This window comes from Tachysurus fulvidraco, chromosome 5 (genome assembly GCF_022655615.1).
Source record: "Tachysurus fulvidraco isolate hzauxx_2018 chromosome 5, HZAU_PFXX_2.0, whole genome shotgun sequence".
Taxonomy (NCBI): Eukaryota; Metazoa; Chordata; class Actinopteri; order Siluriformes; family Bagridae; genus Tachysurus; species Tachysurus fulvidraco.
This window is the reverse complement of record NC_062522.1, coordinates 26,197,431-26,319,326: the sequence shown is the minus strand read 5'-3', so window position 1 is coordinate 26,319,326 and position 121,896 is coordinate 26,197,431. Positions and strand designations below refer to the sequence as shown.

The 121,896-nt window shown below is 37.8% G+C and overlaps 5 protein-coding genes across 12 annotated transcripts in view; 3 read left to right on the top strand and 2 right to left on the bottom strand.

Annotated features, from left to right (window-relative positions):
• Positions 1–1,728: 1,728 nt before the first annotated feature.
• Positions 1,729–63,230, bottom strand: caskb (calcium/calmodulin-dependent serine protein kinase b). Of its 6 annotated transcripts, none has more exons than XM_027133414.2 (27): positions 62,374–63,230; positions 44,595–44,707; positions 38,901–39,006; positions 38,714–38,791; positions 38,540–38,612; positions 33,123–33,225; positions 32,780–32,955; positions 31,472–31,594; positions 30,702–30,785; positions 29,928–30,027; positions 27,702–27,719; positions 27,079–27,200; positions 23,911–24,069; positions 21,601–21,789; positions 16,021–16,099; positions 15,782–15,867; positions 15,544–15,612; positions 15,261–15,329; positions 14,273–14,308; positions 13,921–13,959; positions 13,312–13,508; positions 8,369–8,484; positions 5,157–5,222; positions 5,006–5,086; positions 4,285–4,487; positions 4,106–4,189; positions 1,729–3,564 (listed from the first exon to the last, which is right to left on the bottom strand). In XM_027133414.2, the coding sequence occupies exons 1-27, from the start codon at positions 62,430–62,432 to the stop codon at positions 3,388–3,390; spliced, it is 2,805 nt and encodes a 934-aa protein (XP_026989215.1). In that variant the 5' UTR covers positions 62,433–63,230; the 3' UTR covers positions 1,729–3,387. The 6 variants fall into 6 exon arrangements, with proteins under 6 accessions (XP_026989215.1, XP_026989214.1, XP_026989221.1 ...); XM_027133413.2 differs by having other exon boundaries at positions 5,157–5,237; positions 62,374–63,219; XM_027133420.2 differs by lacking the exon at positions 27,702–27,719 and having other exon boundaries at positions 62,374–63,223.
• On the top strand, positions 33,890–37,696 carry LOC113634453 (probable G-protein coupled receptor 34). The gene is made up of 2 exons (XM_027133421.2): positions 33,890–34,046; positions 35,470–37,696. The coding sequence occupies exon 2, from the start codon at positions 35,558–35,560 to the stop codon at positions 36,671–36,673; it is 1,116 nt and encodes a 371-aa protein (XP_026989222.1). The 5' UTR covers positions 33,890–34,046; positions 35,470–35,557; the 3' UTR covers positions 36,674–37,696.
• Positions 63,231–73,093: 9,863 nt separating the features above from the next.
• fbxl3b (F-box and leucine-rich repeat protein 3b) lies at positions 73,094–89,597 on the bottom strand. Of its 2 annotated transcripts, XM_027133583.2 has the most exons (6): positions 89,333–89,597; positions 87,923–88,008; positions 81,490–81,883; positions 81,239–81,361; positions 80,661–80,832; positions 73,094–78,190 (listed from the first exon to the last, which is right to left on the bottom strand). In XM_027133583.2, the coding sequence occupies exons 3-6, from the start codon at positions 81,880–81,882 to the stop codon at positions 77,547–77,549; spliced, it is 1,332 nt and encodes a 443-aa protein (XP_026989384.1). In that variant the 5' UTR covers position 81,883; positions 87,923–88,008; positions 89,333–89,597; the 3' UTR covers positions 73,094–77,546. The 2 variants fall into 2 exon arrangements, with proteins under 2 accessions (XP_026989384.1, XP_026989383.1); XM_027133582.2 differs by lacking the exon at positions 87,923–88,008 and having other exon boundaries at positions 89,333–89,595.
• A 12,850-nt stretch (positions 89,598–102,447) lies between these two features.
• On the top strand, positions 102,448–111,419 carry fam210b (family with sequence similarity 210 member B). Its single transcript, XM_027133638.2, has 3 exons — positions 102,448–103,050; positions 106,645–106,817; positions 110,493–111,419. Exons 1-3 carry the CDS (start codon positions 102,625–102,627, stop codon positions 110,689–110,691), a joined length of 798 nt encoding a protein of 265 aa, XP_026989439.1. The 5' UTR covers positions 102,448–102,624; the 3' UTR covers positions 110,692–111,419.
• Positions 111,420–114,757: 3,338 nt separating this feature from the next.
• Positions 114,758–121,896, top strand: part of LOC113634467 (angio-associated, migratory cell protein) — a 17,376-nt gene continuing 10,237 nt past the window's right edge. Inside the window, exons 1-4 of one of the 2 annotated variants that reach the window (XM_047813162.1) lie at positions 114,758–115,274; positions 117,988–118,122; positions 119,186–119,242; positions 119,395–119,534. In XM_047813162.1, the coding sequence (XP_047669118.1) occupies positions 115,181–115,274; positions 117,988–118,122; positions 119,186–119,242; positions 119,395–119,534 (426 nt within the window). In that variant the 5' untranslated portion in view covers positions 114,758–115,180. Of the gene's footprint in view, positions 115,275–117,987; positions 118,123–119,185; positions 119,306–119,394; positions 119,535–121,896 lie in introns of both variants that reach the window. The other variant, XM_027133443.2, reaches the window with a different exon arrangement.

The following is a 121,896-nucleotide window of genomic DNA, read 5'->3' as shown; positions in this document are numbered from 1 at the left end:
ACCAATCCGGCACGACATAATTTCCCTCCTTTAAATCCTCGCCTTCGAGCGCTCCTACGCATCGCCGCTGCTGCGATCCAACACCTTCCTCCATCCCCGACTCCTCCAGCCAGAACCTGTCGCCAGCTACAATTAAATTCTAAACGTAAAGAATTCGCACCTCGCGCAATTTTGTTTCAGATTCTGAGCTGTAACGGGGAGGTCTATTCATTCCCCAGCGCTGCCTCCCCGCCCCGTCCATGCATGTGCACAGACAGGTGCGTGGGAAAAATTCTCCCAGAACAGAACCATCCCGCTAACACTAACTGTATGCTCGCTAACCTTCATTTACGAAGTGGTCCTGACGGAAGTCGGGTCACGGGGAGCCTGTGCGTCATCGGGCATCAAGGCAGGATACTATGGAATAAAAACACTGTCAATAATAATAATCGTACGTAATTCAAAGCATTTGTGTGTAAATTTTAATTTAGCATAATTTTACAAAAAGTTTACAAATCTGTAAACTGTCGTGGCCGTAGATTTTGGGATCCAACTCCGCAAAAAAGGGGAAGGGGAAGGGGAAGGGATGAGATGAGATGAGATGAGAAATAGTTGATTTGTTTACATGAAAAGGAAACGATGAGAGAATAAAACACACCTGTCCAGATACTCTACGTCCCTAAAAAAAAGTGTGGACTAAACAAAAGTCTTGTAATTCCCATAATGTTCACCCAATCTGGGTATACATACCCTAAAATTAATGCAGGCACTTTCAATGTATATGCATTATCCAATTTAAACAAAATATACTGCAGCAAATAAAATAACAATCTTGATATAGCTGTTCATTTTGTAAATACAGTCCGTTCTAAAGTATTGCACGTGTTGCTGCAAACTGAAAACATTTGGGGTCAGAATGTCTTGATGCCGCTGTATATGCCCTTTTAGACTGATCGTGTACAAATTTGATGCCAAGAGGTGGGCAAAATACTCAGACTTACATTTTTATTCTGTTAATATTGGAAGAATGCAGTCATGCATACTCAAGTGAAATTATTAGCTACAAATTGTTGTACTGCCTAGGTAATTATATTAACTACTGGATTTGATGCTAGCCTACTCTGGTATTAGCATAGCCATTAAATATAGCATTTTTTTTTTTTTTTTTTTAGATTTCTTGATTCATGATTTCTTGGATGGCAAATGAGAAACATCAATTTATACGTCTGTACTTACAGAACAGATGGAAACATTTTACTGAGGTATGGTCAGTTCATTTTTTTTATAGGTTTATGCATCTTTTTTTAAACTGTGCCCATTTAAATGTACTGTTAAGCAGAAAATAATTGACTTGATAAGAGAATACAAAACTTGTTGTATGTTGTAAAAACAACAACAACCACAACAACAATAATAATAATAATAATAATGAAAAATAAATGACTTTGAAAATGTAAATAAAATGTAAGGAATCAAATATATATTTATTTTCTTTAAAATGAAATCATCTAAAGGAACAAGTACTCAATATAAATAAGTAAAAATTAGTATAATTACCCAAGAATTTCCCAGCCGTTATTTACTATAACTCATCATTGCAATGTTCTTACCTGCAAAAATTATCTAGAATTTGTTAAACATATCAGTATTACATTAATTTGTCCATTTAAATGATTCATCTTTCGACAGCATTCTTCATATAGGTGCAAGCATATTTTTAAATTCTTAATTTGATCCCAAAAAATATAGAATATTGCAAAAAAAATTTTTATTTCCATACTCAAAGCATACAATACGCATCAAAGCCAAAATGTATGTTAAAGGAGGTCATCTTGCATTGTGGCACAAGTTAATGTTTAAAAAGTTCTTCACATTTTATTTATTTCACTGACGAAATATGTCGCCATCTGCTGGCATACACTGAAATTCTGTCAATCCAGTTCACTTTGAGAACAGATCTTTGAATACTGATAGCTGGCTATCTGATACTGACCCTATACTGACAAATATCTGCTTGTAAGTAAAAAAAAAAAATCAAACAAACAAACAAACTAAAAAAAAAAACATTTGTACCAGTACTGTAAGAAGAGACAGAGAATAACACATTTTGCATGAATCAAAGGCAGTTTACTTTTCCCCAACACATGAAAGGAAATTATTTACAAAAGCCATACTGAGGAGTAACTTATTTTCAGAGAAATTTACACAAGGGAAATATGAAATGAAGAGTCTTTTACACTGAGTTAATTTATGTCTATGCACACAACAATTCTTCAGTTCAGAAGAATGTATGTACTACAGAAACAGGTAGACACAATAAAATCTCCTTGGTCTCCATCTTCCTGGGATAAACATAAAACAATAATACTCTTAAGACAACACATACTGTATCTGAAATGGCAGATCCAGGAGATTCGCTTTTCCTCCCACACACAACAAATAAAATTCAAAGACAAAATTTACAGACACATCACTTAACAGGCCATGAAAAAGGTTGTCCATTCAGAGGGTTAACCAGCGTTCCAGAGTTACAGGGATGTGCATAGGTGTCTGTTTCCCCCCAACATCCACAATATTCTTTTTTTTTCCAGTAGAAGAAAGTAGTATGATTCTGGTAACACCAAACACACTGCACTCTTGAGCCATTCTGAATTATTCAGTTGGAAAGAAACAAACAGAAAATTCAGAGAAGAGAGAGAAAGAGAGAGAGAATGCATGAAAGGGAGAGACAGCACCCATCCCCTTTATTGTCCATTGTGCAAATTAAGAGTGCTGAACAAACAAAGGATTAACAAGAAAGGGTGAGACCAGCACAGGCTAAAGCCACCAAACTTCCAACATGTTCTGTCAAGTCCCTTTGAAAATAAATTATAAAATTTTGGCGCACTCAAGCCAACTGTGCTTATTAACTGCTCATAGACATGCCGCTATGAACATGTCCAGGAAATGTGACATTGAACTAAACTGGGTGGGGTGAGACAAGGAACAAGGTTCACTTCTGCCCAATCAGGCTGTGCCCAAATATTAAATCTGTGTATGGACACTCTTCCTCTTCAAACCCTCATGTCACCCAACACCCTCCAGCTAATCAATGACCTCCTTACTGTGCTCATTGCTCTGAGATGCTGCCTCTTTCATTCAATAAAACAAAGTACAAAATCTCCAACCCCTAGCTATAAGTACAGGACCATATTTATTCTTTTTATATTAATATTTATATATTTATATGTTTATATGTTTAGATATGTACAGCACAATGCTTTTGCAGTCCCACAGGAGGGTTGTGATGATATCAACACATGGACTAGTGGTTTGTGAGTCTGTTAGAGATGAATGTGGTTTTTTTTTTTTTTTTTTTTTTGAGGATTAGCCTGGGCCACAGTAATGAAAACTGTGGCCTAGAGGGTGCTAGTAGACCCAGGACACAGGCACCCACTGAGCGGTGGTAGACACTACATCAGTGGCTTCCTCCAGTAGCCGTATGGTTTCGTCGATCTCATTGTTGATGATGGTCATGTCGAAGTAGTGAGCATAAGACTTTTGCAGGGCCTCAGATTCTTTTTGCAGCCTTTGCAGAGACTCATCCTGAAATAGGAAAGGAAATAGAAAAAAGAATCTGAGTGAGCCAGTAGCATACTTATTAACACTAAAGGCTTTCTTGTTTTAAATTTTAATCTTGTGTAACCTTGAGTGTAACAGGAACTCCAGTATACTTTAGTAAACAGCTAAAACAGCGATAACCTGTGTCAGTGTCCAGTCATCGTTGCTTATCCAAACATAGTTCTAAACACTCACAAACACACAGCCTACAGACAGTACATGTCACGTACTTACAGGCAGTTTTCTGCACCACCTTGGTAGCTGAGTGCAGTGACGGGAAATGCCAAAAAAAAGTGTCAAAACACAACATGCAAAATAATTGACACAAGCAGCATGCAGTAAACCACAAGACAGTACAGAATGTCTTGAGGCTAGAAAGACTAGACTATATTATCTAAAAAATAATCAATCCCGACAGAAACAATGACTAAAAAAAGGAAATAAAAAAAAAATCTGGGGTTTTGGAGAATTGAGCAATGGGTTGTAAGTGCTAAATGAGAGAAGAAAATATTTTTCAGGTGCTTACCTCATTCATACCAGGGGTGACAGTAGGTGCAGCGATGAAAATGACATAAGGAGCAAATTCAGCTGTCCTCAAAACTTTCAGTGCCTGTCCAAAGCCACAGAATTATCAGTAACACATTAGAGCAACCAGAGCAACACAAAATCAATCATTTAGAAAAGGATCTGAGTTTGGTCTGGTACCTGTGGCTCTACATCCAGGATGGAGATCATGCCCTGCTCGTGGATCTTTCGGATGGTCTCCAGACGTGTACCATACATAGCGTCCTCATGGCTTCCGTACTCCAGGTACTCATTGTTTGAAATGTCCTGCATCATTTGGTCATGTGACACAAAGTAGTAATTCTTGCCATTTTCTTCATCCTTTTTAGGAGGTCTGGTTGTGTCTGGGCAAGATTGAGAAAAGATCAATTAGCACATACCAAATTGTTTAAGCCCTGATTCATTGTTCACACCGGTGTCTGTTAACGTAATGTGAATGTGTGCCCTGAGGAACACTGTCCAAAAAAGAATGTAGAAAATCCATAAACACCAATAAATCTCATGTTTCATTATAGCAGAGACTGGGTAGACGAATGAAATTATGAATGCACTGTAAAGTGTTGCTGTTTACACTGTACCATTTGATGCAATATGATACTTAACCATAATTAAAATAAAATAAAAAAAAGGATTGTAGACTTTATTTAGGGACTATTTAGCTATTTACATCTTTCATTGTGTCTCAGCTCAACAATAAATCTTTAGCCAGTTGCTCTTTGACTTAATTAAATTGCTTTTGTTATGTAATCTGTTTTTTAAGCATGAAAGCTGTTTTTTAAGCATGACAAATGTAGCAGCACAGTTATAAATAATGTCAACCAGTTAATGTCTTGAAAGGTATTCTATAAAGTGTGTGACTTACGTGGGATGGGGTAAGCAAATCTGTTTGGGTGCTTTGCAATTAGTGTATTCTTGATGTGTCGCCTGCCGACGCCGTGGGCTCCTGAGGAAAGAAACATGTTATTAAAGGATAATGGATATGAACACACAAAAAATGCCACACAGCCACATACCTAAAAGGACCAGTGTTTTTCTCTTGAAAGCAGGCACCTTCACAACTTCTTCATATGTGACGAGGTCTAGTTGGTCAAACACTGCAGGAGAACAGAAAGGTTAGATGATGTCTGACACAATGAAGCTGTGAGAGAATGCATTAATGCCAGTGAGGTGAAAAACCTCTTCTATGTGGACTCAAAGCATTTGGCACACAAACAGGAGCAACAAAAAATTATGCTGCAGATATGTAATAAAATTTGGATTCATTTATAAAATGTTATTTTCAATATTCAGTTATGCTGATCATTTGTAAAGTCATTACATGCATTAGAAAAAGGAAAAACATAGTATGTGATGTGTTAGACTGTGAATAAGCATTGTTGCAGAGAATAAAGGAAATTATTTTGTGTATTACATTTTTAGTATTTGGACATTATTACTTCTAAATAATATCCATACCAAAGATTTGATGGTCTATAGAGGATGGTCTAAATCCCAACCTGTTTGAGTGAAGTGTAAGAATTTACTTCTGCTGTTAAAAAGCTGTATGCTACATGCATGCTTATACACGAGCGATATACAAGCTAATGCAAAGTGTGCATTTTCTGTATACTAAATGAGGAGAATGCGTGCACTCCTTTAGGAAAATGTAGTTACGGCATTCAGGATCCTTTTGTTTGTTAACAAAGAAAACTGGTTAAAATAGCATTAAAGCACCTTCCACAAAGGGATAAAAATGGTGGGGGCTAATAAACAGACTGTGCTGCCTTTCCTGTGGCATGCACAATTCACTGACCATTCTTAACAGGGCTGGACAAATCACAAGCCGGGCACCAAAAAAAAATTTCAGGAAATTTCCTTTTTTTTGTAAATTGTTGCAGGGGTATTGGTTTTACAATAAGAAAAATATTATTATATTTAATTCTCTGCACAATAATGTAATTCATCTAGGCAACCAAAATATTGCACTGGGCAGTGCACTGCAGCTTATTTTGGGCTAGCTAATAAAGTTATGATGTGTCCACCCCCATTTCCCTTTATTTAACAATAAGGATAAAATTACATATAAAAAAATAAAAACAACAATGGAGGCATTAGTCTTTTGTACTTACATGCAAGAAGGCCATTAAGGAGAGAAAGCATGAAAAATGGACAGGGTAAAAGGAATGGGGCATCAAAATTAGTTAAACAGACAATATAACTGAGCTGCCACAGCAACACTGCCTGCTGCTGTAGTTGCAGGCACGAAGACAGCAGACACAGTAGCACATGGCTGGAGTGGACAACACAAAGCCATGCACATTCAGTCAAATCAAACTATTCACAAGAAAACAAGGCCAGTTCTTTTACATCTAGATCTATTAAACAACTTAAAACATAACTCCGCTGGTGGCTGACCACCCAATTTTTAGGGGAGCAAAAGAACAAAGTCTTAGTAAATACAATCTCTGGTTGTACGTAAAATGCTCACAATAATATATCACATCTGTGACAGTGAAATCTTCATTAGTCACTTGCCTATGCTATCTTTCACTTTGCTAGAGGTTGATCTTGGTTTCAGGCTTTTTTTTGTATTTCATTGTGAATTCCAATATGGACTTCTGATCCGGAGTAGTTTGTAGCTTATGGTATGGCTTCAATATTTTTATTCTTCATGTCTTTTTTTTTTTTTTTTAATTGTGGAAAGTGATACCTTCACTCCTGCTCTGTGGTGGGTTTCTGATCACTTGAAAAATGACATGTTATACATCTATTTGTAAATAACAGAAAATTATATCCTGATCTACTGACTAATATTCATCTTTTGATCTCAAATTCAAATGTCTTAAATCTATAGCAACATTAAAAGAACTGGAAGCTTCCATAAGGAACAATTCAGACACACACTACTTATATACATATATACGTACGTATGTATATATACACATACACACATACCCACACACAGGTAAGTTATGACATTAAAACCAATGACAACTGACAACTGTCAAGGGATGGAATGGAAAATATTAGTCAGCAAATAAATGGTCACTTTTTGAAGTTGATATGTTGGAGGCAGGAACATTTTTACAAGTGCAAAACTGTGGTGGCTGGGTCAGAGAATCTTTGTGGCAAGCTTTGTAGGTTATTCTTGGTATGCAGTGGTTATACAGCTGGCTACATGGGTAAGAGATAGAACTGGGATGCACCGTGAGAAGAAGACAAGCTGGCCATAGTAATGCTCTGGGCAATGTTCTGTGTGAAACATTAGATCCTGCATTCATGTGGATCCTACGTTGATATGTACCACCTACTGTACATGGTTGCAGCCCAAATACACCCCTTCACAGAAACAGTATTCCCTGTTAGCATTGGTCTCTTTCAGCAGGATAATGTGCCCTGCCCCAATGCAAAAATTGTTCAGGAATGGTATGAAATATAGGACAAAATGTTGGCCTCAAAATTCCTTAAATTGCTGGACAATCAAGTGTAAACCATGACAACTTACAGGACAAGAAGCTGCTGCTAACTTTTTTGCCAGAACTTCTTATGAAGTCTTTGCCTTGATTCTAGCAGCACAAGAAGGACCTACACAATATTAGGCACATGATTTACTTTATTGTTATGGCTAATCAGTGCAGAGACTAAAGTCCTGGTGACTGAAAGCCTCAAGCAATTCACATAAGGCAGTGTCCATGTCTGCCTGAGGTGGAATATAAAACAAATGATAGTAAATTCATGATGAGGGTAGAAAGGGTGACATTTGATAGTAGATATGAGCTCGAGGTTTGGTGTAAGAGGAACAATGCTTGTACTTTCGCACCTCCTGCTCTTTACCCTCAGATAATCTCCACCAATGCAGAGAAGTTTGCAATCCCAAATGCTCCTCTGGAAATAAACCCTGTCCCTGAGGTTGTTGAGCTTGTTCTACAGAGAACAAATGTTAGCTAGCAGGATTCTAGACTTGGCCTTAAAATGTTCCTGGATTGAATTGCTTCCTTCAAGACTGGCACTTCAGGTTGTAAATGGTTTTGCACGGTAGCAGAAAAAACACATGAATACCATTTCATTTGTTGCAATTTTGGTTTAGAATTTGTTCAAATTGGATAGAAACCTACCTTATATGAAACCATGATTTGAATAGATATTTCTACTGATTGAATCACTATGTACCGAGCAGCTGCATGAATCTACCAACAGAACCACTGATGATGAAGCCATGAGCCCAGCTATGTTCATATTGACTTACCAGCATTATGCTTTGCTAGGTATTTGTCTTTGTACTGTTTCTTCTTCTTGCCAAACCAGGTACAACTGGCCTGCTGCTCCTGCTTGGTTTTCTCCATTGCTAAGCAGGCTACACGCCTAAGAGACACAATACACCTGAGGTTAACTAACTTCTTGTACAAATGGACATTATACATACTGTATTTTTCAGATGTGCTGACTAAAGTGCGGGGACGTCAGTAACATAAACAACACGTACAGTCCTGCCTTATTTAATATGCTTATTAAAAATCCAGCATTTTAAGACTTTAAAAAAAATTTACTCTGCTCATGGAGTATAAGAAGCCCTAAATAAAAATGTCATCATATTTGCCCAAGATGCAATTTTTTTTCCTGAACTTTACTGGCTAATAAAAAAAGTATCTGGACTCTCCAAATAAAGTCCACCCACTGGACATCAAGATACAAAAAAACATGCTGGCATAATTGTCACGGTTGTCTTGTCTGTGCTTCAGTATTGTTGAATACTAATGTCCACTTTAGGATAACAAATGCATTAGTCTTAGCTGTACAAGCTGTACTTAGCTGTAGTCTTATCAGCTGAACTTGATCTACATAAAGTACTATATGCTCTATATGGTCTTCAAGCCATCTTTTCTCAAGAAATATGAATATACGCTTATACAATTTTAAGTATATTCAATTTCAAATATTATTCAGTACAAAATTGCTTCATCAATCAAATTAACACATTCAAAAAATGTTTTTGTATTGGTTTTTGCACAGTGTTTCCTAAATGCTCGTCCCTTGTTAATGTATGCAGTGCAGTGATGGCAAGTTTTTCAACTTCACTTACTGCTTTTCAACTTCACTTACACATAAACAGGATCCTGCTTTTATGAATTTGAGGAATATTACAAACACTCTCCAATTTCCCTACAACCAAAGGATTAGGGTGGCAATTATACAAATCACTCATGTAACCAAAAAGTATGTTTCACATGCTTAACTTCAGGAGTCTCATTTATCAAAACATTAATTAGGGAGGAAATAATCTCATTCTGCAGCCATAAGGGGAAAAAATAGAAATCCAATGTACAGAAAAAAAAGAGAGAAGTCTATTTAGTCTCTTATATGCCTACAGATGAAATCCTCAAAGTAGTTAGTATGATCACCTTACTTTTCATCACATTATTAATAATATTTTCACTGTAACCAATTATATTACACTAACTAACAAATTACCCAAATACAGTACCACACTGTTAGACATTGAACAGACATTACAGATTTGTTCACAACTCTTGACCAGTTACAAGAGAAATATGACACCTCACCAGCTTTTTTCCCCAATAACTTCAAATGAAAGATTTCATGAAAGAAAAATTCCTTTTTTTAATATAATTTCACTGAGATCCAAGAAAATCACAATCATGTAAAAGTAACATCTGTCCCAGCATCAGCACTCAACCTGGAGAACACATATGCTCTATGTCTTGTAATACTCCATCTCAGTTAAAACATTATAAGATTTTACATAGGGTTACATTTCACCAAACAAATGATATAGTATCGGTTTGAGCAATACCAACTTGTATAAATCCATGATTACTGATCATGTCTACATAACCAGCCCTTCTAGCTGGAGGTCTTGAACAAGCTGTCTGAGATCCTCAGCATCAGCATCCAAAACTGCTCTTCCATTACAATACTGAGTGATCTATCATCACTTAATACTCCAAAAATATGAACTATTTATAACAAAATTGAGGATAAGTCATAAGTTATAGATGTTTATAAACCCCATACATCTAAATTGCTTTGGTAATGCTAATTAGATAAACTTCTTCAACAGTAAAGTTCCTGCAAAATGTAGACTTATGTAGGCTTATAATTGGTAAAATGGTATACTTGTCACTCTTTTTTTTATGAGTTATTTGCCTAAGGAATAAATATAATCAGGCGTCATCGGGCATCATGACCTGGACGGAGTGCCAAATCGCAGAGCACACACACTCTCATTCACTCACACACTACGGACAATTTTCCAGAGATGTCAATCAACCTACATGTACCATGCATGTCTTTGGGCCGGGGGAGGAAACCGGAGTACACGGAGGAAACCCCCGAGGCACGGGGAGAACATGCAAACTCCACACACACAGACCCCTTTAAATTTTTCACTCTGTTTCATTGCAGCCATTTGCTAAAAATCAAAAAAGTTGATTTTATTTCTCATTAATGTACACTCAGCACCCCCATCTTGACATGTAGAAATTTTTGCAAATTTATTAAAAAAGAACTGAAAAAAACTGAAATATCACATGGTCATAAGTATTCAGACCCTTTGCTGTGTCACTCATATTTAACTCACATGCTGTCCATTTCTTCTGATCCTCCTTGAGATGGTTATACTCCTTCATTGGAGTCAAGCTGTGTTTAATTAAACTTTCAATTCAATTCAAGTTTATTTGTATAGCGCTTTTTACAATAGACATTGTCTCAAAGCAGCTTTACAGAACATAAACATAGAGCAGAAGGTAAACATAATTAATGATAAAGGAAAAACGAATAATAAAAGAAATAAGAATTAACAGAATAAAAATTCTAGATTATTATTAGATATATATAGTTCACAATCTGTATGTATTTATCCCCCTATGAGCAAGTCTGAGGTGACTCAGGCAGCAGTGTCAAGGAAAAACTCCCTTAAATTGGTAAAGGAAGAAACCTTGAGAGGAACCGGACTCAAGGGGAACCCATCCTCATATGGGTGACACTGGGGTGTGATTGTAATATACAGTCAGTTAAATGTTGTATTGGTGTAAGGATCATGGACTTCGCATCTCCTTAGTATCACAGAGTCTAACTGGAGATGTCTCAGGATTCTTAGAGTCGGCCTCGGCTCAGTGGACGTCCAAAGGCTTCGTCCCACAGAGGACGTTGGGAGCTGGTACTGTGTTTCGATGCCTCGGGATAGGTACAAAGAGAGAAGCAGTGGAAAGGGATTAACATATCTGCTGTTCATAAAAATGTGCAGGTCTGATGTACTGGTGCATGATACTATAGGATGTTTTATGTGTACGCCTGACTAAAGAGATGAGTTTTTAATCTACGTTTAAACTGGGAAAGTGTGTCTGAGCCCTGAACACTATCAGGAAGACTATTCCAAAGTTTGGGAGCTAGATAAGAAAACGCTCTACCACCTTTAGTAGACTTGATTAGGAAAGGCACACATCTGTCTATATAAGACCTTACAGCTCACAGTGTATGTCAGAGCAAAATGAGAATCATTAGGTCGAAGGAACTGCCCATGGAGCTCAGAGACAGAATTGTGGCAAGGCATGGATCTGGCCAAGGTTACAAAAGAATTTCTGCAGCACTCAAGGTTCCTAAGAGCACAGTGGCCTCCATAATCCTTAAATGGAAGAAGTTTGGGACGACCAGAACTCTTCCTAGACCTGGCCGTCTAGCCAAACTGAGCAATCGTGGGAGAGAGGTAAAGAAGATCACTGTGGCTGAGCTCCAGAGATACAGTAGGGAGAAGGGAGAAAGTTCCAGAAAGTGAACTATCATTGCAGCCCTCCACCAGTCGGGGCTCTATGGCAGAGTGGCCCGACGGAAGCCTCTCCTCAGTGCAAGAGATATGAAAGCCCACATACAGTAGAGTTTGTCAAAAAACACATGAAGGACTCCCAGACTATGAGAAATAAGATCCTCTGGTCTGATTGGCGTTAATTCTAAGCAGTATGTGTGGAGAAAACCAGGCACAGCTCATCACCTGCCCAATACAATCCCAACAGTGAAACATGGTGGTGGCAGCATCATGCAATGAGGGTGTTTTTCAGCTGCAGGGACAGGACGACTGGTTGCAATTGAAGGAAAGATGAATGCGGCCAAGTACAGAGATATCCTTGAAGAAAACCTCTTTCAGAGTGCTCAGGCCAAAGGTTCACCTTCCAACAAGACAATGACCCTAAGCACACAGCTAAAATAACAAAGGAGTGGCTTCGGAACAACTCTGTGACCATTCTTGACTGGCCCAGCCAGAGCCCTGACCTAAACCCAATTGAGCATCTCTGGAGAGACCTGAAAATGGCTGTCCACCAACGTTCACCATCGAACCTGAGAGAACTGTAAAAGATCTGCAAGGAAGAATAGCAGAGGATCCCCAAATCCAGGTGTGGAAAACTTGTTGCATCTGTCTCAAGAAGACTCATGGCTGTACTAGCTCAAAAGGGTGCTCCTACTCAGTACTGAGCAAAGGGTCTGAATACCATGTGATATTTCAGTTTTTCTTTTTTAATAAATTTGCAAAAAATTCTACATGTCTGTTTTTTTCTGTCAAGATGGGGTGCTGAGTGTACATTAATGAGAAATAAAATGAACTTTTTTGAAAAATGGCAAATGGCTACAATGAAATAAAGAGAGTGAAAAATTTAAAGGGGTCTGAATGAAACTTTTCATTATTTTTGTCACAACTGTTTGGAAATATGGCCACTCTGTTTTGTTCCCAATTTCTCTCTGCCTGGTGGCTAAGGCCCTAGAACTGAGAGCAATTAAAGTTGTAGTGGCAAACAACTCAACTGATTTTACATTACATTATGTCTGTGGTGCCTGCGTCACATTTTAGTTATTATGCTGGCAGTCAAATGGTGATATATTGACAATAAATGGAATGGAAGCTCCTTGTAATCAGTTTAGCCACAGTTACACTTGTGTATACACATACTGACACTGAAGAAAATTTTGATAAATCACATTCTCTGCTTAGAAACTGTGTGCATGTCTGTTGATAAATGAGACCCCTGCTAGATTACACTGATTATGACAACAACAATGGTGAAAAGTTGTAGAGAAAAGCTAAAGTAACTTGTATGTACTATTGTGACTTCCATGACACTCCACATAAGCAATAAAAATGCTTTAAAAAATCTGTTTGAATAAGAGTTATAAGAATCTCACCACTCCTGCAGCTCAGGAGAAGGAATGAGTCCAGCTGTACCATTCTTCATGTTCTCCAGTTTGCCCTGCCACCAGTTGTGGTCATCCTTACTTATAATCTGGATTATGTCACCAACCCGGAAGCGAATACCTGCTTCTTTACATGGGATGAGGTCATCTTTGGCTGGGTCATACTCAAACTGTGCACGTACAAATATCTGTAGACAAAATTTATTAAAAAAATAAATAAGAAGAAACAAAGGGTAACAAAGGATAGGAGAGGACAGCAATAAGCAGAAGAGAAAAAAAAAAGAAATACAGGACATGACCAAAGAGAAAAAGCAGAGATAAAAATACAGAAGTAACTTGACTGAAGGAGGTTTGCAACAAATAGGGACACTTAGAACTAAAACAAAGGTCATGTCACCATGTTGTTTCACACACACACACACACACACACACACACACACACACACACACACACACACATAAAAGAAGTGGACCTACAATAAGGGAGCCTTATGAAACAGAAAAGTTTAAGGCCAATGGGATGAGATGGAGCTTAGTGTATTAAGGTTTCCCCTAAGTGGGAAAGACTACAGTAATCAGATCTCCTCTGAAGATACATACCTTCATGGACAATTTATCCTTGACTGCAGGTCTGGAGATCTAAAGGATCATGCATGCGCGCACATACACACACAGGCACACACACACACACACACACGTCACACAGTATTGACCGGACTAAAGGAAGGTATGTACAGTAGGTAAAAGAAAAGACCACCACATCATGATTAGGCCTGGAGTTGGACTTATTAGTTAACCTCACTATCTGAAGGTGAACTTATAAAAACACTCACATTCATGAGGCTGGGTGAACACAGATTTCATAAACACACACACTCAGAGATTCAGGTGAATTGTAGTTTAAAGAGCAACCAATTAAGTAAACCAAAGGCTATGTTTAAAAGATGCTCACCTGTCGACCTTTGGGTTGGATAGTTGCTGGCAAGTCCTGAAAATAACATTTCGATCCATTAGTATTTCTGTTAGGAATGTCTGCTATATTAACTCCAACCATAAATAAGTTACAAATCAAAGAATATACAGTTGGATTGGAAAGTATTAAACATTCTTTGCACATTTTACTGTGTTATGGATTTCATGACATTACATCTTGCATATAACCTGAAATAACAATATTCTCAGATGAAATAAGACACCGTAATGAGTTAACTAAACAATATTAGAATTTTAAAGTTTAATTAAAAATTCATATTGAAATGTCTATGAATCTAGATTATAGGAAGCATATTTCACTATAGGTGCCTTCAGAAGTTACCAAACACCACCTATAACCTGTAGGTATAAAATATTCACCAATATGCACCAATAAAATGTTAAAATAAATGCTAATTGTTGCTTAATTATTTGCATAACATGGGAATCTATTAATTTATCACAAATAATTTGTTAACAATTTTTTTTATTTATAAATGAGTCCATTGGGTTTTTTTTTCTAAGGCAACTTTTCTTTGCATTTTATTTACATTTCTTAAGAACTTTAGATCTGGGAAAGGGGATAATACAAAAGTAACTGGGTTAGAAAGACAAAATGCCATATCTGATTGAAAGCAGGTACTGTTTAATACCATCCTACAACTACAGTAGATCTGAAAGTCCACAAGCGGCCCAGCCCACACTCAGATTTTAACTCCATAGAGCATTTGTGGAAAGATCTGAAGACTGAAATTCTCCGATCCTCCCTATGTAATCTGACTATGCTTGATAGGATCTGCCATGAACAGCGAGAGAAACTAACGAAATCTGTGTGTGCAGTGCCTCTAGGGACCTACCCATTATGGAGCTTAAAAAAAGCCATATTAATCAATTAATTAAACATACAACACAAAAAACATGCAAAACACCACAACAATTGAACAAAGAACTCTGAATGAATAACTTGCCAAAATAGAGCTGGTGACACTAGCATGACCATTGGCAGGAGAATGTCTGGTCAGGTCAGGTGAGTCCTTCTATAATAGGATACTGTATTTATCAATATGGCAAATAAAACAATAAGACACCTATTAAACTGTCTAGAAGAGAAGCAAGAGAGGAGAATAAGGTACTCCATATTATTATTAGAGTTACTTAGTAACATAGCATGAGTAAATAGCTTATAAAGGATGATATAAAAGATATTTTTGTATGAATATTTCTTATCATTATTATTATAAAGACACTTACATCACAAGAAAGGGATTGGCTGCGATAACTCGGAACAATTTTGAATGTGATACTTCCACGCATCTCCCTCTGTGTACAATGAAAAAATGTTTTGAAGGATCACAGGCTTTTCACTTTTTCTTAAACACCAACACTCAGTATATCAGAGCAACAGTTGAGTCTTCATACCAGTTCCAACAAAGATAAACAGTCTACCCATCGCCATGTGTTCACTTACAGTAGCATGTTTTTCACATACCAACATTTTCTGAAGCTGCTCCACCGTCTGATTGGCTACACTGATGCCATTAATCTCACGAATTTCATCACCCACATGCAGCGTTCCTGCAGTTGACACATGCGATAAACATAAATCTAGCATTCATATGGTGTGAGCACACTGAAAAATCCATCATCATAAAGCAGTAGCTATAAACAAACAACTAGCCCACAAATAGTAACCTCCATTATGTGGAACAGTAATGACATGAGCATTACCTTGCCTGTGGATCATTCCTCCATGCATAATACGAGCTACGATGCAGTGGTTCAGATCGTTCATTTTTAGAGTGATGCCCTGTAAAAAAGAACAAGAGTCTAATAACACAAAACCCTTTCATTTTACATTATGAAGTAAGTCATTTTAGTTCATGTCTGTTTAAAAAATCACTTATGATACAAATACTAGGTTGGTTGTGTATTAGCAAACTTAAACACTGTAATCATTAACAAACCATTGTGATATATCATAGAATACACATTGCACATTTTAACCATTTAAATTTAGATTTAAAATGTTCCAAGAAACAAGTTTCTGTTCTCACCATCATTATAGCTTATAGTTGTGATAAACATTGTTCGCCAGCGAACACACACACACACACACACACACACACACACACACACACACACACACACACTAAACTGTAGCTAGTCTCTTACTTGCTAACTGCATTTCACTGATTTTGTATTTGCTCTCTGCATACTGACAAGTTAAATCTAATATAAACTTTGAATTAAACTTAATTTAAAGGCTGATTACATCACACTTAATACTTTTGTCACATGCCCTGTGACAAAGCTTGTTATTGAAATATTAATAAGCAACAACAGCAAACATAACCACAGAAAATATTTCTCTCTTGTCCGAAAATTAACAGAATGGATCCTTCACAATGACCCACTATATACACAGACCCACTATATATTATACTACTACTACTACTACTACTACTACTACTACTACTACTACTACAACTGCTACTACAACTAACACTACTACTAATAATAATAATAACAACAGATCATTGATAATGTGACATTTCTACTAGGATACGTTTAACATTTATAAAAAGGATTCTTGGTTATTACACTTTGTAATAATCATGGTGCTTTGCAAAGTAGATCAACACAAGTTTTGAGTACAGAGAAGACTGTACTTTCTGGTTTCCCTGTAAAATATCAAGCTGTATACTTTTAAGCAGAAAGAGAGAGAGAGAGAGAGAGAGAGAGAGAGAGAGAGAGAGAGAGAGAGAGAGAGAGAGAGAGAGAGAGAGAGAACTAGTACAGAGAGGCTTCAGTGACTCAGACACACTGTGAAAATGTGGTGAGAAAAAAATCCATCTTGGAAATGCACATGTCGAACCTTAAGGCTGATGGACTACAACAGCAGAAGCATTGAACCACATCAAATTGTAGTTCTGTCAGCCTAGAACAAAAGGCTGAGGCTGATGTGGGCACAGGCTCACCAAAACTGGTCAGCTCAAGACTGAAATATATAGCCTGGTCAGATTGATCTCAGTTTCTGCTGAGGCACAAATGAGATGGTAAGATCAGAATTTTGTGCCAACATGAATCCAAGGGCCCAACTGGGCTCAAGTGTTTAGGGGTCTGGGTTGCTCAGAAGGTCAGGGTCCAATACCCAGCACCATCAAGCTGACACTGCAATTGAGCAAGGTCCCAAACCTGCACTGCTCCAGGGCCTCTGTATCATAGCCCAACTTACCCAGCTTTTACTGTATGTGTAGCAATAATAAAGGTTTCTACTTGTTGTGTCCATTGTACAGACTATTAAAGGTGGTGTGGAGAATGTTTCATTGGCTTATGGACCCATTAATACCAGACAAACATCACTTAATTGCCACAGCCTATTTGAGTGTTGTTGCAAACCATTTGCATGCGTTCATAGCCACAGTTTACCCATTTTCTAATGGATACAGCCAGGATGATAATGCACCATGTCACAAAGCAATAGCTGCTCAAACTGGCTTCAGGTACATGAAAATGTAATGCTCTTCAAGATCTGAATACAATAGATCTTCTGTGAGATGTAGAAAAATGGGAGATTTGCAGCATGAAATGCACCTGAAAATCTGCACTGCAATCATGTCAACATGAACCAGAATATGAAAGGCATATGGCTAGAACAACTTGCTTTCCAGTCCATAGCTCTTTGTTGTTTTATGTAGCACCTTGGTTCTGGAGAAATGTTGTTGATGTTGATGTACTATGTCAGCTATATATGGTTGAAATGACAAACGCTTCTTGACTTGACTTAAATATTTTCAAAGTCTTGTGAAACCCACAATCATAAGGCTGTTTTGAGAGAAGAGAGAGGTCTTTCCCAGTATAAGTATAGTATCCCTAATAAATTGCTTGGTGGTTGTAAGTGATTACACACTATCTTGTCGCTCAAATGTTCCACAACATTAAATCAAAGTACAAAACTCTAAAATGTGTGAAAGATTGTACCTAAATTAAATATTGAGTGTTCAAATCGCAATAACATTCTACGCCATGCTTTTAAACAAGACACTTTAAGGATGTATTCAACCAGCACATCAAAATCAAACCCCTACTTCCCGCTACCCCAAAGAGTCATTTAGGGCATATAGTATTTGCTATTTTTTTCATCCTTATTTCATTGTGAACATTGTGGTGATTTCTACAGTATCATACAGTTGCATGCAAAAGTTTAGGAACCCCTGACAATTTCCATGATTTTCATTAAAAATATTTGGGTGTTTGGATCAGCAATTTCATTTTGATTATCAAATAACTGAAGGACACAGTAAAATTTCAGTAGTGAAATGAGGTTTATTGGATTAACAGAAAATGCGCAATATGCATAAAAACAAAATTAGACAGGTGCATAAATTTGGGCACCCCAACAGAAAAATCACATCAATATTTAGTAGAGCCTTCTTTAGCAGAAATAACAGCCTCTAGATGCTTCCTATAGCCTGTAATGAGTCTCTGGATTCTGGATGAATGTATTTTGGACCATTCCTCCTTACAAAACATCTCCAGTTCAGTTAGGTTTGATGGTTGCCGAGCATGGACAGCCCGCTTCAAATCACCCCACAGATCAATGATATTCAGGTCTGGGGACTGGGATGGCCATTCCAGAACAATGTACTTGTTCCTCTGCATAAATGCCCAAGTAGATTTTGAGCAGTGTTTTGATTTGTTGTCTTGTTGAAATATCCAGCCCCGGCGTAACTTCATCTTTGTGACTGATTCCTCAACATTATTCTCAAGAATGTTCTGATATTGAGTGGAATCCATGTGACCCTCTCAACTTTAACCAGATTCCCAGTACCGGCACTGGCCACACAGCCCCACAGCATGATGGAACCTCCACCAAATTTTACTGTGGTTTGCAAGTGTTTTTCTTGGAATGCTGTGTTCTTTTGCCACCATAACGCCCCTTGTTATGACCAAATAACTCAATCTTTGTTTCATCACTCCACAGCACCTTATTCCAAAATGAAGCTTGTCCAAATGTGTGTTTGCATACCTCAAGCGACTCAGTTTGTGGCGTGTGTGCAGAAACGGCTTCTTTCGCATCACTCTCCTGTACAGCTTCACCTTGTGCAAAGTGTGCTGAATTGTTGAACAATGCACAGTGACACCATCTGCAGCAAGTTGATGTTGTAGGTCTTTGGAAGTGGTCTGTGGGCTGTTTTTGACCGTTCTCACCATCTTTCGCCTTTGCCTCTCCAATATTTTACGTGGCCTGCCACTTCTGGCCTTAACAAGAACTGTTCCTGTGGTCTTCCATTTCCTCACTATGTTCCTCACAGTGGACACTGATAGCTTATATCTCGATAACTTATATATGCGATAACTTTTTATAGCCTTCCCCTAAACCATAATGTTGAACAATCTTTGTTTTCACAGGGTTTTTCCTACACTGAAAATTTTTTGGCGGCCGCCAAAACGATTTTTTGTCCCGCCAAAGTGGACCAAAACCTTATTTGAACTGTAATTGGGTTTTGTGAGTGAAGCAGGCTACTGACGGAGTGACGGAGAGAACAAGCACAGAACCACCCCCCGCCCCCGCGCGGGAACTCTCCGTCTTCAGTTCTGTCTTTGCTCTCTCAATCGCATCAAAATCCTGATCCTAAAGGTCGGAAGACCGAATCCATGTTTCACGCGGTGCATTCTGAGAATATTTTTGCTGAATTGGGTGTGAATTGCCTTAAAAAGTTGCCTTATCTTCTCTTACAACTTGTGACAAGCATTCCACACATGCAGCTGACATAACTTTAAATAAATGCAAAAAAAAAAAATCTATCCAGTTATGAAGTGTTTTGTGTGCGTGTGTGTTGACAAATCTTTCGCAATGTCCTAACAGCCAGGATTCCCACACAACACGTCCGCTAAAATCCGATTCCCGACCTAATGACTCCTTTGAGCCGATTCATTATAATGAATGGTTAAAGCAATTGGTCTGCCCGTCAGTGTCTGAATCGGTGCATAACAAATCGTTACTTCTTAGAACATACACATCTGAAATGAGAAAGTACGTGTGCTTACACCATTTAGCAAGAGTAGTTAGTAAAATTTAGCCTTAATAATCCACAGTATGTATAGGCCTATGACAAATGTGTAATAAATTACCTATAAAATAATTTAGTTTAAAGCTAGACTGGAGTGAGATGAAACTAGATCAAAGCACAAAGCAAGCTGTTGAGGGCTAGCTGCTAATTTTATTCAATTTTATATGGTAAAAAATTACACTATTACACCTTTTAACGCTACGTTTTTAATGCTACTTTTTAATTGATATGATTATATTAAAATGAAAAAGTACCAACATTTAGACGTATACTGCAAGGTGGCTGTGGATGGGCCCCATCGGGATGAAATCGACTACAGAGATCTTGTAAAACGGTTCTTCAGCGTTAATAAAAAGAGACGAGTTAAAATTTTCATCTGCAGGCTGTGATATTTGTAAATAGATAAATTATGATACCTTTGACATTTCAAATATGCTTTGGTATTGATGATGTTTACATGTAAAATAAGTTGTAATTGCTTTCTTTTACTATCTAGCCTGACATTGATCGTTTTTCATGAATAAATAGGATAAGAAAAAAAATCACAAACTGTTTCTTTGTATTTGTTTTAAATTTAACATTTATTGTTAATATTGGGCTTGTGGATCATGTGGGTACTAGGGTACTCTTTGTTTTGACCTAGGAAAAACCCTGTTTCAGGTCATGTGAGAGTTGTTTTGAGGCCTCCATATTGCCACACTTCAGAGGAGAGTCAAAGAGAACAACAACTTGCAATTGGCCACCTTAAATAACTTTTCTCATGATTGGATGCACCTGTCTATGAAGTTCAAGGCTTAATGAGCTCACCAAAACCAATTGTGTGTTCCAATTAATCAGTGCTAAATAGTTACAGGTATTCAAATCAACAAAATGGCAAGGGTACCCAAATTTATGCACCTGTCTAACTTGTTTGATGCATATTGTGCATTTTCTGTTAATCCAATAAACCTCATTTCACTGCTGAAATATCACTGTGTCCTTCAGTTATTTGATAGATCAAAATTAAATTGTTGATCCAAACACCCAAATATTTATAAATGAAAATCATGTAAATTGGCAGGGGTTCCTAAACAATATTTGTACAATATTTGATTATTTGAAAGATTCAGCAGTAAAAGACTTCCCTTTACTTTAATTTACTGCTGAAACTTTCAAATTGTCAATTATTGTATTGTACAATGCAGAAAAATGTAAATGAATCTTTCCAGAAAATATCAAATGAATGTTTAAATACCATAGGTTCATCTGTGTTCTTCTGGAATTGCACCAGCCGAACCCGGGTGACATTCTCAAGGTCCATGTCTCCATTGACACTCTCAGGTGAATCACCATTCAGGTAGGGTGAGGTGGGAGGGGGGGTGACCCTTAGAGCCTCATCACTGTACACTTCATGAGCCACAACATCATGTGTTTGCAGCAATGCCTGTCAACAACAGTAACATCCCCATCAGCACAATCCTTATCATCATAATCATAATCATCAAATAGAATACTAGTGCACATTGTTGTGGTTATTTTTCCAGGAACAGCAAGAGTTTAAATCTGCCTTGCATTCAGATTTAACATGTTATATATATATATATATATATATATATATATATATATATATATATATATATATATATATATATAAAATTATATACACTGTGTGTGTCAAACTAGGGATGTTTTTAGTTCTAACTCTTAAAAGTTTTAATTGCAATAATTTGTGCTACAATGGTTACTGTTCTCTAATTTTGATCATTGTGTTTTCCAGTTTAATTTTGATCCTTTTCTTTATAAAGATAATTCTAATTCTATTTTTTTCGATTTATTCTATTTTACATAAAGAACAACTGAAAAGAATTTCACTAGATGTTGTAATCTGTATGTTTGTGCTACAGTAGTTGCTGGCTATGATAGAGTGGTGTCTGAACCCACAGTGTACTGCAGTTTGCTAAATGCAGGGTTGTGTATCTGTCAGAATTCCCAGGCTGACTTGTGTGCACTGTTAACAGCACCTATAATGGGCATGTAAGCATTATCAAGTCGTGGCCTAATGGTTAGAGAGTCTGACTCGTAATCCTAAGGTGATGGTGCCCTTAAGCAAGGCACCGAACCCCCCAACTGCTCCCCGGGCGCCGCAGCATAAATGGCTGCCCACTGCTCCGGGTGTGTGTTCACGGTGTGTGTGTTCACTCCTATGTGTGTGCACTTTGGATGGGTCAAATGCAGAGAACAAATTCTGAGTATGGGTCACCATACTTAGCCGTATGTCACGTCACTTTCACTTTCATTATATAACTGAACCATGGAGAAACAAAAGAAGGTGGTCTGCTCTGATTAATTATGCTTTCTTTTATGTCATGTGAATGACCGGGTGTATGTGCTTTGCTAACCTGGAGACGAAATGGAACCAGAATGCGTTGTGGGAAGAAGGCAAACAGGCAGCGTGATGCCCTGGGCAGTGTTCTGCTGGGAAACCTTATGTCCTGGCATTCATGTGTATGTTACTTCAACATGCGCCACCTACCTAAACACTAATCTCTTATAGAGTCCATGCCTCAAAGGGTCAGAACTGTTTTGGTTGTACAAGGGGTAGCCATCCAATATTTGGCAGGTGGTTTTAATGTTATTGCTGATTGGTGTACAAACATGTAATGATTCTAAAAACTCAATCTAATCCTGTCACTCAGAGAGTATTTCACTTCAGGCAGACAGGATATTCTTCTTTAGATAATATATCAACATTCAATTCAATTCAAATTGTCTTGAAGCAACTTTATGGAAGTATAGAAACAGAATAAAACCATTTTTAAAGATTAAAATTAAGTTACTATTTATATCTCATGTCTGTCCCTAATGGTGGCAAGGAAAATCTATGATATGAGGAACAAACCTTGAGAGGAACCAGGATCAGAAGGGAACCTCATCCTCATTTAGGTTCATTTCATTTCTTTTCTTTTCCAGCATTTTGTAGACACCCTTATCCACAGTGACTTAAATTTATTCTTGTTTTATACAACTTACAAATAAGAATTAAGGGCCTTGCTTGGAAACAACAGTGGCAGCTTGGTAGACCTGGAATTTGAACTCACAACCTTCCAATCAGTAGTCCAACACCGTAACCACTAAGCTACCACATCGCCCAGGCTGGCAGAATTTGGGTGACACTGGATATTAAATAAGGTAAATGTAAATAATCCTTTCTACAACAGTTTATAATTGTGCAACCAAGAACTAACGAGTCAGCACAAATTCTGACACAGACACCACACTAATTTCTTCATGCCAAAGTCTTCAAATGATCGCTGATGAAGACTCGACCATTAAGCTGAGTGACACAACAGTGGTTCAAAGAACCTCTTTTAGTTTCACCTGATACTGTATCTGTACACATTTCCATGAAAGTTATCCCTCCCTGACTTCAATCTTGTCTCATCCCACTTTCTCCCTAAATGCTCTACACTGCCATGGCAACACTACTGCCCTAATAAGATGGCTTAGCAGACTTCTCAATGTATGTAGTTTGCTTATCTAGTTGCCTTTCTTCTATGTAACTTACCATAAAGTGAGGCTGTGTAAGAATCCGCCGCAACTCTTTTGCTTCCATGTTCTCTGGGTAACAGGAGATTGTCTCCAACACCTCTTTGGCTCTCTGAACAGCATCACTAGGTGGATTTCTGATCTGTGGTGAAGACCTTGTGTTGATCTTGTCATAAAGCTGAAACAGAAAAATTTTGTAATTTTACACTAAAAAACACTGTTCATCTATGATTTGTAGTTTCAAATAAAATTTTGGGAAATTCAATAGCTTTCCAGATTTTTCTTTTTTAAAAAGAAAATATTTCAAAGATCTTTTTTATATAGCATTCTGCAAAAACCCTAACTGTTAATATAACTTTGGTCTTGGATGTTTGTGTTGTGCATCACTGACTTCTGTGAAAAATTCTAAAATTGCAAAAAACACTAAATAATACACTCAATCCAGCAAATAGCACAAAGCCTGGATGAAATTTACGGCCACCTATCAAAAGATTGAAATAAATGTAATTAATAATATAAAGCCATTAGCCATTAGAAATGCATCGGTTTTGACTCTTATTATGGTTTTATCTTTGTAAAACACTAGTTCTTAAAGTGGTATTGTTAAATATCTAGCCTTGAAGTCTATGTTTTTTTTATTTTGTGACATCAGTGGAAAATAACCTTTTTTTTTAACTACCAGAATTTGGAATGTTTTGGAAATTGGAAAAGGTGTCATAGATCACCCTCAACATAATGTACATGTTGAATGGCTCTTTTACAGGATTCATTCCCATGAGGAAACATATGATGGAAACTGTGTATGTTGCAAAGCACCACAACAGCAGCAGAACAATGTTTCTCGACTTTTACCATGGGCTTCCATGCTCTTTATAAAGCTGTTGGTTAAAAAATCCAATCATGTCTTTGAAGAAACAATCTAATGAATTCTTTACGCTGGCTGGTGCTTAGTTCCCCGATTCATTCTTACTTCTTAGTTTCAGCTATTTTAAATATAGTTCAGGATCTTGATCTCCTTCCTCAGCCATTGGTTTTCAATTTCTCTTCTGCTTCCTGATTTCTTCTGACTGACTTTAACACCCCGTCCATGGCTGATAACCATTCCATTTATTTTCTGCCATTCCTGCAAGTGTCACCTAAAATACTGAATCTACTTCTTTCACTGATTCTGTTTTCTTTCACATGTGCAATTTGTAACTTTAACCCCTTTCTTGCACACATTAGGCTTCCAACACATTCCCAAATAAGCTTGTTTGCTTGTAATATAATATTGTATATCATATTTAATATACATTTGTAATATATTGTAATCTAGCCACAGGAGTTGCAAGCCAGTAATTTCTGTGCTGGTCCCAAGCCTGGATAAATAAAGAGGGTTGCATCGAGAAAGGAATCCGGTGTAAAACATGCCAAATTTAAATATGCAAGTCGTCAGTGGGAATCCCATACCGGATCGGTTAAGGCCTGGGTTAACAACGACTGCCAACGGCACTGTTGACCTACAGGGTGCCGGCGGAAATTGGACTACTGTTGGTCGAGGAAGGAGAAGGGTTCGTAGAAAGAGAGAAGAGGTAAGGCAGGTGTACAAGTCTGAGAATAAGGACTCTTAATTTTGGTACAATGACAGGGAAAGGTAGATAGTTGTTGGACATGATAGAGAGAAGGAAGGAAGGAGAACAAAGTATGTAGTATTGGAGGGGGAAACAAAGTGTTCTGTTATGGTGTTTATAGTGAGAGAAATGGGGTAGTATTGATCCTGAAGGATGAGTTTGTGAGGAATGATTTAGAAGTGAAAAGATTCAGACATGGTAGTTAGTTTAAAGTTAGAAATTGAAGGGGTGATGTCATCAGAAGTTGAATGTCATCAGTGGTTATGCTCCACAAGTAGGCTGTGAGTTGGAAGAGAAGGAGAGATTCTGGAGTGAGTTGGATGAGGTGATGGAGAGTGTTCCCAGATGGGAGAGAGTAGAGTTTGGAGCAGATTTCAATGGGCATGTTGGTGAGAGGAACAGAGGGGATGAGGAGGTGATGGGAAGGTTTGGTGTTACTTTCCAGTGCGACGGGGAGTGTGGAAAAGAGGTGAAGAAGCGTGTGCAAGCAGGTTGGAGTGGGTGGAGAAAAGTGTCAGAAGTTTTATGTGACAGAAGAGTGTCAGCAAGAATCAAAGGAAAGGTGTACAAGAAAGTAGTGAGACCAGATATGCTGTATGGGTTAGAGACTGTAGCAGTGAAGAAAAGACATTGAGGCAGAGATTAAGGTAGCAGAGATGAGGATGTTGAGGTTCTCTTTAGGAGTGACGAGAATGGACAGGATTAAGGGGAACAGCTCAGGTTGGCTGTTTTGGGGACAAGGTCAGAGAGGATAGACTGAGATGGTTTGGACATGTGCAAAGGAGGGAGATGGTTATGTTGGTACAAGATTGTTGGGGATAAAGCTGCCAGGTAAAAGGTAAAAAGGAATGCGAAAGAGGAGATAAATGGATGTGTTGAAAGAGGACTAATTTAAGTTAATTGGTGCGAGATTAGAGGATGCCAAGGATGGAGTTAGGTGAAAACAGATTATTTGCTTTGGTGACCCCTAATGGGAAAAGTGGAAAATAGAAGAAGAATATTTAATATTAATGTTTTGTCAACAGAAATATTCACAATAATGGACAATGCTCTGTAGTCCCAATATATAGACAAATAATTAGTGTAGATACTGTATGCAATTGGAAACTTCTGTGTGGAGGTGTGCCTGGGGTGAGAAGTTTACTGAGGAGGGATTGTGGTATAGCTATTTTCTTTATGACTCATATGACCACTTCCTCCCTCCATCTTTTCATTCCAACCACAAACTTATTAGCTGGATTTAAAAAGGAAATACCTGACAGAAGCAAAGACAATGTTCAAGCCAATGCAATGGTTATGACTCAGATAGTGATCAGAAAGTTAAGACAACAGACAAAGAGATACCAAAGTCTTAATTGCTTTCGATTATACAAATGAATAAATGTAGGTCATACTGCATTTAATTTTCCAAAGTCCAAAAAGAAGAAAAAAAACATACAGGGACTGATTAGAATAGAAACATCTGAATGGGTTTCATAGACACTACTAGCAGAAGATTCAGAGAGTGCACAGTCATAAGAATGCAACTGAGATCTAATGTGTATAAGATGTGTAATGTGTTTATGTAAGGTCCTTACATCTAACAGTGTGTGTAAGTGCTGGTCCTGAAAAACACTATGTAGGAAATCCAGATCTTTCTCACTGCAGTCAGTCAAGGCATGGATCTCTTCTAGACTATCCAGAACCTGAGAAACTGCTCCTATAAAACCATACACGCACACACAGACACATGCATAGACATACACATTAAGAAAAAACACAAAAATGTACAATGACAACTTAAACTTCAGAGTGGCAGCATCAAGCTTAATCACACAAAATATCACACACATAATAGGGCAAATAAAACAGGCAAAAGAAGGTCACAAACAAAGGCATTCGGTGTTTTTTTTTCCCCCACATGCAGGTTCATGTTATGTACAATGGAGTCTTAAGACATGGAACAATATATTAGAATGAAAATGAAATAGGTTTAAAACAAATGAAACACTCAGGTTTTAAGGAAAGTACATTCATCAATAATGACATTACAGAGTTACTGTTAATCACGCATTAAGTTAAATGCTGAGTCTCAGCCTAGAGATTGCTCGGATGAGATAATAGCAGGGATAAGCACTGAGGTCAAAAACTGTATTATAGTGAAAGAGCAAAACACATGAGACTGGGTCAGTGATGACATCAGAATCCATGGGATACCTACTTTCTGCAGCAAGCAATCCTACAGGGAGGGCAGCATTAGAACAAATGAGTTTGGAAGAGAGGAGAGAAAATAACACACCAGAAACACACACCCGTTAAAAAAATAGAAATGAGAGAATGATTAAAGAGTGAACACCCAAAAAAGAGACGGATTAAAAAATCTGTAATTGCAAAAACCTCTGATATGGTATATAGACATATATAGTATCGCTTAAAAGTTTATGAACTCTTTAGATATGTCTATTTCATATATTTCATAAATATGACCAAAACATCATCAGATTTTCACACAAGTCCCAAAATCGGACACAACAAACCCAATCAAACAGATCTGACAAATATATCATACTTTGGCATTTTTTTATTCAGAAAAATGTTCCAATATTATAAATATGTGAGAGGCAAAAGTATGTGAACCTCTAGATTTAGTACTTAATTTCAAGGTCAAATTAGAGTCCATCTGATTTCAGTCAATGAGATGACAACCAGGTCTCAATGAGTGTTCTATTTTATGTAAGGAACAGAGATCAGAACAAAGTCAGATGTTCATGACGTGTTTGTAGAAGGGGATCATTGCAAAAACAATGGATATTTCTGATACTTTCCTAGAAGTGCTACACCAACAAAGAGTGGTCACTCCAAAAGCAAGACATGTAATAGTCTGTTGGGACAGAAAGGAACCCATAGTAACTTCTAAGCAACTAAAGGCTTCTTTTACTTTGGCTTTGTTAATGTTTGTGAGTTTGCCATCAGGTGACCACTGAACAACCTTGGTGTGCAAGGCAGTGTTGCAAGGAGAAAGCCACTACTCTTTAAAAACAACATTGCTGCCCATAAAGATTGATAAAGATCATGTGGACAAGCCTGAGGACTATTGAAAATACCATTTTGATGAGAATGAGACCAAAACAAAACCTTTTGTTTTAAAATGAGAAGCATTCTTTTTGGAGAAAGGAATATACTGAATTCCAGCATAAAAACATTATACCGTCTGTGAAACATGGTGGTGGTAGTATCATACTTTGGGTCTATACTGCTGCATCTGGTGCAGGACCGCTTGCCGTTATTGATGGAACAATGAATTCTGAATTAAGCCAGTGAACGTTAGATAAAAATGGCAAGACATCCGTCCATGAACTGAATCTCAAGAAAAAATGGATCATAAACCAAGATGATCACAAGCCCCCGAGTCTGTCTACCAAAGAATGATTAAAGAGGAACAAAGATAATGTTTTAGAATGGACAAGTCAATGTCCTGACTTTGATCCAAAAGAAAAACTGTGGAAGGACCTGAAGCAAGCAGTTCATTTGAGGACACCCACTAAAATCTAAGTGTTGAAGCTCCTCTTTACTGAGGAATGGAATAAAATTATTCTAAGCTGTTGAGAACAACTGATTAAAAGTTACCCAAAACTTACAGTTATTGCTGCACAACGGCTCACAACAGATACTGAAGGCAAAGGTTTACATACTTTTGTCACAGATATGTAATGCTGGATAATTTTTCTCAATAAATAATTGTAGTAGTATAATATTTTTGTCTCATTTGTTTGATTGCGTTCACTTTGTTTACTTCTGATGATGATTTGGGTCATATTTATGCAGAAATATAGGAATTTCTACTAAAGGGTTCACAAACTTTCAAGAAACACTGTATAATACTGGAAAACAGCCGATGACAGGATGAGAACCAGATGAAGCTGCGTAACTGCTTAAATGTTACATAAACATAAGAGATTTATATGGTCTGACAAGAACCTGGACCTCTTGGCTATAGGGCCCTTTTCAGTAGATGTCATTTGATGAGAATTTAACCAATCATTTCTTTTTATTGAAGTAACTACATTTAAAGTTGGCTTTTGAGACAGGGAAGTGGAAGTGATTTCACAATATGTGGCAGGCTTGTTCCTCACCATGTGGCTTTTGCCACTGATTACTATACAAAAACGTGGCAAGATTGAAAAGGCATGGTTTCTGTTTCCTAAAACTTGAAAAGTGAAGACTTTTTGCCACAGATAACAGATATTCAACAGAAAATATGAATTTTTTTTCCATATCAGGTTATACTAAATATTATGTGTGACTGACAAAACCTTTTAACTATTAACTGATTACAAAACATTGTCATCTTAAAGGATGACTAAAGAACAATTATGCCAATTATGCATGATGAAAACAAAAAATCAAACATGATTTTAGGGGAACAGAGGTGTGATAAGTGGTCTACCTGAGGAGGTAGGGTCCTCTGTAAAATCATGAAGTTCTTCTGGTGGGTCACCATAGAAAGAGTTGAATTTATGGCTGGATACAGCAGCCAGCACTGCACCCTAACAAAAAAAAAGAAAGAAACAAAAAAGGTCATCACCTGACAGTTTTACACTCTTTTGATTTAAAGAGAACACATCTTCAATTCAAATTAACTGCAGCTTTTAACCCAGTCGTAATTAAGCATGAAATCCTTGGGCCTGACATTTCCTCTACAAGAAACAGGCAAACAATGCCACATCAAAACACATCTTTTCACCTTTACACAGGCATGAAAATCAAGCTTGCTCAACAAGCTCCTTCACACCAACGGTTTGAACTCACTGTAGGTTCATTTCAATTGTTGTATGAAACCACAAAAAAGAGCTGTTGGTTCTCTGAAACAGAACTTTATACTCACTGACCTGGATACTGGAAATGTTTTCCTATTCTTTCAAGTCTACAGTTATTAACTGTTTCATTAGTAACACTGGTTGATTGTTAAAGGTTGCAAATCAATAAATTAGTCATTAGTGAAAAATGTATTACTATCATTTTTTTTATCATTCAATTATTCATATTCAATTATCATTCATATTATTTATCATGTTTACACATCTATTTATCCACATCTTCCTTGTTTTTGTAATCTATTACTTGCTGGATGGTCATGCATATAAAGAGTGATACATGATCTGTTATATAAACAGTAAATCGATATCCTAAGTAAAATAATAATAATCACAGAATGCCGAACCTTCAGCTTTCTCCTGGCATTGAACTTCCTCAGCTGTTCCACAGTCTCAGGCAGGTGGATCTTGTAGGCATAGCGATCCCTCTCCTTTATAACAGTAAGAAATACAAAAATGTGTTCAAAACCTATCAGACAAATCAAGCATTTTAAAAACATCTATAGTACACGGTGGCCATGCTTAATATGCATTTTATGTCTACCATAGACAATTCCCTTCTAGACTAGCAAACGCCAACCTCACTCGGTATGACTGCCCTCCTTGGCTGTTACTTTGATTACTTTTACTAACCTGTCTTATTTTCTCCTTGATTATTTAATTCATAAAAGTGTTTTTCTGCTGTGATTGTGTAAGTAATGTGTCTGGGAAGATTCTCAGTCATTCAGGTTCGGTTATCTGTAAGTTGAGTCATAATCAAAAAAATAAATCAAATTTACTACTTTCAAGTTCAAAACATTTCAGTCTAATAATAAAGAAGTCCAGTTCACTCACACACCTCCAAATTGTGTACGAGGTTATCTGCAACAGTGTTCCTCTGGTTAGATTCTTGGTTTGAATCCAAACTTGTTTGACTAATCTTTTAAACCTTGATACTGTATATATTTTTTTTACACTTAGTTTAAAAAAAAAAAGAAAAAGAAAAAAAAAAAAAACAACCTGCACCTGCATACAACTTTCTTGGTTTGCAAATGATGTATACTTTTTCTTTACTTTCAATGTTCACGTTATATTGTCTCATTTCATACCTACAATATATAGGTATACTGTACTTTACTTTTAGCCAAGGGTGGTTGAGGGCTTCATAGACGGTAATCCTCTCAGCAGGATCCAGCATCAGCATGCGCCGCACCAAGTCTTTTGCACTCTCCGAGATATGGCTCCACTGCCGAGGGTTCATCTGATGTAAACACACAGACACACTTCAGTTGGACAAGTGTTTATTATTCCTATTTGTTCAGCTTATTATAACATTTCAGATTCTATAAACACTTATACTAATAATTAATATACTAATAATTCTATACAGCCCTATAAGCCACAACAAACCAATACAAGTTAGACATGGTCTTTGATACAAGATACCTGATATTCATAATACACCTTTCCTGCTAACTACATTTATAATGTTTTAAAAGTGAATTTGAATAAGAATCTGTGCTTTAATACACAGTATAGGATAAATATGCCTACATGATTTGGGTGATAACCATTTGCATTTAAAGCATATGCCTATAATTAGTAAATGTGTATTTTTATAGAAACCTGTATTTTTATAGAAATACCCTTAAGAAAAGGTGATAACCGTAAAAGAGCTGTAGTGGTATGAGATGATGTGTCATGACCCAGCCTTAGTCTTAGAGATGATATGATGTTTTCAGAAGACCGAGGACATAATTCATGTCTGAATTGGCATGTATGCATAGAAAAGTAAAGCAAAAACACATGGGGTTGGAGCTGGTTATTGTGCGATTGTCCTTGACTTATGAACAACAAATACCTGGTACTGACCGAAAATCTAACAGGCATTTATTTTAGTAGTTTAGTGACCATTCATTAACCCCAGTATCTTGTTATTCAATCTGGCAATGCAGGGATGTATGGTGCCTTTAAAACACATCTCTTCCTAACGACGTAGACATCAAAGCACTGCCATCTAAGACCTAAGCTCATGAGACAGTATATAATCAATAGAAGAGAAATAATTGAATTACAAAGGGCAGCTTTCCTCAGCATTAGGTATGTAAAGTATACAGAAATATAGAATTGCCGACTTCCCAATAAAGCAAACCCTCAAAATACCATTTATTTACCCTAATTACTAATCCATTTAAACATAAATATAACTTCTTTATTTTTCTGTTCATATTCTTTTCATTTTTTATGTTTGTTTTTCTTTTTATCTTTAATATTGCCTACTTTTTGTAGTATACCTTTTTTAATTGTTATTATAAATGAACAAAAGTTTTACCACATGTCCAGAAGGTTTTATTTTTGAGAAAATCTAAAAAAAAAAAAATCTAGAAGGTCTAATTTGCTCTAGTTCAGACAGCATGCTTGTTGAATTCTGAAAATACATGACTACCTTGTATTTGCCTTTAATAATGCCCTCAAACAGGCGTTCCTTAGTGCCATAGAATGGAAGGCAGCCACTGAGCAGGATGAAGAGAATGACACCGCAGCCCCACACATCAACAGGCTTCCCATATGGCTCCCTCTTAACCACTTCAGGGGCCATGAAGTGAGGGGTCCCTACCCGCCCTACACACAGGGAAAAAGACAGAAATGGAAAGAAAGAAGAAGAAAAAAATTTCTATTTAATAATAAGAATAACTGGGAAAATAACTGGGAGGTGTTTCAAACCTAAATGAAGATTTGTTTTTCTATCTGCTATCTACAAACCGATATGCACCCATACACATACATACCTCCAGCCACCAAGCCAGACTCGCCCAGCTGAATGGCTACCCCAAAACCACCCAGTTTGACAGGTGCAGAGTTCTCTTTAGATGCCAGGAGCACACAGTGAGGCTTTAAGAATAAAGCAGCAGTTTAGAATGGCATCAATTAGGATGAAAAGTGAGCAGTGACATAAAATTGTTAAGAAGGAGCAAAAAAAAAAATGAACAGAAAATGCAATCTAATGTCTACTAAAATAGTTGCCCTTAAATGCATCACCAACATAAAGAAAATAAGATGAAACAGGAATATAGCAGCAAGTGTAATTAAGCTGTGCCATTCTCATTTTCCTCGCCCATAGAATGTTGTTCCAGAAGTACACTGGATTTGGCAAACTCTGCAGATGTTTTTCATGGCCTTAAACGGTATTATTTCTTTAAAACGGTTGATTTGTCCCACCTAATGCTTTTTGCTACCGTTAGGGTGGATTTGTTAAAGGGCTAATCAGCCCTTTAGCTCAGGGGCCAGCTTTCATGTATACCAATGTCACTGGTGTACTAAAACTGTACAACCTGTTAAAATTCACTCTGTAAATAAAATAATATTTTGTTGTAATTATTTAAAACATTATTTCAATATAACCTTCATTTAAAAAGTTAAACCTATTAACAAATCCATATATTCTTATTGGGTCAAATGATGTCATTTCTGTTTTGTGGTTGTTCTTTCATCTGCAGGCGTTAACAAAGAAGAGGAAGAAAGGTTAACAAAAAGCACAAGAGAGACTGATACATGTTACATACTGCAATGATCACAGCAGCAAGAGGAGGTGAAAGAAATGAATTAGTACAAAGTAAAACTGAGGTTTAGACTGAAGACTTTTGTTCAACTTTTTAAGTGAACAAAGAGAACAATACTTCATGAAGAGAAAGTGATGTGCACCATAAATGTTGGTGGGTAATTTTTTTTTCATGTATTATAGTTTTACTCTGAAAACAATAAGGTGAAAGAGTGTATGGCCTATTCATAGTACATAAGATTTACTATGATTCTGTTTGAAGACATTTGACAAATTAAAAATGTACAGACAATGTACTTGCAGAATTGCTGTGCTGGCAAAATGGTTCTTATTGTAAGGGGTTAAAACAAGTAGCTATGGTTGATTTAACCCGAGTGCAATGTGAATTTTATTTAGTTATTTTATTGGACACTGACTTGAATGTTTTGTGTTGACTCTGATGGTAAAGATCAAAATAAGAGAGCATGTCTTTTCTATCAGTTGCCTCTGGTTTAACAAGTTCAGTTTAATTAGGGGCAATTTAGTTTTCATTCAGGACTGACTGATATACTGATATGACTGACTGACTGATAATTGCGTATTGTAATAGTTGGAATAGTTATTTGTTTACTCATGTTCCCTAATATTTCATTAGTTTCAACAATTACTGAAAATATCCAAGTATTAAAATTCTTCTTTACAGAAAAGGCTTCACAGACTTCACTTCACAGACTTCTTTCTCTGCTAGATCTACAGTAGTACTTAAGATATTACACCACTGAGATGGTCAAACCATATACAGTACAACTTTGTTGATCTAAGATTAAAACCAGAGATTCACATACAAGACTAAGGGATTCAAATAAATTTTTTGACTGCTTCCAAATTTCAGGTAACCGTATATTTAATTTTAAATAAACTGCTGAGACTGCAAAGTGCAAGTATACAGTGTAAACAGATTCCCATCTGTTTTAAACAGCACAAAGAGTTTATAAATGGGGTAAAATATAGACTATAAAAACGCACTTTATTAGGAAGACCTGTACACCTACACATTCATTTAATTATCTAATTAGCCAACTGTCTGCCAGCAGTGCAATGCATGAAATTTTGGGTAATGTACATTAACCATCAGATTAAGGAAACATTGTCATTAAATGATTTTAACAGTGGCAGGATTGTTGACAGAGTATCTCTAGAACTGCTGGTCTCATTAGATTTTCATGGACAAAGGTCACTAGAGTTTACTCAGAATGGTACAGCAAAAGGATAACGTGGAAATAATCCGTGGAAAGAAACATGTTGTTGATAAAAAAAACCCCAACAGAGAATGGCCAGAACTGACAGAAAGAGGCTAACATGATGAATCAATGGTCTCAACCTGAGAATGAATGAATGTAACTGACGGAGATAAAGGAAGCATTTAAACAAAAGTATGAATGTGTTTATGGCCACCAATAGTTAAATGGTGTACTGTATTGGATGAAAACACAGTATAACATAGATATGTGAAAGTCTTCTAGTTTTTCTATATTAAGACAAACGTGGTCTTTGCTTGCCATTTAAACTGAAAACCTATTTTATCCCCTTTTCTACAGGGCACAAGTTAAAACTGCCTCAATATACACACACCACTGTATCAAGACGACAACTACATTGACAATAACCATTGTTAACCAAAAAGACATGCTGTCAAACAGCTCTTTCATCCATCTCACAGCCTCAGAACTCAATCATTCATGCTCATTGGAAGAAGATGCCCAGCATGTGCCATTTGCTGTGCTCTATTCTCTCATCTTCCTATTTGGCTTGGCAGGGAACCTGCTGGCTCTCTGGGTCTTTATTTTCCTTCACTCACGCCGCAACTCTGTCCGCATCTTCCTCATCAATGTGGCTGTGGCTGACCTAGTGCTTGTAGCCTGCCTTCCATTCCGCATCCTCTACCACATGCTGGGCAACTATTGGCCTTTAGGGTCTAGGATGTGCAAAATTGTTGGCAACCTCTTCTATATGAACATGTATGTAAGCATCACCCTGCTGGGTTTGATCAGCCTGGACCGCTATGTCAAGATACAAGGTTTGCCAAGAACATGGGCATCCTGCTGCCACCACTGGCTAAAGGGGAACAGATGGAGTGTGGTAGCATGCAGTGTATTGTGGATTGCCTCATTTCTAGCTGTGGTGCCTATGATTGCACTGGCTGAGGGCAACGAGGAGCAGGGGAAATGTTTCCAGTACAAGTCTCGAAGACAGGCACGTGGTAAGGCGTACTTTAACTTATTGATGGTGGCTGTTTTCTGGTTGGTGTTTTTGCTTCTGATGGTGTCATATGGGCGGATTGCCCGGCGCCTATTGCAAGCATCCCATGACAAGCCAGACCTCCCTAATGCAGGCCACTACTCCCGTGCTGCTAAAAAGTCATTTGTGGTACTTTTCTTGTTCACCATCTGCTTTGTGCCTTACCATGCCTTCAGAGGAGTATATGTGCATTCTCAACTTACTGAGACCTCTTGTGAGACGCGCCGTATTATAGACCGTGCCAATGAGTTTATGTTGCTCCTTTCAGCACTCAACAGCTGCCTGGACCCAGTCATGTACTTTGTGTTATCAGCTTCAGTGCGCAAGGCCACACTAAGTGCTATTTCCCGGGTGTTCTGTATGTTCAACCAATTGACCGTCAACAGCTCAACCACAGAGTTTCAACGGGCATCTATTTCCCAGGTCTCCACTGCCACACTAGCTAAAAACCACGGAACTGCATACCCTTCAATAATGACCACCCATCCTGAAGACAATCCATAAGTTTGCCTTTATATAAACATAGGCACATTATATGGAAGTATGCAGAGGTCTGACCATCACACCCACGATTGCTTGGTGGATATATCATTCCTACAGTACGTCTTCACTCTTCAGGGAGGAATTTCACTAGATTATTCACAGCTGTAACTGTTAGGCAAGAAGACCTGTGCAGCTTGTGTTATAATTCATCCCTAGGGTGTTGCATGAGATTAAGGAAAGGGCTCTGTTAGGCCACTTGATTTCTACCACACCAACTTTGGGAAACAATGTCTTTATAGACCTCACTTGTGCACAGTGGGCATTGTGCTGGAACAGATTGGTGACAACAGTTTGTGACACACACATGGGTATGATGATCAGCTGTATACATGCATCTGTCTGTACTCTAGAATAAAGAAGCCTTTACATGTAAGACTATAACAGGTGGATTATGGTAAGAAATTAGTGCTCAGTTAATCTTGAATCAGAGCTTTCTTTCTGTTAAAGTTTGATATGGTTTAAAATGTACAAAAATTTATTACTGAGGGCACACAATCAATTTTGATAATTATGAGCCATTGATTCACAACAACTAAAACTGTATTGTATTAAATAAATAAATAAATAAATAGATAAATAGATAAATAAATAAATAAATAAATAAATGAATAAATGAATGAATGAAAACAGCTAGACAGAAACCTGTGATTTATTATATTAAAGAATGTGTGTGCTCTTTAAAGCATTCTTTTTTTCAGATAACAAAAAAACTGCACTACAAATTTGTTAAAGCATTCTTTGTATATAGATGCTCATGCACAACACATTCTACCACACGCAGAGGACTTGAAGAAAATAGGCAAAAAACGGATGTGGTTATGGTCACTGTTGAAAGAACATACAACCAGCAAAACTGGTTTGTCAGCAGTTGTTGAAGGAACTAAATAATTGCTGAAAGCATATGTGGTTAAAAGCCCCCCTAAAGTATAACAATGTTATGCTGTGACTCATTTCAAATCAGGCAGAGAGCTGCAATTTTTTCTTCTCACCTTATTGTTAATAGCTCTATGGTTGTAAAAACATAGGATTGTATATAAATAAAATACAAAGTACTTTTTTATATAAATATTGCCCCTCCAGAATCACCAATTACAAAGACGTTGATCCCAATCACAATGCTTTCACAACATATGACATTGTCATCTGTTATAAAGCAACTAGTTGTGTTAGAAATTATTATGTATAAACCCTAGGCTGATGAGGGAACAACTATTTATGACATAAGTGATACCCAGAAGCAACTTGCTTCCATACCATTTAACCACTAAACCATCACATCCCACATACAAACACACATTCTAGTGTGGCATCATATATGCAGGCAATGCATTTAAGGCCTCCAACTCGCCAAGAATGTAGCCTAAAGTTGAAAAAAACAATATAGATGATAGGAAAGTGTATATACACAAATTCAGACAGATTTCACACTTTAACTCAACTTAGAGCTTTATTGGTTAGATGTTACACATGCCAGCAAAAACAGATAGGTATGCAGTTTCCTATATCAGAGGTGCCACATTCTGCATCATTAAATATCTGTTACTCTAAATGAAATAAAAAGAGTTAACTTCTGGCAAATTGTTACACCTCATGTTAAGCCACATCACTCAAACCACCTATTACTTATTTTTACTGTACCAGTTTGACCCATTGCATTTTATACTGTAGTTGGGGCAGTTTTGGTCTGGTAAATTCATCTCAAACTGAAACTGAAGCTAGCTTTAATAATAATAATACAAATAAAGGTCACTGCAACAACAAACAGTTAGGCAAAGGATGCTGTAATGACTGTGTATCAAACAGATTAATATAGGAGAACTGCCTTACCTTGACATCTCGATGGATAACATTGTTGTCATGGCAGTAGCGCAGTGCTTCTAATATCTGACGCATGTAGTGGCTAAGAGTCGTGAGAAAGATAGAAAGAGACAGAATGTTAAACTGTACATTGATTTGCCATAGAGAATAATCAAGAGAACAAAAAGGAATATGGCTATATACCTGGCCACAGCTTCACTATAAACAAAACCTGCATCTGCTCTCTTAACAATCTCAAAACAAAGATCTGCACCATCCATACTACAAGCAGAGGAGAAAGGTGGTGTTGTTAGGGGAAGAAGAAGGAAAAAATAGTTTTTTTACACACATCAGGTCAATTGCCAAGAGCAAGAAAGACAGACTGACTTACAATTCAAAAACCATGTAGAGCATTCCATCTGAGCTGTAGGTTTCCAGGAGTTCTACAATATGAGGATGCTTTAGCATGTGACAGATACTAGCTTCTCTCTTCAGGTCTACACAGGGGGAAAAAAAAAGCAATAAGGCAAACATCACATCCTCATATACGTTAATCAATTTTATGTTAATGAAACCTATACAGTAGATCACAGATTTCACAATGTCTGTGTCTTTATAAACAGTAGCTGTTTATTTAACATTAAACAATAAATGAACCTTTGCATGTGTAAGTGTGTTGTGATAAGTAGGATCCCTCAGTGCACACACAGCAGCAGTCTGCATGACATACCTCATCAGCTCCATTGTGCTAAAGCCAGACAGGCTGACGTCACTCTGTTCGTTCCTAACGGAACACTAGAGGGGGCAAAGATGTGTTTTGCCCCTTTCTCAGACTGTTACATCGCACAACATATCATAGTGTGAGAGAGAAAACAGAACTGATAGCAGGCATCATAAGAGGTCTTTTCTATGATCTCTGTTTCGAATTTGATTGCCCTTCTTAGCAGCAACATTCCACTTCTTAATGCCAGAAAATCCAAAGCATGTGCCATTTTCAATACACCAGTTTTTAAACACACACTCAGGGCCCCAGCAGTCTCATACTCACCAGAAGCCTTAACCACAAAGGTACCCAACACACAGACGTACATATACTCACGTACATATACTCACATACATATACTCATCATGTTATTCTAGAGTTACCCAAAAATGTAGCCTAGAGTTGAAAAAATATACAGATGGTATTAGGGCTGTAGCTATCGAATATTTTAGTAATTCAGTATTCTACCGAAAATTTAATCGATAGATCAAGTAATCGGATAAAATGTATTTTTGCTTAATTAAAGAGCAATATTAAATATACAAGAGAAAATATGACGGGTCTCTTAAAATTAAAATTAAAACAACTAATTGGTTTCCTTTTTTTTTAGAAAAATAAACATTTTTTTTTTAAAGAGAAGAATTAAGTACATTTAAGTGCCAAACATTCTGGGCTTTAAATGAACCCTTTTCTGAGATGAAAAATCAAAACAAAAAATTACTTTCAAATTACTTTTTTAAAGTATCAAAACTAAAGGCATACATTAAAACAAACAAACGAACAAACAAACAAATGGATAATACAAAAATACTTCCAGAACTAAAAGACTACAGCTCAGGCATAACATAAGCCTTTACTGTCTTCTTGAAATGCTTTGTGGTATCTAAGAGGCAAAAAACATGGACAGGAGCTTGGAACTAGAGTCCATGCATGGTTTTACATCGAGTGCTTTAAGCATATATATTAATCAGAATATAAAAGTCTCTCTCTCACTCTCTCTCACTCTCTCAATGTGTGTGCTTTAAAAGTCTTTAAAGGAGCATGTGATTGTAAGCATATAAACGTGCTGCAGCAATCTACAACGTGCTGTTGTAGTATGCCAGCTCGATCTTGCAGTGGACACACCCCACGGCGTTTTCTTTACCTTTCAGTTTGAAATCCCAAACCTTGAAAATTTTCTGTCGTTTTCTCCTGTTTGTTTCTTCTCTTTGCTCATTGCCATTGTTATCGCGCCCTTCCATTTTCAGCCCGCACTTGTCCGCGCCCTCAAATCAAAAGACCGCTAACTCCTCGCATCTCCTACCACTTTGCGCGTTGTCACTCTCAGACTCAGACACACACACACACACACACACACACACACACACACAAAATAATTGCACAAGAACGTGACGCGAGCTTTAAGATGAATTAAAAGAGGCTTCAAGACAGAGGAATTTGCCTAGATTAATTTTTGTAATCGATTTAATCGAGTTACTCAAGGAATCGTTTCAGCCCTAGATGATATTAAAGTTTATATACATAAGTTCAAACAGACTTCACACTTTACCTCAACTTCGAGCTTCATTGGTTTGATGTGACGCATGCCAGCAAAGACCGATAAGTTAAGTGAAGGCCGGAATGCAGTTTCCTATATCAGAGGTGTCATATTCATTGAGTCCATCTTGCATTAAACACAGCATTGCAAGATGTAAGTCATTGTGTGCTGTAAAGTATCATATACAGAACACGGGCAGTAATTATAATACGGGTCTGGTGTAAATATTAGACAGATAACAATCGGTACTTCGGGCTGTTTCATGATTTCATTACTCTGAGCTGTGTTGGGCTCACATGCCTTTATTTTGAGACCTGTGAAATACAATATTTACCACTCTATTCAAATGTAAAACAGTGTACAAAAAGCACCCACAGTTTTTAATTCATCAATATAACACAAAAACAATGATTTATAATAATGGTCAGATAATGTTTTTGTGTGACGGAATCCAAAATCAAGAAAAATTTATAATTTTGAGAGGTATCCATAGACGCCAACTCATATTATTAGTTACCTTGTATTCAGGTAAGTAAGCTGAGTCTTGAACCCCAGCTACACTGTGGAATTTGGTAGGTATGGTTTAGCACGAGTCTGCATTGGGAGCTTAGAAGAATAAGCAATTTAATGTGCCATACCTGCTTCTTATATATGAACAGTACATTTACAGTACATTACTCTACAGTAGTAGTAATTTAATCATAAACCAATTGGGAATGGTGACGACATAAAAAAAAGTTACACAAACAAAGCATAGTAATTAAGAGTTTAAAGCAAAAGTGGTTATATGTGTTGAACTGGTTTAATTCTAGGCTGTATATTGGATGAGAAGGACATGGTAATGAACTACTCTCCCTACAACCCTACTGGCAAACTTTGCACCCTGAATTTGGACATTTAGCCCATTTTCTTGGGCTTTGAGAAACAACATTTCTAATACACATTTGTACTTCGATTCCTCTGGGTTCAGCCAGCTGATGGAGACCCTCAAGCAGGCAGGCAGGTGCTCTCTTGAAACCTGATTGAAGGGCTGAGCTTGACAATGAAGGTAACTACAATTAGCCAAATGAATAAAAATACAAGGTGCATTTGGGACACATTATGTACTCTTCTTTTATTTAAGAAGATTGTGCAGTTTGTAATAAAAATGTTGCTGTTCATGAGTTCCTCTGACAAGGCACATGACAAGGTATCTTTAGAAAGCTGACACTTGAGAGTTTTCTTTTCAAGACTCCAAATTTCTCAAGCTGTTATTAGTAGCTATAATTAGCAAAAAGCTTCATATGACTTGGCTTTGTTTCAATATGTTTCAATGACGATAGAATGATAGAAACATTTCTATCAATTAGTTATTTACTGTATGGAGATGCAGAATACAGATATTTATATGGGATATTTTCGTGTGGAAGGTGGGAGTTTACATTTTACTGATTTTCATCTATCCTGATATGTAGACAGAGGAAGAGTGTTGTACAACAATTAATTTTTATTAGAAAAAAATGCAGATTCTGTCTAAAAAATTGTAAGTAAACTGGATATCCATGAATATTTCTCCAATTTTTGGACTAAAAGCTCTAATGGATGGTGTTTAAGCCCTGTAATCACAAATAAATGGAAAACCAGGCGTTATAATATGACGTGTCTCGTTAATACAACATGAATACAATATGAACGTGTCTCATCATTCGGAGTAAGTACCCGTTTGCATGTGTGCTGTGTATGCCTAAAGACAGTGGTCAAATATTGGAGCTAGAGTCCTAAATCTTTCTAATGATATAAAACTGTCATGGTAATAGTGTGCAGTGAATGTAAACAATAATCAAAAACAGTTAAAAGGTTAATATAAGAAATATTCTCATACACCTCATACACACTGAACCGTACTCAAATGCCTTGGTGACTGCAGTGAGTGAGTAAACGTGTGTGTGTGTGTGTGTGTGTGTGTGTGTGTGTGTGTGTGTGTGTGTGTGTGTGTGTGTGTGTGTGTGTGTGTGAGAGAGAGAGAGAGAAAGAGGAGATGGGAACGAACTGACTGACCAAGGGGAGGGTCTGACTGACCTGGAATGAGAGATGGAACAATATGAAGATCTTTTATGTTATTATGAGAAGTATACAATATTTTTGTTTTATTATAAAACTGTGGCAGAACAAATGTAAACTATCTTGGTAATTAAGACTTTCCACAGTCTAAGTAATGAATAGGAAAACTGGATTTGAATTTATTTGATGATGTGTTTGCAATACAAATGTGTGTTGGAAACAAAAATAAAGACAAAAGCATAACCTAAAGCAAAGATCCACCTCATGGTCAGGACAACCATTACCTTGATGAGGATAAAGTACTGTAGTAACCAAAGAGTAATGCATGAACAAATTAATTCTGGCCATGTTGTTTTTTTTTGTTTGTTTTTTGGACAGATTTAGTTACGAAAACATTTAAAAAAACAAATGGAAAACCTTTTAATAAATATCTGTAGATGTGTAACAGGCCCTCAGTTTTCAAGTTGATCCATCACTAGGAACTGAGTAAAAACAAGCTGAAGTATTTGCTTACATACAGTACATTTACGATTACAATCTGACTGGCGATCGCTGGCATTGTCTTTTTTCCTCTTAGTCAGCAAAACCTATGAACATTTTCTCTGCTTAGAGACACAGGCAATCTAAATTAGATGTCTTGCTATGCAACATTATATGCAGCGTCGCTATGCCGACTATTTAAAACGAATAGTCGTCTCAACACAGTCTGCACCGGACATGCTCACACAATCAATTTAACACTTACTCAGAACGAAACCGTTTTAATTCATGAATAAGAGCTATTGTCTCAGGCTTGTCACAAATTCCTTCAGAATAGCACAGCCTGAGCTTCATCCCTCTTTCCGTCTCTGTGTTGGCCTGTGCCCAACAAGCGCACACACACACAGATGGCAGTGAGCCGCAGCCAAAACCCAGTATAGTGCCAACCTAGCAGGATAACACCCAGAATACCATGGTGCACACACATGCATGAGTTGCATTTAATTTTTATCAATACTGTGAATGTTATGTGCTTATTATCTATGGGGCAAATATGAATCACAAGTCCAGTGCAAGGGTCAGTACACTGACAGACAGACATCATCAAAAAGGGAGAATCCATCATCATAAACAGGATACACAAGCAAAGGCAAACAGGACAACAAAGAAGCTATGAAGCTTGAATGAATGAAGAAAATCAGGAAATAAGGCACAGGACTCACAAATACATAGCACAAGGCTTGCAAATATACCACAACACAAGTGGGTATATACAGAGAACCGAATTAGGAATGAATCTGATATGGGATGACATACATAAGACATAACAAAGAGCAGAGACAGGACCAGGAAATGATAATACAGAATTACACTATGCATAGCACATATAAATTGAATAGAAAGCCATGTGCGATTCAACGTCCTGTGTACAGGAATGAAGTTAAATAATAATATAAATACATACTGGCCTAAAATTTGGGAAAAATGCCCTACACATACCACAAAATAGTTGATCAATTTATTCATTTAGGTGACACTGACTGTTTTTATAAGAGCTATACAATGCAAAATGCTTAAAGTTATGCAATAATCAGTTGTATGTAGATATTTTACATTACACTTTGCATAATAGAACTTTTTTTGCTTAAGTGTACAAAAATGATTGTTATCTATTAAACGAATATGCAAAACCACATTAAGATTGCATAATCTAACCTTCTTTTATTGTATCTCATATTGTCATTGTATTTCCTATATAAACTCACCTTCTGTGCTGAGTCCAGGGCTGGAAGTGAAACTGGCCACATCCACAATCTTCACAGCAAACTGCTGTCCTGTGTCCCGGTTAATACATCTGCGCACCACACTAAATGGCCCCCTGGGAAACAGAGACACAGTTTTATTGTCATTCCAAACAATATACATGTGTACCGTGCCAGGTGAAACACAACACACAGAGGTAGCTAAATGTACTGTAAATAAAATGTAAACACATTCAAAGCTCTGCACACAAAACTAAATAAACTGTAAATAGTAGTGTGACATATGTAAAGATAAATGCAATGCACAGCTACCTGAAAGGACTGTAATCAGATGAAAATCAGCAAAGAATTAATGAACGAATCAAGTAATTTAGAAATGTTTTCCCGTCTTAAAACAGGAAGCTGACTCCCAAACTCTTACAACCAGATAACTGCTATGAATTCAGTGCTTTCTCTGTATGACAGCGAGAAAACAAATAGAAACAGGGCCCTGACAAACGGATGTCACTCTGTAGCATGGACGTGCACTCATGCTCTATGTGCATACAGTGGATATAAAAAGGCTCCACATGGCTGCAAAAATTGAAGGTTTTTGTTGTATAAAAAAATTCAACCAAGATAAATCATGTCAGACTATTTACTACCGGTTGCATAAGTGAACAAAACCTTTAAAACTGGGATTTCAGATTTAGCCAATAATATTCTCTCTCATGTTAATACTAAATAGTATATACCTGCCATAAGATAAAGAGAATGATTAACCCCATATAAATACCTGTTCCTATAAGATTTAGAATCCACCTGGAAAAGCCATAGGCTTACAACACAGGTGCAGGTTCTCACTGCTGAAAAGTATCAACAACAGCATTAAAAGAATTGCAGCAATCTTTGACAAGTACTGGTTGATCATTATATGTGACAGCAATCTCCCAAATTCTTCAAATGTCTGACCTACTGAGGCTTAAGCCAATCTCCAAATCCCCACGGAATAATTTGTTCTGGTCAAAGTATAACTTTTTGGCCAAAACACCAAAATATATGATTAGTGCCAAAAAAACATAAGAAAGCACATCACAAAACCCACCCCAACAATGAGGCATGGAGGAGGCAGCATCATTTCTTCAGGTAGAACTACAGAAGGGCTTTAATCAGGGTGGGTGGAACAAAAAGCTCCAAATGCCAGTTAAATTTGGTGTAACATTTATGGCTTCTGTTGAAACACTTGATGAGAAGAATTTCACCTTTCAACATAACAAGCACACCTCTAAATCAACAAAGGAAAGGGTTTACCAAAACAACAACAAGGTTTTAGAATGAGCCAGATCTAAATGATGAACCCAATCAAAGATTTGTGATAACTCTGAAAAGAGGGCTGTGATGATGTGCCTAGCCAATTTGAGTTTGAATATTTTTTACAAGGAAGAATAGCAAAATATTGCCATAATGTGCCAAATTGGTTTACTCGTACCTACAAAGACTGAATGATGTGCTAAAATCTAAAGGTGCTTCAACTAAGTATTAGTTTAGGGTTTAGTTTAAATCTATTCTTATAGGTTGCAACATGGTTCTGACATGATTTGTCTTGGTTTCATTTATACAAAAAACTGCCATTTTAGCAGGATGTGTAAACTTTTTAGATCCACTGTATGTGTGTATGCATGTGTGTGAAGCCTGCCAAAAAGTGACAACTCCATGCCTTAACCAAAAGATGCCATGGCATGCAATACTGACACCATGTTCTCCTCAGACTATGCTGTCACACAGCCCACCTAATTACAGAACAAGCACGAGACCTAAAAAAGTCCAAAAGGAAATGTACAGTGACTCCTGAATGTGTTATTGTGTTACATCATACATCAGAATTAGATTTTTTTTTCTGCTCCTTTTCAAACAACTCCCTAAAGAAAGAAAAAATAATTATTTAAATTCACTTCGAAGTACGAAGAAAAATCTCTCCTAAGTATTTATGGGAAGCTCCTTGGTCTACATGACAGCTGAAAGTGAATGATATAGATTGTTCAAGCATGTTCACAAAGGGGAATTTGAAATAAACAAAAGTATACCTTGTTTAACATATAAAATATTTGCTCTCAAGAAGGTCAAATTAAATATTAGTCTTAACTTAGAATGCTAAATACTTAATAAAGCAGTTTATAATTAAGCATTTGAGGATTAGCTGTGGACATAGAAGAAGCAGACTGAACCAGCAGATAACACATGAAGATTCTCATCCGTGTTTAACCCTGGCAAGATTACTTACATGTTGTTTGTTTGTCTTTAGAGAAAATGCTGTAAACCAGAGACACAGAGGAAACACAACATAACACACATCCACACACACTGGCATCTGAGTTTGCAAAATCTCCTGGTGGATGACCAGGGGGAACATGTGTGTGACTTATGTCTTCTTCCACTGCTGTCAAGAAATTCCCAGCTCGCCACACACAGCTGGAGTGCCAGACAGTGAAGAAAGAGGTGCTGCAATGGAAATGGAAGCTGACCACCCATTCATATTCGTGCAGCAGCTCAAGGACTTCTTTCAGCAGTGGATGTTGCCTGACAAACAGGACACTAAAGGAATTCTTGATCTGGTGGTAGCAGAGCAGCAGCTTATCACACAGATCCAGGCAGAAACAGAGAAGTGTGTACAGTGCCATTAACCAGTATCCCTAGATTGGAGAATTCTACTGGAAAATCACCTGGCCGTATCTGTGGTAGCAGATGGCTCTCCTTTTTCCTCACACTTTTTCTCTCTCCCCCTCTGATTCCATCTCCCAGTGACCAACATGTCAAACTAGTCCCTCAACCCAGTTTCCCTGCATTTTCTACCCTCCCTTCTCCCCAGCTGTTGTGCCACAAGCATCATCTGAGCAGGAATACGGTATAATAAATGTCAGTGAGTATACATGGCAGAACACATTAGACCTTGGCGCTACCTTTCACCAATCTGTGGGATTTCCCCCTGACAACAACATCCTAAGGCACCTCACTGATCAAGAAAGACTTAATAATGGTTAGCAAATTTATCCTAATGTTGCACAATTCTACCCACAATTTTTAGTTGTTAAGGATAACAACTGAACATCTGAAATGCCGTGATTATTATAAACCGAGGGAATTTACTGCTGTGTTTTTGGCCGCTGTTTACATCTCCCCGCGAGCTAACTCCACGGCAGCACTCACCAAACTCCACGACGTCATCAGCGCGTTAGAAACGGCTCATCCTGATGCTGTTTTTATTGTTGCCGGTGACTTCAGCCAGTGTAGTTTACGGACTGTATTCCCCAAATACCACCAGCATGTGGAATTCCCACCCGTGATAAGAACACTCTGGACCATGTTTACAGCAACATACGTGGTGCATACAGGGCTGCACCACGCCCCCACTTCGGACACTCAGATCACATCTCTTTGTTCCTGTACTCTGCTTACAGACAAAGGCTGAAACAAGCACACCCTGTCACCAAACAGGTTAAACTCTGGACCCCAGAGACTGAGAGCACCCTGAAGGACTGTTTTGCTTTGACAGACTGGGATGTGTTTAAAGCTGCAGCCACTCTGGAGGACTTCCGTCAGCGTACAGGACTATGCTGAGTATGTGACTGGGTACATCAGCACTTGTGCCGATAACATCGTGCCCACCATACAAATCAGGAAGTTTCCAAACCAGAAGCCCTGGATAAACACTCAGGTATGTCACATGCTGCATGCTCGCTCTCTTGCATTTAGATCAGGCAACGTGACCGAGTACAAAGCTGCGAAGTATGGACTGAGAAAAGCCATCACAGCGGCCAAGAGGCAGTACAGAAAGAAGCTGGACAGCTTCTATTTCACTGCTGACTCACGGCGGATGTGGCAGGGTCTGCAGCAAATCACAGACTACAGGACCCCCACGAACAATATCACCTTAACAGACAGCCTGCCAGACTGGGGGGGCTCACACACACTTGGACCACCCAGCCTCCCTCCCCTCCAATAACCGTCTCAACAACCCAGGTACACAAAACTCTGAGGAAGATCAACCCCTGCAAAGCAGCAGGACCAGACAACATTCCTGGGCGGGCCCTCAGAGCATGTGCCAACGAGCTGACTGATGTTCTCACCTCCATCTTCAACCTCTCCCTCAGTCAGTGCACCGTTCCTTCGTGCTTAAATCCACGACCATCGTCCCCCTGCCTAAGAAGAGCACACCCACTTGCCTGAATGACTACAGGCCAGTGGCACTCACTCCAATCATCATGAAGTGTTTCGAGTGAGTGGTGCTGGCCCACATTCAGAGCAGCATACCAGACAATATTGACCCCCTGCAGTATGCCTACCGGCCCAACAGGTCCACCTCGGACGCCATTGCTGCTGCCATCCACTATTCCCTCTCTCATCTGGAAAATAAGGACTCATACCTAAGGATACTCTTCATCGACTACAGCTCCGCCTTCAACACGGTTATCCCCCACAAACTCACCCACAAACTGTCCACACTTTGTCTGCACCCCACCCTCTGTGACTGGCTCCTAGACTTCCTGACTGGCAGGCCGCAGCCTGTCAGGATTGGTAATAGGACTTCATCCAGTATCATCACAAACATTGAAACTCCACAGGGTTGTGTACTCAGCCCCATCCTCTACACCCTGTTCACTTACGACTGTGTCGCTTCCCACAAGGACAACATCATCCTGAAGTTTGCGGACGACACTGCAGTGATAGGACGCATCACTGTCGGTGACGAGGCAGCCTACAGGAGGGAGGTGGCCAGTCTGGTGTCATGGTGCGGAGACAACAACCTCACCCTCAACAAGGACAAGACAAAGGAAATGATAGTGGACATGAGAAAGGAGAAAAGAATGCATCAGCCACTGTTCCTCCGGGAGCTTGAAGTGGAGAGGGTGAGCAATTTTAGATACCTGGGTGTCCACATCAGTGAGGACATCACTTGGACACCTCACGTCACGCAGCTGGTCAAGAAGGCCTAACAGCGGCTGTATTTTCTGAGGAGGCTGAGGAAGTTTGGCATGTCGCCTGAGATCCTCAGAAACCTCTACAGCTGCGTCATCGAGAGTGTCCTGACCAACTGCATCACTGTGTGGTACGGCAGCATGGACCGCAAACGTCTGCAGAGAGTGGTGAAGACTGCGGAGAAGAACATCATGACTTCACTGCCCTTTCTGCAGAGCATCTACCACCACAGAGTCCACAGTCCGCTGCTTCCATTCTCAAAGACCCCTCCCACCCCCAGTACGGATTGTTCACACTTCTACCCTGTGGACGGAGGTACAGAAGTGTGAAATGTAGGACCTCTAGACTGAAGAACTCTTTCTTCCCCTCTGCCATCAGACTCCTAAACAGCTGATAGGAGTTTGCAATTATGGACATAACTGCTTAACTGTTTACATGGACATAACTGTTTACATTGAACTACATTTTTTGCACATTCATTTTCTCAGAACTGCACTACCTCACCAAGAACTGCACTACCTCACTTTATTGCCTTATTCGGCACTGCACCTCTTATTGCCTTTATTAAGAACTTTATTTCTTTTATTGCTCTTTTTTATTCTATTTTATAAATTTTTCATTCACACATTTTGTTTTTACTTTTTACTTTACTGTATGACATTTAGTGTGGACAGCAAAGTAAGAATTTCATTGTGCAGGGCAACATGCTTTCTGTCTGTGCATATGACAATAAACACTTTGAATTTGAATTTGAATAAGTTGTATCAAGCCATGGCAATTCACTTGTTGGTTGTCTATTCCTTGCTATTCTATACAGCTCGCATTTAAGACTAGATAAAACATTAAACCCTCTCATGGCTAGTTTCTATTGAAGGCAAAGTCTACAGAGCTGTGTGGCATGTTGTGATTTCTGTTATGTCAATTCTGTTCTCATTTTTTCTGTCTTCACCCTGGATGGTGTATTGTGATACCTTCATCTCTGCCCTGTGCTCCACTTTTTCTACAACATTAAGTTAATATGTTAAATTTTTAACACAAATGCATTATTCATGGGGCCCATTACATATTCAGTTATGCAAACAAAAATCTAACAGAGCTCACATGGCCAACAAGGAACTTTTCCAATACTTTTGATCACTTGCCATGGTCTAAATTGTTTAAGACATCTAGATGTAAAATATCAGAAAATGTAAACTAAAATTTTGATCCATCTCATTCATCTTTTGATTCCAAATCCAAACATCAGCACTGTACAGACAAAATCATACTTTTGGAAGGAAATTTAATGTGTGCCCTTATTTACTCGAGCCCCTTTTGAGACCACCTCTCACCGTGGCAGAGAGGGTTTTTTTCCCACATCAGCCAGGTTGCTCTGAAAATTAGAAAAAAGATTAACTCATGTCTATGCTTAACATCCTGATCATCATTAACTTTTTGGATGCTCTTATCTCACATTACCTGAATTCTAAATAGCCTCCTAAGTAGCTCAGTTAAGTATTTCTTTTCAAACAAATGCATCTTCTCATTCAATACATTATAAGCACAGCAAAAAAAAAATCCTTTCACTTCATCTGATATGGAATGTTTAAAAGGCACATGGGTATGATGGTCAGGTGTCTGTAAAATTAGGCAATATAATCTATATAAATTTGATCTATTTTAGTTATTGAGTATAATAGCAAATCGATTTATCTGCATGTTACTGTGGATGGACAACATGGTTTTGGAATAAACATACAGCATAATAATTTGGGCTGCATTTTCCTTGAGTGACAGAATGCTGATTACAGAGAACTTACTGAATGTTTTGCACTTACAGACTAGCATAGACAATGATGAACTAATTTGTCTGCAATTGATAAAACATCTGGAGTGGCCATCTGTGCATTCTTGAGCAGGAGTCATGTTTTTGAATTACTTTATATAAAAAGGTGTAAAGTGATAATTGTATAGCTTACAGCTACATACTAAAGATCTCATCCAACAACTTCAATGCAGCAAAATTGCTAAGAACACAATTAAATCCATTAAGACTAATAGCCATCCTTCACCACAGTCATCCTCAGCTTCTTGTAAATAAAACATTTTGAAACAAAAACGCAATTATTATTCATTTGAAAATGTGGAAGAAGGAGCCAGGTAAAGAGAAAGAGCATGGAAAAAAGCAGCCTTCTAAATGGAGTGAAATCGTCCCTCCTGCAGAAAGCACCCGCAAGAACATGATGCTGCCACCCCCATGCTATAAGGTTGAAATGTTGTTCTATGGTTCGCCAGCCTTACCCTTTTTCATCCAAACATAATGACACAGGACTTTTCCTCACAAAAGCAATGCATATGCTCTATCAGTGGCTTCTTTCTTGCTGTACAGTCTCTCTGGATATACAATATTGGAATACACTGTTTGGAATGATGGATTCGCACAATTGTTTTGAATATCAGTATGCTGCAGCATTACAATTTGTCTTCATTAAACTAAGGGGCCTAGAGGAATTCGGCTTCTTGCATAGAGCCCTGACCTCAACTCTACTGAACCACTTTGGGATAAAATGAACACGGACTGCGACGGAGACCTTCTTGCCTGATATCAGTATCTGACCTTACTTATGTTCTTGTGGCTGACTAGGTAAATCCCCACAGCCATGTCCTAAAATCTAGTGTAAATCCTTTCTATGCGTTATTACACCCATCAGTCATAACATGAAGGCCACATAGTTAATATTGTGTAGGTCCCTCTTGACACCTGTCTAAATGTCATGCAAAAGCATTGCAACCCTACTGTCCATTTTTGAAATCTATACCATTTTTCCTACAGTCAGAGAATTCCACCCCTGCCAGTGGTCAGATCATACACATCAAGAGTGATCACTCTTGGATTCTTTTGCTAAACGTTATGGCTCTTATTTCATGTGATGACTTTGGCAAAAATTTAGGGCATCTGTGAATGTGAAGCACACTCAGTTCAAATCAATTTATTTGTATAGCGCTTTTAACAATTTCCCATTGTCTCAAAGCAGCTTTACAGAAGTATGGATGCTTGGGTGCTTGGCCCCTAAAATTCTGCTTGCAACTTTAATTTTACTTAATATATTTTTGACATACTATGAGTATCGCATTGCGTTAGACCCCTACATAATTAGATAAAAACCTAGCTATTATATTAGCACTGCTTGAGAGGCAAATAACAATTCTGGATCATGTGTCAATAACTGTTTTTTGTGTTATTTTATTTTTTCTGCTTTAATATGAATTCAATGGCCCGGATTAAAAATTGATTTTAAATATAAGTTCTACTTAATCATAACCTTGGACAGGTTCAAGAAATAGCATTTACAGGTTTTGATATTTAGGTCATAACACCCAACCACTGACTAGAAGAAGGCTTCATCTTGGTAGACATCTTCAGGACCAGAGTTTATGCAACATATTTTGTGATAGCGCCACTTGCTGATCAAAAGTTACAATAACATGTCATTTTGCAACTCCTCCTCGAAATTTTGGCCAATCACTAAATAATGCTCAAATCATTATGAGACCTGTCTAAACAAAGGTAATCAACTGAAATTTAACATTAACAGCCATGACCACAAACAGCAACAAACATCACCACGGCTCACAGAAGATGCGTGCTTTGGCCCACAAAACTGCTGTTTGCGTTATATTAAAGTGTGTTAGACTTTAATATAACAGCACAATGGAACCAGGGGAAACTTCACTTTGGACCAAGGGCAAAATAACAAACAGAAAATTACAATTTACTTGGACCAGCTGACGTACAGAAATAAAAAACAACCAAAAAACAATTCTCTTTCCTAAACTCCCTTTCCAAAAAAAAGACCAAAAGCCACACCCAGCATAAATGGCACAATGATACCCCTACTACTAATAAATATAGAGTAGACTGATATTTAAAAAAAATTAAAAGTGCCTATGTACAAATCCAGGCATCCAAATAAAACCAAGGGGCAGATCAAGCACATATTCAGGAGAGACAAAGTTCAAAACAAAGGTTATCACAGCCAAAAACATGTAACATACAAAGCTAGCACAACCACAAATGGAATGATGAAAGCATCAGGAAATCAAAGCTCCCAGCACCGCAATGATATACTGTCCCTTAATGATCATCTGGTCAAGGGTCGTCTGGGGCGGAAATAGCAACCCTTTGCTGATGGAGCAGCAGCTGTAGCAAAGCAGGAAGGTCCGGGATGGAGGATGCTATGGACCGACCTGCACAGACACACGTATACAAAAACACACAATACATACCCACACCTTGTGGGTTGTAAAAGTTGACATGTTCCCAGTTGAAAAAACCCTTGACTCATGAGGAGAACTGCATAATGGGTTTTCCAATTTTGTCAGATGCATTTGTTTAAAGAGAAAGCTCAGTCTGCTATTAAAAAGTTGCAATAGACACATTTTTCAAAGATATAAAAAGTATGCATGTTTTATGCATGAATAGCACTAAGCCTACTAATGGCCATAAAGTCCAAAATTCATAATGTTCTTAACATTTTAAGCCTTTAGAATAACCATTAGCCTTTTAATCTTTGCACACTTAAATTTTCATAGCAACTGATTAGATACACACTACCAACCAAATGGATTAGAATGGTGGATTTTTAGCATTTTAACACTAAACCCTGTTTTTAAGAACTATTTTATCCTTTACATTTTATAAACTAGATTAGACATTAAATTAGAAATGCTATTTTGGCCCACACTATAATTTGTTGTTTATTAATCTCCTGTTCCTTACAGATTATGCTACCACCAGCACATATATAGTATGTAACTATCTATCAATAAATCAATCACACACAAACTTGTGTGGATCCAAAGAATAATTTTTTTTCTTTAATTTTGTCTGTCCATTCACCCATAAGAAAATAAAAGTTCACTCACAACAATCATACTCACTATCCACTGTTTGCTACGGTTTTCTTGTAGTCAACTGTCCAGCAGGTTTGGTAAACCTGTGTCCAATGCAGACTCAGCTTTCTGTTCTTGCCTGAAAGAAGTGAACCATCCACTTGATAGATTGACATGTTGTTGAACCATCCACCAGGGACTGATGTGTTATGCATTCTGAGATGCCTTTCTGCTCTCTACAATTATAAAGTGTTTATCTGAGTAACTGAAACCTTTCTGTCAACTCAAACCAGTCTAGACATTCTCAGTCAACTATTCTTATCAACAAGGAATTGCCACTCACTGGATTTTCCATCTTCATCAAACCATTCTGAGTAACTGTAGAGACTAGTGATGGCCAGTTCGTGAACGAATCGTTCTTTTGAACCAGTTCTTTTTAGTGAACTGGATGAACCGGTTCACCAAATCGGACTGATTCGTTCTAAACAGTTCGTGACTTGAGTCAGCGCTGATCCACAAGTTACTAAAGTTACTCACTTTCAGTCATGCCTGACAGTCTGTCTGACTCTAAATAAACTAATATCCCGGAGTTATATGTAACTCCTGTACACTGAACTGACATGTTGTGCTGAGAGAACTGTGAGCGCGAGCTGTTGATACTGCGCATGCGTGAATTACTGAACCGATACAGCGAATCATCAGTACATTGAATGAGAACTGCTTGTTTCGGACGCGTCCGAGAACTGATGAACTAGTACAGCGAATCATCAGTACACTGAACTGAGAACTGTTTCGGACGCGTCCGAGAACCAATGAGCTGTTGATACTGAGCATGCTTGAATAACTGAACTGATACAGCGAATCACCAGTACACTGAACTGAGAACTGTTTCTTTCGGACGCGTCCGAGAACCGATGAACTAGTACAGCGAATCATCAGTACACTGAACTGAGAACTGTTTCGGACGTGTCCGACATACTGTTGATGCTGCGCATGCGTAAACCTTCAGAGCAAATTATACATATTGGGATATGCATAGTAACTAGTCATAAGCTATTAAACATTTTTATAAAAAAAAAAATCAATATATGTCACTCAATATATGTCAGTTAATTTTACTATTGACTATTGTGCAGGTTAGTCTGTATTTTTATATGCCGCTTTTTGTAAATTGATGAAGATTAAAATTGATGAAGATTAGTTTATTAACTTTATATCTTTAAGACACGTAAAACATCCACGTTTGCACATAAATGCCTGTACTGCGTGTTTTAGTTGCAAAACTTAAATGTAAGAAACGTATTCAACTAAAGTTATGATTACAAAGAACTTTTCGAATGTGTTAAATTGATTGTATTAATATCTGCCGGCAGCAGGATAATGGAATTTGCGCCATTACGTCATTGTGAATGACGTCATTACAGCAGGACGTAAAAGAACTGGTGAACTGGATTTTTGAACTGGTTCATTAAATCGAACTGTCCGAAAGAGCCGGTTCGCGGAAAAGAACCGAACTTCCCATCACTAGTAGAGACTGTTGTATGTGAAAATCCCAGGAGATTAGCAGTCCAGAAATACTGAAACCAGCCTGTCTGGCGCAACAATCATGCCATGGTCAAAATCACATTGTACATTTCAGATCACATTTTCCCCCAATTCTTATGGTAAATTTGAACATTACCCAAAGCTGACTGTCTCTTTTTTAATTTATGCATGACTTTCTAAATTAAACAAACTGGGCAGCAAATACTGTCTTTGTCTTAACTGTCTTGCAATGCTCCAGCTACTATTAGTAACATATTAGTATACAATCCTACAACATTGTTATCAGGGAATGCTATTGTCCCAACATTTTGTTATTAATAATGTTATTATTATTTCTGTGGCTGTACATAAAAATTGAGGCCTATAAAAACAAACGTCAGAAGGATCATAGATCCTATAAAGGAATAGTGTACTTGTGGGTTTGGAAAGCACCAGCAACGCTCCATGGCGGCCAAGTGCTTTTCCTCCAGACTGTAATACATTGAAAAATTGATTACACTGCACTTATTATTTCAACTCTTAAACTACAACCAACAAATTCACAGTCAATCCTGGACCATGCATATATATTTGCATGATTTATTTTCTACAGGGAAGCTAGAGTGATGTCACTAAAGCAAACTGGTTGATTTTGCTGTTTGAACAAAATATTTTGGTAATCTGCATCCTTCCTCTTCCCTCTCCTTCACTCTCTTTCTCACACCCTCACAGGCACAAAAAAACACCTTGTCTCCTCAGTACCCTTAAAGGAGCTGTGTCTATTTAACACTAGAAACTCCAAAGATGAATCCCCACATCCTACCTCACATGACCATGACTGCAGAAAGAAGAAAAACAAATTTGTAAAGGAATAAAGATGAGCTTTCTTATAATTAAATGGTTAATATCTATATGGCAAAAGTATGCAGAGAGTATTTCATTTCAAATATTATTCAAAACTGTTTACTTCTTGTGTGCCAAATTAGCAATGTTTACATGCAAATATTTTGACAAGTATTAAAAATAAGGGGGGGAAAATCCTCTCGATTCTGCAAACGTACTACGAATGAAATATCATTAATGCGTCCCTTGACTAATCATACTCATTACTTCACTGAAACCATCTGCCATGAATTCCTACAGAGGGTTCAAGCCAGAGGGGGAAAACACAATCAACGCAATTAGACACCTTTGGACACAAGGTTGTGACACTTCATTTAACTCATATATTAAACCTAATCTTTAAAGACTTCCTGTTTAACATTACATTAGCTTTTTATCCCTAAAAATCTGACAGTGACTGAAAATATTTTAATAATTAGCAGCTCAAACTCATTTTACCAATTCTGTAACACTTTTACATTTTTACATTTACAATCTTTGCTAATTGAGCATATGACGACAATAATCCCATGCAACAACCTGGGAGCATTTGCAATTGGATCTTGCCCATCATATCAATTATTAATAAAAAATTAAATAAAACGTAATATACAAACAAGAAATTGCAACCCACCATTGAAAGCATTTATGAAAATGCCAGGATTGTTTTTATTCTGGATTTTTTCAAATTTATTTTATACAACGTCCAGAAGAGCTAAACAAATAAAATTGAAACGAATTAAAAAAATGTATGAAGCAACATCCAAAGAAGCAAATGGTACAAGTCCTTAAGTTGCGCTGACCAGTGGAACATTACAATAGAAAGATTTGTTTTAAACAACAACTAAAATACAATAGCAAATATGACCTGCTCCACACAAAGATTTTGATGAAAAACTGTACAGAAACTAGAGAGGCAATACAAGTAAAAAGACAAATTTGAAGGATCTGGATTAACAACAAATCTACAACAAATCTCTGGACTAGCGGAAAAATGGCTGTAACTGCTCGGGGCATAACAAAGGATTGGCAGGTGCAGTCACAGAGCCTGGACTGTGCAAAACTGACCTTAACTGAGATGTTGGGAGGCAGTGGTGTCTTGATATACATCACATGAGAGCAATTACTGTACAACTAATAATGCTGCAAATAACAAGGACTTCTCTGATTATAACTGCAGTCCATACTTTGTGCACAATCTTGATTCGGCAATTGTCAATGCTGAACATGTCGGCAATGCCTTCTCTCAGCTTTATTAAGTTCCAACAAACTGACAAGAGAGAAGACTGATTTTGGTCTACAACTACACAAACTGATACATCATGAACATTGGGGATTAGTATATGACATGACAACTGATAACAGAAATTAAATGCCTTCTTTAAACCATTGTTGCGTCAGTCAGCTGTATGATCTTTGTCTTTATCGGAAATCATTTGAAGACTTTGGCAGGAAGGAGTTAGTGTTGCGTCTGTGGTGAACTCAGAGTTTGCGCTGACCCATAGGTTCCTCAGGAGCTCTCGGGTGCACAACAACAAACTGTTGTAGAAAGGACATTATTTACATTTATATTATTTTCTGTCCTGTGTCAACCAAATGAGGAGGAGTTCCCTTCTGAGTTTCCTCTTAATTTTTTCTCCTCATATAATCTCAGGGTGTTTTTCCTTGCCACCGTCATTTCTCATTAGGGATAGATGTTAGAGATAAATAGTTAGATCATTTTATACTTTCTCTATTTTTTTCTCTCTTCCGTTTCTATACATCTGTAAAGCTGCTTAGAGTCAATGTGAATTGTTAAAAATGCTATACAAAATAAACTGAATTTAATTGCCACCTCAAGCCTAAAGAATGGGACATAACTTCATTGGAGACACTAAAAAATGCTCTTTTCAGTCCAAGGGATTTCACTGAAGCATCAAGTAGAGGGCAGCATCCCACAAGATCCCCACTCCTCCCACTGCTCGAAAACTGAAACAATTTTAACAGCATCTATCTCCGACAGCAAACAGAGTTCACACTTCAATGATTGCATAAGATGTGATTTGCAAAGCCAATTCAAGAAGGAATAGTTACAGAGGACTTAAGATACATAAATGTAGCAAGATTCAAAGATATCTTTGTGTCTAATGTACAAGAGGTGGAAGTGCGGTTGCAGCAACAGGTTGTAGAACATGTGGTACATGCAGTCCTGTCAGTGAAGGTCCAAATCCAGTCAGGAATAAACTTTGACTTTTGGCTTAATTATGGAATTATAGTCACACAACTGAGGATGATGCTACTGTCTCTGCAGAACCACAAACAGAATTACAGTACAGGGCTCCAGACTGCGCCTTAACTAGGTGCATTTGCAACTAAAAATATTATTTTGCGACTGATATTTTTGCTGAGGTTGCCAATGGCGACCAATCAAATTTACACGTTATGATTATATTTTTTATGTTATGTGCGTGTTCTGTGAGCAGTAGCCTATCACATAATTTGTTGTGTTGACGTAATAAAATGAGATGCTGCGCGTGAACATTTCACTGAGTTAGAGCGCCAAAAAACGAATGAGCAAACCGAGAATCAGCTTTCCGCGCCAGAAAAACTGTCAAAACGAAAAATATACGATTTTTTTAAACAATCCTCATCGAGCACCAACGCTGATGACACACCTGCTTGTAAAAAAGCAGGCTCCAGCAGCTGTGCCACCACGCCCGCAAGAGAGAACGACAGAGAGACAGGAGATCATCTTTCCGTGTCAGTCAATGAGCATCGTGCCGAAAGACATTTCACAGCTTCTTGGATTCAAGAGTTTTCATGGCTGAGGTATGATAGCGAAACACGGAAAATGTTTTCATTACAGGAACTAACTATTTCAAAAAAGAGACCGTGAGAAAACACGGCGATAGTCACAAGCATAAAAATGCTCGGTGATCATGTTATCGCGAAGAGTGCTCCACAGACTACAGCATTAGCACGTGCAGTTTCTCAAGCATGCAAACTCTGTGAAGAAAAATAATGGAAGGATCTAAAAATTAAGTTTAACACAGCCTATATGATCGCATGTGAGGAGCTACCATTCACAAAATTTACCACTCAGGTGTTACTTTTGAAGAAAAACGGACTTGATGTGAGCAAAACGTATGACAACGACACATTATAATTATTATAATTATTATTTGCTGATTTCTTTTGATTTTCCTATGGTGTGTCAAGGCACTGAGAAAGGCAGTGGGCTTTAAAATACATCCACTCCATTTGACACTAATTTGCTGATCAGAAGCTAAATGCCTAATAGCTTGACTTCATTTTCAGGAATCTTTCAAACTGCCTAATTACTCGTGTCCTTCACAAAGTGGACATCCTAAATGACTTGACAAAACTACAGTTTGCTACTTAGAAATCTGTGAATTGGATTAAAAAATGCTTTACTGACAACCTAAGTGCATGTAAACTTCTGAACTACAACACTGGCCTTGCTGTGAGCATCAGAACAGTGCTTCACAATGACTTTTTTTTTGACAGTTGAATGGCCCACATTTAAGAGAATAAGACCGACACAGCTTTGATGTTCTCTTGTTACTCTGAGAAGTAGCTTAGCTCTGATCTGAAGCTTTTAAACATAGTACTATATATACACTGTGAAATATCTACATCTGATCAGCAAATAGCCCAGAAAATGTTGAAGGGTGGCATTCACTTGCTAAAGATATATTTAAGGAACCTAGATAGCTAGAGTCTAATTACTGGTAATAAGCAATATTACAAAAGAGCACTCAGTAACTCATAATGACATACAGTCATATGCATGTGATCTTGTTCTATATTTGCATGTATACTGTATATTTCCTGCATGTCCTGTATTCACAGTGTGTTGGCTTTCGTCCACTGCAGGACCAGATTGATCACAGTAGAGATTTACCAATGTATGTATTACACTTTTGAACAATGCATGTTGGAGTTTGTATTGCAATTTCACTACATTTATGTGTAAAACCAGGAAATTTATGATCTTTAAAATCTGCCAAAACACTACACCAGGCCAGCCAGCAGCACTCAGAAAAGTGCAAAGGAAAGACATAAATGTAAATATTTAAAGAAGAAATTGACAATATTGAGATTATTTTGGTCTCCCAGCTCCAATTAAGACAAGGGTTTGCATCAATTAAAAAAATGATGGATTAAAACTAATTATTTGGTAATGTTATAATATTTTTTAGAAACAGTAATGGTTATCTTGCAGGAATTTTTATGTAGTTAGAGAAATGAAGAAAAGGCTGAAATGAAAAAAAAATCATAAAGACTGAAATGAAGAAAATCATAAAGACTGATATGAAGAAAAGCATAAAGACTGATTTCATGCAGGTTAAAATAAACATTTACTCATGTTTAATGATGATTTAATTTCCAGTTGAGTTCCTGAGCTGTAACACTGGTCTCAGTAACACTGGTCACACAGTGATGTACTGTAGTGATGTACTGAGACACAGTGATGTACTGTAGTGATGTACTGAGACACAGTGATGTACTGTAGTGATGTACTGAGACACAGTGATGTACTGTAGTGATGTACTGAGACACAGTGATGTACTGTAGTGATGTACTGAGACACAGTGATGTACTGTAGTGATGTACTGAGACACAGTGATGTACTGTAGTGATGTACTGTAGTGATGTACTAAGGCACAGTGATGTACTGTAGTGATGTACTGAGACACAGTGATGTACTGTAGTGATGTACTGAGACACAGTGATGTACTGTAGTGATGTACTGTGACACAGTGATGTACTGTAGTGATGTACTGAGACACAGTGATGTACTGTAGTGATGTACTGAGACACAGTGATGTACTGTAGTGATGTACTGTAGTGATGTACTGAGACACAGTGATGTACTGTAGTGATGTACTGAGACACAGTGATGTACTGTAGTGATGTACTGAGACACAGTGATGTACTGTAGTGATGTACTGAGACACAGTGATGTACTGTAGTGATGTACTGAGACACAGTGATGTACTGTAGTGATGTACTGAGACACAGCGATGCACTGTAGTGATGTACTGAGACACAGTGATGTACTGAGACACAGTGATGTACTGTAGTGATGTACTAAGACACAGTGATGTACTGTAGTGATGTACTAAGGTACAGTGATGTACTGTAGTGGTGTACTATAGTGGTGTACTGAGACACAGTGAAGTACTGTAGTGGTGTACAGAGACACAGTGATGTACTGTAGTGGTGTACTGTAGTGGTGTACTCAGACACAGTGATATACTGTAGTGGTGTACTGTAGTGGTGTACAGAGACACAGTGATGTACTGTAGTGGTGTACTGTAGTGGTGTACTCAGACACAGTGATGTACTGTAGTGGTGTACTGTAGTGGTGTACAGAGACACAGTGATGTACTGTAGTGGTGTACTATAGTGGTGTACTCAGACACAGTGATGTACTGAGACACAGTGATGTACTGTAGTGGTGTACTGTAGTCATGTACTGAGACACAGTGATGTACTGTATTGATGTACTAAGACACAGTGATGTCTTAGTTACAGAGATACTCACTTCCCGATCACCTCACACAGCTCATATACATCTTCAAACAGCACGTCGTCGTCAGCCATCGTCCAGCGGCAACCCTGCTAGTGATCTCCGGGGAAAGCCGACAAAACCTGCGGTGTGTTTGTGAACCAAATCGACGACTGCAGCTTTGTTTCGTTCTGCGTTTTGATGCAAGCACAATATCACGAGGTTGCTATTCACTGTGTAATGCACTTATTTCCCGTTCAGATGATAATTCCCAGGATGGAAGTTGACAGAATCCGGCTAACTAGTTTAGCTTATCTTAGCTTAGCTCAGCTCGCCTTGCGATGTGGTTATCGGGCTTGACGCTCCTCCGCCCCACCTTCTGCTTCCTCTGTAATCCGCTGATCCGAGATGACCACAGTTTCGGGAACGTCGATTAAAACGCTGATCCAAAGATGATGTCGTCGGTGAGAAAGAAACCGGTTTTCCGCCGATTTGGCAGCAACATCCGTAGCGCGGCTGCACAAGCAGCTAATTAAAGACCCTCGCTTACTGAAAATGGTTGACAATCTAACAGTGGCTAGCAGATTAATAAAACGGGTACGGAGCCTTGTGTGTAACGTTTCTCGGTTTATACCGTTAGCTGCACGAATCCCTGTAGCTTACATTACTCTAACAAGGCATATGGTGCCCTCTGAAACTGCACAACACGCCCTGGTTCTAATGGATGCAGCGTATTCCAATAAAATTTCCGAAATGTAAAGCTATCGGTTTTCTTCTGGCCTTCGTTCCCTGAGTGCCAGTCTGGTGCTCAGAAGCTGTTACTCCTGTCCAAAAATCCAATAGCTCCTCCCTATGAAATGTATGAAACTAGATAATAAAGAGCCAAAATGGCGGCATTTACGCATTCGAATTCCCGGATGAATCCAATAGTTGACGTACAACACTTGAGCCAAGATGGCGAGATAAGGGCGCGTCTCATCGCTTAACGCCCGGCAGTTTCCTAAACACTCTTCTCCCTGAAAATCCATCACCACAAAACAGCCAATCCTTAGAAACGTTATCACAAGGTCTCAGTAGTTTAGTAGATCATCACTTTACGTCAGTGTCTGGAAGTTTTTTCTAGAATTAGAAATGTGGTCAAAAAACACTCTTTTTACATATTTAAATATTAATTTACAAAAATGTAAATAAATATTATCTACTTATTTAAATATTAAAATAGCAATCTTGTATCAAATTGTATGTAGATGTATTTTTAATTTATAAATGTATTTATAATATAAAAACAGTTGTCAAAAGAATTATACTATTCATACAGCATAAAAAGCTTTTCCTCTAATACATTTCCATCATGAGAAATCATTGAGCTGCACAAACTGATGTAATAAAATTTCCTAGGATTGATGAAGGATGATGGAACAACAAAACCCTCTGATTCCCCAAACACCCGACACCTAAAAACCCTCTGTTCTTAATCCAATTCCCAGAACAGAAATTCTGCAAAAATGTCCATATGTACAGTTTGCAACATCTATAACAGATTCTAAGTAAAATCTGTCATACACCTTTTGTCAATTTTCTGATTCTGAACATTCTCTTTGGTGAAAGCATTTTCATACTTCAACATTTTATGATTACCTGAGTTTGCTTTACATGGGGATTAACTTGGCAGTGAGACATTTCTTTTACCTTTATTATGTTTTAGGAAGTGTTTGTTCTTTGCTGTAGTGTACAGGTCTTCAGGCTGTTGGCACAGTGTTTGTGAACAGGAAACAGAATCTATAGGTCCTCAATGGGTATGATCTGTTCTCAGCCTGTACTTCTTGGACCACCATTCACTGGCATTACAATATTGTCTCCCTATTGTATTTCTTGTGTTGTTATTCTTACAGTTCTGTTTATATTTTCCACTTGTTCTCTCATCTACCATTTCAGTCCCAGTTCTTTAATAACCTAAAGCTTTTCTATACACCAAGGTGGTAATAGAGTATTAATTTGAGTTACTATACTTCCTGTCAAACTTGGAACTTTCTGGGCAGTTCTCAGGCAGTTGTTCTTCTGGTACAAGTGTGGTTGTGGTTCATTCTATCCAGCAGATCAGCAGGTAATCTTGACCATCGATCTGGTATCACAGTCACCTTAAATATATTCTTTGACAACAAAGGGTGGAAGGATAAATCTTCATACTAAATTCATTTTTTTGTACTTCTTCAGATGGTGAAATAGGGGACTGAAAAACTTTTTTTTTTTCAGCCTTTTATCCATTCTGCCTTACTAAATGTGTGAATGCCTACCTAATATATAACAGGGCTTTCGGTAATTTATGAAATAATTGACCTTAGTTCAGATGCTTAGTTCAGTGAATGACAAGAGGGACTTTGCACAAGAATGTGTACCACTTATTTATTTATCGATTTATCTGTCTATCTTCTTACATACATTCTACCTGATATATCAAGTCAGAACACCATGATATCAACATGAAGAGATTAAAGAGATTTAAGCAGCAACAAAAAAAAAAAAAGATAACAGCTGTTGATGACAGAAAGACTGTGAAAACTATTAGGAAAACCCCCAAAACAGCAGTATGTGATGTCAATAACAGAGTAGGGTATCTACCTTTCAAAGAAGACTTCCCGAGCACAAATATATACAAATATGTACCACAATATGCAATCCAGTCATCAGAAGTAAGAATAAGGAGGATAGATCAAAAATCACAAAGAATTACAGAAATTATCAACAAAAGTTCTGAACCCAATATTACCTGCTACAAAACTGATAGAAAAGTAAAGATCTGTATATTATCCAAAACATATTATCCTGTCTGCCAATTTACAGAGAAATGCATCCACTCTTATTAGGAGAAACTTCATTATGCAGTAAGACAATTACCTGAAACACACTCTCAACAGAACGTCATTGGGGGAAAGTGGAAGTGGCTAGGACAATAACCAGAATTTAACCAGATCACTGATTACTTAGTAGAAGCTGGTTTAAGTGCTGCAATAGATTTGTCTTCTTCTTGTTGCTTTCTATTCATTTCAATTTAATTTCAATTCAATTTACTTTTATAGCACTTTTAATAATTGACACTGACTCAAAGCAGCTTCACATACATATAGAAAAAGAATATAAATTGGAAACGTTAAAATCAAATGACTATTTATCTCTGACATCTATCCCTAATGAACAAGCCTAATTGTAATTTTTTTCTGCATTAAATTTAATCAATTAGATTAAACTGTAAGTCTTGATCAAACTGTAAGACATGAAACTTTGGCAACAGGTGGTACTCCCTCATGCAAGTGAGATGGGCCCGATTGGCCCAAAGGTGGCACTAAAGTAAAGTGTATACATTTTGGTCCCAATGACCTGAGTTCTACAAACTAAAAGCAAAACCAGTGATACCTTGGAATAATTGGAAAGCGCTATTTTGCTTCACTCACAGATTTTTTGTTAATTTGCATGAGCTGCAAAACCTTAAATGTCCTAGGATTTTTAGCCTATGACACTCAATATTAGTTTATTTAAACAGCTGTACATCATAAGTGCTTTGCACATATTCACTAGAAAATTTAAGGGCACATACAGGTAGATATTCTTTTGGGGTCTTTTGCAAATTTACATTACATTTTCATTTACAGCATTTGGCAGACGCCCTTATCCAGAGCGACGTACATGAGTGCTTATATCTCTAATATTGAATACATTAATGCTGGCTTACTAGGTTACATACTTAAAATACCATGAGTTTAAAACATTTGTTCAAAGTTACAATGAAAAAGTGTCAAAGGTTGTTTGTTGTTTTTTTTTAATGCAAAAGATATGGAAAGAAGTGCTAGTTGAAGTGTTTCCTGAATAAGTAGGTCTTCAACCGCCGCTTGAAAGTAGCCAGTGACAGCTGTCCGGACCTCTAGGGGAAGTTTATTCCACCACCTTGGTGCCAGAACAGAGAAGAGTCTTGTAGTATACTTGCCTCTTCCTCTGAGAGATGGTGGATCCAGTCGAGCAGTGCTGGTAGATCGGAGGGTGCGGGGTGCAGTGCGAGGAGTGATGAGGGCTTTGAGGTAAGAGGGAGTTAATCCATTTTTGGCTTTGTAGGCCAGCATCAGTGTTTTGAATCGGATGCGTGCAGCTACCAGAAGCCAGTGGAGGGATCGCAGCAGCGGGGTGGTATGCGAGAACTTTGGCAGGTTGAAAACAAACCGGGCAGCTGCATTTTGGATCATTTGCAGAGGATGGATTGCATTCATAGGTAGACCTGCCAGCAGTGCATTGCAGTAATCCAGTCTAGAAGTGACAGGAGACTGAACAAGTACCTGAGCAGCCTGTGTGGACAAAAATGGCCGAATCCTTCTGATGTTGTAGAGAAGAAACTGACATGAGCGAGTCACATTAGCAACATGAGAGGAAAAGGACAGTTGATTGTCCATGGTTACCACAAGGTTGCGAGCTGTGGCTAAAGGGGAGATCAGATCGTTGTGCAAGGATATAGGAAGATCATGACCTGGGGATGAATCACCTGGGATGAACAGCAGTTCAGTTTTGATAGGATTGAGCTTTAACTGATGAGCAGTCATCCCTGATGAAATCTCTGCCAGACATGCTGAGATCCGGTCAGAAGCTGCGGCATCTGAGTGTGGGAAAGAGAAGATAAGTTGTCTATCATCAGCAGTGGTAAGAGAACCCATGTGAGGAAATAACTTCACCAAGAGAGTGAGTATACAGGGAGAAAAGAAGAGGACCAAGTACTGAGCCCTGTGGGACACCAGTGGGGAGTCTGCATGGAGCAGGTGTCACTCCCCTCCATGTTACCTGATATGAGCGTCCTTCCAAGTAGGCAGCAAACCATTCCCAAGCTGGTCCGCAAATCCCAAGACTCCTGAGGGTGGATAAGAGAGTCTTGTGGTTGACGTATCAAATGCTGCAACGTATCAAATGCTGTAAATAACTGTTTCTGGGTAACTGTTTTTTTTTTAACTTGTTTTAGTCACAGCAGTATTACTACCAGGGATGTGAGAGCTCAGTGGATAATGTGTTGGACCACTGATCATCATGGGTTTGAACCCCAGGTCCACCAAGCTGCTGCTACTGGGACATTGAGAAAGGCCCTTAACCCTTGTAAATGTAAGTCACTCTGGATAAGAGTGTCTGCTAAATGCCATAAATGTAAATATCATGCAATAAATAGTTGTCAGAAAACAAATACTGAAATTACATCTTGCGCTAAAATAATTCAGCGATTGTAATAATATACTTTTAGCTAGCCAGTGCTTTTAGAGTAGCCTTATTTATGTTTTGTTTTACAGTTTTAGCTAAATGATGTTAATTGGCACTGAATGTGTGTGGCATTAGTTGTAACACTGCAAAGGTAATTTAATGTTTGCACTGGTTTGATGAATGTTTAGTCCGTAACAGCTGTTAAAATCCTGGGCTTAGAAGCCAACATGTTGTAGAAACACCATTGGGAAAGGCATATTAAGCTGGTTAGTCTAACTATAATACTTAACATTAGCACATAAAAATATACTAATATTGGCATCATGTGTCCACCATTTTATCTGCTTTTACATTAATGATAACATTTTTCTTTCTTTTAATTAAAAATCTGCTGCATGATATTTAATAGTTAGGTGTCTGCCACATTTCATTAATCTCACAGTTTGATTTTCACTGATTTTCTTTGATTTCTTTCTCCTTGTACGTACACATTATTGGTCATTACAGGCAAATACAATTTAGAAAGATTCATTAGTGTTTAGCATGTTTATCTATCTATATTATATAGATTGTAGAAATTGTACAAATAAAACTTTTCTCCTTTCAAATTAAATCATTAAAAACACACCATCAGAGGCAACTGCCTATTTTTTTTTAATGTCATGAAACTCTTAAAGCTGAGGCCATGGTGGAGAATCTCCCTGTCTTTATTGGGATTGTTATTGGAACACATTTTTCAAGATGCCATTTGCTTGAGAAAGAGAAAATTATTAGGTATAATTGTAATCATGTGATAAGCAATGTACATTATGTTACATATGTGCAAAGTGCAGACAGGGACTATGGGAAAACTAGCTGACAGCATAACTAAAAGGAAGAGCCAGAAGTTGACACAGATTTGAGGGCTTTCTGGGACATAAAGTGTCCAACCACACCAGACATCCCAGTTCAACAAACACCCTAAGCCAATGAACCCTCCAGATCTGCTCCTTTACCTAAAAAATTCTATTCATATAAAGCTAGACTAAACAAATGTGTTTTCACCCTGGTCTTAAACACTGAGACTGTGTCTGAGTCTTGAACACTTATTGAAAGTCTGTTCCATAACTGTGGGGCTCTGTGAGAAAACGCTCTGCCCCCTGCTGTAGTTTTTTGTACTTGAGGTACTACTAAATAGCCTGCACCTTTTGATCGAAGTAGGAGTGACAGATCATAAAAAAACAAAAAAATTATTGAAGTAAGCATGCCCAGAACACAGCAGCTGGAGTCCTATCTAGAACCAGAAGATATGAACACATCACCCCTACCTTATCCTCATTGCATTGACGCCCAGTCAAGTTTCGCATTGATTATAAAATACCATAATATTACTAAACTATAAAGCACTTAATGGTCACACACCACAGTACCTGAGTGATTTTTTGTTTTTTTTATGATTCATCATGCCTACTTCAATCAAAAGGTGCAGTGCAGTGTTCAGGACTCAGACACAGTCTCAGTATTTGAGTCCAGGCTAAATGAATAGCTTTTCCCAGGTAAAGGAGTAGATCTGGAGGGTTCATGGGCATAGAGTATTTGGTGAACTGGGATGTCTCTATGCTGTCAGCTTACCACCCTTGCAAGTCAGCCAGGTCTCATGGGATTGCTTGGTCAGCCAGGTCTCATGGGATTGTTGTGGACGAAGCCGCTGGAGACTGCCATGCCTTCTTTTGAACCAATGTTGTGTCAGGCAGCTATTGGTCTGGTCTTTATCAGCAATCAGGTCTGTGCTGAGCTTGAAGATTGCGATGACCCATTGGTTCCTCAGGAGCTCTCGGTTGCACTATTGCACACTGTTGTAGGAAGGACATTATTTACATTTACACTATCTACTGTAGAGTTTCACACAAATGAGGATGGGTTTCCTTCTGAGCCTTGTTCCTCTCAAGGTTTCTTCCTCATATCGTCTCAGGGAGTTTTTCCTTGCCACCGTCACCTCCGGCTTGCTCGTTAGGGATAGGGATAGATATATAGTATTTTAAATTTTAAGTTAATCTTTTTTAAATTAATTTTAAAACTTCAAATGTATATATTAATTTATTTATTTTTATTCTTATTTTTTCTTCTTCTCATTATTATTATATTATACATTATATTATTTATGTATTTCCTTTTCTCTCTCTTCTGTTTCCATACTTCTGTAAAGCTGCTTTAAGACAATGGAAAATTGTTAAAAGCGCTATACATATAAATTGAATTGAATTAACTAGAGCTTGTTTATGCTCCTATGGGAACATCCAGACAGTAAAGCATTACAATAATCAAACCTAGAGGTAACAAAAGCATGAACTAGTGTTTCTGCATCATGTAATGACATCATATTTCATATCTTAGCAATATTTTTGAGATGAAAGAAGGCTACCTGGATATTATTTATGAGAGCTTCAAATGAGAGACTGGTATCAATAATCACACCTGCACGACAGAATAGAAAGACCATCCAGAGTTACTTTGTAATCAGAATGGTGCAGGAAGCTGCACTAAGGTTGGGTAACACCAGCAAGGAGACACTTGCTTACACTCTTATCAGACGCCTGTAACATATTTAACAATATGTAACCCTCCTCCTTCTTTGAGTACTTTACATTCCTTCATTAGGCTTTCAATTCAAAGGTACTACGTATTGTAGTTTTGCACTAGCCTTAATGAGCACCTTATTGTTGGATTTGTGGAGAGCTTCTCAAGTACACATGGCAGCAGGTTCTGTCTTAGAGAAGCATCCCAGTTCCAAGTAGGTGAAATTAGAACAGGAGGATTTTGTCCAAAGACCGGGTGCATGCTCAGATAGTGTACAGGGAGATAAGAGTCTCATTTTTATAGAATAAAGAGGCCATGCCCACTGACTGATAAACTAAGACATTTTGATATTTTATCTGGCTACCTATTTGATTTGCTACATGACCACTGTGAATGTTTTGTACCTTTAGTGCTACATGAGCCATGTAAATTAGATTAGATTAGATTCAGCTTTATTGTCATTGTGCAAGGTACATGTACAGAGCCAATGAAATGCAGTTAGAATCTAACCAGAAATGCATAGATGGCTTATTTACAAGTGGCAGTGTAATAAATAAGGGTATGAGGTTATACAGAAGGTGTAGTAATATGTACATATAACTGAATAAGGGTATATATACAGTAGTGTGGTTTTTATATAACTATGATACAGTATGAAGTGGTATGACAGATATAGCTGTACAAAAGGAATGTCATTATGAATATATACATCTATATACAGTATATATACACAGACTAGACAGAATAAATATGGATGGACATACAGAAGTGTAATGATAGTTTTTGGGTGGTGCAAGGATGCATGATTTTAAAGTGGTGCAAAATAGTGCAAAACACAGAAGAAAAGTGACAGTGGTGATTGTTAACACCATATCAGCTGTTCAGTCAGATTGCCAGCACGTCTGAAATCCACAATGACTTCCTTGGTCTTTTTGGTGTTAAGTTCCAGGTTATTGCACCATGATACTAGGTGCTGGATCTCCTCTCTGTAAGCCATCTCGTCATTACCTTCAATCAGGCCTACCTCTGTGGTGTCATTTGCAAACTTTATAATGCTGTTTGAGGTATGGACAGGTATGCAGTCATGGGTGAAAAGGGAAGTGTCCAGGCTGGGTGGCAGACAGGCTTTAAAGTGGGTGAGGACCAGTCTTTCGAAGTACTTAGCGATGACTGGTGTGAGTGTGATGGGACGAAAGTCAGCCATTTCTGTAGCAGTGGAGTGCTTTGGCACCAGCACGATGGTAGCAGACTTGAATCAGGTGGGGACGATTGCCTGGGCCAAGGACAGATTAAAGATGTCTGTGAAAACCTCGGCCAGTTGCTTTGTTTGCATGCTCTGATTACATGACCAGGGATGCCATCAGGGCCAGCTGCTTTCCTTGCATTCTCCCTTCCCAGGGTGGCGCACACTTCAGAGGTGGAGAGTGTAATTGGCTGCTCACCTGGTAATGGCTCTGTTTTGAGAAAAGGCTCCATGTTCCCCTTTTCAAAGCGAGCGTAGAAGAGGTTGAGCTCGTTGGGGAGTGAGGCAGAACTGGTTGCAGGTGTGAGTTGGGTGGTTTGCGGTCAGTGATAGCCTGTGTTCCTTGCCACATACGTCGCGGGTTAGCAGAGTTGAAGTGCTCCTCAATCTGCTGTTTGTAAGCATGTTTGGCTTTGCAGATTCCCCTCCTCAGATTGGCTCTGGTGAAGGATTTAATCAGTGTTGATATTAGTGATGGTCCAGTGGCATAAAATATCAAATCATGATATTTGAAAATATTTTCACAATACACCACAATGTTATGTAAACTGTCAAAAAACTGTCTCCTTCTTCTCATAGTTGAAGGCAAAATACCAGAGACTGAAGTGTTTTTATTTCCTTGACAGCAAGATTTCCAAGTGTCAGTAAAGATTCCTGGAGGCTTTCTCTCAGGAAAGCATCATTCCCAATCCAAAACATGCTGAATTGCTTCCTCAGACATTGAAAAGTTTGCTTAAATGCACAACTCATCTAATGTGATATAGCTTACATTATATAGGCTAGTATGCAGTCATGGGTGAAAAGGGAGTATAGTAGTGGAGACAATACACATCCCTGATCGACCCCAGTGCTGATGGTGAGACTGGAGGAGACGACAGTGTTCAGACGACCAGACTGTGATCTGTTTGTAAGGATGTCCAGAGTCCAATTGCAGAGTTGTGTGCTGATGCCAAGTTTCAGCTTCAGGGTTAGCTTGGAAGGGATAACTGTATTAAAAGCTGAGCTGAAATCAACAAACAGCATCCTGGCATAGGTGTCAGGTTTATCCAAGTGAGTGAGGGCAGAATGAAGTACAGTGGAAATGGCGTCCTCAGTTGATCTATTTCGGCGATAGGCAAATTGGTAAGGGTCCAGGCTGGGTGGCAGACAGGCTTTAAAGTGGGTGAGGACCAGTCTTTCGAAGCACTTAGTGATGACGGGTGTGAGTGTGACGGTACGAAAGTCAGCCATTTTTTCACCTTCTATCCCTTAAATATTTTACTGTTTGTAATGTGATGATATTGAACCTATAATTATTTAATAATTGTTTAAACCCAGATCATGGTGAAGAGATGAGACTCTTGATGACTGCTTGTTTTTTGTGACCATGTAACATTACCATGTTACTTTAAGTCAGATGAATTTGTTAAATATTGTAGTTTTACATTAATTACATTATGTCTCAGTATAAAAATTATGAAACTGATAAAAGAAAAACCTTAAACAGGTCTTAAAACATTTAAAAACAGTCTTAAACATTTTAGCACAAACTATAAAAAGGCAAAAAATAAAAATAAAAAATCAGGAACTAATAGAGAGCCTGTGCATTTTTAACAATTTATTCCAGTTAATTAATTAATTCTTTTAATTTAATTAAAAATTTTGTTGGTTCTAAGTTTAAGATTCCAGGCTGCCAACAGTATCAAGAGACTTGCTCGTTTGAGAAACATTATAAACACACAGTTTCCTCAGTAGTAGATTTTCAGTAGAAGTTGTTATATATTTTAATACAAATAAAATGACATTTACAATTACATTCACAACATTTACTTCAATACAACAAAAACATTTTCATGACATCAAGTGCCCTTTTCTGCTTAAAAATGCTTTAAAGTAATATACACAAAGGTATTTGGCTAAAAAATGCATTAAAGAAATCATGAGTACACAGTTATCCTTTGGAACAAGCTTAAATATATTACTTGTACATGTGAGCATTACAACTCCAAATAAAGTGCATGGCAGAATGATTTGAAAAGTAAACACAAATCTCTAATTATACTTATAATCACACTAAACAAAATGAGGGACATGTGCATTGATTTAAAGAGGGGCTAGAATTCAGGGTAAATTGAAAGATACAAAATGATGTTTGGCTAAAACATACTACCAGCTTTCATGGTAAAGACCAATAAAAATCTAAGGCTGTGAGAAAGCCATAAGGTCCTGCAAGTAATTTATAGAACTTTAGCTGCTCATGGTGCTCCTTGCATGCTGCTGTAAAAGTGCTTTAATTCAGTGTGGAATTCATTCATTCATTCATTTTCTACCGCTTTTGAAGAAGAAAAATCAGGAATAAGAGCAGAAGGAGTGGCAAAGTTGATCCATATAAGAGCATCACACGCCTATAAGGAACTCCGAATGAATATTAGCTACCTGCATTACAGATCTCAATCTACTGATGTCACACCATGCAACTTTTATACAGTTGTCAGTTTATCTGTATATGAGACAAGAAAATGTCATATAAACAGCAAAATAGTTCTGCATGGTATAAAAATAAAGTTTCTAATATTCAGTAAGAAAGTACAAAGTCCCTTTCCCAAATATGGAAGGAAATAGTTATAATAAAACATTTGGTATGACTCTGTTAAATGTTTAATAAACATTACTTAAACAAACTTAATAAACTTAAACTTTAATGTATCTTTTGAGATTTGGCAATCTACCTAAAAGTGACTAGTTTTTTTTCTGTTACATACATAAAACCTGAGCCTCCATAAAATCCAGCAAAGATTTTCACGTGTGAAAAGAATATGGAAACATGGTTGATGATTGGTGCTTTTCTTTCCTTTTGGACTAACCTGGCTGTTGGCTCTCATCTAAAGTCTTAAGTGGACTACTGTGATCATTTTACATCCTACTTTTAAAACCAATGATCTATCTGTTACATACATGCCTACCAGCACTTCCAGCAATGATGCAGTCGTTTTGCAGCAGGATTTTCTGGATTAAAATACTAGAGAAACTCCTTCCAGATTACATAGCTTAGAGGTGGATGCAAAAAATTAGAACAACTACAATGGTTGTGTGGGAAATGTGGGGAGAAAGATGTAATTGGGTTGTGGGTACTGCTAATAAACAATCGCTTTGTTTTGTATGTACTTATTGAAATGGAGCTTATGGATGATTCAAGTGACAGAAAGGTCTCAAGGATGAGGAGCCAAATTAACATTAAGTGTATTGGTGCATGCAGTGGTTCCTGTGTTCATGACGTTAGGAGCCATCTTACTAGTAGTTGCATAAGTGAGACAAGTATTTGCTAGAGGTGATTAGCTACTTCTTCTGAGATCTGCTCTCCATTTTATACTAAATACGGACCAAATCTGATTTTTCTTAAGCATAGTTGTCAAAAGACCCAGTGATTCTTCTTTCAAACATCTTTCATAGTCCACAGTTTAAAGTGTTGATTGCAAACACAAGAATATTCATAGTTGTCTGGTGGATATAGACCGCAGGAAAACACATATACACCTGACAGCATAAACACCTGACAGCACATTGTGACATTTTAGAAAATAATTTCTAGTCAAAAAGAAAATAACATTCAATAACATTCTACATAGCCACATACTGCTGCCTACTTTTGCTTCTCATTAAAAATGTTGAGTTGACCAATGTATTATAATAGGTAAACAGAACTCTGGTCTCTGATTCAGGGGATATTACTAGTGATTACTATTATAGGGGATATTAATAGTAGTATTAATAGTATTAATAGTAGTATTACTATTACAGTTACATTTTTTTCCTTAAACAGCAGTATGGTTTGAATTAATGAATGTGTTATTGATCAAAAATCTCAGTACCGTTGAGAACGATTGCATTGTTCACGTTAAGTAATCAAATTCTCACCTCGAAATACCCATAAACTTTCAAAGTAAAATATACCCCATAATTCAGTTCTTACTCTCTGAAACCTTACCTTGAATATCTGTGCTACTCTGTTCCATCTTGCAAACTTCTTTTAGAAACATTTATCAAAAGCCACAAAAAGCAAGACTGAAATGCCAATGGATAAGGTTCATCATTATGCAACCTGACATTGATTTGCTGGAAAAAGTCATCTTCATGTGAAGCATAAAATTTTCACATGACTTATGGTTAAAAGCTAAAAAGAAACAAACAATAAAATATACAAAACAATAAATAAAATCAACATAAAAAGTGAGCAGAGGAAAGTTTCTATGTGTACATAAATAAAACATTATTCAGAAGGGCTTTGAAGGTTCTCAATCATGTAAGTGAAGTTAAATGGGTCATAATAGTATTTAGTATTGATTTTAGTATCAAAGTATTTATTACTGGAAATGTCTATTTAAATCACTTGACAAAATGACAAAAACATGCCACTTCTTTTCAGAGAGATCACAGTGGAAGATGTACAAGACACTTGGTTATTTTGAATATAGAAAGGAGAACAGAATAGAAAAACAACTCATTAGTCAGTGTTTGCTAATTGATTTCTATTACCTATTAGAAAACAATTAGTAAAAATGACGACAAAAAAACTTTACTGGCTCAAGTTAAATGTTATATATTCATAAATAGTGCAAACATCAGAGGAAAAAAATTTAAAAATGTATGCAAATTGGGTTTTTAATTAAAAGAGATTCATAATACATGTATTTCAAACTGCGTAACATGCTCAGAAAACAATTTCATTAGAGCATGTACATGTACAGTGCACTCACTTTCAGTAAACTCTTTATGCTGATCAGGGTCACAGTGGAGCCTGAGCCTATCCCAGGAACACTGGGTGTAAGGTAAGCCTTTGGGACTGTGTGCAATAAGCCACTGTCTTATCATGCCTGCTGTCTATAACATGTTGCATTGCAGGCTGCTATGTATGAGCAAAGTATTGCCAAGAAGGGAAGGGAGACGGTAGCGTGATCAGACATACATAAAATGTCAAGTTACATAATTACAGCAGTAAAAAAAAAATAGTAGACGCTGTTTAATACTCACTGTAGCTGCAATCACTAATATTAGTGTTTAGTCAAATTTATTTTTAATGATTAATTATTAATAAGCTCAGGAACGCTTAAGCACTGAAGTCAGAAGATGAAATAAATATAAATTCTAAGCTATAAATGAAATTAACCTACACAGCCATGATAAACCACTTTTAAATTTTTTTATTTAAACTTGTTTGTTTTGCTAGTGAAGACATTGGTAGCTCTATCTGCTGGTAGAATTATCAAGAGAAGCTAAGATGTATCAGAGAAATATGTTTTTGCTGCTCTAACCCAAAATCAGATGGCAGGGTATTAAGGTAGGGCTATAAAATACACTAAAAGGAAACACATTTAAGAGATATAGCTATTGAGAGATACAACTATGTTTTTAATCTTAAATCTGCATAAAACATGTGTTCCAACAGACATTTAAACTGTCCAACTAGATAGCCAACAAGAAAATTGGAATAATAAGTTGGAATGTATTAGTGATTGGAATGAACAAGACACTGTTCTAGACACACTCGCACTCATTCTCTCTTACTTGGGGAAAACATGCAAAACTCAGGCCCGACAGTAACTCCATCTCAGGATCAAACCCAGGACCTTGCAGCTGAGAGGTGACAATACTACTGTGATGACAAAGCTACCTGAAACAAGGAAAAGGGACACTCTTCTGAGGATGATTTACACATTCTAGACAGAAATAAAAAGGGTAAAAGAAGCAAGCTTTGTCAAATTGGAATAATTTGGGGATTATATAAAAATAGAAACCCATCTCTTATTTGTACCATATAAATAAAATGTTTAAATGTTTGGGATTTACTGGTAAAGTGCCTTTAAAATTTAAAAAAGCATGTCAGTAATACTACTGTGATATTCAGAATGACAAAAGGATAATAATTTAGAGTTAAATCAGCTTACAGACTTAAATATAAATATTCAATAGATTACTAACATGTATTTCAGTTCACACTTGACAATTTAGTAGGCTGTTATTTGTAGTGACACTTGGTTAAAGCTGCAGTGTAAAATTTAAACTAAAAGCCTCCAAGTAATACTGCAAATTCTGTAAAATGTGTCATTTCTCCAGGAATATTCACTCCTTTATGAACTGAATAAGTTGTTGGTAGAGCAAGGCTTGGTTTGCAGATGTGAGCAAAACCCATGCACAGGGGAGTGGCTGTACCCTACCAGGTGGGCATCATATCAGGGAACCAAACACGGCCCAAATGCTTTGACACCTCCCAGTGGATGTCGTCCAGGCCATATTTGTGGTCCGGGACTAACACCTCTTCCATAATAGAGAGCTGAGAGAGACGGCGGCCGCACATCTTCACAAACTCCACAAATGCACTGCAGGAGACTTCACACTCCCCTAGGCCAATGGCTGACAGATGCTGACAGCGCTCAGCAATTCGGATGAGCTCCTCATCAAGAGGTCTCAGGCCGTTGGCACACACAACTAGCTCAATCAAGCGAGGGCATGTCATCCCCACACGGCCCAGCACCTCCTTGCTCACAGAGCGGCCGAAATAGAGGTGTGTCACAGGCACCTCATCACAGAAGAATGGCCCAAACTCATCCTCATACAGAAAGAAGTACATGACAAGGCTGAACTTGGGTGAGTGGCGAACCATTGCCTCCCAGCTGCTGCGCTTGATGGTATGGAACTGCATCTGCCCTGGGTTCTCACTCACCACATCAATCCGTAGATGCTCTAGGTGCACATGACGCTCAGATGACAATGCCAGTAGCAGCTCGTCACTCAGCAGATGGTAGTTTAGTGCTAGCTCACGTAGGCCATGGCACTGGTCAGCCACACAAAGAATGCCTGAAGAAGCCAGGGAAAAAACAGCAAGATGAAGCAATTTAAAGATATCCTAAAAAATGTTATAAAGTCAATGGTAACACACAGTTATTAAAAAATTCACAAACTAGGAATAGAACACATTTGTTATATTGTGCTGCTGGAGCAGCTGAGGAGTTAAAGACCACAAAAAGGCCCAAAGCTTGTGGATTTGAACACATAATCCTCTGTTCACTTACCAATACCCAAGAGAATCTTCTAAATTTACCTAAATTAACTACCTAATTCAGTTAAATACAGTAGATTAAAATTAACAACATGAACTGTGTTTCAAACACACATGCAGAACTCGTGTGCAGATTACAACACTGACAGAAATCAGACAGAGCAGTTTACTAATTTAATCATATTTTAAAGGCTAGTATTCTTCTAAGACTTTTAGACTGGTCTCAATTCAGTTTCATTATACTGCGGTAAAAATAAATAAGTAAGTAAGTAAGTAAGTAAATAAATAAATAGCCACATTTTATTGTTCTGAATGTTCTCAGATTATTAGGCTGCTTGTAGTCAGTGTAGCTAATGAATATGAGATCAGTCTATACAGCTTTAGTCTATTTTTTCCATAATAGCTTAAGAATTTTGTTTTTAATTTTTTTTTTCATATATTTAAAATATCTTTTTTATAGGCAGCTTTTTATTATTATTTTTAAATAATAAAACATACTTAATGGCACTAATATTACAAAAAGAAAAAAGTAAGCTTTCAGCCCTTACTCCTCAAATAATGCAACACGAAACAATCATGTCTGATCCATGGGCTCATGTGTAAAGAAGAAGGCAGTTAGTTATCACAGCTAGAGGATTTGTCTTTGTGCAATATTGGTAAGTACCAGAACCACAAATTTTATTTATGGACATAAAAATCAGCACATCTAATACCTTTCTAATGCTTGTTCATTAAAAAAAAATAAACATGACTGGTGAAAGACTGAGGGGAAAAAAGGCTTTAAAAAGGAACACAAACACTTAAAACTGACTGAGGGGAAATAATATATGCCTATGAGAATAGAGCGCTCAAATAGTAAAACAATGCAACTATTGTACATACAGTATATACAAAATGGACAGTGAAATTCCACATGTACATATAAAACTCACTCTGGTGCCATATGACATAGCATGAGAAGATGCTGTTGCTGGCATCATGTGTAAGTGAATAGTACATGATTTCCAAACAATATATTTTATACTAAAAGATAAAGAACAGTTCAGAAGATAAGGCAAATAATAATGGTATAACATTAGATGTCATATTAAAGGTCTTGAATAAGAGAATAACTTCTATATATAACCTGCCCAATAAAGTATTCCCATCTTGTACCAGCTGTATATGAAATTGTGTAATTGTAAAAGGTGAGGTGACATCGTGATTAGTTTTGAACACCATTTCTGTTAGTGGTTTAATGGAGTAAGGTTTTCATGGCAAGAACGACAAATTGTTTATGTGCATCTGTTAAGCATGAATAGGCTTTGGGTAGTTTGTGAACTAACAATAACATCCTTAGTTTGGCAAGTCTTTTGAGAGACAGGGAATCTGCACATTGTACCTCTTCTACAGTTGAAGTTAGAGTCAAGGTCAGCTAGTCTGTTCAGGGCAGTGTTGTTCCCACTGGAACAAAAGTCTGAGAGAATCTAAACATTGTTGTGGCACATTGATAAAAGGTTTGGATAACATCAAGTTCACACCGGGTCAAAGCTAAACATGTCAATTCAAAATACGCAAATTAGCTACGGGTTTAGAATTAACAGGGAAAAGAGATTTAATTTAATGTAATTGCATCTGGGAAAAACCTAAAGTTTCCAAGAAAGAAACAGTTAGCGTTTAACTCTGGGATTTCAGGATAAAGTCATCATGCAAGATAAATCAGTGCTTTGAAATAGTGGTTTGTGGGGTTGAGGGAATTTTTTTGTGAGCATCTTATAACTTGTACTCAGTGCTTACTACAATAAACCTCATCTCAGCATTCATCCAGTCTAAATAATTGGCTTTTTCTTTAATAGTTTAATATGTCTGGTCAATGTGGTGTTTGGAGTCAGAAAGGGTCATTTTTAGAGGATAATTTCATTTATTTATTTATTTTACCACAGTTCCTGGGCTAAGATCCAGATCTACAGAGAATTTGACTGGCATAAAGAAGTTATTGAAAATGAATTAATGATTAAATGAATGCTGGGACATGCCGCAGTCTTTCTGATTTAGAATATATAGAAAGCAAAGATTTCACAAAATCTTAATGATAACCAATGCAGTCTGAAATATAAAAAACAGAAAATAAAATCTATTATCAATATTTATATGAATTATATATATTTCATATCTATATGTAAATCTTAATATATAGATTACTGACCCAACTCATTGTACTTTTAAAGCATAAAGCAAATATAAAGTACTCAAGAACCTATTCACGCTGAGTGTTCGGCTTCCTCTTACCTGCAGGTGAGACGTGAGGGCAGCTGCTCATCTTCAGCAGCTTGAGGGTGTCGCTGTTATTGGCTACAAGAACTTTGAGTGACGGATCATCTACTGGTGTGTCATCAATCTTCAGTGAGGACAAGGACTTGGAGTTTACAAAAACCACAGTCAGGGCTGAGATGAAATGAGACTAAAGCAAAGAAAAACAGAGTATGACAGTTTAACTTTCAAAAAACCTTAAATACATTATAAAAGGGTCCTACATAAAAAAAAAAAAAAGTAAATAAATAAATAATTCATAGAAATTATTGCTGGATTTTTTTAATTGAAGAACAAGAATACAACTCATCTTAAGTGTCCTGATTTCTTTCCCTTAAGTTAACTGGCTTTTACACTAAGCAGATTTTGGGCTACTAGCCAATAGAAAAATTTCAATTGTTCCTGTATCACCATAAAATGCAGTCAAAAATCATACAGATAAAGTGTAATGCTTACACCTCTGCAAATTGTGCCTGTTTGTAGTGAATCCGTTTTCATCTACACCTAAAGGTTTGTATCAACCTCCTCCTTAGAGATGTATAGGTGCTTACATTTACCTTAGGCAACTCCATGAAGCTGGGTCTAGCTGTGGATATAAGCCCTAAGGTCTTGAGCGAGCAGTTCACCAGCTGAGACAAGATATCGCAGGCTGCTTCTGCAGACTCCGTGCTACTGTCGACCTGAGAGGTCAAAAACACATTGAAAATATGAGATCATATCTTTGTGCTAGAAAGTCACTACATCACAGCTTGCAAAATATCTAATGTGTTCTATGACCGATGATTTTTTATTAAACACATGTCCTTACCTTGAAACTGACATATTGAAGGTGGTTGGAGTGTCTCTTGATGATTTGCTTGATGAGGTCTGGGTGTGTGGCCTTCAAGTAAGAGCTGGCTGGTTGGTTGAGCTCAAACTCAAAGCACCTCCAGAGCTCAGGCATGTGGAATGCTTCATTCCACCCCCTGCACACCTGTGAGGCAAATGCCCGATCCAGCAAGGGCAGGTACTGGAAAATCTGCAGCAGGATCTCCTGAGGCAGGCAGCCCCAGTCTACTCTGCTCTCCGAGTCGCAGCTCCCCTGATCTTGCAGCTGTTCCTCAGAACCCTCTATACAAAGCTTTTTGCAGGTTTCTGGGAAACCAAGACTTGGGCCTCCTTCATCCTCCTGTTGATCTCCTCTCTTCTGCCCTCTTTTCATTCTAGAAAAAGAACACAGAGATGTTGAGTAAACTGATTATTTAAAGCAATACGATTAGACAATTACATTATATATTAGTCTTACTTTGGGTCCACTTATTTTATTGGACAAGCAGCATTCCAATGCTGACATTTAGCACAAAAGCACTGCTACATTTCACTGTTTGTATCACTCTGCTTCTGGGTTTTCTACTCTACTCTACTCTCTTTGGGTTTCCAAATCTAGTAACAGGGTATTACACTGAAACCATTATTACACTTACCACAGCCGGTCAGTCTATCTAGTTCTATCCAGCTGTGGTATATTTGAGGACAATTTTTGGCCATAGTGTGTGTGAAATGTGAATAATTACATATAAAATTCCTGATTATAGAACTGTTGTTTAAGTATAATCAAGCAATATCACAATAATGCCTTTGTAGATGTAGGTTGTTTATCTGAGGCATTGTGGTGATCGCCAAAGTTGACCTTTCAGTATAACACCCTTTACTCAAACAGTGCTTACTTAAGTGATTAAATATTATATAAAGCAAGCTTGATTTGCTGATTTTCAATTCAATTCAATTTTATTTGTATAGCGCTTTTTACAATAGACATTGTCTCAAAGCAGCTTTACAGAACACAGACATAGAGCAGAAGGTAAACATAATTAATGATAATAAATTATTAATAATTAATAATAAAGGTAAAAGAATTGACAGAATAAAAAATTCTAGATTATTATTAGATATAAATAGTTCACAATCTGTATGTATTTATCCCCCTATGAGCAAGTCTGTGACTCAAGCAGCAGTGGCAAGGAAAAACTCCCTTAAATTGGTAAAGGAAGAAACCTTGAGAGGAACCGGACTCAAGGGGAACCCATCCTCATATGGGTGACACTGGGGGTGTGATTGTAATATACATTCAGATAAATGTTGTATTTATGATAAGGATCATGGACTTCGGATCTCCTTGGTATCACAAAGTCTAACTGGAGATGTCTCAGGATTCTTCGAGTCGGCCTCGGCTCAGTGGACGTCCAAAAGCTTCGTCCCACAGAGGACGCTGGGGAGCTGGTACAATGTCTGAATGCCTCGGGATGGGTACAAAGAGAGAAGCAGTGGAAAGGGATTAACATATCTGCTGTTCATAAAAATGTGCAGGTCTGATGTACTAGTGCATGATACTATAGGATGTATTATGTGTACACCTGAATAAAGAGATGAGTTTTTAATCTACATTTAAACTGGGAAAGTGTGTCTGAGCCGCGAACCCTATCAGGAGGACTATTCCAAAGTTTGGGAGCTAGATAAGAAAACGCTCTACCACCTTTAGTAGACTTAGATATTCTGGGAACTACCAGAAGTCCTGAGTTTTGTGATCTCAGAGAGCATGAAGGATTGTAACGTGTTAGAAGACTAGTTAGATACATGGGAGCTAAACGATTAAGAGCCTTGTACGTAAGTAGCAGCAGTTTATAGTCAATTCTAAACTTAACAGGTAGCAGTGTAGAGATGATAAAATTGGGGTTATATGGTCATACTTTCTTGTCTTAGTGAGAACTCTGGCTGCTGCATTTTGGACTAACTGTAACCTATTTATTAAAGATGCAGGACAACCACCTAGTAATGCATTACAATAGTCCAGTCTAGAGGTCATGAATGCATGAATTAGCTTCTCAGCATCAGATACAGACAGGATGTTTCTCAGCTTGGCAATATTTCTAAGGTGGAATAAGGCTGTTTTGGTAGTATGAGCGATATGATTTTTAAAAGACAAGTTGCTGTCTAATATAACACCGAGGTCTTTTGCTGTCGAGCTATTAGTAATAGTACATCCCTCTAAATGGAAGTTAAGTTGTGAGAGTTTCTGTGCACTGGTTTTTGGACCTATAAGTAGTATTTCTGTCTTATCAGAGTTTAACAACAGAAAGTTGCAGCTCATCCAGTCTTTTATCTCTCTAAGGCATTGAGTTAATTTGGACACTGTGGCTATTTCATCTGGTTTTGATGAGTTATATGGGTAGTTGACGTGACATGGCTTTTTCACTGTCACAGGAGATAAAACATAATTTATTTCACATTTTCATAATTTAGAATACTGTAAATGGTTAAACATTTTCTTGTTTTATATGAATTTGTTGTTTTAATACCCAAGTTATTGTTAGTTTTTTAGAACTTTGAGCCAAATCTCAAAATTGTCCTATGGTGTGACGTAGACAACATTATTTCATAAATATTACATTTTATAAATAAAGAAAATAAGGTTTAAAAATATTAATGAACACTCCTGGCATAATTGTGCAAGTGTCTATTCCACTAAGTGGCCATCACTTTTCATATACATACATTTCTAAAAGTGTAGGAATTTCATAAAGTTTGTCACAGAAAAAAATGTCCTTTGATGTTATGCAAAAACCTAATTTTAATTTGGGCAATATCATGGACAACTACATTTAATTGAAAGACCCCACTCAAGGTCATGTGACTGAAGACCCCTATGAAGGCCATGAGAAGTGCACATGGTAAGTATTTCTCTCACAATTGTTTAAATAATTAACTATGTTTTAAGACCACTGAAGTTGTTAAGTTTTTTTGTCCTTTGGTGTGACACCCCACAGGGAAAACTTCATCTATTCATGGTGAAAATGATTCTAATTAGTACTTTCATGTAAAATAAATATCACTTTAAGAAAATAATGTTTTAATAATGTGAACAATTCTGTCTCAAGTATTTATGTTATTTAATATAATTTCTTAGTACTTTTTAAATGTCAAATCATAGGACACATTTACAGTATTGTTGAGAGAAAAAGTGAAAAAAATATGTGAAGTCATTGACAAAATGAGTGACCAGTACTATTTTCTGAAACTGCAGTTTTCATACTCCACAAATATATGTATTTTTTCTTAAAAAGTTATGCTTCCCAAAAAAAGTACTTTTTCTTGGTCATTTGTCAACTACCCATATAACTGTGTGTCATCAGCATAACAATGGAAACTAATCCCATGTCTTCTAATAATGTTCCCTAATGGAAGCATGTATATCGAGAAAAGCAGAGGTCCTAGAACTGATCCTTGAGGGACCCCATAATTAACTGGTAATAAACTGGAGGATTCACCATTTAATTCTACAAAATGGTATCGGTCTGGCAGGTAGGATCTAAACCAACTTAAAGCCTGTCCATGAATACCTGTGTAATAATTGATTTTCAATTATTTAACACACACACTTAAAACAAACACATCATTTAAAAAGAGTCTCTTCGAAAAGGTTAACAGGACCTGTGTTAACCTGTGTTGTTAATAAAAAATAAACCAACATGAACACCAGAGAAAGCCATTCAGAATTTGTGAAAAGGGAAATCATCCTGAAAAAGTAAGAATCCACTGAAGTATTATCAACCTGACACTCAACAAGTTGGGAAAAAAAAAGGACCAGCGTTTGATGAAAGAAACATTGAGAGGGAAGGTAAGGTAATGCCCCTTACCCGAGTGCATAAGGCACCTGCACGCGCTACCTTTCTTAGTGAGCATATTCGCGTCTCATGCAGCAAGCAGGGCAAACTTGGTGAATCTCTCCACTCGATGTTTCAGAGATCCGAGGTTACGAAAGTAACCTATTGTTCTCTTTCATCATCTCGTGTTCGAGATCCACCTATGGGAAATATAGTCAACTCCCTGCTTGACCAATACACTCACAGCGAGGCCCTTTAAGCCAGAAAATGGCCAAAAAGGTGGTGCTCGGTACGTCACAAAGCAGAAGACTTCACATACTGTGCGGGATAAAAAAACCCGGCCATGAAGAAAAAGAAAAAACATGACATGTGGTAACACGCATGTTAGAACCCCGCTGATGTCCAACAAGCAGGCCGCCTGCAGGAAAAAGAACATGTTTATAAACATGTAAATGGACCAACCTGGGTGTCAGGAAAGGGGAAGACTATATGCTTGAAACATACATAACCAGGCCGGGAAGACAGGGTTGAAAAGAGTGCAGGCCTAGTAGCATGTGGCTACAAAGAGGCCACACTTAAGACCGCATGAGCCACCAGGGTCCGGATAACATCAAGCCGGTAGTGCCTAACAAAGGTGTGCGGAGAGGATCAGCTTGCAGCGGCACAAATGTCCTGCAAGGGAATTCCCCAAACAGAGCCCAAGAAGCAGCCAAGCCTCTAGTGGAGTGAGCTCTAAAGCCACCTGAAGGCTGCACGCCCCTAGATTCATACGCTCAGGACCTTTATCGTCGAAAAGGTTCTGCCACGATCGATAAGGTCCTGCAAAAAGCCCAGAATATCAGTGACTGAGCAGAGATATGAAACAAGCTGGTGCTTCTCGCACCACTCCTAAAACACACACCACTTGTAATCATAGAGAGAACGTGTGGAAGAGGCCCTGGCACACTGAATTGTGGCAATAACATGCAGGGGAAGCCCCAGAGTGTTTAAATTCACCCTCTCATGGGCCAGGCCCAGAGAGCCACCCTGTCTGGGTGATGATAGATTTCCCCGTTCGCTTGGGCCAGGAGGTCCATGAGCAACGGGACGGGCCAAGGCTCCGCATATAGAAGAGAAATTATCTCCTCTAGTCAAGGTGCCTTGGGCCACCTGGGAGCTATGAAGATCAGAGACACACCCTGCACTGCGACCCTGCCCAGGGTCGGGGATATCAGGCAGAGCGGAGTGACACTGTAGAGCAGCGAGTTGGGCCATTAATGAACCAGAGCGTGCACGCCGAATGGGGTGTCCTCGTCCCGAAGCGAGAAGAACATAGGACAGTGGGCATTTTTGTGCGAGGCGAAGAGATCGAAACCTCTCCCATAGCAGCCTCACTATCTGAGGGTGGAGCCGCCAAACTCCATAGAGCAGGTTTCCCCTCGACAAAAGGTCTGCACCCCTGTTTAAAAAACCCGGGACGTGAGTCGCCCATAATGACAGGAAATGCCGCACACTCCATACCAACAGCTTGTGAGCCAGAGCATGAAGCTTGGAGGAGTGCATGCTGCCTTGACGGTTGATATGTGCTACAAGGGCAAGAAATGCTTTAGAGCTTTCAACACAGTGAGGAGCTCCAAATAATTTATATGGGCTGAATGAAGTGAGTTCGGCCACACACCGTTCACCGATCTGCCCTCTTGTGTGGCTCCCCAACCGGTTAAGGAGGCATCTGTCGTTATCACTTTCCGCAGCATGATCGCCCAGAGAGGGGTCTCATGCACGTAAAACTCCACAGCTCTCCAGTGGTGCAGTGTGGCCATGCACATGTGCGTCACCGTGACATAGTGGCAAAGATCACGCAACGAGCTGAGATGAAGGGACAAAATCCACTTCATGAAAACCCTCATTCTCAGAAGACTTAGAGGCAAGACATGGACAGCCGAAGCCATAAGACCCCGTAATCTGAGACATGTGCGATACTGTATCCGCGCGAGACAGTTCATGAATGAAGAAGCTTACTGTCATATACGTCTCTCTCCTGATCCGAAGAATTCATGAGAGCCGGCCAATCGAAGCTGTTCACAAAGCCCCAATAGTAGGTGGGGCAGAGGGAGCCTGAGGGACCGCGGAAGACAGGATGGCCGTCGAGAAGGTCCGTCTCGACCTCATCCCCGGTTGTCGGCCGGTAGCAAATGCTCGAACAGTCAAGGACACATGTCGGCCCAGTCAGAGGAAGTCGCACCGCGGGAGGCCCCGGGTGCGCAGCGGCATCGCCTTTTTCCCCCTCCGAGTCGGACAGCTCGAAATCGACACACTGCGAAGCGGCCATTTTGAACCTGCGACGCAGGAGCTTTTTCGGGAGCGCCAGGCAATAGCTACAGTTCTCCGGGAGGTCAATAGCTTCCTGCGTATGCTTGAGACGTGTGCAGACAAAGCAAAAGGGATGGGAATCCCTCGTGGCGATGAGTGCACCACACGCGGCCGGGCAGGCTCGCAATAGGTTGTCCACCGGTGTAGCCGGTGCCGCTTTAGAAAGGCGCCATGATAAAAAGGCAAAAGAAGCAGGCGGGCAGCCTACAGAAAAAAAGGGTAGTGCGAGCGTGGGCGACTCGTGAAGCTAACCTGGCTGAGGATGAGCACGTCCAGCGGAGGCTGATCAAACGATATGCCCTCCTGAAGACAAAAAGTGCAGTCCAAGAACCAGGGAGCTGTGAAGTAGGATAGCAGAAGTCGCAAGAAGCGAATGTTAACTGAGGAAAGGTAGCGCCAGGCCAAGCCAAACTTGGTGCAATTGGATGCTTCTGCAGAGGTCAGGTACGGATGCCCTTCCCATAGGTGGAAACATGAGATGATGAATATTTACTATTATATTTATTCAACTGACTGAATGATCATCAACATTAACAATATTTATAAAGTGCTAGATTAGAAACTTAATAGGCCTATTTGTTCTTTTTGGGGTCATTTTTTATTGTCTAATGTTAGCTAAGATGAACACATACTGTTTGAACTCAAAATATTGTCTATCTATATAAAATGCAATAGCACATGAGACAGATATTGTGTTACACACTGTAATTAACAGCCTCACGTCTGTTATTAGATGTTATAACACAGATAATGTATTGGTTGGATACAACAGAGATTCCACTTCTAGCACCATACAGGGTTTAGCAGCCTCTTTTTCTGTGTTTTTCAAAAAAGAAACCCCTTACAAAACTACAGCTATCAATCACCCCCAAACATCCCGTGCAAAAAAAACAACAACAAACAAACAGACTCAGATCTCAAAAAGTCCATATATGCACTGAATTAAAGACCATTAAAGCCATCATGAATATCACTGACGAGTAATGGAAATGTTTAATATATATCGTTGTAATATATCGTCGTAAATGCAGAACCCTTATGAAAAAAATTACAAATTGACTCTCAGTAAATTTGACGGAACTGGCAACACAAGAATCAGACTGTATTTTACTAACTTCACAGATGACCACGACCCCTGAAACACAAGCGTTTTAATCAGACTGACATCAAACTTGGCTTAAAGTTAACGTAAATAAATAAATAAATAGATAGATAGATAAATAAATAAATTATTTTAATGATAAAAATAATAAAAACAGCAACCACAACAACAATGACAATAATAAACAATAATAATAACAATAATAAATGACAAGAAAAGCCGTACAACACTATTTTTTGTGTAATCTGTGTATGCTGATCGTTTCACTTCATGCCAATGTCTGGTTTATAATTTTAACACCATACATAATGTTCACATCAGCTCTATTTTTCCCTCCACACTTTATAGATATTCAGTGATTCCTCTCTAATCCCTGTGTGACGTCACAGTTTCAGTTCAGCTGCTCAACATAAACAACAGCATTTCTGTGGGGCACAAAAACAGTCCTGATTACAGAAACGGCTCAAAAGCCGGGAACTAAAAGCTCTCAATAAGAACAACGTAATGACTAATAAGGTTTATAACACGCGGCAGTGGCGCAGAAACGGTTGTGTTCTCACCTGATTTATGTTAAAGTCCGAATTAAAAGGCTGTTAATAATCACATCTAAGCTGAAACACTTCATTCGAGCTGAACACCTGATCATTGGCTCTCAGTCAGAGGGTTCAGGGCATTGAGATGGGCGAATAAAAGCCGTCGTTGGTCGACAATGTTCCTTAATTTTCCTTTCTTCGATCTTGTGACCTATTTACTTTGCTGTTCCAGTCAAAGCTCCAGCATCGCTGAAAATGGCGATGTGTTGTGCTTTGCGAGAGCAATGCATCATGGGTAAACAGGAGAATTCACTTCAGTGATTTTACACTAGGGGCAGTCATGTTCACCTCACAACGCTTTTGTCCTGTTCACCAGGGCAAATGGTCAAAGTTCTGAGCTCTAGTGGATAAACTCCATACTACTTGTTATTCTTTTCACGGTAAAAATGACTTTGTCATTTACGTTCCATACTACAAATATACCAGCTAAAGAAAGACAAATATTTACTAAAAAAAAATGAACTATGCTGTTAGCAGTGAAGGTGATGAAGGCCACCAGTTAGAGACTCTGAGATGAGAGACAAAACCAACACCAGTTACTTCCAGTAAGATTCAAACCACAGAACATTCACACAGAGCGGGATGTTTTCAACAATTTGATAAGCTGTAAAACAAATTAGAGCAAAAAACAATAATACAAAATATGGCCGGGCCGAGCTCAGCTTGCGTGTGACAAAACTCAAATAAAAAGAAAATTCTCAAAGAAAACAAAGAACTAAGAGTTGAGGAATGCTACATTCATGTCTTTTTGATGTCCATTTACTTTTGTAAATGGGAAGCAGATTTAAATAAGTAGTAAAATCAGAAAATTGTTGAAGAGGAAAGAATAATCTCCGAATAAATCATCATTTTTGAATATAATCTTAACTCTTCCCCCAGGGGAGACATACTTCATTTTTTTACAGCTATAATAAGATGTGAATTTGCAGCTAGTTTATTTTCTGATTAAAGACAAAATTATCTTTTTGTTGTTTAGATGCAGACGCCTGAAACAGGCACAGGCTCCCCGTGACCTAGTTCAGTTAGGCTGATGAATGCCGAGCATCTTTTCTTTCGCATCACTCTCCCATACAGCTTCACCTTGTGCAAAGGTTGAACGATACACAGTGACACCATCTGCAGCAAGTTGATGTTGTAGGTCTTTGGAGGTGGTCTGTGGGCTGTTCTTGACCGTTCTCACCAGTGGTGTAGTAGTCGGGGCCATACACACGTATACGGAGTATGCTTACTTTTTCCCCAGGGATGTTTGCGTATAACGACTTCTATGGCTTAATATTAGCGTATACCCTCGGTATACCCACTTGTTTTGCTGCTTAAAACGTCCATAATTTACCCTCGTCTTTTCTTCCCCTTTAACTACATCGCAATTAAAACTTCGTTGTAATTGGTTCATTTTTATTTGAATTCCGCCCCCTTCCCCCTGCTTATATGAAAGGCAAAGGCTCTAGATTAAGCTTATTTTACCAAAATAAAATCTTATAGGGCCAGTTGTTCAAAAAGTTTAATGTGGATCAAAATGATCCGGATTTGGAAATCCTATTTTTTTCTATTCAGTGTCAGGTAATCCGTCTGACTTTTAAACGGTCTTACTTGCGGTTTTTCAAAGCAACATTGGATTGGATCACCCTGATCCACATACACCGTTTTCAAGATTACCAAATCCGGATTACCTGTGCTCTAAATGGGACAACATATCAAACAGATCTGAAGTTTTGTTTTGAAGTTTTGCTTGAATAAAAGTATATACACTAAATGATACAAATGTATTATTTGAACCATTTTAAAGTTTTACTACATTTTCCTCCTGGAATCCACCTTGAAATCCTACCCCTTGTTGGGATCAGGATAATCCTGTTTTTTTGGATCAAAGTTATCCAAATCCTACTGACAAGTTTTGAACAACACAAACTGAAGATTTGATCTAGATTAAAACTAGGATTGGATTTCGTAATCTAATTGGATTTCAGATTCCTTCTTTCCCTTTTGAACAACCCATTTTCAAGATTTGATCCAATCCGATATCCAAAATCCAATCCACTTACCTTTGAACAATTGGCCCATCGTGCCTTGATTTTTAATTATTTAATTACTACAGAAAGGTGAGTGTGGTAGGGAACAGGGGGTTTAAGAGGTGCGCGGGGGTAGTAGTACACCTTTTTTTTGAGGACTACACCACTGCAGAAAATGTATTTTAAATTATAATTATTGAAGCAAGTAACTTGCACGGTGCAATATGTACAGCTGTAGATGCAAATGCTCATTCAGTGTGCTTAGACCACTTCACACATGGCTGATGTGCACAATGGGGAAATAATTCACAATCTTGCTGTCTTATCAGTTGAGATGGAGGAGATTTGTAAATTTAGTCACAGAAAAGATACTGAAAATTTTGCATAAATGAAACATATAAACATATATTAATAAATGAATTGAATGCCAAAGCCTATAATATTGTTGCTGAACGCATGCATCCTTTCACTCCCAGTACGAAAATGTACCATGTCACAAGCAAAAGTTGTCTCAAACTGGTTTCATGAACATATCATATTATTATGAGTTCAGTGTTCATAAGTGACCAGATCTGAATCCTTAATCTGTATACCTTTGGAATATTATGAAATCGGGAGTTTATTTCATTACGCTGTATTATTGACGTCTGCAGTTGGGTGCTCTTACTGTATGTTCGCTCTGTTTACGTACAGTAGCTCTGTTAGCTCGGTAATTTAGACATTAGGCTGTTGACAGAGTAACGTTAACGTTCGGTTAAAAAGGATAAACAATGCTTATGTAGTTGTGTCGAATTGTATGCACTTGTGGGAGTTATATGGTACGTTTAAGTTAAGAAGGCAGCAAGATGTAGGCTATAGGCTACATCTTGAAAAGATGAAAAGAGTGTGGCTGCTGCTGAGCCATCTCTTGGTCCTCCACCAGCCAAAAAAACTTGCTCAAGTTCTGTGTGGAAGCATTTATCTTCTTCCAAGTGAAATATGGTTAAGTTATGGTTGACATAAAACATTAAAAAAAATTAAAAACATAAAAAAAAACCTTTGTGTCTTTTTTTTGGCAGACAGTTGACAATAGCATTGCTGTATCTTTAGTATTAAATAGAATACAACTTTTGTTCTGCCAGATCTCCCAGTCAGTGGTTGATAAAGTTTAGTTCTTGGAATTCTGTGCATTAGAAAGAAGTTCTTTCAGAAGAAGGACAGTTCTTTGAAGTATTATTTGTTTTTATTCTGTCTGTTTAGCATCCTCCAACAAGGACAGGTGGTGGTGGGGTTCATAATGTTCACAATGGTATTTTATTAGTTGTTGGTTTAACCATGGATAAGGTAATGGCTATGTTATTTTCTATTATAACATTTTATGTTATGACGTTCCTTGTTACATGTTCAAAAACATCAACCAATATTGCATATCCATAATTATTATAATGAATATAATTAAAGAATATTTACACTATAACGTAAATCAGAAGTGTAACGCAAAAAAATGGATTTTTACGCCTATTTTGAATTTTACTCGAATACAAATACAAATACTTTTACCCCCTCAACAAATACAAATACAAATACCGGCTGCTTTGCACACCCCTAGTAGATAGATAGATCACTATTTATCCTCAAGGGAAATCCACAAATTATAGCAGTACAGAGAGAGAAATGCCCTCATGGCTAGTCAGTAGGATTTACAAATGATCATAATAATGTTTGGAATGTGTAATACTCTGATTGCACACAAGGAAAGTTTTGTGCTTCAGTGGCCATGACAGATTCGAGGTCACAAGACAGGGCACAACCACACAATAGAACTATTTAATAAGAGCTATGTATTGTGTGTATGTAAATTGTTTGGTTTAATGTGTTTAGTCCAAAGACTGGTTGGAGTAACAGTTAAAAACTATGATCCATTATAGTTATTTATTATAATATTACTATATACTATAATACTATAGTATAATAGTAATGAGGCGTCGTAAGGCTGATGATCCATTTGCAGCTTTTTTTTTTTAATAGAAAACAAACAGGCAAGGTCAGGGCAGGCAAACACAACAACGTAGAGCAGGCAGGAATCGTAAACGGGAAAAACAGGCAGAAGGTCAGGACAAGCAGCAAACAATCGAGAAAACAAAAACAGAACAGGAAAACAAACAGGAAAACAAACAGGAAAACAAACAGGAAAACAAACAGGAAAACAAACAGGAAAACAAACAGGAAAACAAACAGGGAACCTCTCAGACTGATCGCTAAAGCAAATCGAGACTTCGCAACGGGTCAAGTTAAAGTTCGCTTAAATAGCGTGGGAAATGGGCTACAGCTGCCGGCGTAATTAATCCCGGTGCGGGGATTATGGGTACTGCAGTCCGGAAGTGACTAGTAATACTATAATATTACTAATACCGAAAAATGGAAAAACATAACATTCTCTCTCAGGAAGAGTTTCATTAAATTTATTTAAGATATTATTATTATTATTATTATTATTATTATTATTATTATTATTATTATTATTATTATTATACTGCAGATTAATTGAATTGATATTAATCTCAAATTTGATTGGTCCAAATTATTTTTGGATAAATACATGGCTCAGACAGAAATTCCAGCTGCAGGGGCATAGGATCGTGGGCCCTATGCAAAGATACTGTGTGGAGGCCCCTATTTCAATTTTTTAATGATAATGTAAAATGAATAGGACATATGATTCAGTGATATAGTAACCACTTGTGAATTACTGCTTTACTGCATTGAATATATCATGTATAAAATAGTATAACAACGTGCGTGTTATTTGCATTCATGTCAATGCAGCAGCACTGCATATTTTGATCATAATATAACCTTTAAAATAGATGGAACAACTCAGTATCTTTTTTTTTATAAAAAAAAATTGCAGTTCACTTTCTGTGGCTGTTTCTGGAACAGAATGTTATGTGCTTAATTTTTTTTCATTCATTCATACTTTGCCAGTTTACAATTATATATACTGCCCTGCGATGGGTTGGCACTCCGGAGAAGTTTCGGATAAGAAAATGAGTGTGAGTGAGTGAGTGAGTGAGTGAGAATTATATATACCATTATTCATGTAAAATTTTGGACCATGTTCATAATGTTTTGATGCAAAAACACACAATGTGCAAACATTGTTTTATATTCACATTTAATCTCTAAAAATACTTCTCACACTTTCCGTGTTACTTCAGAGTTTAGTAGTATGATAAGAACATTTATCACATGCTTGGAAACAAGTTGTGTCTTATGGAAATAGAGACAATTGTGCAGCAACTTAGCAAGCATTTATTTTACTGGCTAGCACTGACATTGTGCAGTGCTTTAGATTTCACCTGCTCTATTTAGAAAGAAACTTGTGAGGAGTTGTTTTCCATATTTTTGTTTTCTTTTTCTCTCCTCCCTCTGCTTTCTTTTCTGATAGCCAGATTTTGGTTTTGACATCATGTGCAACCGCGGCGAGAGTATCGCGTCTCTCAACACCGGCGGAACACTCACAAACTCCCCTGTATCTTACACCAAGTACACTCTCTACTATCCCTCACAGCCAATGCGCGCTTTGCGTCGCTTCTAGGCAACCAATAAAATGATGTCCAGTCTGTGCATTGCTGCATGCACGCTCGAGGTGGGAGGGGTCTACATACTGTAGATTCGTGTCAAAGCAGCGGAGAACTAGAAGTAGCACATATAGTATGATTCAGGATTTCTGGAATGATCACTATGTTCTTGAATATTGTTTTAATATTTTTGTATTTTAAAAACAAAACTTTTAATTTTAGACTAAAATTGAAGATCTACAATTGCCATAGGAAACAGCCAAGAAGGTGTTGCCATTATTTCCATAGTAGGACTTACTTACTTACTCAATGCCTATTTTCTTGGCTTCTTTTAGTATTCTTTAAGTATTCCATCCAAAGCTACATTAATTTATATATTCATGCTCCCAGCAATTGTCAACATGTTTTTGACTGGAGTATCTACAAGCACTTTAGTGAACACCAATATACCATCTTTAATATAAGTCTTTTAAGGCATCTCTGCCATTTCAGTTAGCATTTCAGAGATCAGTTTCAAATGTTGCACATCCTCATCTTAGGGCTTAAAAAATTTATACCACTTATTTTCCTTAACAATGAAACTGATGCCAATATACATTCATTTGATAGATGTTTTATGATTACATAACATATTTCATAAAAAAGTCAGAGATATGTTCACGCCATATTTAATGGCTATGCTGGAGAAAGTAAGATAGGTTAAATGTTTCCCAAACCCCTTTTCTTATGTAATCATAAAGTTAAAGACCCATTGCAATGTGCCTCAAACAGGCCTATTTTAATATAGTAACTAAAATGATCAAAGAAATGTACCTTCCCATACTGGTGATAACAGGCTTAAGAGACTGTCCTCAGATAACATAAGGTGACTTTTTGATAAAATCCACACTGCTAATGTAAATCATATACCTTTGGTGTAGCATTTGTAGACCTAATCCAATCACTCTACAAATCTGGTCAATATTGTCACTAATGGAGTCACCTCTGCCCGGTTTCATTCTATTCTATTCTCTGCCCGGTTTCATTCTAGAGAATGCAGACAGGGATGCCCACTTAGCCCAGCCCTGTTCGTATTGCCAATTAAAGCTATCATAAATAACTCTGATTTATAAGGCTTTAGTATTGGCCCACATAAAATATAACTTTTTCCCCAATAATATTTATTTATTATTAAAATCTAGCCACAGGGGTTGCAAGCCAGTGATTTCTGTGCCGGTCCCAAGACCAAATAAATAGAAAGGGTTGCATCAGGAAGGGCATCCGGCATAAAACGTACCAAATTTAAACATGCAAGTCGTCAGTGTGAATTCCATATCAGATTGGTCGAGGCCCTGGTTAACAACGACCGCCACCTGCACTGTTGAACTACAAGGTACCATTGGAAATTGGGCTACTGTCGAGGAAGGAGAAGGGTTGGTAAACAAAGTGAGAAGAGAAAAGGCAGGAATATAGGTCTGACAATAAGAACAACTAGCTGAAGGAAGGTATTATATTAAGGTAATATTGTTTGTGCAGGAGACCAGGTGGAAAAAAATGTAGTATTGGAGGGGGAAACAAATTGTTCTGTTATAGAGATTATAGGAAGAGAAATGGGGTAGACAGGATTGTAAGAAATCACAGCGCAGACTGAAGAGTGACGTGGCAAAGGCCAAACAGAAAGCATACAATGAGTTGTATGCCAGGTTACACATGATGGAAGGTGAGAAGGACTTACGTACAGATTAGCAAGACATGGAGAATGAGATAAAGGAGGAGAATGTGCAACAGAAAAGGATGACTCAAGATACAGATGGAAAGGTACTGACAGGAGAGGAGAGTGTGCAGGGAAGATGGAAGTATTTTGAGGAGCTGATGAATGAGGAAATTGAGAGGGAAAGAAGGGGAGAGGAGATGAATATTGTAGAGCAAGAAATAGTAAAGATTAGAAAGTCCTTGAGGAGAATCAAGAGTGGAAAGGCTGTCTGTCCAGATGTGGAATTTTCTAGGTGAGACATCAGTGGAGTCTCTATCTAGATTGTTCAACAGGATTTTAGAGAGTGAGAAAATGCCTGAGGAATGGAAGAGAAGTGTTCTAGTGCCAATCTTTAAGAACAAGGGTGATGTGCAGAGTTGTAGAAACTGCATAGGTATAAAGTTGATGAGCCACACAATGAAGCTTGGAAGTGGATATTTGTGAGCAGTATGGCTTCATGCCCAGAAAGAGCACTAACTATGCAATTTTTGCTCTGAGAATGTTTTTGTACATCTTGGTAAGATCATGCCTCCTAAGCAAACTAAAGCTGCAGTGTGTGAGGATGAGTCTGTTGTCATGAATGTACTCTCCCAAATGCTGGAGCAGCAGAGAGAGTTTTATAAAGACATGCTAACTCAGCAACAAGAAAACTTTAAAAGTTTCATACAAGTGATTATGGAGGGAACAAACAAGAGACTGGATGGTGTTATACGGGATGTACAGGAGTTGAAGACAAGTTTAGAATTCACACAACACATGATGGAGGAGATGAAATCTGAACATAAAGAAACTGAAGCCAAAATAAAATCTTTTGAAAATGACATAATGAATTTAAAACATGACTGATGGAATGTTCACTAAGCTTGACTACATTGAAAATCAACTTAAAAGGAAAAATTTAGTCATTGACAGTATAATGGATGATAAGAAAGAGAGTTGGAGTGGGTTGGAACAGAAGGTGCAGCACATGTTCTCCAATAATCTGGGACTGGATGGGAAGATTGAAACAGAGCGTGTCCAAAGGGTAGGTCAGTACTAGGAAGGTGGAAGGCCCAGGAGAGTTATGGTGAATCTGCTGCGCCTCAAAGACAAACAACGTATTCTTTCCTCTGCTAAAAAACTCAAGGGGACTAACATTTACATAAATGAAGATTTTTCTGGGGCTATGCTTCAGAGAAGAAAGGAACTGTGGCCTAAACTTAAAGCTGCTAGAGCCCAAGGTGAAAAGGCAATACGAAGGTATGATAAATTGTTATTTTTGTCTAGAGAGGAAAGGATCCATGACTAAGACATAATTCAGTGTAAAATAATGTTGTATTATAATTCTGACGTGTTTTAAATTAGATTCTTATATCACACTAATGTGCACAACCAAAACTAGTAAAGGTTTGGTTTTGGCACATCTAAACATATGTAGTTTAAAGAACAAGACATTAATACAAGACATTAATAATTTAGTGTACAAGTATTCAATTAATATATTAGCTCTATCTGAGACACATCTTGACAACTCTATTCAAGACTCTGAATTACCAGTTAAAGGTTTTAATGTGTTTAGAAAGGATATAAATAAATTTGGTGGTGGTGTGGCCATCTTTGTGCAAAGTAACATTCCTTGTAAGTTAAAACAAAATTTAATACGCGATGACATTGAAGCTATATGGGTAGAAGTCCATGTACCTTATATGAAACCAGTGCTTGTGGGATGCTGTTATAGACCTCCTAATGCACACGAGGACTATCTGACAGGCTTAGGTGCTTGATAATGTCTCTGATGTAAATTGTGAACTTTACTTGCTTGGTGATATGAACATTGATTGGAATGATGACAGATGCACAAAGAAAAAGAAATTAGTTTCCTATATATTCATATAAGTGTCTGCAATTTACATCAAATAGTTAATGTGCCAACAAGAATCTTTAGCAACAAGGTGGGCATTACAACAGCAACATGTATTGATCACATTTACACTAATGTACGAGAACTGTGTACTGACGTTGTGTCAACACCAGTAGAGTTTAGTGATCATAATCTCATTGCTGTTAACAAGAAAGTTAAAGTCCCTAAAGCTAAAGCTATTTTTGGTACTTATAAAAGGTTTTATAAAGTATCTGCTATTGAAAGGATTGTGGGAGAAGTAAAAAATGTCGATTGGAAAGATGTGTACAGTGGCCACAACCCAGGATCTTCCTTGGATATTTTTATGAGTATGCTTTTGAGCATTTTTGATAAATATGCACCGATGAAAAATATGGTAATAAAAACACATACTGCAAGGTGGATTGATTCAACATTGAAAAAATATGATGACGCAAAAAGATGAGGCTAAACAAGTGGCTGTGAAAACAAGATTATTAGAGGACAGATTAAAATATTGTAAATTAAAGAACCAAGTTACTAAAATGAATAAAAGGAAAAAGAAAGAGTATTAGAAAAACAGAATTGACAGTGTTAAATATGATGGCAAAAAGCTTTGGCATATCTTAAATGAAATTATGGGTAGAAATAGAAATGCATCCCCTTCTTTTGTAGAGTCTGATGGAGGTTTTATAACAGAATCTAAAGATATTGCAGACTATTTTAATAATTATTTTATAAATAAAGTTAGTAATTTAAGAAAAGGTTTTGGAACACAAGACTTTAATTACTGTGAACTGATCAAAAATTAAATCATTGCTAATGAAATGTGTAACTTTAAATTTAATTGTGTGCAAACTGCAGAAGTGATGGCCCTGTTAAAGTCTCTTCCAACATATGGTAGTCCAGGCACAGACAACTTGGACAGCCTAGTATTGAATAAAACTGCAGAATATATTGCTGATTCGTTGTGTCATATATTTAATCAGTGTATAGCGAGTGGGATTTATCCCACTCTGTGGAAGGGAAAATGATTCCATTGATAAAAGACAATCGACTATCTTATAATGGGCAGAACTGTAGACCTATAAGTATTTTGCCTGCACTCAGTAAAGTTATGGAAAGGATTATTCAAACACAAATTAGTAATTATTTCCAGAAAAATAATTTGATGACTATGTTTCAGCATGCATATAGAAAGGCACATTCTACATGTAGAGCTCTCACACAGATGACCGATGGATGGCTTAGAAGTATGGATAATTCTGAAGTAGTTCGAGTGGTCATTTTGGACTTTAGTGCCACTTTTGATGTAATAGACCACAATATTTTAATTGAGAAATTGAAGAGCTATGGCTTCACTCCTTCTGCTGTTGCATTGATGAAAAGTTATCTTTCCCACAGAACTCAGCGGGTTTTTTATAATGGTTCTTTATCTAATTATAAAGCTTTAGCATGCGGTGTACCACAAGGAAGTTGTTTGGGTCCTCTTTTGTTTTCTGTTTTTATTAAGGATATGTCTTTAACTGTTAAAAAAGCATCAATGACAATGTTTGCAGATGACTCAACTGTTTACTATGTTTCTGATTCATGTGATAAAATGTGATAATCATGTTCTTTCTAGAGAATTAGATTCGGTGTATGAGTGGTTTAGTGGAAACAAATTAGTATTAAATATATCCAAAACTAAAAGTATGATTATTGGATCAAAGCATAAATTGATGCTTGGATCGGAATTAAAGTTATATATAGCCAGGCAAAGAATGCAACAAGTAGAGAAGGCTAAACTGTTGGGTTTGGTTATTGATAGTAGTCTTTCTTGGACAGATCACATAAATACTATTGTTAACCGAATGGGATGTGGCATTGCAGTAACTAAAAAATGTTGTCATTATGTGAATCAGGACACTTTAAAAATAGTTACAGAGTCATTAATATTATGTCATTTGTCATACTGTACTGAGGTGTGGTCCTCAGCATCTAAAAAGGACTTGACAAAAATACAAATTGTGCAAAATAAAGCAGCAAGACTTGTTCTGTTGTTGGGCTGCTCAATTAAAACAAATAGAGATCAGATGTATTCTACTCTTTCATGGCTCACTTTAAACCAAAGAATAACAGTTACCTTAAGCACCATATTATATAATACATTGACAATGTCAATGCCTATTTCTCTGTTTAATCAAATAGTGTACTGTAATTCTGTGCACAATCATAACACCAGAAAGGCAAATAAAGGTCATATAATGACTCCCCACCCAAAAACAAATTTTATGAAGAAAACTGTCCTGTATAGAGCTATTGTCATCTGGAATAACATTCCCATTGAAGTTCGTCAGCTTCGTAATAAGCTGTAATTTAAAAGTAGTCTACGGTGTTATGTGTTGATGTAGGTTTTATATGTCTTGATTAATGTAAGTATAAATCATATTGTATTTATGTCTATACTTGTTATGAATTAAAACCAGATTTTATGTATGTATGAGTATGCATATGTGTATATATGTGTATATATATGTAATGTGTATATGTGTATATTTATCCATTGTGATGATTGAAATGTTGTTATTGTTGTAATGTAATTTTTTTTTTTTTTTTTTTTAGAGTGGACCCCAGGAAGCTGATTGACTTTCAGCTAATGGGATCCATTTAAATAAATAAAAAACAAAACAAAAAAAAAAACACAAACTTCTCACTCACTCATTTTCTACCGCTTATCCGAACTACCTCAGGTCACAGGGAGCCTGTGCCTATCTCAGGCGTCATCAGGCAGGTTACACCCTGGACGGAGTGCCAACCCATCACAGGGCACACACTCTCATTCACTCACACACTACAGACAATTTTCCAAAGATGCCAATCAACCTACCATGCATGTCTTTGGACCGGGGAGGAAACCGGAGTACCTGGAGGAAACCCCCGAGGCACAGGGAGAACATGCAAACTCCGCACACACAAGGTGGAGGTGGGAATCGAACCCCGACCCTGGAGGTGTGAGGCAAATGTGCTAACCACTAAGCCACCATGCCCCCCCAGAAAACAAACTTGATTATGGAATTAGATCCATGCACAGGCCTGCATTTGTGAGTGAAGAGCGAATAGAGGAATGGGATCAGCACACAGCACTGTGGTACACCTGTGTAGATAAAGGGAACCCAAACAATAGATTTTATAGCAAAACTTTATAGTTTTTACATTTAACATTTCCAGGAATTTGTGATCTATCCTGCACAAAGGATTGAAGGAATTTATAATTTATCCTATAGAATTTGTGGATATAATCAGAAATCAGTAATGGCAAGTCTTCATGGACCCAAGGCGGTAAATCATCCTCAGAAGGGCCTTAATTTTAAGGCCTGGCACAGTTCCATAAGCCTGTGTGAAGACTGGATGTTATGCTTAGGATCCTGAAACACAAGAAGCTGATAAATTCTCGCCTGATGATTGCCATCCCCTTAACTGAAACAACTGACTTTTTTTTTATTATTTTTTTTTTTACTTTTTTTTAATTCCTGTTTATAATCAGGTTCAGGATCATCTCTCTCTCTCTCTCTCTCTCTCTCTCTCTCTCTCTCTCTCTCTGTGTGTGTGTGTGTGTGTGTGTGTGTGTGTGTGTGTGTGTGTGTGTGTGTGTGTGTGTGTGTGTGTGTGTGTGTGTGTGTGTTATTTCACTATTTTTCTCTTTGGAAAACGCAACCCAACGCTTACTTAATAGAGACTTCAGAAGAGCAAAAGAGAAAAAGCCCTAAATAAGACGTCTCCAAGATAGAAGAAGAATAAAGACTGGAGTCTTACAAACGACGCACAAATCGTCTTACTGCAACTTTGACATTTTATACACAAGAAGGTATATTAAAGTGCTATTGCTTGCTATTGGATCTTTAAAGTGGTATCACCCGTTGTTTAAATCCCGCCCTCGGACAAACAGCTAAGAACCTCCTACTGGTGTAGAACAACAGCGGTGGAGCAGCGTTGTGTTGTCTGTCCTCATGGTGTGTTTGCCTGGGTTAGTAAGTCACCAGTGTGACTGCTAGGTTTTATCAGTAGATAAATCGTCTCTCAAAGCGCAGGTCATTCGCCATAAGGGTTTGGAAGAGACAATGTTTCTGTGTCGAGGACGAAGGTCTGTTGTTCCTTCATCATTTAGTTTCTGTAACTTAGCTGGTTCAGTGCAGGTTGCAACAAACACACCACAGGACGCCATCTGGTCATTACATAACTCCAGCATTATTTCCGGCTGTCAGGTCCGTGCCAAAGGAGCAATGATACAGGGCGAACCTGGGAACACTAACATGTATAAATATCCTGCTTGGGCGGCCTACGAATCGGTTTCAATGTTTGGCTTCATTTTGCCTTTTTCATGGAGGATCAAAGATGGTTTTACGAACGAACGACTACATTCACCGAAAAGCTTTTATTGTCTTGGTCCCCAAACGTGTATCATCCGCTCAAGTGCGTCAACAAACGCTCCAAAACAGCCTGAAGCCGAATGTACGAAGGGGGGAGCAACCGCACAGGTTAACAAGGTACAGTAAGTGCATGACGAACGTCGCTCGTCATTCATTAGCGCAAATTTCTTTGTCGGTTTTATTTCGATTTTAGTATTTCATTGGAAATCAATCTTGTCCGGTCAAATGGTTCTGGGACACAATGACAACGCCTTCATGCTGATTTTAGTTACACAACACTGTGGACGCTTCATGTGCTGAAGGAATAACAGCAAACACCTCAATAGTAAACAGTCTATTCAAGTTTATTGTATAGAAATGTAAGGAAACTAAATATAAATATAACTAAAGAAATATATTAGATGAACTAAAAAAGGCATTCACAAGTAATGTGTGAATGAAAATCAATGGTTAAATTGTTTATTTAATTGCTTATCAATAATCAGTTAATTGTTTAGTGGTAATGTGTTCAAGATATTGATTGCAGGGGAACAAACTGGAATATTAATTTAAAAAACAATATTTTGTGTATGTGGAAGAATAGAACTGCAACAAAGTTTATTGAGCAATCAGTGATTCAGAGGTGACGTATAATTCAGATAGAGATAAACTACCTATGAATAAAAATGTTAGATTCAGTTCCACAAGCGAAAGGCAACTAGTGTCATGAAGCTAAAACTGGCCTATTTGTAATCTTGTTTTTCTAAAGCTTTACATTTCTGCATGTTAAGATCATTGCTGTTGCATTTTCTTCTGTTTGTAGTTAGTTGTTGGAGGAAAAGCAGGGGCAAACAAAAGTATCTTGTAACCAGCGATAGGGTCTCACCTTGTAGATTACTTGTGTGATAGAATGCAGTTTTAGTATTGTTTCTAAATTTGTTGTTTTTAAGTTTAGTCATAGTCAAGCATTGTTCTTTTTGATCTCTACCCTTTGCCAGTATTTCTGTCTTGCTTTTATTTAGTACAGGCTTGTATTTATCCAGCCCACAATTCTGGACAAACAGGTCAACAGCTTATCAGCAGTACTTGCGTCATCTGGTGCTACAAACATAGTTTTGCCTCAATAATCTACTACTTGCTGCAATGTTGCCACCAAATGTTTTATATTGCCACTGGTTAGCACATTTGCCTCACACCTTCAGGGTTGGGGGTTTGATTCCCGCCTCCGCCTTGTGTGTGTGGAGTTTGCATGTTCTCCCCGTGCCTCAGGGGTTTCCTCCGGGTACCCCGGTTTCCTCCCCCAGTCCAAAGACATGCATGGTAGGTTGATTGGCATCTCTGGAAAATTGTCCGTTGTCTGTGATTGCGTGAGTGAATGAGAGTGTGTGTGCCCTGCGATGGGTTGGCACTCCGTCCAGGGTGTATCCTGCCTGATGACGCCTGAGATAGGCACAGGCTCCCCGTGACCCAAGAAGTTCGGATAAGCGGTAGAACAAGAATGAATGAATGAATATTGTCACTGGGGTCTAAGCAGTTTTTGAAAATAGTGCCTATATTGACCAGTTCTAACTTGCTTCTGCTGTTAGACAGAGCCATTAAGTAATGCAGGTGGTTGCATTCAGTTTCATTGTCTGCTTTATTTCCTATTTGTTAGTACCTTGGCTTTCAGTTTTATCAGCTGAATCAGCTGCTTTGTTGCCATGGGATATAAAGGCAACACCCGCTCTGTCTTTTTGCTGATATGGGTTGGATGACTTGACAGTTTTGTGCAAGTGCACATTTCACAAGAACTAGCTCAAAGTTCCGCTTACATTTGTAGTTCACCATTTAAAATTTTCACAACTTTACCTTCAGTTTATTTGATATCTTTGTCACGTCACTTTAAAACTTTAAAGTGTCAGGAAAAAGTATGAGGGCAAATGACTGAGCTCCACTTTTTCAGTAGAAACTCTTTAATAGATTCAGCCACCCCGATGGGACTGTGAACACTATTTTCCATATAAAATAAACTCTGAGTAAACAAACATAAAACAGTTCTGTTCTTATTCTGCTATAGCGTTGTTTAACCATACACTTTGAATGCCCCCCCCCAAAAAAGTTTTATATACCTCCACTTACATTGCATTGACTTCTGTGGTTTTCAACTTTACATTGGTTTTTGTTAATAATCATATAGGAAATAATGAGTGTGTGCACATTTGTCCAGCTTCCTGTGACATAGTTCCTGTTTTCAAATCTTTTATCGCGAGTTTCTTGCCTGTGGATGCATTTAAATTGTATTGTTTAATTTTTTTCAGCATTTGTGTCCTAAAACTTTCATTTGTTATTTTTTCCTTTTCGTTCAGTTATTTGTTCTGCAAAAAGTTTTTTTTGTTTTGTGTATGCCCTATAAGTGTATGAGTAAGCGAGTAACTCTCATTACTGAGGTAGGAAGGCATTCCAAAATATTATCTTTTTATATCTTTATCTGCCATCAGGGAATACTGATGCCATGAATGGGTGTAATTGGGCTGCAACAATGTTTACATAGTTGGTACATTTCAAATTGACATCCACTTGAATGGAACCAAAGTTTCCCAAGGGTACATTGCTTATAGCATCACATGGACTCCACTGGATTTCCTTTTTCCTATAGTGCATCCTGTCCTGATGAGTGCAGTGGGCTTGAATTAGACAGATAGCATAGCCCAGGGGTATTGAATTAAAATTCAAAGAGGTCCAGTTACTAAAATTTCCTCCCAGCAAAGGTCCGAATCTTATATTGTCACTTAAAATAGTGTACCCTCATGTTAATAAAATCAATAAAGCACATACATTTCTATATAATTTATTGTTAAAATTTCAAGTGTTTTCAAAGTCTGAACTTGTATGGCACTTGAATGGTAAACAATACTGTAGTTGTCTTTACTACATGTCAAGTAACAGACACTGAATTTCTTCTGAATAAAATAAATAAGTGAAAACACAGCTTTGAGCAGCCTGAACTTAGGGCCTATATTTCAAGTAATATAAAACATTCAGAAACTTTTTTTAATAAAATAAAAGTGCTTTTAATCTTTAAGAAAAAAATTAAACAAAAGACTTTTGAGCTGCCCCTTTTTTAAACATTAACTACATTAATAACATAGGAACCTTAGGCAAAAAAACATTTCAAGTAAAATAAACAGGCAGAATTTACTGAATAAAAGAAAAGTGCAGAGCTTTGAGCAGCTCCCTTTTTCCTCTCTCCTTTCCACCTCTCCTTACTCCCTTTCCATCTTCCGTTCCTAGTGAGAGAAATGGGCATGTAACTGTCCTGCCAGCAGTTTGAATCTTAATTGTCCTGCCAGCGTAATTAGGTGCATTACTGCCACCTTCTTCTCTGGAGTATGGAACAGAAACAATCTGTTTTTGGCTTGGCTTTTGATGACGCTCCTGTTGTAATAACTAGATTAACTGTGCATGAACAAATATTTTTATTAATATCAAAGAACTTATATAATCTTATAATATTAGATTATAACAAGGAGATGCTTAATATGATAATATTAGAATTTTAACGGGTCCGGGCAGACCTGTCACTCGGTCCAGATCCGGACCGTGGTCCGCCATTTGGTGATGCCTGGCATAGCCTGTCACATGTCTGTGTATATACAAAGTTATGGCTCTGTTTATGAAATGTTTATGGCTCTGAATCAACCTGAATTACTTTGACATTTATTTCTCACATTGTTGTACTCTGTGTCTTATTAGGTAATGCTTTCTAAGAGCCCACATGGAGGAGCTGAAAAACCAGAGCCCGAGGAAAAGCAAAATAAAACAAAACAGCTGAAGAAGGTTTTTCAGGAATATGGTGCTGTTGGTGTTTCATTTCACATTGGAATATCTTTAATTTCTCTTGGAATTTTCTACATTGCTGTGTCTAGGTAAGGAATCTGAGTTGAGACTTAGGCTTTAGGGTCTTAACTGTATATCATCCTTATCTTAATGTATCCAGAGAAATAAATGCGAATGAGCCTCTGCAGGTAGTTCAGACATCATAATTATAGTTTTTTTAGGAAATTTAAATCCATTAAAAAAAAATTATTCATAGTTGTTTCACTTAAGTGGCTGGAAACAGCATAAGTTGTGGGGGGGTTTCCCAATTTTTTCATATTCTCGATGATCAGTATGAGATCCATTAAGACAGCATCATCAATTGTATGATTAAAAACACAAAATGGCCTTAAACAGCTACTGAAGAAACAGCAAAATGTTGGCATTTTCAAATACATTTATTTCCTACATGGCTTGCTCCAGACTGTGTGGCCTTACCATTATAGCTATTTAAATAAGTTTGGGATTATAAACATTTTCCAAATGCTGGTTCTAGATACAGAAAAATTGCAACATATCATAGGTGAAGAGCAGTCATTGGATGTGAGAAACAGTTATCCTCAGTGTGGGTTACTACTGATTTTACATTTGATGAAGTACATTTTTATTTTATTCTTAATGTGGATGTGATAGCCTAGTGGTTAAGGTGCTGGTCTACCAATTGGAAGGTTGTGAGTTTGAGTTCCACATCCACAAGGCTGCCACTGCTGGGCCATTGAGAAGGGCCCGTAACCCTTAATTGCTCCGTTGTATAAAATGAGAGAACATTTAAGTCACTCTGAATAAGGATGTCTGCTAAATGCATGTAAGTCAGCTTTCTATATGTAAAGTATAAACTTGAGAGTATTATATCAGGAAACCGTAGTTGTATGTAGGATTTATCACCTTCCTAATGTTATTAGTTCCAGCATAGCTGATCTCATGCCTTGCTTATTTCTCAACATAACCTCAAATTAAAGAATTAACAAAGACCACTTAGGCCACAGGGCCTTTTCAAGCAATTATTAAAAAAAAAAAAAAACATTTTTGTTTCAACAATATGTGAATAAAAAAAAACAAAAACTTAGTTTCCATATTTAAAAAGTACAAAAGAAAGTACCTGAGTTGGTTCACACATTATTTATTTTAAAATATTTTCATATTTATTTAGATTTTTATTGCATTTCAAGTGGAAATTGTAGCTGTGTATTTAGCTTTCCAAAGTGATTAAAATAATAAAAGCCTCAGCTCTGACTAAAGGACTGCTTTGTTTTCTAATAAATATCGCCCTTTTCAAATGCAAATGCTTAGTTCAGTGCTGTTCCTGCTTTCTTGGTAATTAAAAGTTTAATGTTCCTCTTAAGGTTTCTTCCTCATGCCATCACAGGAAAGTTTTAATTGCCGGCATCATCTCTGGCTTGCTAATTAGTGCTTATTGTAATCCATATTTTTGATATATTTGAATTTCTGTAAGTGATCATTTATAAGAGCACAATATAAAATGTAACCGGTGTTAATTTTTTTAGACAACAACTATCAGCCATGCTGCCATGTCGGCAAACTTAACAAGGAGGAAACAGTCATTGGAACTGCCTTTATTAGCTGGTTTTGAGTTTGTCAGAGAGAACGTGGACTTGTAAATAAAGTTTGTTTATAGCATAGGGTGCTTTAAGCTTTCATGGAACACAATGAGTTTCACTTATCTCTCTGAAAAATGACTGAAACATTTTAAATACTGTATTCACAGTCTATAATTCAGTCATATCATGCATGCCTGAATCCAGCTCTTTTTTCTGCATAATGAGTGACTGAATGAGTGCACATTTTCTTAACTATAGTTCGGTATCCAGGATCCCTCGTCCATGTATATAAAAACAAAATTATCCAGACCTTCTCTTTGTGGATTGGACATGCCTGATCTGTTTGAATCTTTTTGCAAAGCTGAAACAAATATAGTGCAACAGGTGAGAGAGAATTTTCTACAATGTTGCAAGGACATAGTCTAAAGGAACCACTGCTGAATCATTATCCAATATTATTATAATGTAATGCCTAAGGCCTGAGCAGTAACATTAACCAGTTTTTCTTTTTTAAGAGATAAGACATGTTTGAACCTAAGCTATTACAATGGTAAAAATGATATAAATACAACACTTTAGAATCTATTCCAGGAAGTTGGACTGCATGTGAGATATTTAACATAAGGGTTGTACTTATCAGGTGGTGCAAACAAGGCACAGAATAAATGCCATTTTGAGTTCACTCTGCTGTGGCCTTGCAAACTCTGAAAAAAATCAGCTACTTTAAAGGTGAATAGAGTGTCTATTTTGGAATGTAGAGAGTGTGTATGAAACAGAGCCCAAGTGTCTTTTTTTTGTTGTTGCCATAGATCAACACAATGAGAAAAATAAGTGAGCTGAAAAATTCTACAAATTTGGATTTCTCCATTTCAAATACTGATGTAATTACAAGTGTTGTAATTTAATTATATGCATTGGTATTTGCTTGAAGCATTTTCCCTGCATAGGTTTTAAAAAATAATCAATAAGGCCATTATACTGAAGCCCTAAGGTTTTCTGTGAATCTGTGAAGGCACTCAAGAGTAAATAGGGTTTTTGAGTAAGCAAGGCTCCATATTCCTTGACATGTGGTGGCCAAATTGTTTATACAGTACACATAAAAAATAGTTTTTGATAATTACCATGGTTGAGGAAGTAGGAGTAGGTAAATGGTTCTTGAAGTGATGTTATGCAGATTGGAAGAACACAAGGGCTCAGTGTAAAGAATTATTTTGCTTGCAGGACTCATGGTTTATAAGATATGGTCCAAAATGTAAACACTTGTACTCTAGTAACACCATTTGGCTAATTGGATCTTTCTTTCTTGCCTGTGTAGCTGCTGCCCAAGTTTCTTATGGCTACAACAGAATTAGTTGTAACAAAGAAAAATAATTAGGAAAAACAATGCATGTTTCTTGCACATCCAACAATCAGAAGAAAAATCTGATCAAAAGCAATATTATTCCGATAAATTAGAAGGCTTTGAAACTTGGACAGGTCTGGCAAACTACTGAAAACCCAGTGAAAGTAATTTTGCACAGGGAAAAAAAAAAATAAAACTTGCAAATAATAACCTGTATGTAGAGTGATTATAACTGCTTTGGAGTGTCTACTAAAAACAAATGGGACTTAAGAATATCAAGGAAAATATCTGACAGAAAATTTAGCACTCACTTATTGTGAATTTAATATATTAATTATAAGAAATATTTTATTATTAAAATTTTTTATTGCCATTAAAAAATCATATTCACTCCCAGTTCCAGCTGCCTGTGTCGTTAAAATTTTATCAGTCGTTGTGGGCCTTGCCTAAATGCAAATAAGCTGTGTTAAATGTTTTGCATGTTGCATGAAACTTTTGTAAAATCGGAAAATCATTTTTGTTTGCACTGGCTTACAAAAAAATATTTACAAACAACCTTAAAGATTGATAAATACCATTATATGAAAAGACTTTTGGAGTAGTGATTTCAACGTATCACTAGCATTCTTTGATGTTACCTAACTTTTAAGTTATGTACAATTTGTATAGGCTCTCTCTTAAATAAATAAACTGCAAAGTCTTCAGTGCTCTAGGATGTGTAAATGTTAATGATGTGTTGAGATTTTATTTAATGTGCTATTATTTATTTATTTATTTATTTATTTATTTATTTATTTATTTAATGTGATGTTTGTTCTCTTTAGCGGGATCAGCATGACGGATGTCCTTTGCAAGCTGGGCTTTAGTGAGTCTGTGATTCAGTCAAAGATGGCTGCAGGCACTAGCACATTTGTGCTAGCTTATGCTATTCACAAACTCTTTGCTCCATTTCGGATCAGCATCACCCTTGTGTCTGTACCACTCATAGTGCGATATCTTCGGAAAACAGGTCTCTTTAAATAATTACCACCTCGTCTGTGAACAAGCAATTTTGTTTAATTTGCACTCTTATATGCTTTTATGCATTTGTCTGTGTATTCAACCAAGAATTTGAACCATAATAATCTGATGTAAGGTTAAATAAATTACAGTACAGACCAAAAGTTTGGACACACCTTCTCATTCAAAGAGTTTTCTTTATTTTCATGACTATGAAAATTGTAGATTCACACTGAAGGCATCAAAACTATGAATTAACACATGTGAAATTATATACGTACATAACAAAAAAGTTTGAAACAACTGAAAGTCATATTCTAGGTTCTTCAAAGTAGCCACCTTTTGCTTTGATTACTGCTTTGCACACTCTTGGCATTCTCTTGATGAGCTTCAAGAGGTAGTCACCTGAAATGGTCTTCCAACAGTCTTGAAGGAGTTCCCAGAGATGCTTAGCACTTGTTGGCCCTTTTGCCTTCACTCTGCAGTCCAGCTCACCCCAAACCATCTCGATTGGGTTCAGGTCCGGTGACTGTGGAGGCCAGGTCATCTGGCGCAGCACCCCATCACTCTCTTTCATGGTCAAATAGCCCTTAAACAGCCTGGAGGTGTGTTTGGGGTCATTGTTCTGTTGAAAAGGTGGTGTGTCCAAACTTTTGGTCTGTACTGTATATAATCTATATAGTCTTTAAATTTGTCTTGTGTGTATATATACTTTTGTACAATAAATAAAATACTTATGTTTTGGGGTGAAATTTTCGTCTTTTTCTTATCCATATTATTATTATTATTATTATTATTATTATTAATGTTATAGGAATTGAATCCCAGTGGGCAATATGGGTATACAAACTAAAATGACAGACCCAATCGCAAGATTCAGCCGAGAGACATAGTCCCTCCAGCATGTCCTAGGTCTTCCCCGGGGCCTCCTCCCGGTTGGACATGCCCGGAACACCTCCCCAGGGAGGCGTCCAGGAGGCATCCGAAACAGATGCCGAGCCACCTCAGCTGACTCCTCTTGATGTGGAGGAGCAGCGGCTCTACTCTGGGCTCCTCCCGAGTGACCGAGCTCCTCACCCTATCTCTAAGGGAGCGCCCAGCCACCCTGCGGAGGAAACTCATTTTGGCCGCCTGTATCCGGGATCTTGTCCTTTCGGTCATGACCCAAAGCTCATGACCATAGGTGAGGGTAGGACCGTAGATCGACCAGTAAATAGAGAGCTTCGCCTTGTGGCTCAGCTCATTCTTCACCACAACAGATCGGTATATTGACCGCATCACTGCAGAAGATACACCAATCCGCCTGTCGATCTCCCGCTCCATCCTTCTCTCACTCGTAAACGAGACCCCAAGATACTTAAACTCCTCCACTTGAGGCAGGAGCTCTCCACCAACCTGAAGGGGACAAGCCACCCTTTTCCGACTGAGAACCATGGCCTCGGACTTGGAGGTGCTGATTCTCATCCCCGCCGCTTCACACTCGGCTGCAAACCGTCCCAGTGCATGCTGAAGGTCCTGCAACAACATCATCTGCAAAAAGCAGAGACGAAATCCCGTGGTCCCCAAACCGGACTCCCTCCGGCCCCATACTGCGCCTAGAAATCCTGTCCATATAAGTAATGAACAGGACCGGTGACAAAGGGCAACCCTGCCGGAGTCCAACATGCACCGGGAACAAGTCTGACTTACTGTCGGCAATGCGAACCAAACTCCTGCTCCGGTCATATAGGGACCGGAAAGCCCTTAACAGAGGGCCCTGGACCCCATACTCCCAGAGCACCCCCCACAGGTCACCACGAGGGACACAGTCGAAAGCCTTCAGGAGGAACAATGCGGGTGTCGTCCCGGTCGTGGTAAAAGCTGCATGGCTAATGCATCATGAAAGACACTAAGTTATAAGTATCTTCCCACCATGAAGCTGATGGAGCAGTTTGTGTGTGTTACAAGCACAATGCATTCAGAGATGGGAATCGAATCAGGATCTGCAGTCTGATAAAACTGGTACTGTAGTTCACCCTCAATAAGTCCAGACCCAAATACATGATAAAATAAAGCAGAATGAGAAATGCCTATGAATATCAGTAAAAGCAGTTTTTATCTAAAACAGAAATTACATGAAAAAAACAATAGAGGATATATACTTCCTTGTGTCTTGTCACAAAATCAAATGTTTAATCAGGGTAGTTGCCAGGGTTTCTTAGCATTTTGCAGGAGCTCATTTTAGGGTAAGTATAGGAGGGGTTGGTTAAAGTTCTATTTCTCCACAATTTCTTATGTAAACCTAGAAATTTCTTGTAGAGAAAAGAAAATATTTGAGTGGATCAAGTCTATGATTTGGCTCTGTCATTGATATTGTCATTGTCTAACCATGCGCACAACCAAATAAACAAAATAAAATTATTGTGTAAGAAAAACTGTCTCTGAATGACTCCATAAATGTGAGCAATATAGGAGTTGACAAAAGAAATTAGAATCCTAAAGTAATTAAAAGTAGAAAAAATAATGTTCATATGAAATTCCTTTTACATTTACGGCATTTAGCAGACACCCTTATCCAGAGTGACTTACAACTGAGCACCTGAGGGTTAAGGGCCTTGCTCAGGGGCCCAGCAGTGGCAGCTTGGTGGACCTGGGGTTTGAACCCATGACCTTCCGATCAGTAGCCCAACACCTTAACCACTGAGCTATCACAATTATTTTATCTTTTACAATTATTTCAGGTACTGTAGATTCAATCAATTCAGCTCAGTAAATTTAGTTGGATATTTAAGTTTAGAAATTAAGAGTGGATAAAGAAGAAAATGAGGGAGACCAAGTATGTAAATGTTACTGCATAATTAGATTAATCATTTTAACCTTGCTCAAAACACAGGCTAAGTTCATCATTCATACCACAGGTTACTATTCGCTAACTGCTAAGGGTTAGCTTAGATACAAATGTTTGTTTACAATATGGCTTTAACACATGCCTTAAGAGTTGCCCCAGAAGGGTCTTCAGACCTGATCATCGCTATGACAACCAACATAAACACATAAACTTCACTATGAACATGAATTGTTGCATGCAAATGCAAATTACAGAAGAACACAAAAAACTGAAGAAAAAAAACTACCACTTGTTGCCTCTTTTACAATGTGGTCTGTAAAAACTGAGTTTGTATAAAGTAAGTGTTTAAAACTTTAAGAAAATAGTTATGTTACAGTTTCTCTAGACACAAACACAGCAGGACTTCTTTGCTGTTGGTTGCACAAATGACACTACAGTACTTGTTTAAGTTTAAAACACAAACTTCACATTCAACACACTCAGACACTTTCACAGTTTTACATGACAAGACATATTTTTCACACCTTTTTCACAAATTCAAAATTGTGATTTACATAATACTTGATAAATTGTCAAATACCAAAATGGCACTATGCGAAAACAATTCCAAAATAAATGTAAAGAGATTCAGGTTTCTATCAAGACATTTTATCTGGATAAAATCTATTAATCAATCGTAGGTCATAGGTTGAATTGTCACATTGTAGGTTAGTATTTGTGAGGTAAAGTTCTTCCATGGAATATCACTTACAAAAACCATTCCAAAACTCTGTCTTGTTTTTTTTTTTTTTTTTTTGTATGCTGTTTTTCCTAAAATGTTTCTCAGACATGCTAAAAAAGGAAGGTGCAAAAGAAAGTCCCTTAAAAAACATAAGAACTCTTTGAGCAGTAAGAGTATCATAATCATATTTTTATTTTAATCATAAAAATAATAATTAAAAACAAAAACAATAAAGAGAGATTTGTGTTTATTCAGAAGATCCATATTATTCAAAATAAAATATGTATGATGCATAAAATTGTGTTTAAAAATGACCCTAACCCTAAAATGATAACATTTGCCTATGAAAAATACATTATATCACAATTACAGATTAATAAGAATCTTAAAACACCTAGTGTGGGGGGATACATCATGGATTCAACTGCAGATAGATGAGCATTATTAATTAAGTTCTTTATAATGAAGTTTATTTTGAAGGTGTTTAAAATCGAAAGAAAAATCGAGAAAGTTTATTTTCCTCCAGGTAAATAATGGAGGTGAGGAATTACAAGTTGTAACCTTAAATAAAAAACAAAACAAAAAAAAAACATTAGGTTCCTGTGTAAGGCCGTACTCCAAATGACAACTTTGTGTACGAAAGTGTACGAAAGCAATAGGGTCTGTGTCCTATCTAGTGCACTTTGTATTGTAAGTGGTTTGGTTTCAGACAGCTTCTGAAACGTGACGTCACCGCTGCGTCTCGCTAATCCAGCTAGCGTGAATTTGGGCACCGGAATTTTGACCACAAAATTATACTTCGTGATTTTTTATACATAGTATTACTTAAATTTAGTCAAATTAGGACGTGTTGTGGAGTATTTAGCTTAAAGAGACGCTTTTATCCACCGCTGACTGGTGTTTGAGTGTCACAGCAAAGGCCGCTAAAGCTGAGCTAAGTTTAATTGGGCAACATCGCACGTGCCATGGAGAATTGTGAAGAAGATACCGTGCAACTTCATGGCGATGAAGAAATCATCGAAGTTATTGAGTTGAATGACACAGAACAGACACCAGCAGGTTGGTGTACTTTCACTTAATTTGTACTGTCGGGTTCACTTTTATTATATTAGGGAGTGTTTCAATAAGCAAAATAGGAGATTATTATAGACATGTAGATGGTGACATACAGATATAACTTGATGTCTTGCAACACTAAAGTTTGCACATAACATATACAGTACAGACCAAAAGTTTGGACACACCCTCTCAGAGTTTTCTTTATTTTCATGACTATGAAAATTGTAGATTCACACTGAAGGCATCAAAACTATGAATTAACACGTGAAATTATATACGTACATAAAAAAGTGTGAAACAACTGAAAATGTCATATTCTAGGTTCTTCAAAGTAGCCACCTTTTGCTTTGATTACTGCTTTGCACACTCTTGGCATTCTCTTGATGAGCTTCAAGAGGTAGTCACCTGAAATGGTCTTCCAACAGTCTTGAAGGAGTTCCCAGAGATGCTTAGCACTTGTTGGCCCTTTTGCCTTCACTCTGCAGTCCAGCTCACCCCAAACCATCTCGATTGGGTTCAGGTCCTGTGACTGTGGAGGCCAGGTCATCTGGCGCAGCACCCCATCACTCTCCTTCATGGTCAAATAGCCCTTACACAGCCTGGAGGTGTGTTTGGGGTCATTGTTCTGTTGAAAAATAAATGATGGTCCAACTAAACGCAAACCGGATGGAATAGTATGCCGCTGCAAGATGCTGTGGTAGCCATGCTGGTTCAGTATGCCTTCAATTTTGAATAAATCCCCAACAGTGGCACCAGCAAAGCACCCCCACACCATCACACCTCCTCCTCCATGCTTCATGGTGGGAACCAGGCATGTAGGGTCCATCCGTTCACCTTTTCTGCGTCGCACAAAGACATGGTGGTTGGAACCAAATATCTCAAATTTGGACTAATCCAGGGGTCGGCAACCTTAAACACTCAAAGAGCCATTTGGACCCGTTTCCCACAGAAAAATTACCACAGGGAGCCACAAAACCCTTTTGAAGGGTAACACTGATAAGGGTAACACTTTTGAAGATAACACTGCATATATCGTTTTTTACCTTTATGGAAAGTATAGAAAAAAACTGTAGTGTGTTGCATTTATGAAATCAATTAACTGCTACTGAGTAAACGCAATTTTATTTCTGCAGGCAAACAAAATATTTTGAACAGTTTGAACTGACCTTAAGAAAAAAGACGCTGGGTTGAAGGTTACTTTCAAATAAAATGTTTAATATATAATCGAGTCCTTCGTATTCATGACTAGGGCTCTCAAGTTTTGAAGACAGGCAAGCATGACATCTCCAACCCCTCGCTTTTTTTCATTGGATGTTGCGTTAAATCTTTCCCAGATATTGCTATTTTCTGATTGGCTGTTGTGTAGCCTCTTTTTTGATTGGCTGATAAGTGTTAGGCTCGACTAAGAACTGAGACGCGCTTGATTCCTGCCCGATTCCACAGAAGTGCGGACTGATACATTTTGGGCGCTGCGGCTTATTAAATATATGATAGTCAAAAAGTTTTTCTGCGTGAGAATATGATGTGCGGCGGAAGAGCGTGAGAAAAGACCCAAATGCATGACTGTCACTCTCAATGCGTGACACTTGACAGCCATGCATGACATAAAAAAATTTAACTTGCCGGCTGCAGCAAACCAAAAATGCCCCTGCTTCTGTGTGTCGGATTTCGCAAGTCGGTAGTTATGACGCATATTTTGAGCGACCAAAAAAAAAAATCAAACACAGTTTATTTTAATGTTACAAAAGCATCATGATCTTAGAATTTAGAATTACATTTTTTTTAAAAACTAACTAACTAACAAAAAAAAAAAATTTAATTCAATATTTCCAAATCTACAGGGAGCCGCAGCAGAGGTATGAAAGAGCCACTTGCGGCTCCGGAGCCGCGGGTTGCCGACCCCTGGACTAATCAGACCAAAGCACAGATTTCCACTGGTCTAATGTCCATTCCTTGTGTTCTTTAGCCCAAACAAGTCTCTTCTGCTTGTTGCCTGTCCTTAGCAGTGGTTTCCTAGCAGATATTCTACCATGAAGGCCTGATTCACACAGTCTCCTCTTAACAGAGGAGAGATGTGACTGCTGCTAGAACTCTGTGTGGCATTGACTTGGTCTCTAATCTGAGCTGCTGTTAAACTGTGATTTCTGAGGCTGGTGACTCGGATGAACTTATCCTCCGCAGCAGAGGTGACTCTTGGTCTTCCTTTCCTGGTCCGCATGTGAGCCAATTTCTTTGTAGCGCTTGATGGTTTTTGTGACTGCACTTGGGGACACTTTCAAAGTTTTCTTAAAGTAATGATGGCCACTCGTTTTTCTTTACTTAGCTGCTTTTTTCTTGCCATAATACAAATTCTCACAGTCTATTCAGTAGGACTATCAGCTGTGTATCCATTTCAGGAGACTACCTCTTGAAGCTCATCAAGAGAATGCCAAGAGTGTGCAAAGCAGTAATCAAAGCAAAAAGTGGCTACTTTGAAGAACCTAGAATATGACACATTTTCAGTTGTTTCACACTTTTTTGTTATGTATATAATTTCCCATGTGTTAATTCATAGTTTTGATGCCTTCAGTGTGAATCTACAATTTTCATAGTCATGAAAATAAAGAAAACTCTTTGAATGAGAAGGTGTGTCCAAACTTTTGGTCTGTACTGTATATTGAGGAAAGCTAGCTTAAACCCCACCCACTCTCTCTGTGCGCGTGCGTGTGTTTAGATGGACTTGTGGAGGAACTGGAAGATGTGGATTTCACTGATGCTGAAGGAAATGCAGATGATGAAGGCTGGGAGACCGAGGATGAGATGGAGGCAGAGCAGGATGACAGCGACCTGACGTTCATCAAACACACCGGTGATATTATTTATGTTCCTTCGATTTATTATTAGAAGTTATTTTTGTGCTTGTGCTCTTGTATGTAATGTTTAAATCTATACAGTATACATATAATACTGCTAAAAAATTAAGGGAACACTTAAATTACACATTGAATCTCATTGAACGAAATCTTTAAAAAAACAATTCTAATTACAGTCTGATCCAAAATGCATGAATCTCATCACAACATAAGTCAGTCGTGTGTGTGGCTGTAAGACCACGTGCCTGTAAGAACACCTGACAACATCTGGGCATGCTGCCCAGATATGACCCACCATGGATATTCCTCTCCAGATGACCATTCACTGAGCAATGGCCAAACTGATCATTTGGGAGGATGCTGCAGGCAGCATAAGGTGTTTTGCCCTCATGGAGTCTGTTCCTGACACTTTGTTCAGAAACATGCACACCAGAAGCATTCTGGAGGTCTTTTTGTCTCTGACAGTGCCCCTCTTGTTGCTCCTCACACAGAGAAGACAATATCGATCTTCTGGTATCTCCTCCATGCTGAAAGACACACCAAACCTCCTTGTGACAGCAAGTTTGGATGTGCTATTCTGGAGGAGCAGTGCAACCTGACTGGGTTGCAGGTACTGCCTCTCATGTGCAACTGTTGTCATTTGTACCATAGGTGAAACCATAGGAGACTGATAACCTTGAAATTTAATTGACTTGGTGTTATACTGTGATGATAGTGTTTCCCTCTGCGTGTGTGTGTGTGTATATATATATATATATATATATACATACATATATATATATATATATATATATATATATATATATATATATATACATACATATATTATACACACACCCACCCCTCTGCATTTATTTATTTGTTTATTTATTTCCCTTGCCAGCAAAAAAAAAAAAAAGAATGTTGTTTAGATACAAGCATGTTGTTAAGATCTTTTTCATTTAGGACACATTATCTCTCAACTTATTTGTGTCTGGTTGCTAATATAAAATTTGTATGAACAGGTACTTGGATAAGTTGGCAATGTTATAATTAGTCACTCTATAAATTCTGTTTCAGGTTCTGTATTCTGTATCAGTTTGGACCCAGTATCAAACAACCTTGCCATTACCGGTGGTGAGGATGACAAAGCTTATTTATGGAATGTCATTGATGGGCAAGTGTTGTTTGAGTGCACAGGTGTGATTTGCCCACACATCCACTTTGCCAATACTCTGGTGGCTTTTTTCTTTCTTAATCAACAGTTTTTGTTTGTGTGTTTACGTTAGGCCATAAGGACTCTGTTACATGTGCAACATTTAGCCATGACTCAAAGCTGGTGGCAACCGGAGACATGAGTGGACTGATTAAAGTGTGGAAGATTGATGCCAAAGAGGAGATCTGGTCTTTTGAAGTTGGAGATCTTGAGGTTTGTAAATTGAAGCCAGTGGGTTACAATATTTGATGCAATTATGTAGATTTTATTCCACAGCTAATTCTTGAAGCAAAATATTTAGGAAGGTATAATTAATAGTTAACTGTGTGTATTTTTTATTAATTAAATACATTTGCTAATGTAATGAAATGTATTTGGTAGATGTTCTATATGTTCTATATGTAACTGAGAAAGTCTGCATCAATGTGGATGGCTTCATACACTCCTCACTCGTCTGCTATCTGGAAAAAGCATTTGTGCCCTCACAACCTGACTGTATAATAGTTTCTTCCCTAAAGTCATCAGACTCCTTAATTCATAGAAACTGGTCTGACACACACTGTACTCCTGCTGCAGTATTTGCACTTTACTATTTAATGCAGGGCTCCAGACAAAAAAAAATCAATTAAGGAGCCATTGGCTCCTATAGGGGGGACAACCAGGCGCCACATATTTTTTTTAAGAGCCACATAACAATAAACTTACTTTTTAAAATTACTTTCTTTTATTCATCCTGTTGTGTGTACATCTCCCCTCTTTTACAGTTTCAGCATTTTTATCTTGAATTTTCTGGGAACTGAAGTTCATGTGGGAACTTAGTGTCTTTTCCAACTTACAAACTATATAGGCCCTACAGTAAAAAAATTCTGTTCATGCAGAATCCGAGCCAGTGACACCGACCATAATTATCTCAGCATCACTTGGCCGCTGAGTATAGTTTGGCCGCCTCCTCTTCTTTTTTGCAGAAATCCAGCGTTTGACACATGGTTCTGGATCAAACTGTTCAAGTGATGGGCCTTCAGTGCTGATCCTGATCAGATCTTCCAGTGTTGACACATGGAGTGAATTGTGTACTTTAGATTCGATCCTATTTTGAGCTGAAAAGCCACGTTCACACTGATCAGCCGAAATTGGTAGGACAAGCATTATCTCAACTAGATGCAAAAAGATCTGGAAATCTGTGCAGTAGGGCTCTTTTTTAAGTAGGACTTCCCACAAGCTGCAATAAGATTTATCTGAGAACTGTCCTTTTACAAGAGCTTTCAGCAATCTCCATTCAGCCTGCACAGCACTGATGTCACAACCATTTTTCAGCAAGATGTCTCGATACCATTTCAGCCGTGTGTCAATTTCAATTTCTCCAAAAGTGTGGATGTCGTCTGGCCACGAATCATGACAAAATACTGAGAAGCATCGAATAATCTCTGCCTTTTTGTGGTTTTTGTGCTGTGTATTGTCTCATCATTTCAAACCTCCTTTCAAGTTCCTTAACTGTAATGTCTACAGTTTGGTCAATGAAGTGGTTTAGTTCTTCACTGAAACCTGGGAGATCACAGCCTTTTAGTGGTATGTTTTGAAAGGAAATGCCCGTGTAGTCAGATGAGGCCTCTTTCTTCTGCCTTCTGGTCTGTTTTTCTCTTTGAGCATTGTCCTGCTCCACCACATTATCATGCTGTGAAACTGAATTTAATTTTGTGTAATTGAGAAATAACTCCAACTTTCCATTTCTCACTGGTGTGTCCTTCATTCCCTTGATTGTACAAACACAGGACTCAATAGCTGCTATAGCCTGAGTTCTTCTGAAGTATAAGTCTCAACTTCGAGATTTCTCCAAACAGGTCATGGAGAAAGTGACAAAACACCAGAAAAGACAACTTTTCCATTTGTGCTTTGCTCTTCCTCTTCCTCTTATTTCAGTGTTTTTGGATGAGGCAGCAAGATGTTGCATGTGGAGGTGCACAGCTGTATATTGACCCTGTCCTTTAGTGACATCAGATGCAAGAAAAACAGAAAGGGCCTGGTAAATGTGAGGCAACCAGCGCTGGGTTTTCATTGCAGAAGGTGTTTGTATGGCACAGCCTAACTCCATACAGATGGCTTTCAACTCGCACTTGCTTTTGGGGCTATGGTATGTTTTCCATACTAGCTGTAGCAAGTCATAGACTTTTTCAACATTGGAACAGACTTCTGAACATCCAGCATGGCTAATTCCAGTCTATGTGGCATACAATGAAAGGAGACACCTATGTTAACGGCAGCCCCATCTGCTCCAAAGGCTGTAATTTTCTTCTGCCACCAATCATGATCAGTTTGTTTAGCATCACTGAACAAGCATTTTATTTTATCTAATACTCCATGTGCATGGCAGTGTTCAAGCTCAGCTAAACCAATAAACCGGTTCACTGCTACACCTGCAGAAATGTGCCTGCAGTATGCAATCACATTGTCTTTCCCAGAAACGCCTGTGCCACAGTCAGTGATAATGGAGATGTAATTAGCTGTATGGGTGTCTGTCAGTGCATGTTCTTTTAGCTCATCTGCAATGCATCCTACAAACTCAGCGCATGCTGTGTCG

Bases quoted from the DNA above. Each gene is read 5' to 3' on its own strand.
- LOC113634453 (XM_027133421.2), top strand. From the start codon at position 35,558: ATGCTGTCAAACAGCTCTTTCATCCATCTCACAGCCTCAGAACTCAAT.
- caskb (XM_027133413.2), bottom strand. From the start codon at position 62,432: ATGGCTGACGACGACGTGCTGTTTGAAGATGTATATGAGCTGTGTGAG. The intron at 15,868-16,020 runs GTAATGCTCATG...TGTCAACTGCAG, and splicing joins AGGAATGATCCACAGGCAAG to GAACGCTGCATGTGGGTGAT. The intron at 14,309-15,260 runs GCAAGTTATTCA...TGTTATTTTCAG, and splicing joins GTGTCACCAGCTCTATTTTG to GACTTGCCAGCAACTATCCA.
- fbxl3b (XM_027133583.2), bottom strand. From the start codon at position 81,882: ATGAAAAGAGGGCAGAAGAGAGGAGATCAACAGGAGGATGAAGGAGGC. The intron at 80,833-81,238 runs GTAAATGTAAGC...TCTTTGCTTTAG, and splicing joins GCTTCATGGAGTTGCCTAAG to TCTCATTTCATCTCAGCCCT. The intron at 78,191-80,660 runs GTAAGAGGAAGC...TGGCTTCTTCAG, and splicing joins CCCTCACGTCTCACCTGCAG to GCATTCTTTGTGTGGCTGAC.
- fam210b (XM_027133638.2), top strand. From the start codon at position 102,625: ATGTTTCTGTGTCGAGGACGAAGGTCTGTTGTTCCTTCATCATTTAGT. The intron at 103,051-106,644 runs GTACAGTAAGTG...GTGTCTTATTAG, and splicing joins CAACCGCACAGGTTAACAAG to GTAATGCTTTCTAAGAGCCC. The intron at 106,818-110,492 runs GTAAGGAATCTG...TGTTCTCTTTAG, and splicing joins TTCTACATTGCTGTGTCTAG to CGGGATCAGCATGACGGATG.